Raw genomic sequence first — 143024 nt, forward strand, 5'->3', positions numbered from 1 at the left:
GCTCCTGCCCATTGCTGCCACGTGAAGAGTAATGGGGAAAAGCTGCCTCTGCAGGCTGTGACACAGACCTTCCCATTGCTGCTCCTAGGATCAGAGCACATTTGCAACACACTGCTTAAAGGCTGAATTTGACACCATCTTTCACAGAATCACAAAATCAAGCAGGTTGGAAGAGCCCTCTGGGATCATCGAGTCCAACCATTGCCCTGACACCACCCTGTCAACTAGACCATGGCACTAAGTGCCATGTCTTTTTTTCTGCCATCTTTCCTTTTAAAGATGGTGTCAAAGCTTTAAAGCCACTTCTTTCTATTTAGCAAGTGTTATTACTTGGAAGAAATTCAGTTCTCAAATTCAGCTTGTAAGATTAATCTCACCATTTCCCCCAACCCCTGTTACCAGCTGGAGTAAAATCTCCACACCGTTTTCTTGATTAAAAGATTGTTGCAATCAGCAATGAATGAACAACTGTTCACGAGGGTAAAATTGAAACGATCCCTGATGTGAGCACATGAACTGTTACAAATTTTTCCATGCTGAGCTTTCAAAATAATTATAGTAACCCTGCATAATTTGGCTTGGGCTTTATTGTATTGCACATGAAATCAAACCCAATAGTGGTTACTTCTAAAATAGCAATATTCTTCCAGTACAACTCACCCAAACAGAATCAGTTGTCTCAGTGTGGTTTCTCTTCTGCGAGGAAATGCAGTGTGATTTATGGTTACACAGAAAACTGGCCCATTGATGCACTCCTATCACTGGTACCATGAATAATAGGCTCTGCTGTCAGAGATTCACCTAAAGACAGTGGGTATTTCACACCTAATACACAAGTGACAGCCCAAACCTTCCAGCTGCTCTCAGACTACGCCCTGGAGAAAAAAAATGTTGTTTTTTTCAGCTCTGGTCTTGCACACAAAAGCAGCTCTGCCAACTGGCTCCCAGTAGCCACAAGCTGGATCCTAACTATTCATAAGAAAAAGGATCAGGTTAGAGACCCGTGTCCTGAGATTTAGAAGAAAAGGAATCAAGAATTACATAGCAAATGAGAAAGATCAAATTAAGATGGATTTAAATAGACTTAAAATGTTGTCAGATACAATTGTACACCTTAATGCTCAACTGGACAAAGGTTGGAAGCCCTAGGAAATAATTAGAAGATTTTGGACTGATGAGTATTGAGTTTGGGGAACAGGAATGGGAACTGAAGGAGGTAATCCTCTTATTATGCCACTAAATTGTTGGTGGAATTACCGGGTGAAAGTCCAACTCACGAATCAATGTATTCAAATATTCCCCGTTAACAGGAATTTTTATCCCTCTGGGGTTTACCTTAGCAGGGAATGGCAGTACTTGAACAACTTGCTGAAAACTGAAGCTGGAAAAGTTTCACCAAAGAAATAAGGCGAAGTATTCTAAACCGAAGTCAGTGTTTATCACTGGAACAAATCCCTGGTGGAAGGGCTGGATTTGCTTCCATTTATGCTTTTGTATAGAGACAAGATGCCTTTGTATAAGATCTGAAAAAAAAAAAACAACCCCAGTTTTGACCTTAAAATAGGGGAACTTGGTAAAATTAGGATCATCTGAAATACAGTGTTGTTCCTTCATGAAAGACTTCAGTTTTGAAATAGGTTTTTGTCTTTCACCAGCTACAGAAGTAAAGCTTTCAGGACTCCCCAGTCCCAAGGACAGAAAAGAAAGATTCCCCACTACAATTACTGTGCCCAAGCCTGGGGCTGATCTGAGCTCTGGTTCAATCCCTTCTCTGTCCAGGCTGGTGAAAACTTTTGAATCTTTTTTTTTTTTTTTACATAATATAAACACTACAAAGACATTTCTTTAAGGTGAGCGATAGTTATCGTACTGAAATTAACAAATTAGTAATAAATTCATTGATTACACGTGAAGAGATGCCTCTGCAATTCCATGTGGTATTAAATGGCCTGTGATGTGCAGGCGATCAGAATACATGAGTTCGTGGGCATAGACCTTCTTCTGTCCAGCTTTAGACATCTAGGGAGTAAGATTTTAGTAATGAGCTAGATGAAGTTTAAACTCATTAGCAGACATGGTGTGGAAGCATCTGCACTTGCTGATCCACAACGGGACAGCCGCGCTCTTTGGATCAGAAACGATTCTCAGGGATTTTCAGCTCTGTATCAGACCCTACACGTTAGGGTTTGTCACGCTTCAGAGGAGCTAAGCCAAGCCCCTGAATTACGCTGGCTACAAGTGCAGGTCGCATCCTGAAGCCATGCAAACCCAACGTGCATCAGGAGAGATGCTGCCAACCCCAAGGTGCACTGAGACCCCCAGCTACCTTTCCTTTTCAAGAACTCCAAATTGATTATGCTGAAACGCCAAAAGCAATGGGGTATTCATATATGTTAGTCATAGTAGACCAGTTATCAAGTTGGGTGGAGGCCTTTCCCACTCAGAAAAATTACTCCAAAGCAGCTGTAAAAGCTCTTTTAAAAGAAATTGTTCCAAGATATGGAGTCCTGAAGGTTATTGATTCAGATAAAGGGGCTCATTTCACAGCAGCTGTCCTGATTCAAGTCTGTAACTCTGGGGATTTTGAATCAATTGCATACCCCATACCATCCTGAATCGTCAGGACAGGTAGAAAGGATGGAAAATCAAGGAGAAACTAGTGAAAGTATGTAAGCAAACAGGATTGAAACGGCCAGAGGCTCTGAATTTAGTTCTATGGGATATTAGGAATGCACCTAGGCAACCTGTGTGAGTTTTGCCAGCTGAAGTGTTATTTGGAAGAATTATAGCTGTACCAGGCACCTATATGCCTGCAAAAACTAGTTTGTTGGATGAACAGGTGACGCAATATTTGTTGTATTTACAAAATTCTTTTTCTCAATTATGAAATCATGCTTATTGGTATGAAGGAATAACTCCTGAAATCCAGGTACATGATATACAACCAGGAGATAAAGTATATATAAAAAAATTTAGAAGGGGCTGCCCAGGGAGGTGGTGGAGTCACCATCTCTGGAGGGGTTTTAGCAAAGCCTGGACATGGCACTTAGTGCCCTGGTCTAGTTGACATGGTGGTGTCAGGGCAATGGTTGGACTCGATGATCCCAGAGGGCTCTTCCAACCTGGTTGATTCTGTGATTTTCTTATCCTGTGGTGACACCCTGAGGACAAAATTTGCGTTGCATTATAGGGATGCCGATGCCAATAAGACTAATTATTTTGTTACAATGTTGTGTAACTTGCTCTTCTTCTATGATACAGAAATTAGAAAATGCAATGTGGAACTACAGACAGATTGCAGGGATGCAATAAAAACAAAAGGAGGGAATTGTAGAAGAAAAGAAATGATTTGCTTCGCTTTATGTTTAGATCAAAGAATTTAGGCCTGGATAAAAATGAACAAAAATGAAATCGATTATAAGAATAGTGAATAGAATGAAGGAAACACTAGGCACAGGTGCTCAGAAATTCTGAGAACCACATCACAACCATAACGCTGCTCATTGGGCCCTTGTATAGCCCCCTCCAGGGTTGGCTTAAAACTCAGTCAAGTTAATCAGTAGTTTCTTAGAAGTTTAGATATAACAAAAGATAATTCATTATCTGGAAAATAAGCATTTCTCAAAAGAGCATGAGACTACAGAGGTAGAAAACCGCTCAGCTTAGGTCTACATTGTGGTATATAGTTAATAGAACATCCTGAAGCCTTCTTAAAATGGTAGGGCAAAAACATCTGTGTGTACAGAAGAAGATGGACGAGGAGGTAAGTGACCAAGACAACCCTGAAGACTTCAAGGCCAGAAAGAGGGATTAGAAGAGAATGACAAAAATCAGCTGGGACAGAGGATTGTGATAGACTTTTGACAAATGAGAAGATTCAGGAACTGAGGATTCATGGAAAAGTACTAAAGACTTTGTATCTTACATAATGCATGAAGGTATATAAGGTATAGAGTTTTTGCTGTTAGTTGCCCTTCAGTGAGGTGGTGGCCCAACTCTGAGTTCTCAGTAAAGCAAACCTAGAGGTACCCAACATCTGGTCATTTCCTTGATCATGCATAGAGCTCTGAGGTCGGAATAAAATGCCATTTGGCAGCATTCCTGAAGCAAAGGACGTCCACCATCAAGTATAACTGCAGCACTAAGATATTCCAGCTGCTGCTGCCCAACAGGCTAATGCACTTCTCCTCTAACATCACCTTCACTCTGCTTTTCCTAAAACATTCACATTTATTTACTGGCTTGCTTACAGGCCTTTGTATTTTGCCCCACATAAAAAGGACGGTATCTACAAACGGATGTCTTGAGATTTTTCTCCTGCAGGATGTTTAACATATGAAATAAATCCTTAAAATCTAAACCAAAAATTTTTAATCTACAGAAGTGAATTAAAGAAAGCTGTGGCTTGATATGGCTTGACCTACTAAATGTTTGCTACTCACTGAACTCCCCAGATTCTAAACCCTTCCAGGTAAGTGAAAAATAATTAACTTCAGCTTTCTTCCCTTTCCAGATGAGGCTTTCTTAGGAAATAAGAAGAATACTAAAGAGGAAATAGATTAGACATTGCCATATTGTCATTGAAATCATATTAATATTACCTATCCAACTAAAAAACAATTAGTCCCAGTACATCAATTATTTTTGGATCTCAGAAGTTGTAGCTGTCTTCATTTAGCCCGCACCCAGGGCTAAACGATAGCAGTTTTTCTCTCACCCAACATCCCTTCCCCAAATGAGGAAGGGAATTGGGAAAAGGAGAGGGAGACTTATAGGATGAAGTTAACCAGATTTAATGAAATGAAGAAATCAATATAAATGACAACACAAAACAGGCAAAAGTGTACTTATCCACAGAGCACTGGCAAGTTGCTCCAGCAATCACGATGAGGAAGAAGAGGAGAACAAGCCCAACCTCTTCCCAGCAAACCCTCTCCTTTATAGTGAACTTGATAGTTAATGCTATAGAATATACCTGTGGCCAGCCTGGGTCAGCTGCCCTGGATTTAACTGCTGAGGGCCCTGATCACCATGGCTGGCCACAAACTGAAACCAAACCCCAGTGAAACCAGGACAGACATGCAGTTCAAAATCAATCTAATACCAGTGCTATTAATCTAAACCTAAATCTTGAAGTCAATGCAGTCATTTTAGAGCACAGCGAACCAGACTTTACTGAAGTCACTGTCAGACACAGAGCGAGTCCCTTTTCTCCCTCATATTTCTAGTGTGCATAAGCAAGACTATTGTGTCTGACTAGAAAACACCAAGGGAAAAATGTGCCAGTGTAGGCACTCGGTTGGTAAGACCACCCCAAACAGCACTGGTACCTCAGGCCTGAGTGTCCTTTTTACATTTCACAGGGTTCTTTTTCATCCTCGGAATCTTGTGCTGAGACCTTTGTCCAAAACCAACCTGCCAGTAGAGAGACCACGTGAAATCTAGCAAAAAATCTTTGCTGTAGTCACTTGAGATCCCAACTAGACACTTTTGGATCAGTACCTGAGACAGTCTCTTGCACTGCTTCAGAACACCAGGCCATGAGCTCATTACTTGTTGCTTTCACACCTGCACAGCCTCTGCAGAGGTCAAGGCCGGCAAAGCCACTGACACACACACACACACGCTTTGCTTTTGTACGGGCTGTACAGAAGATACAATCCTGCCTACTGCCAAGATGCTAATTTTAAGCTTACACTTCTTATCCTTGAGAAGAAAATACATATAGTAATTCATACAGATTATTAAAAACTGAGGGGGGGGAAAGGAAGAATGGAAGACTTTATGCCTCCCTTCTATTTGTCACTGAAATCTCAATCCACCAAAAGACTCCTACCAAACTTATGCTTTCAGAAAATTAATAAATCTTTTATGCAAATATTGGGATACATATCAGTTCTGTAGGGTAGCTTGGGCATTTAAATCTCAAACTGGCAGGGCCCCTGTTGTGAGGAAAAAAAAACCCAAGCCTTCTTTCGCCTCACTTACAGAATCTGTATTATGCAGTTAATACTTCAGGTATGGGAGTGTTTTCTCCTCTCTCCTTTGCATAACACAAGATTTCTTTGTTCTCTTTCATTGAGAGATTTCTATTGTTTCTGCATGAGAGCAGGACTTAACCTTCATGTACGGAGGTTTTGCTGCTGCTCCATGACACACCAGCCCCCCTTTGCTATTGCTCCACAAAACCAGCTGCATTGCAGTGACAACACCTCTGTGCAGCTCTTGATTTTCAGCTGACAAGAGGGGCTACAGCTTTTTAAGATGACAAGGTAAAATGTAGCACGAGGGCATTATTTCTACCCCTCTCAACAAACTTGGCTTCCTGCAAATACAGAGCAAGCACAAAAGCAGGGGGAAGAGGGGAGCAGGCACTGCCATCGCTGTAGGTTTATGCAGCAAGAGAAAAGGTGCACTAACACAGCCCTAACCAGTTTTCTGGCAGAAGCTGCCCAACATCGAGGGCTCTTAAAAAAAAAACCTTGCTACTTCCCTAGTGACATTAGCAGGATGTGAAGAATCCTATAACAGTGCGAAACCACACTCTGGCCTACACGTGTTCTGCTGCTCCAGATCTACCACGTAACCTCAGAATCAGTCATTTCATCTTTCAGTTCATCAGTTTCCGTGTCTATAAAACAAAGACCCCAATTTCCATCAATCCCGCATTTCCAGGCTGGCAGTTCTGCAGGGCAGCACCTACTTCTCCCAAAGCGTCTATGCAGCACTTACAAAAGGGCACCACGACAAGAGTGGGAGTCTAAAACCACTACAAGGGCACAGGCACCACAACAAATAGGTCTGTGTCCCAGAAGGTCCCAGACATCCGTGCAGGATTTGAGATATTTAAGTTACCAGAAGATTCTGGGTACTTCTGCTGAGGACAATCCTCAGCAAACATGAGAGGAGATCCCTGGGTTCCAGACAGATTCTCCTGCAAGAGCCAGATCCTTTCCACATCCTAGTGCAACTCTGGAAACAGACACTTTTATAATAACCTAAAGCTTCTAGTACCTCATGGTTTATATGATTTGCTATCCCCATACTTTTTCTCCCCACATGGTGAAGGTAATGAGACTTTTTCCCAGCCTAGAATCGTGGCAGTTAAGATGTATAAAAAGAATTCCCTGGTTTATCACACGAATTGCCAGGTGTTGGTGTCTCCTCGTACTGAGGAAGGCTTTCCCTGCTATGCCAAGGTCAGCCTGAGATACAATGAGAACAGACGTGGTCAGGGAATCTCTGAGCACCGACGCAACACAAAAGGAAAAGGCTTCACGTGCCCACCGAAGTACCCTTAAGAAAGGGATAACAGCAGTGCAACCGTGGGCTACATTTTCCACTGTAGGACATTTATTTGTCTTCCACAGAAAGCAAAACTATTTCTTTTGAACTTGAGCATAAAATAAACTGGGAAGAAAACCACTGGATGAAAATAACAGGATAGAAAATGGTGATCAAGAGGGAATCATGATCAACCATTCACAACAGCAGCAATGCAGGTTAATGCCAGATCCTCTCCTATTTTGCAACTAGCTACAGGAAAAGATGTTCCTATTTAATCCCAATATATGTGAAACTCTAGATCCTCTCTAGGCAAGCACTAGAGACATGCCAGACCAGGCTGTGGCTTGCATTTGCTGCAGTAGGCCATGTTAGTTTCTTTTCCTTTTAAAATGGCTAGTTTTATATTCTCCTTGCATTACTGAGCACAAAGAAAATCTGCACCATTAGCTCTAGAAGTGCTGGACTGCTGTTGCAAAAACAAAAGAAAAAACCCACAACAACAACAAAAAACACCAAAAAAACATTTCATGTGAATACTAAGACAACTTAAGAGGTAGTGCCAAAAACTTGAGGCCTTCTTCCAATAGCTTGTGAGCTGCATAGAAGTTTGCCCTGCTTCTACTGAATTTTCTTTGATGTCATTAGTACATTTTTTTGTATGAGGTTATTAAAATAATAAAATATACCCACAATTCATTAAACACACGGTCAAACTCACCAGCTACTTGAGTCCTGTCATTACATGGCTGGAGGTTGCAATTTTAAGATTCCACTGACTTTAGGAGACAAAAGTTTGAGAAAATGTTCTTATGATTAAAAACACTGACTAGAAAGTATAACATTGTAAGACTTAAGAATAATTAGATTTACTGTTGAAATAAAATGGTTTTTTGGCTCTTGGTGGCTTCAGAGAACAATTACAATATATTCTCTAACTGGAATTTATGCAGTTACCAGTAAATGATCTGGTCAATGATCAGTCCTACCCCAAAATCCAAGTCTATATATATTACTTGCAATAAATACGGGGTTTTGTTGGTTTGGTTTGGTTTTTAAGAATAACAGTTTTCTACTCCTATTGACTAACTTCTACGGTAGAGTTCCTCAGGTTTTTAATAACATATCTTCAAGAACTCCTTCCTGCCATCATACCACATGTTCAGTTTTTTCTGCCTTGCTGCATTATGAAAAAAATCGTTTTAAATTACATCCGTAAATTACTGTACAAGTTTACCACAATATAGCATTTATACACATATAATTAGAGGAAAACCCCATAATCTTACGGGGAGCAGCATTCATGTTCAGCTTCAGGTCAAGTATTGTTACTAACACAGTGACTGCGAGATGTTATTTACACTGGTATCTCAGATTCCAGTAGGCTAAAACACTGGTGCAGCAACACTGCGGCAAGGAAGCTTGTAGAGCTGTGGTACAGCTTTCTCTTTAGGACAGAAATAGTGTTTTTATGTCTGAACAACAGCTAGTATTGTCTCATTTCTTTCCATTCCATAACAAAGCTGCACATCTTTCAGTGGAACCGACCTCTCCCAATTCACAACACAGAATTTTTGAGAGAGCAGACAGAAAAATCTAACAGAATCCAACACAGAGACTGTGGAATCAAATCCCCACACAGATTTGTTCTCCAGCCCAAAGAGTTCATACAAACCACATGCGTAGTTGCTCCCCGGCCATCCTACAGGGACTCAAATGTCAGCAACTCCAGATGGTCAGAGAACGATACCCACAAAACCACTTCTAGTTGTTAAAAAGAAATCCTTCATCCAGCAAATAAAGACCTGGCACAGAACACCCATCAAAAACATCCCGGGGAGAGAGAACCCTGGGCATTTCTTTCACTACAAGCTTTTACAGCATTGCTACGTTGACCATATTTCATGCGCTTCCCACTTCACACAGCGCAGAGATGGCAGATTTTTCAGAACCAGAGGTGCCACGTTTTGTCATGCTACTTGAATAGCACAAAAAAGGGCAGAGGAAGAACACTGAGAAAATGCTACTGAGCCGTATCTTACTCTCTTCATGCTGCGACAGGTCTGAAAGCAAATGACAAATTTAGTAACCTTGGTTTTCTTCATGCAAGGTGTTAAGGTTCAGAGATAAGTGCACCTGTGTTATAGTTGTATGTCAAAGCTAAATTGAAGTCAGAGTTTTAAACTCCTCAAACGCATCTGAAACGGCAGAAGAACAGAAGCTTCCAACACTTGTTGTATTTTACAGTAGTCCGATGGTAAATATTTCTGAAGTGGAAAAGCTTCCCAAGCACTTTTTCAGACTATGCTTCATGCCTTACAAATCTTGTTATTTCTTTTTAAATAATTATACCTGACATGGTCTTTGTCACATTGTGTATTCCATCAATGATATCCTGAATATCTGCACACACACATAACATCTCTCAAGGTTCGTTACAGGCCCACCTAGAGTCAGATGCCCCAAAAGTCTTCTAGAGATACACAAGCTGTGCAGCTGCTCCTGCATCCCATTTTGATATGCTACTACAGCTTTAATTCATCCACATAACCATGACACACAACACCAGCTGCCAACACTGGACTGCAACTAGTAATTACATGTACTAGTGCCGTGGTTTCGGTGCAGGAGTTGGACTCAATGATCCTTATGGGTCCCTTCCAACTCAAAGATATTCTACGAATCTATGACATCTCTCAGAACCTTTTCCAGTGGCAACTCCACACAGAGCTGGAAAAAGCATGTGAAGACTCAACTGGTAAGATGCTCAGCAAGGACTAAATGGTCAAAGCTGGAAAGATAGTCATTGCCACCACCTACTCCACTAAAATGCACTTAAAATATTAATTTTTAGAAAGATGCTTGAAGCTTTTAAGTCAAGATGTACATTCATCCTATCCCATTCCTACCATTTACCTGCAGTGGAAGCTGGTTGATACTTCTCATTCCAAAGAGCCACCGCATTCGCTAGAAACTGGAATGCTGGTAAGTCGAAATGCACAGGAAGAACAATTAATGTCTTTTTTTTTTTTTCAATGTATCACTAGCAAGAACAAAACCTATACTACTCAACCTACATGCAAGCTCCATTGTTAATGCAGTCATGTGGAAAATATAATGTAATTAATATTAGACTGTTCTCTAGCCTGTCTAGGCTGACTTCTGTGCAATTTTTACTTTATGACCTTCAATCTGCAAATGAACATTTTCATATGTTCACAAGCACAATCCAATTACAAAGAGAGAAAAACTGTGGCACCTAAAAACCAACAGCCCATTATAGTATCCTATGATGGACAATTTTAACTGTATTTCACCTATTGAAATGGGATATTACACGCTATCATATTGCATGCGTGGAAAATACGGCAGGCCTTCGCCCAATTTCACTGGAGTCAGCAGCATGATCTTATCTGCCAGTGCAGCCCTACACAGCAAACAAATCCAATTCACAAACTTTAAAAAGAGAGCTCAGCCCAGTAAAAGTATTTGCCAGCTGAGAAAGCATGTTGTGAAAGAAGAGTTGGTTACTCTGCAGCAAAGACTTTTTTTTTTTCATAAAGAGTAAGTTTCATTAGTTTTATGACTTTATGGAAGCAACACTTATGTTGCAGTCTGGATTGCTGAGCATTTTTGAGCAGGAGACTGGAAACTGACACTAATTGAATTAATAATGTTATTAATATGTTAGTAATATATTAAAAGATCTAAACAGCTTAATAAATTAATTTTACAGTGCTTTATGCCATGACAGCCAGCGTTGCAACCATGATTCTTTCAAGCCTGTTATATGTGTAGTTGCCAGGAGGAAATGGGAGTTTTGGCAAAAGAACAACCACCAGTTCACACACCAGCACTCAAAATCTGCCCCAGTCTGGGTTCCAACTAAAATATTCAGCTACAGCACTTGATCTGATAATCAGTTTTGGACTATCTTCAGGTTTCAGAACAAAGCCTACCACTAATAACTGGCTAATCCACACTACAGAACTGTCATTTCCAAGATCTCCAGACATCCACTTGTCAGGTTATCCTTGCCTCATGGATTCAAGGTTCCATTCGTAACACCAGGGGGTTGGAAAGATCCTTGAAAACGAAAACAGCATTTTTTGGAACTTAATTCTGCAACAAGGGACAGATTCTCACAGCACACACAGGGCTCCAAAGGCACGCAAACAAGATGATAATTAGGTGGCTGACATCCACAACAGAAGGGAAAAAAAAAAATCATTGAGAAGCTCTCTATTTTTCATACTGAAAACTCAGTTCATCCCTACAATGAAAGATGTGTTCATAAACTGATTTCTGCAGTTAACTATACCAAAATCTGATGAGATAAACAACGGAGCAAAATAAAACAATGACTGCTCAGAGCAATTCCTCACTGCCATGCTGTTTCTAATCAGAAGAGTCTCCAACTTCATACACAAAAAGACTCTAATGAACAAAAAAACAGCCCTTCATCTACAAAGACCAGAATTTTGGGGTCACTTGAACTGTATTTGCTTACATCAGCAATAAACTCTTTATTTAAGCTGAAAGTTCACGTACAAAACTGAAGAACTTGAAGAAGAATCAAGGTATCTGATGACATTACACAGGACAGGAATTTACAGCTTCAGACACGCTTTTGATTTCAACGTGAGCTTTGCTTGCAGAAAAGGGGAAAATATGACTTTGCTGATAAAACCACAGCTTCTATGCATTACACAAATGTACCTGAGTCAAAGGAGTCCTTACTAGAAGGCCACAAACATTTTACAAAGTTATTAATTATTCATTCATTTTCAAAGGTAACTTCACCAACCGAACTCTGATTTAGAAACACTATGAGAAGTTTGACAGTTGGCACTGTTTGCCCTTTGATCCTTATTGAGAGACACCACCACATCAGAACACCCTTTACTCTTGTCCAAACAATTAAAAAAAGGCATTAGCACAAAGCCATGAAGTTGCCCGAGGACTTGGTTTCACTAGAGATCTAGAATGTTTATTCCAGAGCCTTCTCCCCTGCAGTCTGAAATTCAGTAAACCAGCTCCTGATTCCAAGTTGTTTGTAAGCCAGTTCAGTTTGTTTTCACTCACTTAACAACTGAACAGCTTACTATTTCTAAACATATTTAAACAGTTCATGTTTGCAGACTCGTCTGTGGTCCAGACATCTACAGTCAATCAGAGAAAACTGATGCAAGTCTTGTATTTTTATACATGCACTCAGACTATCAGAAAAAAGGCAATTAAGTTCATACAAAATGGATATTGAGGTGTATTCTGCTAAAATATCATTTGGTCAATTTATCCATCTCCAAATGGAGATGAGTGAATACTGGTAAGATTTTACATAAAGTTTAAGAACTATTTCATTGAAGCAATATTTAGAAGTCTGAAGTACTCCTGACTTAAGATATTTAGTAAACCCATCTTTGTCCTTTCTTCTTTTATTACAAAAACCCTTCAACTAAAACATTTGAGCACTGCTGTTCCCTCACAGTACTGTCTATGCACTGCCTATCTAAAGGATAATTAAGATACCATATTCCACTCAGTATCAGTTAAACCTCTCATTAAAGTTCTTCAGAACTGCCACATGGTGGAGGTAGATGCCTACACCTTGAAATGAGAGGCAGACATGATGTACTCCAACATTTGATGTTAGTGCACACGGATTACCCAAATAAATACCATTCATTTTGAAAGTTACTAGCAAGCTAATTGAGGAGGGGTGGGAAGGGAAAAGGAGGACAAAAATAAACGCTATCTCCAATTTATAGAAGTCTTTACCAAAAAAAAAAAGTTGAAATTGTAGTGAAATTACAATTGAAACAATACAACAAATCCTTCTAGAATTTAAAACTGTGCAGACCTATATTCTAAGAGAAGTGAATTAGATCCCTGAGTAATATGCTTGTGACTGAGGCAGACAACAGAACACAAGCATTCATGACAGTTCTATTTTACACTAAAGCCATAACCCTGTGAAAACTGTCGTCCGCAGCCTTACAAGAAACCCCATAGAACCGAAACCAGAACCGAGTTCCATGAGTATGTTACAGGTCACCAGCTGAACTCTGTAACTTTGGGTTTAATGTAAATTACATCTAGCTACAGCTACAAGAGAATTCTTCCTTATTGCAGAGCAGCAGGGACACAGTTAACAAACAGGAAGAATTGGATTTTTCAATGCAATGCTACCTAACAACAGCAGCCAGCCTTGACAAGGTTTACTTGAAGACTTTCCAAGTGCCTCAGAGATTCTTCACACACGTACTTCTCAATGCCCTCTGCCCTTTCACACACAGCCCCGGGATACTCATACAGTTAATGATGATATTATCAGGAACACACCGCAACAAAGCTGTGCAGTGGTTTGTGTAGGGGGGGACTGTGATGTTCTCATACCTCATAAGCCCAAGTCATCAATGCCAGGGTTTAACTAGTGCTCAACACTAAGACAACATATTAAGTCTCACCAGCAGAAGCCATACGAAGAGAATTTCTTCATGATACTGTCCAGAAGTACACAGATTTGTAGGTTCTAAACTTTCTTCTACCTCCAGAGCAAAGTAAACAACATCTGCTACTCCCAAATGCTTTTACTCTACAGGAAGCTGCTATGACCTATTAGTAAAATCATTCCTAAAGCTATGAGAAACAAGAGAGTAAGGTAAACAACTGGGGAAAAAACCCAAACACCTTAGCAGTTTTAAACCTGGGACTTACTGGTAAAATAGGTCAGCCAAACTGCTGACTTTGGCTCCCACTCCTTCCTTATGGATTTAGCTTCAGACTTACCTGACCCGAGTTCAATCTTATTTCTCGTCACTTCACTAAACTAAATCCTACACACACTATTACAAGTCTGAAGTGCACCAGAAGTGTATTTTGCAAAGCAACGAGCAAACCAAGAATTTAGCTGAACTACCTGTTCTCTTGCTGAAGTCATCCGCATGACAAATGTTTTTCACCGAGAAAAAGCCAGATGTATTCTGAGCAAACACGTTCAGATCTTAATTAGGTTTGAGCAGCTCCCTTTGATCAAAAGCAAATGGATGAGTAGCAACCAATATTCCAAAAGCATCAGTCAGCAAATACAGTAAAATGCATCTCAGAAATCTCTGAATCTGCCTGCACGTGGGTGACTTCTAAAGCACACAGTGAAGTACCAGGTGCCCTGAGGTAGAAACCTGACTTCTCACTGAGTGCTTTGGGGTTTTACTCAGGACCATCTCTAGCTTAATCCTGTAACCTGGATGCCCATTTGCATCCGAGGGGCATTAGGCTGCTCCTGGACTAATCTTTCAATCTAAATTTCATCAGAGAAGCGCAGCTGAACTGTGAGACCACGCTGCAGTGTGAAGCAAAGCACAGAAATATGACTGGATATTCACCTGAGCAACACAAACTAAAATGCTGATGGTGACCCACACTAGCACAGCCTTGGAATCAAAAGAGTAATAGTTGCACGTAGTTTTCCAAGTATTGGAGAAAAAAATTGCTCTCTTCCAGATGAGAGAGACCTTTGTCTCGAAGACTATGAGCTTACGTGACACACAATTACTTGAGAGGCTCATCTCCAAAAGGAAACTTCAAGGGGGGGGGGAAGTTCAATTCTTTTTTAAATCATCATTCAGCCAACACCTTAGAGAAAATTTCTTAGCAGACTGTTGAAATGGAAGCAGCTCTAGTCACTGACACATCACATTTTTCTATTCAGCTATTTCAACTCAGCATTTTATAGCTTAGAATGCTACAGTTGGTTACCTGTTGAGTGCACACCGCTGCAAAACACCCATGGGACGACATTTAAGCATTAGCTTGTTTTGACACTGGTTGTTACTACTTCAGTAAAAATCAGCAGCACCTGCTCTGCTGAGAGATAACACACTAATAAACATTAGTGAGCATCATACTCAAGAGTACTGCAAATAGTTTTTCCCAACAGAACTCACGCTTGTTGAAAAAACAGCCTAAGGAAAACTTAACTTTATTTAGCTTTATTAAGAAAACAAAGAGTTAAATGGTTGCTGTGACATTTAGAATGTTATGCTAGAGATAATTATAAAAGAGCAATGAATCCTGATAAAAAAATAAAAATCACATACACTAAGAACAGCCCCTGTCCCTGGGAGCCAGCTGTGCATAGTGTTCTTCCTGCAAGTAGCCCATAATCTTTCCAGAAAAAAAAAAAAACACAACGAAATTAAAGGCATCAGTAAATAAAGCTGCCATTTTAAACATTTCCAACTTACTGGGAAGTAATTCACAGAAAGTAATTAGAGAGGAAAAGTCAGTGCTGATATTTTTTCAACAGTCATGCAATCAGAGCACAAATGGGAAAAAAAGCACTTCTATTTACACTTGGTTTTTAAAACCGTGTAGACATTGCCGTCATGTAAAGTGCAAGCTACATGTGTGCTGAATTAACTGAAGGCATAACAGGTGAGATGTAAGTTAAAACACTGCCACCAGTAGTTATACAACTAACCACGGGTGTCAGTAGCGTATTGCAAACCCTGACCAACTTAGTGTGTTATTTCTTCTCGTATATTACCAGCCGAACACATATTCCATTGCTTTAGATACAATACTTTCATCTTTCCTAGGAGTTTGTCTGTCAGAAACCACCTAGAAGGCAGGGGGGAAGAGGAAGAGAGAAAATAAAGAGAATCAGTCAACATATAGTTGATTCTTTTAATACTAACCAGTTTTTTTCTTTTCTTTTCCTAAGTGCTACTGTGTTTTGACAAAACATGTTGAAAGATTCTCAAAGCAAGACCTTACCCTCTGGAAAAGTAACAAGTCTCGTTAATTGATTATTTTTTTTATTACTATTTTAGAGACTGAACAGACTTGAGTTTGTACTTGAACCACATCTTTAAAGAAATGACAGGAGAAGATCAAGGCTACTGTCACATTGAAGTTCATGTGTGTACAGCCTCACACAACTAAGGGGAGACGGCACAAAGAAACACACGCTCCTGTTTCCCTTAAAATACCTGATAGTCACTCGTGGAAGCTTTATATGCTGTTGCAAGTGGTCTCATTGTAGAAATCCTCATAGTATCATTTGCAGGTTGTACTGGTGTGCTGACGGATTTTGTAGGTGGAGTGAAAACTGAAGACAGTGAGGATGTGGAGCTTCTTTCAAAGTTTTCCATCACACTCTTAAAAAGAGGGTTAATATAATCTAAACAAATACTAAAAAGCAGTATTTCAACCTTTATTATCTAGAATTATCTATTATCTAGAATTGTTTAATAAAATACGTTCACATCTTACTTTGTCTATACACGGCTTGACACCGATCATGAGGGATTCACCAAAAATTCTTCCGTCTTTGCTTAAGGCTTTCCGAGCTTGCAGCTTAGACTGATATCGAATGTGCATCCAGTTTCCTGCGTTGGACATCTGTACGAGATCAAGTGAGAACTGTGAAATTCAGCCTTTTAAAGAATCAGCCAGGATGTTTTCAGAAATAAGTCTCAAACTAAGACATACCACGTGCTTTAGTATGTTTCCATACTGAGCAAACTGCAGGAGAATATAGGAAGCTGATGCCTGAGGAAACCTGAAAGACAGAAAAAATACTCAAAAAATTATAACGAGTAGTTTAAGAGTTCTGGTGCTAAAATACAACCCTGTGAAGGGGTTTTAGAAATCCAAAAGACACCAGTGTGTTAACGTCATTTCAGAAGCAGCGACTTGAGGAATATAATCCTCTAAGCATTTTTGCTTCACCACACACCTCAGTGGTAGAATGTTGCCTTTCTAACTTGAAAAAATTAACATGTAGCTTAAGTTAAGGTGCTTCACTAAAATAGATGCATTTGCTGGCTTGAACCACAGTTGTATTTCCTGCAGAACCAAGGAATGCCAGACAACAGCAACGTCCAAGTACTTCTTTCCATATGTTGCAAAGACTTCACCCATGGTTTTTCCAATACTTTGGAAATCATCTTACCCAAATACAGTTACCCAGGTGTCATCAAGTTGATCTTCTGAAGTCAGGGAATCACCCTGAGTATAAAAAGGATCTAGCTGAGCAGGAGATAGAGTAGTCTTCCTAGGCTGGCCAATACTTGCAGGACTGAACATACTTGAAGCTATAAAATTGAAATGGCATTGTTTAACAAATTAATTTTGCAAGACAGAGAAGCTTAAGAGCCTAGAGTAAAAGAATAATTCCACTATCAAGCATTTCACTTGTGTATGGAAGAGTCTGATAGAGATTTATTTACAGACACAGTAAGTCAATCCAAACTCCACGTCTGCAAGCATGCTAGTAAGTTTTAGGACTAGCAACCCAGCTTCCTCCTTGACCTCTAAACACCAGCAGCTTCATACAGAAGCCAAAGAGGAAGAAGACAGCAGAATTAAGCTTAGCAAGAAGCCATGGGTTCATAGACAAGACAGGAAACCTGATGAAGATGGAAGGCAACCCATCAATCTCAGCTGCTTCACTCAAGTACAACCACCTCTGGGCTCAGCTAACAACAAATTTTGAATCAGGAATAAGTAAAGCTGATCAAAATTCAGTCAGTCTCAGAGTGGAAAAGTATTTCCTATCCACAGCCACACACCTTTTGAAAAGCTGGTAAATAACGATGCAACTCCTTCGCAAATTAGCAAGGAGCTGACGTAGCTTCAACAGTGATGATTAATGTGTATTAAGGAAAGCAGTAAGAAAGTGGATTATATATTTTGACAGGACATCTACCTGTTCCAGGAGCTGATGGCGTAGTTCCAACCAGCAGGCTCTGTGTTGGAGAAAAGCTGGTCTGCATTAAAATACAGAAAGTAACAAATCATTCTTACAGGTGCACTTCTCAGATCACAAGATCTCATTTGCAGGTAACTTAAGCATCAGGCAAGAATATCAACTGTTTGCCTTAAGTTACTCCTAACTTTTAAGGGTTAGAACAGACATTTACATGTATATTTAATACAAGATTATTAAATTTATTTGACAATGTTTTTACATTCTAGCACACAGCCTAGCAGACAGCCTGGACATCCAGTAGGCCTCAACTATCAGATTCTGGCATTTCCAGCTGATTACTAAGACTAAGAAGAGAATGCAGTTAACCTTCCTGATCAGAGGCTTAAATGCAAATACCAGAGATAGTATGGGAGTCTAGAGCAAACTACAGAAGGGAAGCACCACAAGCAACAGGATTCAGGGTCTGTTTACAATATTTTAGCATCTAACAAGGAACAGCTACTGGTATAGAAGAAGAAAGCTTATTTAGGCTTAGGGTGAGCTTTAGGTAACAGGAACTGAAAAATCCATTACCTAACACCAATCACCTCTGCTTTGTGAAACCAAGTAGCTTTAGGTATCAATACTCAGACTCCTTATAGTTTAACTTTTTCAAAATAGGCATCTCACTATTGCTCTAGTACAGTAATTCACACATTCATGTGCATCCTAATGGAAGGGATGCCACTATCATCAGTGACCAGCACCTGATTTTCACTGTCTAAAGGGCTTAGAAATCACGGCAGCATAACCCCCACTTGTGTTCCTCATCACTAGACTTACTTGCCCTCTCAACTACTTAGTGCAACTGCACTGAAGGAAAGTATACTTTGAGGTTTAGCTGCTAGTAGTTGTTTTCTTTTTAACATCAAAGGGTTTCAATAGCTCCATGACTGCAGCTCTCATTTAGCCTACACAGGAACAGGAGCACCAAACACCCAGACTAAGCACCATCTGAAGACTCACCAGTCATTTTGCTACAGCACTTTATACAACTGAGTTAAAGGATTCCCTGAAGCTGTAAGCTACCTCACAACTTCTGCTAAGAACAGGCCAGGACATAAGCCACTTACTGGTCTTCTTGAGGCTAGAGGCATTGATGTACGTCCAGGACTGGATAACTCATCATACATGCTTCTAACTGGTGGGGCACCGCTTTTATCTTTATGCGTAGGGACTACTGGTTGTGGGGGAGATCCTCCTGCAATTAAAAGAAACAAATAAAGAGCATGAGAAAACTTGTAATTTTACTCCATTGCTACTTGTTCTTGAAAATTCAACAGTAAATTCAGCCATGAAAGGCTGTTGATGGTTTTACTGGGGGTTTGCAAAACCATCTGACCTAACAAACTGTTCAGGTTTGAATGTTCTACATAAGAATGTCACATACGTGTCAGAAACTGCCTCCTTACACAAGGATCACCTAGAACTTTTACACCTCTTATGAGCCCAGTACATTCACTATTTACATGCACTTGTTCTCTTTATGAAGCTCTGAGCACAGCTACATCTTCCTATTCTAAGGCAGGTTAGTAGTGTACTTTAACTGCTCCAGAGACTGACTTCCCCGTAGCAGAGATGCAAAAGCAAGGTTTTTAAGACATGAGACAGTTACAGGCTGAAGAACCATACCAAAATGCACACAGACATTGCACATGCTGTCACATTCCCATTGCCCAAATTCCTTTCCTTCCCATGAAATTTCATACTAAATAACAATGTAAGCTCTTGAGAGCAGGGACTGGCTTCCACTAAGACACGCTGAAGTTAAGCCAACTGCTCTCCCAGTTGTAAACTTTGGGACTTCCACTATAACAGAGAATTAAACTGTCTGAAAGGTCTTGATTTATCTCTAAATATTTTGTGTGGGGGAAGTAGTGTGACTTAACAGTTTTCACTTGCAAAACATTTAGAAATTAAGCTTTTCCAAAGTACTTTTCAATCCTAAATCCCGAGCTTCAAAACTCCTCTCTAAACTGTTCAACACATCCAAGAGCTGTTACAGTGTGTTATATAAAGCACTCTCCCACCAAGGGTTTCAGTTTAAGCGATATACTTAACCAGTCACTTTGGAAGGCCTGTGTTAGTATCTTACTGGTTCCCCCTTTCTTAGATTTGATACTCCCAGGCTGGAATAAACCCTTTTAGAAACAATGAGGTGAAATTCACATGACTACTTTCAATTTCATAAATATTTCCCTAAGAGGCTTGTATGTGGAGGGGACAGACAAAAGCAAGAAGCAGGAGACCAACAGACCACCAATCATAGCATATCTCAAGTTGGAAGTGACGACCCATGAGGATCATTGAGTCCAACTCTCCTTGAAATTGAAAGAAAACAATATCTAAAATTATCTTGCAGTACTTTAATCCTCAATTTCTCCTTCAAAATGACTAGCATACTAGTCAAAAAACATTTATTAAACTTAAGTCTGCTTTGAAGAATGTAGCCAAACTCCATTGCATATACCTGAGTTCACCATTTACCCAATGAGTTGTGTTCATTTATAGCTAGTTACAAAACTACAAGAATTCAAGTCTGCAACAGTCACGTAGAGCAATAAGACAATCCAAATTTTCACTTTCAGGACAATTTTTCAGCATTTAATGAATTCTGACCTGCAAGTAGCGGAGACCTCATTTCCATCACACCAGCTGAAGGGCCACTTAAAGCACGTGGCTGCGGAGTCACTGGTGCAGGTAAATCGCCCATCAAGAACCCTGGAAGAAACTGAGCACTGGCTCCTGGTTTGGGAGATGTCGGAGAGCCAAGAGTCATCGGCTCAGCTCCTGCGTTAATGAAAACAGCATTTAAAAACATGCAAGAAGGCAAGTGATCTAGTCTTTTCCACTGCTTAGACAGTGGTCCTGTTAAAGAAACACGAGCCAAAACACGGGCAGTGACCACGACAGCTCTGACCATTTATTTTCCAGCGAGCAAAGCCTCGCACAACCTGGCATCGTTTGCAGCTACAAGAACTGCCACGCTCAGGCTTCGTTCTTAAACCAACTACTTTGGTTGCGGCTGGATCCCCGGTTTTGGCAGTAACTGTGGGTTTGGGGCTGTTTTAAAGGTGTTTCTTACGTGAAAGCAACGACGCCCGGGCTGGACCCTCCTTCCCACGCCGGCCGGTTCCGCGGCCCAGCACCGCGGGCTCACACCGGCCGCCCCGCGGCTGCCCCGCGGCCCTGCCGCCACAGCCGGCCTCGCCGCACCCCGGAGCTGTCCCTGGGCCTCGGGGTGCTCCGCATACGGACGCGGCACGGCGGGGCACCGGCGCGGCGGCTGCTCGCTGTAGCCCCGCGGCCCCTGTCACCCTCCCCCGGAGGAAGGCGCTCATGGCGGCGCGGTCTCCCGTCACCCGCTTCAGCCCGGCGGCGTCCGGGCTCCCCCCGCCCGCAGCAGGGGCTCAGCACCAGCCTCAGCGCCCTGACGAGGCCAGAGGGGGCAACGACGGCGGAGGCGGGGGGAGGCCGGGGGCGGCCCCGCAGCGCGGCTCACCTGCGGGCGGCGGCTCCATGGCGACGGCGGCGGGAAAGGGCCGGCGGCGGCTCCGCCGAGCGCCTTCAGGCGGGACGGAGCTTCCTCCTGTCGTCACTTCCGGCCCGCCCCCCGCCATCTTGTCAGCGGGGGGTGACGCCCCGCTCGGGGGGGCGGGCCCGGCCGCCGCCTCTGCCCCGGGCCGGCTGCTTCACCCACGGCGGCGGATCGAGGTCAAGAAGCGTAGTTACCGTTACAAACGCCTGTCCTGGGTTATGTGTATGGGCCAAGAACCCACCAACCTGCCCCTGAGATGAAGCGGGGAAGCGTTCCCACCATGGCTGCCGGTCCTTTCCGGGGCTGAGGGCGCACACGGCCACCCACACCCCAGAGGGAAAGGCAGGGACCAGCTGCACCACGGAAACGGGGAGATGATGACCACGGAATAGCCATGAGATGCCGAGGGGCCACCAAAACCTTGCGTTAGCATTTAGCACGGGCAACTAGTACTGAAAACGGAGTAGTTCATACGCAGCGACATGCTACAGTTCAAACCAGTGGTACGAGAATACCGCATCAGTTCTTGAAACCAAACCTTGCAAATCACTTCAGCACAAAATTTATCCAAACGCAGTGTTTGTTATAGAAATTTTCACATAATTAATGTAAAAGTTCTTATGAGTTAGGGAGACAGGGATCAATAAGGGTGAAATAGAATGAAGAATAGAATAATTAGTATAAGTCTGAATAAACACAGGTGGGCTTTCACAATCCATGAATATTGTTCTCAGAGCTCCTTGTGTAATCCTGACCTAGGACTGAACAAATCATCCATCAAAGCTTAATGAGTAGCTAAGCAGGAGCAGGCCTAGAAGTATTACCTTCTGATGATTTTAGTAAAGGGATGTATGGTTAACCTTTTCTTTACCTTAAAAGAAATATAGGACACTTAGAAATAAAAATTAGTATAGATAAGGTTTTAAATATAACTTTAGTTGTTTTTAAGGTTGAATGTTTAGGAGACACTGGCGGTGGGAACCGGACTCTGGTCAACCTGGATCAGGACGGGACGCTGATCACGGCAAGAACATTAAGGACGGGGTGTCGACTGGAGTCGGAGCAGAACCAGAACATAAAGATCAGCTAACCAATGGAAAAGAATGGACTTTTGTGGACTCTTGACGAAGGAAGAAAGAGGAATTGAAATAGTTAGTGGATTATTAACAGAAGCTTATGAAATGTTTATGATGTAATTGATTATTAGTTTCTATATAAACCGATAGTGAATTTGAGTCAGGTACCATTCACTGCGGTGGTGGTCCAACTCTGAGTTGTTTAATAAAACCAGCAAACCTAGAGACCTGGACTCTGCCATTTTTCTTTAACATGTTCTTTTTATTTTATGGCATATTAATATATCAAACCATTTAGAACTGGCATGAAGGCCACAAAAAACACTATTAAAATCTTTTACAGATTTTTTTTTTTTAAAAAACACACCATCTTCAGACAGTTATTCCGGCCCAAGGTCTGTCAGGAGGGTCAGAGTTACCCATCTTATGATGTCTGTTCTTTATACATGATGTGGAATGGAGTGAGAGGACAGCAAATGAGGACTGACTGCAAACAAAGGCAGTAGCAGTGAGTCAGAGACAGGTTACAAACATTTTCCTATCTCCACCAAAATGATCTACAAAAAAAATCTGATAGCCTGGTTCCAGCACTTTGCAAACATCATGTAAGGGTACTTCAAATCACTGTTTGATGAGAAACAGTAGAAAGAAATGAAGCATTAAAGCATCCTACACCTTTTTACTTCCATCAAAAGACTATGTTTTAATTTCCAAAAATATTTAATGGCTGGCTAGCCCACAAAATTCATTAAAATCCTCTTTACTTGCAATATAAATTTAAAATCCAATATTGAGGTACTTCATTATATGAACATTTTATTATCTAGAGTTTACAGCCAAATAGAATGCACAGATTTGATTTAGTATTAAAGCAAAGAGGGCAACTTATCTCGGTTATTTCATTTCTTTTCTCTGTTGCCTGCATTCTCTGATGGTTCAATTAAAAAAATTGGGTTTTTTTTTTCTAATATTACAAGGAAAATTGAACTTTATCTTTTTATTAGCGCTCGAGGAAGATCTTGTTCTTGGGCAAAATCATCTCTGAAGTCAGTGGAATAGCGTTTGGCCTTTAGACTACACGCTGGAAAAACAGGGGTTGAAGGGGGGGACGCAGAAAAAAAACGTGTCGAGAAAGACTTTAAAATGCACATGTGAAAAGGGACTGCAAAGTGACAGATTAAATTATATCCAGCAACTGTTACTGTGTAGCCAAACCAGATTGTTTCACTTCTCCCTTTTGATCAGTCGTGATCATTTACGCTTCCATTTGCCTTTATATTCTGTTCTTGGTACTTGTGAAGCTGCTCCATGAAGCCAGCGTTTGGACAAGCTGCAGGCCTTGCGTTTTTCACCACAGAAAAGGCTCTAGCAAAACTCAGTCTTTCTGAATTCATTAGAAAACCGATGACTACTGCTGCTGCACGGGAGACTCCTGCATTACAGTGGACCAGTACCACACCACCCTTCAAGAAACAAATGAAACAGTAGTTGGGATACTTATTAAGTAGATTGTAACAAGTATTAGAAACTTTATATAAAAATCCATTAAGACTTATTAAAAGCTCCCTGCTGAGCTCAAAGCACATATTTACACATATAAGTAACTCCAAACACAGATACACAAGCCCAAAATTAAATACTTTTCTAACCAAAGCCACTTTATAATTATCAAATACTTCAAACCTAATTCATACCTTAAAACTAAAAAAACATTCCTCTGTCCCTTTCCACAAGACCCTGCAGCAGCCCGCTCATGTAAAAACCAAATCACAGATGTCTGGGATACTAAGATCTAATTGGGTACCAATTTTAAAATAGATTTTATTTGCAATATGGAAAGGAACTTGACTGTATCTTGCTACCAGATTAAAAACATAGCAAGGCAGCAAACAGCTAGGCACAGGGGCACATTTTAGAACATCTTGTAGTTTCACACACTTCTTGCGTACTCTGGAGTTCTTCAGTGGAGATTCTGGGTAAGCAGGATCATGCATAGGAACAGAAAAATCAGAAAAGATACTGTGTGATTTGCAACAAATCTCCACCTCCCCATCACACCGCTGGCCCAGCCGTAGTGGCTGGTACAACTAAGGTCCCATAACTGGGGACTAAGGTGCAAAATCCAACATCTCTGAACCTCTCGTAAATTCACAAATCTCTCTCCTGGGGTTTAAATTCAGGCTTAACCTGAATTATCTCTAAAATTAATGTTTTTATCCTACTTAAACATTTTCCACGCCATCTTTGAGACACCTGAATGACTAAAAAGACACTGCAAGTTTTGTTAAGAAATAATGGGCATGAGTTAACACAAAGACAACTAGACAATCTAGCGTGGCTTAGGCGACGTTTGCAAGGCCCAGGCGTTGTGATGTTGGCGTGTTTGTACGTCAGACTATGACCTGGAAAAGGCTTGGTCCAAACCGTCTGCCAAATGCCACTTTCACAAAAAAAAAACCCAAAACAACCCCTAGCATCTCCCTATTCTGAATAAAGAAACTGAAACACGACACAGCGTGCTCAGATACTTGAGGCTTAACAAATATAACCTAGAAATAAACAGCCTGCTCTGTCTGCCTTTAACAGGCACAAATTATTCAATGGGCATTTTACCCAGAGGAAAAGAAGCCCTTAAACCACCAGGGTTCCTTTCCAGGAACTGGATGGCTTATGTTACAGACCTGGGAGTTACAATTGTCTGGTATATTAATAAAAAACACAGAGCAGTAAATGGTTCCTGCTCCAAAAAATTTCCAGTTTAAATAATAAGACAAAGAAGTACGAAATTGAGTGTTATTATCCTCGTTGAAGAAATGCCCAGCTGAAGACTAGAAGAATGACTTGCTCAGGTTAACACAAGAAGATTATGGCAGAGCTAGGAACTGAACGTAAGCTCCTGCACCCCAGCACAAGGAATCACAGTGCCACCCTTTTTTGCGATGGAAATCACAGCCCCTTTGCGTTGCCTGCTGGAAATTGTCATCCTCATTCCCTTTCTCCCTTTCAATTATATAGTGATGTCCACGGAACAAACCTGAAATTACTGAACATGAATGAACACGGGCAGTAACATGAAACCAAATTTAACACTGAGAATATTTATCTTTTCCTTGCTAAACCCCGTTGTTTCTTTACACAAAGATGAATTTGGCATATAATTCTTAACTAATTTTGTATTACATGTGAATACAGAATACGAGTGAGAAACAGACTGCAGATACGAAATTAATCTCTGTTTACCAAGAACTCCTTGCTCTGATCCTGACAGCCTAACCTTCACCTACCCAGAAATGGTCCATGGTCTTGCAAGAACCTCTTAAGATTCAATACCAAGTTGTTTTTTTTTTTAATTTTTATACAGAGGGAAGCAAAATCACCTTCCACAATGAGAAAAGGTGATGATAGAGTGATTATACACAGTGGGCAAAAAGCCTCACCAAGGAAAGAAATTAAAAAGAAGCATAAAGCTTTTGGTGAGGAGCCACAGGCTACTGTAGTTCCTTAGGGATCCACTTCACTTTGCAGTGGTGCCAGGGCTTTCTCTTTAGGAGGGACAGAGGGAGCTATAAGGAGAGATGTTCATGAATGAGCTAAGATTTCCTCCCTGGAAAGACAAGATTTTAGAGGTTTTATAATTAGATATTAAACAGAAAGATAAAAAACCATCCCTCATTCATAGCACTATGATCTGACATGGGTCACCTAACATGTCATGGAAAATCTGCCTGCCAGTTTGGAGCCGGTAAGAAAAGGTGAGCTCTGATCAGTATCAGAATTTGTACCGTGGTGTCTACAGACTTGAGCAGTTACAGTGGTAGAAAAATCAACCCTGTTACAAGCACCAGCTGGTAGTGACTTACTGAACAGCGCAGGCCTTACTTGCATTCTCAAATTCAAGTGCTCTCGTACTCCTTCATTAAGTTAACCACATTCTAGTAATAATTTCTCCTATATCATGCTCTCTCACCGGTAAACATCTCTCCCTCCCCCATGTTAGGAGATGACACAGTAGTATCTCTTTGTGATTACTTAAACAAGAGAGCACTTCACGATACAGTTTATCATAAGCTCTTTTAACACTATTTCAACAAAGCAAATAAAGTGATTCAAACCATCCAGAGATCTGTCTCTGCATACTACCATCACACGCTTCATGAACTGATCCTGGAGAACACCTATTCCATCAATTACCGGCTCTTTCACTCAACTCTCCCATTAGAAAACTCTTAATATTGCTGTACAAGTTTTCAGGGAAACTCCTTAGCTTACAAAATAGTAACTGGAACATAAACACCAGAAGCAGAAAGCAACACTATGCAGTTATGAATGGCAAGTCTCACTGAGAAACGGAAACCGTAACTAGAAACCTTGAAAAGGTCATTAAGCGACAATGCGTATCACATAGCTCATAAATGATAAATGAGAGAAGGAAAGAACGTTGTGAGACACAAAGCAAGCTGGGGCAAGATTATCTTCTTTTATCCCAATCTACATAAATAATGAATATGGTAGATATGGTGGAATAACATGCAATAAGGTCTGGTTGTCAAGTCAGTGTTGATACCACAGCGATGGTTGTCATGAATTACACAGTAAGCCTGAATTTAACAAACAGGAACGAGGGATGGTCTTGGTTACAGACAAGTCTGCCAAGCAGCCCCAGAAGGAGTCCCTTCACCCTATTTCCTATGTCATGTCTTTTTCAGGATTTTGTTATCAGTTAAATCGCTGATTGGCTCCAAGACTACTAACACACTCTCTGACAGTCTTGGTACATAATTCTATGTGGATTCATGGTTCAACGTGCTGCATTTGCAACGGACGATCAAGGAAAAGCACCAGGATGGTGGATGGCTGCTGACAAACCACACAGATCTGTAGAAGCCCTGTTAGGCTTGCTTCTAATCCAAAACATCCCTGATGGATAGATTACAGAAAGTAAAAAAGTCAGACGTAGTGACTTGGACTTACAATGGGATATCTTTATCAAAGTCAGCCACTGGTCCAGCTGTATTAAAAAAGCATTTCTCTGAAACACAGGGTAATAAATAATCTAAACAGGACAACTAGTAGCATTAATTTTTGATATACTGTACCTCAGTCTTGGCTTTCTCAATAAACTCGAAACACTCTGGGAAATAGGAGGTAATATCAGTTTCTGGGAGGTCCAGAATAGAAATGCTCTTGTATATAAAGTCATTGAGGAAGGCATTTTGGACTCCATATGCCACATTTAGAACATGAGTAACCTAAGTGCAAAAAAAAAAAAAAAGGGAAAATAAAAGGAAAAGACATTTTCTGAAGACAGCAAGCAAAATCAGCAGTAGCAAAGGTGAATTATTCCTTAGGTGTACACAGACTGTAACTTACACAACTGCATTATTCAGTTTTACACATGTATGCTCTCTATGGCGTGCTTTTCTCCACGCAAAATTTTACTGCGTGTTAAAATACACTGTGATATATTTCAGTTTTCTTCCTTTTTTGAAAGGAAATGAAAAGATCTGTGCTCAACCAAACGCAGACTAAAGCAAGGATTTTCAAGAGAAAAGGGAGATGTCAGCACACAGACAGAAAATAAGAGGAAGCAATAGGCATGAGAGCACAGATCACCCAACAATCGCCCACATTTCAAGCCTGCCCTAACCCATCAGCTTAACGTTCCTTCTCCCGAGTTATTACTGGAGCAGGAAGGATTTCAGAGTAAACTACACCTGCACTTGGCAGGCGAGACCGCCCCTGGCCTCCTGCCACCTTTGCTCTGTTCACCACGGCCAGCTCGTGGGTTATTTCAACTTACAGCAAAGTGACACTTAGCTGGCACCAGCTGCCAGGCTGGTGCGCTCCCTGTCCTGCAGCAGCACCACTGTCCGAAGGCCTTATCACCCCATTACTGTAACAGAGAAGAGTGAAAACACCAAAGTTCGGGACAGACTCGGAGCTGCCGCTTTGTTTTCCCTCATCGCTGCCCATACGGGAGCGGTGCCAGGGAGGCCTGATGCTGCTCAGGGTCTGGAACCGGATCGAATATGGCAATATAGGAGTCTGTGCTGGAAAACAGCTCCGGAGAACCGTTACTCAAAGTATTTGAGCTTCTTGTAACGCTCGCGGGCACCCATCCATCTGCGAATGGCGCAATGTAATTTTTCTTAAAGTTACTTGAGAATATTTTAGGCTTTTTTAACTTAAAAAAAGAAATCCACTAGCAAGCACTACGCGACACGCGCTTTTATTTCCGCGAAAAGTTACCTTATACTTTCTCATCGTCTCCAGGTCGTGAGCAGCATCCTGCGACCCTAAGGAGAGAGCGAGCCGGTTGCCCCCCTCAGCCCCCTCCCGCCCGGGGGCACCGCGCCCGCAGCCCCGCCGCTCCGGAACCTCCCGCACCCGCTACCCCGCAGCGGGCGCCTGCTCTGCGGGCCGAACCGCTGCCTCCCGCCGCTCCCGGCCCCACTCACCCAGCAGCAACCAGGGCTTCACGACGCCGACCTGAAGGTCGGCGCTGAGGTCCTGCACGTAGCCGCCGCCGGGCACCGCCGCCGCCTCCTCCTCCTCCACCTGCAGGCAGGCGCCGCGCCACGTCTCGATGATCCTCCGGCCCGTCAGCGTCGTCACGCGGGTGCGCTGCTTCCGCAGGTTGGCCCTGGAAAAGCTGCGGATCTCCTGGGTGAGGGAGTGCATGGCCCGCGCCCCGCCACCGGCACTGCACCGCGCCCGGCTCGGCCGGGCCTGGCCCCGCCGCCACCCCGGGCCTTCCTCCGGCCGCCGCGCAACGGCGCCCCGCGATTGGCTGCCGGCCCCGCGGGGGCGGTGCCTCGGCGCGCAGGCGCGGGGGCGCGCGGCCAAGGCTTACCGCTGCGGTGAGGGCCGCGGGAGGCGGGAAGCTGAGGCGGCCCGGCCCGGCCCGGCCCGGCCCGGCCCAGTCCAGTCCAGTCCAGCGGGTTTGCCAATGGTTTTTCTTTGGTACATACAAGCCTGGGAGAAAGTTTTGGGTTCACCTAAAACATATTAATTATTTTTGTTGTTGTTGTTGTTGTTATTCGTGGGGTTTTGGTCTGCCAGTGAAGAATGCAGCGAGTGTAACTAAATTGTGTCAATAAGTGACCTTAGTGCAGTCTACAACTACCTGAAGGGAGGTTGTAGTGAAGTGGGAGTCGGCCTCTTCTCCCAGGCAACTAGCGATAGGACAAGAGGACACAGCCTCAAGCTTGGCCAGGGGAGGGTCAGGTTGGACATTAGGAAGCATTTCTTCTCAGCAAGGGTCATTAGCCATTGGAAGGGGCTGCCCAGGGAGGTGGTGGAGTCACCATCCCTGGAGGTGTTTAAGAAAAGCCTGGACATGGCACTTAGTGCCATGGTCTAGTTGACATGGTGGTGTAAGGGCAACAGTTGGACTCGATGATCCCTGAGGTCTCTTCCAACCTGGTTGATTCTGTGATTCTGTAAAGCAGCCTTTCAACTGAAAATGCCTTATTTTGAAAAAAATGTTGCAGCTTTGAAAAGCAAGTCATGCAGCAATGCCTGCCTGGCTGTAACTGGCACTTGCTGCATGGGAAAATATTGTAAGCAGTTAAATGGAAAATATTACAATTAAATACTTTTTTTTTTTTCCCTCCAGAGTCATTGGGCTGGTGACCAAAGGCTAAACAAAATCAGCTGCTTATGTTTACCAAACAGGCAGAATAGGAAGAAAAGGGAGGCAAGGTGAGGCTGGTTTTCCCTTACTCCCGAACCATGTAATGCCCGTGTTTTTGTGTATTCTCTGTAGAATACTATTTGTAGTGTTCCACAGCTAGTACGTAAGTATGTGAAATTTTTGTTTGTGAAGTTAAATGGTAATACTGTTAAATTGTGCCAGAAATACATTTCAGTTTTTAAACAATCTGGTTTGTAGAGTAAGGATGTGTTACTACAGTACTTCTCCGATGTTATAATCCTCAGACCTGTGCTGGCAGGATACAATGACCCTGAAAAGATCCTTCTGATAGTTCCCTAGAATGCAGTGTAGAACAGAGGCAACTCAGTTCTATGGAAAGAGGTCTACAAATGCCTTGTCAATTCGAGAAGCAGAGAACACTGTTAGGAACTGCAAGGACATCAAGTTATTTCTAGGAATGCCAGAGGCACTCTTCTGACAGGAATTAGACATAAAATCAAATTCACCTGAAAAAGGTGGAATATTCCGCACACTGTGTGGAAAAGCAAGAGTCTGAAACCAACAGATAAAATCAAGGAAGACGCTTAGGACAGGGAGAGGAACAGAACAGAGATCAAAGGTGCCAAACAGAAGATTCCAGGACTAAACATAATTCTCAGCAATCACTTTCTGCAACAAAAATTAAATTTTAAATACAAGGAGGAGGTTTTGTAACATTCTGCATACTAGATGTGTATTCAGTAGCCTCTCTGAAAGTGGTCTGTGGCTCATAGCAGTTAACTTAAAAGAACTATGATGTAGAGGTTGATTCATTCATTTTTATTAAAGTCTAATCAATAATTAATAATTCTGCCTTGTACAAGTACGGGGCACGCGGTGTCAGCGTTCACAATACTGACAGATCTGTAAGATACTTACAATTAAACTTAGTAACACAACTACATGCTGTTGCTTGACCTCTGAGGAAGAGTGTGGACACAGAAGGGCAGCTGATGGCAAAGTGATGGATTCGTTTGCTGCTGAGAATGTGTTATAACACCAGGGGTCACTCCTGGACATGAAATCTGTGCTACTGTTACCTCTCTGAAATCCAAACATTCTGCAGCTGTTTATATGCAGCATTAATATATTACTATTTAATTAGTGTGTCCATATCATAAGCATTAGATCTAGCCTGACTATTCATAGACACTGCTTTTTTTGTGATGCGGGCATTTACATCCCACTGTCAAGTTGTTCATCCTTTCCATGGCAAGGTAGAAGAGAAGATAATAGTGAGGTTAGAGTTTAAAATTGGGATCTAAGTTCACAGGTGAACGCTTCCTCTTGCATGCTTTGAGGGTAGAAGACTTCTCTAAAGATATGGCAGGAGCTGGATGCTGTCTCCGTTGGCTGAATGCATTTATGGTATTGCTGGATCTTCAGGTTCTGAATAAGCTACCTACCAATGCAAGTGCAGTAGAGTTTAGAGTCATTTTTAAGTTCGTAGTTCTTCTGTTTTGTCTGTCAAGATATTCAGCAGAACCTGTTCTAGTGGGTATAAACTAAGACATGTGTAACATAGGCACTAATTATTACAGAAAGCAGCTTGCACTCATTCAGAAAGCTCATATGACAATATGTCATCTCTCTGTTGTATTTGTTTCTTTCCACTGTTCATTCTGGTCTAGGTACTGCTTGTGCTTATCAATGCAAAAGAGCTAGCTTCTGTCAGAGAAATGATAACCAGACATTCCAGACAGCTGACTTGGAGAAACCAGCCTTGTACTCTGAAGAATACATACGTTAGAGGGTTGAACTTGATTGTGAAATGCACCAAAAATTGAGTCGATTGCTTATGTCAGTAATTTAACTGAAGCAGAGAATCAAGCCCTAATTAGCACACTAATTACATCCCATTTCAAACTGAAATAACCAGATGACTTTGAGGAGTAAGAAAAATGTGGCAAAAAATCAAAATCAGCTAATATCTAACTAATAATACAAGCCTCTGCTGCAGACTGTATGTTCATTAGTTGAAAATAACTGCGAAGTTAAATAACTGTGGGCACTGCTTGGTCACAGGATGACTGTGAATCATGAATGTAGCGTGGTGATGAGAAAGGCGAGCGTGACCGTAGAATGCATCAGGAGGTATTTAAAATAAGGAGAGGAAAATAATTATGCTGTTGTATGAAGTTCTAATAAGCCTTTTCTGAAGTGCGTTGTGCTATTTGAGGATGACTGTATTCAAGAGAGATGATCTCATACTTGAAACGAGTGCAACGAATAGCTTAAAGCTTAAATTTCCCTCTATATGTTAGACTCTCATCAAAGCACTCTGTGGTACTTGGACCCCTTGGGACAAGCAGCTCCTCGTTTGCTTTGGCACATATCTGTGCTTCATGCCATTTCCCTCCTGTAGAGAGGTTTGGGCTGAGAGACAACCACTCATTTGTTCTCATCCATTTGTTTTCCATCCTTTAGACTTGTCTGCATTTGGTAGGCACGGAAAGAATATTCTGGAAGAAAACTAGAGTCCCTGCCAAGTGCGAGTGAGGTTGATGGAGAATGACTTGTCCTCTCCTCCAGCCTGGTTGTGTACCTTTGTCCCGTATCCTGATTGAGGATGCAGATACTACCTCTTCTGTCCTAGTATCAGGTAACATGCCTGGAAAATCTATCTTAAGTGGGATCCTGATTGGGAAGTGAAACATGTGACCTTAAAAAGCTGCTGAAGTGCAGGCAAAATCTTGAACTGTCATTTTACAGGGAAGAATGAATTTGTGGCAAGGCCTCTTCTGGAACTGAATATAGTGAAGAGGGAAAAGGCTGCAAGGATTGTCAGTTTTGTGTACTGAGATCACTGCGTCACTGAGGTGAGCTATGTAGGCCTAAGAAACTGTAAGTTTGCCAGTTATTGTAGGGCTTTTTTTCTTCTAGGATGGCAGGAAGAAGAGGTGAAGGCAGGAGCAGATTGGTAAGTATACGGCATTTTAAAAACGTTGCTGTAGTAGTTGGTCCAAATGGGGAAAGTTATGGGAAGCAGGACCACGCTAAAGGCTGTGTGTAGAAAGTGATCAAAACAAAAAGCTAGCAGGGCATTCCTGCACGTACTGCTGCAGTTACACATACTGTGACCTGGTTGTTAGTCAGCCAAGCTTCAGTGTAAGGTGTTAGTTTGTTTCTGGATTTCTGGCTCTGCCAGTTTGTAACGCATTAGAAGCCCTAGACCCTGTTGGCTAAACAATGGGCAGTTACTTGTGAGTGGGAACGGCGTGAGGCCAGAGGTGGTGGGAGTCGTCTTGAAACTTTTTTTTGTGCTTTGGTTCTAGTTGTGGTGCTCATTTACTGCTGCAGAGGGTTTCCCATTGTAAGGGGTAGTATATATCCTAAGCACGCAGTTACATATCCTCTCTTCCTATACTCCTCTAACGTACAAATCAAAACATCCATTAAAGCTCTGCTTCTAAGGTATGCTACGTCATTCTTGACCAGCTTTACTTATGTAGTATTTCTTCAGGGGAGAGCAGAGGATGCATCTTGGTCAAGCCTGGAAATGTAGCCAGTTCCTCAAGTCTTTGAGTCTGTAGGCTGGGAGCCTGACTTGGTGATCTGACTCTGACAACGTGCATATGAAAGCCCAGTCCACGCTGCAGAAGACCGTGAACAATCAGAGGCCCAGTGGTTGCTCCTAATAATATTGGTAAGTCTGTGGACCTCCTGCAAACACTCCTTCTGTCCCTGGCTTGAAGGGTAGGCAGCTTCTCTTTATTTTTATTTATTTATTTCAAGCAGCATTATTTGCTGGTTATTATAAAGCTAGCCTGAACCAGTGGTGTTTCCACTGGCATATCTCCTCATATTGCTGCAGGGAAATTTCCCCAGAAGCAAAGCCATGCCCATAACCAAAGGCATGGCCCTACCAACACTTATCAGGACATTCCTCTCTGCTCTCACCACACTTTGTGAGCAATCCATGCAAATGAGCAGGCTGATTCACTGCTCTAAAGATGTATATTTTCATAGTGTGTCATGGATTATGCTGAATAATGAGCACTGAGGAACAGGGTAGAATGCAAAGCTGAAATGTTTAGTAGCCATAGGGAGTATCCCCGGGGACCTGTTGGCGTGAGGAAGGTCTGGCACAACTCATGTCTGTGTTACGTAAGAGTAGGATCCGAATTCCACTCCCATTTGTGCTCAGGTTTCTCTTCTCCATGAGCACTTTGACTTGCTTCACGTAGTCGTGTGTGAGTGAAGAGAGAGAGATAATGTTCATGTGTTCATGAACCTCAGTGTAAAACCGGGTATGTCAGCACAGTAGTAGAGACACAGGCAAAGTTCATCAGGGAAAGGAACAGTCTATTAAGAGACTACAAAAAGTGCCCCATTTTAACAAAGATGTACCCTTATAAAACACCTTCCCTTCAGGCTAGCTGCTCTGCAAAGGAGCGATAGTTAACTATACACTTAGCACAGACCATCAGTCACCAGCGCAGTTGTTCTCCACCATTTATGTGTTATTTCATTTTAAGAATACCTTCACTTCAGAAAAAAAACAGACTTAAGAGGAGCTAATTTTGCAGTCAAGGCTGAAAAAGGTCAGGACCTTCAAAAAGAGAAGAGAAAATCTGAGCTTTTCAAGAGAAATTAGGTTAACACAGGTGAGTTTCTGTAGTGTTTTCAAGTCCTTTCAAACCCAAAGCATGGTTTTCTTTCTCCATTTTAGGGGACAGCGGTGAAGTAAAACATAAAATTATGATTTTTCAATGGCTGACCGTTATGACTACTCACTATTTGTTTTTTTTATCAGAACACTCAAAAGAGCAATTTCCATCCTGTACTTCAGCTTCTAGCAGCCTACTTCTGCGTAAATGCAATTAATCTGTCTCCCAACCTTCCTGTTTCTCTACAGGTTTATTTCAGTGGTCATTCAAAGCCACGAGAGCTACTTTACAACAAAAGTCCCCAAAAGATTCTCTTGCAGCAAAGACCGAGCCTACAGCCTGGAAAGTTAAAATCAGAGAAGGTAAAATCAAAGTTTATTTCAGAGTTCTTGTAGCATCTTGTGTGTAGCTTTTGCTTATGTGTAGCTTCTACAGGCATAATAAAATATTAATGTTACACTTTGTACCAGAATGCTGAGCAAGTTTTTCTAGCTTGACAGAGTTCAAGAAGGAAACCATTGCTGCTTCTAGTGAGGATCATAAACCGAATGCAGTAGGAGAATTATTTTGTAGATTAGCTTAGTCAGACATGGAAGTAGGACCTGTTCTTAGTGTTTACCAAGAAGAGCTGCCTTCTATAAGTAGGGGTTAAGGTAAAGTGGAACATGTGTGAGCACAGCATCTCACTTTCTGCTAAAAAAGAAAATTAGAGAATATGGTTCCTCTGCATGCCCTTTTCTTGCCTTAGCACATTGCTAATATTGCATTGTGCTTGCATGCCTGCGTGTGGGAAGAAGTTCTCTGCAGGCAGGGAAGGAAAATGAAGCTGTCTGTGCCCTGTCTCATTCTACGTCTACAGCTTGATCCGCCCAGCCCAGAGCTTCTGAATAACTTCCATCCCACTAACAAGGAGAGAGCTAATTTTCCAATCCCTCTCAAAATACAAATACATTCAGGCAGGAGCAGGCCTGTGTTATTTCTTCAAATTCCTATATACAAGACACAGTTAAGCTAAGTGAGCCTTTGATAGAGAATCCTTAAAGTCTGCATGGGCTCAGAACGTGATGGACACATTCATAGAAGAGAAGTAGATCAACACCTATGAAATGCAAAACAGCAAAACAGCAAAACAGCTCACAAAGTCCCTGAGCCACCGAGTGTTGGAGTCTGGGAGTATATTCTGCAGCAGCACTGGTATGTGCTTGGTCTGTTCTTGCACTCTTCCTTAGGGCTCTTTTCTTTGGCCACAGGGTAGAGACAGGATACCGAGCTGGATGGGCTTTCGGTCTGACTAAGTTCTTATGCTTTTATTTTCTTGTCAAGTGAATAATAAAAATGAGTAAGCTTAGCATGATAAAGTTTAAAAATTCCATAAAATCACTTCATATTTTAATTACATGAAATCCCTGACCCCAGAGGCTGTATCTGTGAACTGTAAGAGAATATAAATTGCAGATGACAGAGTAGAGCCTTACTGGTCAATAGTGTTGATGGGATAAAAAGTACCATCATAATTAAGTTTGTAATGTGATATTGCATGTGTCAGTGAAGGAAGTAATGCTGCTGGGGTTTATATTTGCTGTGAGGACTGAGATAGATGCACCTATCAATATTCGGGGGATAGCTGAAAGTATTTGAAAGCCAGGGCTTCAAAAATGAGAAGAAAACTGATAACTTAAAGACATTGCTAGAAAAAGAGGTGACATCCTGGAATATACACATACGCACACACTCTCTCAGAAAAAAACTAATCCTTTTTGTTAGATTGCAGAGTCAAAGAATGACCCAGATTGACCTAAACTGTCTCTTAGTGTTTAATAGTTTTCTTTTATTCTTCAATAAGCAGACAGACTGAAAGGTCAGGGTTTTTTAACTGTCTTCTCTTTGAGTATTTCAGTAAAGAGAAAATACAGAATAATTTTGCTTCACGTCAAAAGTTACTCCTAACTTTATCTAATTTAATCATTACTTTTAAAGCAGTGTTTGCTTATTATAAAAATAATAAAATAAATAATTATTTTATGGGCTTCATTTTTACATGTAGACTGTAAATGAAGTTCAAGATGATGTAGCACTGTTTTCTGATTTGCTTTAGAAAAAACATGTAATTCATTTAGGCATAGACTAATGGTAGAAAATTACAAATTTGGATGTCAATATGAATACATTTGACTTAATTAATTTACTACTTTGATAACATCTTAATTAGAAAGATTTCTTACCTCTGAGACTATCTTGCCAAAACAAGTCATGACCAGCATTTCCTTTCCTGCCTTTTCCCCCCACATCTTTTAACCACATTTTCAAAATCACCAAAAGCTTACTGAACAGCACTGTCCTTGAATGTGAAAAAGGAAAAGGTTTTCCTGGATTAGGGATGATTATTTTTTGTGAGTAGCACATTCTAGATCATTACCAGTTTCATTATCAACGTCACAAAATATTGCAGGGGAAAAAAAAAAAAACAAACAAAACCCAACCCTGGAAGATACATATAATGAGTTATACCTATAAGCCAAACTTTTTTCAAAATGTTAAAGGGTATTTAGGGGAACATCCTTTTAAAAAAAAATTTAAAAACCCAAACACTACAAGAACAAGAAACCTGAAAATTTTATCACCAAATAAATCGATGTGAAAAATCCTAAATGCAGTACAACTAATTATCTGAGGAGATCCACTAGGAATAATTGGTACAGATCTTATAATTAATGATTTTATCACCTTTTAGACATCCTTAAAATTGTGCTTGTATTATTTCACATTGTGCTTTATAACTCTTAAAATTATTACTTAAATTGAAAAAATATTTTAAAATAAGCAAAAAAATGAGTTGTTCAACTAATCTATACAAGCAGATTCTTTGATAGCTAGTCCTCTACTTCAGTGAAGGCAATCATGCAGTGTTTCACTGGAGAACAAATCATGAGGAAATAAGTACTTTCAAACTACTTATGCTCCGTGTAGTAAAATTACCATACCTGGTTTCCCCGTAAGCAAACTTTTCTGCATCTTATTTCCAAGAAGAGGTCAACAAACTAGACTATTTGAACAGCAAATGTTAAGACGCAGAATCACCCCATCTGTTTTTTTCAAGTGATGTAAATTTGAAGTGATGCCCACACATAATTTTTATTGTAGCAATCTTAATAACCACTGAACTTTAGTTCTGAGCTACAATTACCTGAAGTATGAGCGCTCCTTAGTGTTCACAGCCTTATCCTGTCCTGCTGCCCTTCTCCACACGTAGCAGTTCACGCTGCATACCAGAGATAGATTTTTGTCATATCTGTCACAGTATTGTTTCCATTTCTGTTTTAAGTTGTATATTTCTGTGCTGAAACAGCTTTTATGGTTTTTTATACCTTCAAATGATTCATATTCCTTTGTCAAATGGAGAAAACATTATAGATGGAAATGCAGAGGATAACTGTAGTAGTTTTTCAATTTTTTTTCCCCCCCCAGTTTGATCATAGGTCATGGGTGTGACAATTTGGGGGATGCTTGTGTCATCCTTCTCCCCTAGCTTGCTTTTCTTCGCACACATTTTATCTATGAAAATCCTCAGTTGGCCTCTTGTGTCATATGTAAACCTCAAACTTTTAAAGGGCACATTTTAGCTTGATTTTTACTATAATCAGTATTCAAAATCCCCACTGACTGGTAAATGTGATTCCCAGAGACAGTGGGGGAAAACCCTTCATTTTTTGGGTGTTCCTTGGCTAAAATTTTCCTCCCCTAAATATAGGGTAAGTTTAAGGCAGAGGGCTTCTTTCTTAGTCTTTGCTGGACAGACTGTGAAAGTTACTGCATTTAAAGAGGTACGTGCTATTCCCCTGGATTCTTGGGAGAGGAAGGGAGGAGACAAAGAAACCTCTAATAGGTTATTTTTGTACATTTATAATTGTAGTCGCACGTAAGTCCCTGGTGCTACCCCATTTATCTAGCACAGAAGGAGAAGTGTAACAGAGGCTAAAAAAAGCAGATCAGAGCACACGAGCTTCTATGTGCCTGCCAAAGAAGGGTCTGTAGGCAGGTGGAGACGCTGAAAAATGAAGGGTCAACAGAAGCCCCACAATTTTTTCTGTGTGCAGGACCACCTTGATGGGTCCTGTTTGACTAGCTGGCATCTGTATTCCAGCATCAACACACGACTTTCTGACCACATCCCGATTTCAAAGAGGACAGAGATCATCACTTGTGATTTATTCTGCTCAGTGGGCAGTTAGCATAGGCTAACTCATCTTTATCATAAAGATTTGCAAGCCCATTAGGCATTCTGTCACTAGTGGCCTCACAGACATCTCTGAGATCACTGTTGGTTCTTCTTGGCTCTTCAGCCTGTAAGGAAACTGCAAATAAAATGCCCTTTCTAATCTAGGTGGACTCCCAGTCCAGTGCCCTTTCTGATCTCAGTATTTACCAGGATGTTTTTAAAGCTGGTGATGTAACCCCTGCCTAGAAACCTACCTTAAGGTCTACACCCATATCAGTTCAAGACCTTAATTTAGTTGGGTGACTCATTCGGACAGCCCTCCTAAGCATTGTTTGATAGCCAGCAAGAAAACTCTTTAATCCATGTGCTCAGTGGTTTCTGCAAGAGTTAACTCCAATCCTAACTTTGAAACTATACAATTGGATCTAACCTATGTGCTCAGTGGTTTCTGCAAGAGCTGCCACACATACGAGCTTGCATGTTAATGAGAGAGTAGATTAAAATAATGCCCAAATACCTTTAAAGAGAGGGGGGGGAAAAGAGAACATGGGAAATGGCAGACATGTTGGCTTCGTGACAGACTAAATACTAAAAAGGTTTGGATTCGTGAAGAAAATTATAGATTAAAATATAATTAATCAGTCAGCTTGATTTAGTGAGGACAGTAGGTCTTTTGAACCTGTTGCTCCTTCAGATAAGATTAAAAGTCTGTCTGATGAAGGCAACTGTATTTGTTCGATGCTATTTGTTATTTTTATAGGTGATCTAAACAATAGCATAGCCTTTGTACCGTACAGTTTTCAGCTTGTGTGCCTTTACATGCAAGTTTAACAATGTAATAAGTATTTATATATTATTAACAAATAAATGCTATGGCGTGACCCAAATAATTGGGATTATGATGACCATTTAAAAATTCTGGTCTGTTCAAAGAACGGTTTGGCTTTGTGTTTTGAATTGTTTCTACCTGAAAAGGAAACATTGGACAAAACAAGTCTGTAAAAATTGCTTCTTGGCTCCTGTTGGCCAAATGGGCAGAAGTCTGCTAGATCACTCATGGAGAGTGCAGCTCCTGATGGGTGCCGTTTCACTGAAACTCCTGCTCATGGAGTTTCGAATAGTCCTCGAGTCAGAAGAAGTTAAACCAAGGAAAAAAATGGCAGACAGGAAAGGGAAAAAAAAAATAAAAATACTTCTACAGAAGTCTAAGTTAGAAGTGTAGCAAAGACTTAGGTGGCAATACAGTCTACTCTGCAGCAGGAAATATTGTCCATTACATGTTTTAAAGTAGCAATGCTAGAAAAATATACATACTGTTCACATGCATCACTGAACACCAGGTGGAGCTGATATATATGGAGCTACTCGGTGGTGATACTTTTGAAGCTTCTCAAGCAACATTTTCATTCCTGTCTGAAAGCCCCATAGGGAATAGCACAATTAAACGCTGAACTGAACAAAGTTGACTTTAAAAGGACCAGAGCTGAGCTCAAGCCAAATCTGAAGTGCTGTTTGAAACTTGCTCTAAACTCATACTTTGGAATAAATACAGAAAGCTCTTTAAGTGTTAATCATTAAGAAATCCTCAAGCAAATAGCAGTTGTGTGTTTTAAAAATAATTGTTAGCCTTGCTCTTCCCTTCATTTAATTTTGCCACACCTGTAAGAGCTATGCTGTTACTGACAAAGCTTGTATTTCCACCTTGTTGTTATGCTTGCTGCTAGACTGGTGAACCCAGATTGTACAATGCAGACGTTTTTATAATCTAATAGGCAATAAATCTTCCTGCCAGAAGCCTGGATGTATTCGTGCAGTTTCCACATAAAGTTGCAGCAAAAGTATTATGACAATGTGGGCCTTACCCTGCCGCCATTACACGTGATGAAGAACTGTTGATTGCTTGAGGACGTGCGTTCACAGTAACCAAGGTTGATCTTGGTGACATCTGCTTTCTGTTGTTGTGGATTCTCCGTTCACATACAGCAAAGGTTTCCAAGGTTTTTTTGATGTGGTTTCTATGAAACCTAACTTTTCAGCTATACTGTATCTTCCCTAGATGTGCACATTTTCTTCTTCTAATAAGCAGCAAGTGTTTAAAAGCAAGAGGAAGAAATGCATGCTTTGTAGTTCCAAACTCGACGCCCATCCTGACGCTCAGATTAGCAAGCTGCTGCCATTATGTGATCAGGGGCATCTTGTGTCGGTGTGGGCAGTAATATCTTCTGCCACTGGGTTTTGAACTCTCAAGTCTTTCTCTCAGTTGAGGTATGGTACACCTTCTTTTCCTAATCAAGTCTTGGCACCTCGCTGATACCTTTGCTGAAAAACGCTCATTTTCATAGAATCATAGAATGGTTTGGGTTGGAAGGGACCTTAAAGATCATCTAGTTCCAACCCCCCTGCCACGGGCAGGGACACCTTCCACCAGACCAGGTTGCTCCAAGCCCCACCCAACCTGGCCTTAAACACTGCCAGGGAGGGGGCAGTAAGGGACGCTCTGTGGAGGGTAGTAAGGGACACTCTGTACTTTAAAACATCTTGTCTACTTTGTCAGGCTCTACTTAAAGAGGAGATTGTTTTTCAGTTTAATGTATCTGCTTGCATGTTAGAAGAATATTGTTAAAAGTCTGTGACTAAACAGTGATAATTCAGATAATCTATTTAGCAGTAGGTCTGTATGGTTGCATGGGAGTAAAAATCCCTTATATCAGAAATCCTTGTTCACTGATATTGATCCTTTCCCTGTTCCGATAGTCAGTATATTTTCAAGAAATGCAGCTAACTCAGCACCATTTGCATTTAAAAAAAATTATGGCAACCAGAGGTGCTCCTTCTAATAGGATCTTGTAAACAGCCTCATGAATAGTGTGGGAGTTTCAAAACGGGATGCTGTGCCGTTACTACAAAGGAGAGAGTCGGTCGTGCTTCCCTTCTGTGCCTCAACCTGTTACCTGTGCGGTGTGGAGAGCGACTGTGATTGCTTTCATGTTGAAAACTGCAAGAGTAGTTACAGAGAGCTTGAAAGTTCTCCAGCGAGCTCTGTAAGCGCAAACTTCATCAAAACCAAGTGACTTTGACTCCGTTGTAATCCATCGCTTTTCTACTCGTTCCAGGGGAAGAAAGATTGGGATATTAGATCATAGATGATTCCATATGATGCACAAAAACTCCCAATGAACTGTCACAATGTTGGTATCATTCCACTTGCTTGGCTATATATAAATTACAAATTCTGTGGTTGTTACTGTATGAAACTTCCAGAAGACTCAATGTGGCTGCAAAATAATTGAATGTGGAATTAAAAATTGCCTGCTGTTGTTTTAGCTGGAGGTGAGAAACAAAAAAATTGCTCTCAGCGATAGTATTTGTTCTTATTTTGCAGTGCAACTACATGGGAAACATCTTTATTGCACCTAGAAATATTATATTCGATATTTAAAAAAAAAAATGATCGAAGGAAGATGCTTTGTGTAAAAAATATTACTATAGAAACTATTCATTAAATACGTTGAAATTACATAGCATTTTATGCTTTACAAATTTAAATGTTTCTGATGTTTTTCCATAGACTTCAGCAGTGAAAGGTCAGGTCTAACCTAATTAATCATTACAACATTGTTGCTAGGTATCCCCCACTCTTGGACACCAAGCTGAGGCAGAAAACCAGCTGATAAAGGCCAAAGAATGAGTCAATAGCAGACTTCAGATTGGAACTGTAAGTTCTTGCTTCCCCGTTTCATTCTGAATCATCAATTATCTTGTAACTGCTCAAGTGAAGAAGGAGGTCAGTAACAATTCAATTACATTTAGGCTTCGCACGTTCATTTCTACGCTTTCTAAAATGCATTAGTTTAAAACTGCTCAAAGACTGAGATCGCCTGATTCTGGTTTCTAATGCGAAAATGCGAACTGAAAATTAAATAGAAACAGTAATGTGCAGAAAAGGCACGGAGTGTGGTGCCATTATAAAAAAATGAGATTAGAAGGTTGATTCTTTAGCCTGTCTCCCATTAGCTGGGCACCCCTGCGGCTTGTGCTGGCCGCTCAGCAGCGCAGCCGTCTCGGTCACAGGTTGCAGGAAGGGACAGCTCGCATGGAAGCCTCTCGTTGACATTCATGGCAAGGAAATCTCACTACGCCTTAAAAATACTTGCATTAATTCCCCTGGCTTCAAAAGGAAAAAACCAGCAGGGATGTGACTCATCTAATTGGCAAAATGGTATTTCTCTGAATTGGCTGTACATCGCTCTAGAGCAACGGCTCAGGGGAATGGCGAGAGCCTCAGAAGTGGCAGGAGGTCGCTGGCTCCTCCCCGGCCCCCGCTCCGTGGAGGTCCCTGGGCTCTTTCTGCTCCTCGAATTCCACCACAGGTGCGGGTCTGTGGTGCTGACAGAAGCGCCCTCAGAAAATTCGGGTCACCGGCGATGATAATTGTGTCAATATACACTGTGCAATGCTTTTCTGAGCTTCAGTTCCTGACTTCAGCTGATTAAGTAAAAAAATCGGGTTTGTTACAAACCTTGGAGAAAAATAGAAGTTCTTAGAATCACAGACTGGTTTGGGTTGGAAGGGACCTTAAAGATTGTCCAGTTCCAACCCCCTGCCACGGGCAGGGACACCTTCCACCAGACCAGGTTGCTCCAAGCCCCATCCAACCTGGCCTTGAGCACTGCCAGGGAGGGGGCAGCCACAGCTTCTCTGGGCAACCTGGGCCAGTGTCTCACCACCCTCACAGCAAAGAATTTCTTCCTAATATCTCATCTAAATCTCCCCTCTTTCGGTTTAAAACCGTTCCTCCTCATCCTATCACTCCATGCCCTTGTAAAAAGTCCCTCTCCTGCTTTCCTGTAGGCCCCCCCTTCTTCATGGTGTCACAGAATCCCACCCTGGCTGGGGTTGGAAGGCACCTCTGGAGATCATCCAGTCCAACACCCTGCCAAAGCAGGATCACCCACAGCACGTCGCACAGGGTCGCGTCCAGGCGGGTTTGAATATCTCCAGAGAACGAGACTCCCCCCCTCCCTGGGCAGCCTGTGCCAGGGCTCTGGCACCCTCACAGCAAAGAAGTTTTTCTTCTTATTGACATTGAACTTCCCATGTCTCAGTTTGTGCCCGGTGCCCCTTGTCCTGTCGCTGGGCACCGCTGAGAAGAGCCTGGCCCCCTCCCCTTGACACCCCCCCCTGAGGTATTTGTGAGCATTGATAAGGTCCCCCCTCGTTCTGCTCTTCTCCAGGCCGCACTCTGCCCAAACAGAGCCCACGGGGCTGCTGTTAGAAACGGCAGCGAAAGGAACCAGGCGGAGAGACAGGCTGAGGCGGGCGCTGCCCTCAGCACTCGCCGCGGGCCCACCCCGGCCGGGGAGCGGGGAGCGCGGCCCGGCCCGCGGCACCGCCAGCCCGCCGGCCCGCAGGGGGCGCCCGAGAGCGGCGCCACGTGACGCGCGCCGCCGTGGCCCCGCCCCGCGGAGGCAGCAGCGAGCGAGGCCGGCGGCGGCGGCGGAGAGAGAGAGGAGGCAGCAGCGCCGGGCCGGCGGCAGCGCCACGGCGGGGCTGCGAGCGGCGGGGCCCGGGCCGCGGAGCGCAGCGGGGCAGGATGTCGCGGTCGGTGCTGCAGCCGAGCCAGCAGAAGCTGGCGGAGAAGCTCACCATTCTGAACGACCGGGGCGTCGGCATGCTCACCCGGCTCTACAACATCAAGAAGGTGCGGGGGCCCCGGCGGGGAGGCGGGGGGAGGAACCGCCCCGGCGAGATCCCCGCCGCCGCCCGACCGGGCCGCTCCGCCGCTGCCGTGCGGCTTGCGGCTCACCCGGCCGCGCTGCGGCCTAGCTGCGGGGCCCGAAAGGCAGGGCGGGGAGGCGGCGGGAGCCGCGCCGCCGCCGTTAGGCGCTCCGGCCGGGCCCGGCCCGCCGCTGCGCCGCCTGCGGGCCCGGGGGCGGCGGCGGGAGGGGGCCGGGGCTTCCCGGCGGCCGCCGCCTCGCTACCTGGCGGGAGGCAGGGAGGAGGGGAGGGGAGGGAGGCCGGCCCGGTGCTGCGCGGCGCCCGCAGGCCCGGCGCCCCCCGCCGCGGGGCCTAGGCCCGGCGCGGCCCCCGCGGCAGCCGGTGCCGCCCGGAGCCGCTCCCGCCCCGCCGTGCGTGAGTCAGGGGAGCCGGGAGTGGGCTGCTCGGCACGGGCTTTCCCACGCCGAGCTGCGAAGCCTTGTCGCTCCCGAAGGGGATGGGTTTGGGGTAAAATTAGTAAGTTTAATTTCGATAAGTTCGAGGCGCGCGGTTGCTTAGCAGCTCCCGGCGTGAGATGGAGCAGATGTTGGAAGCTGTCGTGGGTGCTGAGGCTGCTCCGCGCCTTCCCGAAGTGAAGTAAACCCCAGTTTGCATAGGTGAGGGGGTCCGGCGCTGCGGGAAGCTGGTCCGGTATTGAGGGAAAGGATGGGTGACGCCTCCGTGCTGATTAATTTCCCTTCTGGGGGAAATCCTTGTGTTTTCCTACATGGAAGAACGTAGTTGATGGCCATCCCCTGCTCCGGGGGCTTCATGTGTCCTTCCCAGCTTGGCTTTCCTAACGTGCGATCCGTCATCTGAATGCGTACGGCTGCTCAGTCCACTTCCAGTAACGAACATGAGTTAGGGTTGTATTGCTTTGCCTTGAACACAGTTATTTCTGAGAGGTTTTTCTTGTTTCAAAGAAAACGTTAGTTGTTGCACTCGAGCAATGAGCAGGTTTAGCACGTCAAAATTTCCGTGCCGTTCTGCATGCTGGGTTCGGCTGACCTGCGCTGCAGCGGTAGCAGAGGGAGTTTGAGAGGTTTAGGTGCTTGCTTGATCCCTTTGACTTGTGAACCCAAGTTCCTGGCAGGAGCGATCCTGCCTAAAGGATCCGAGCTAAAGGGTGTGCTTTGCCAACTTGTTTTGCTCGTATGGGAGATTCCTACTCCAGAAGTGATAAGGGCTACTGGGCTATAAATGCAGTAGTCCAAAGTCAGCGTTGATCCAGAGCAATGCCAGTAGCTGGTCTATGCTTAAGTGTTTCTGCAGATCTTCAACGACGTAAATAAAGCATTCTAACTAAATTATTGCAATTCCTATCTTTCTGAAATAGAAGTGAGGTTTCTTTTAGTTTGCAGTTTTGTGTGGTGGAGAATTGCTTCAACTTAGTAACGGTGTAATCACGCTTTTAACACAAACCAGAAATTCCCTGTTTATGGGGAAAAGCATCAAAATGGGAAAGTCATTATGCTTTGAGAGAAATACACCAGGTGAAAAACAGGCCAGGGGAATTTCGCCTGAGCATAGCCGTGCTGTGGGGCCAGGAGGCAGGAAAGGAGACAGGAAAAATTAAACCTCGTCTCGACGTACGGCTGTGCCCTCACCACTGAGAGTGCAGCCTCTGTTTTTGTTACCTGTGTTGTGATTTGGGGACCCTTACGCGTGTTACGCGGCCCGGTGCCTGCAGACACATTTCTGCCGGCACGTTTAGCTGTTGGAGTCCTGCGTTTGCCCATATGGTGGTAGGTTCTGCTGTTACTTGTGTTAGTGAAGCGATGCGAGCGGGTAAGTTCTCGGTGGGGGGGCGTCAGCACTAGAGGTGATGCCAGTTTTTCCTGCGAATGCCATGACCTGAGTCCAAAATTACGTAGGTCTGACATACAGAGAGATGACAATCCTGCGTGCAGAGCTGCGTGACCGAGCAGCTTGATTATTGCGTGACAGATAGTTTTGCAAATCTGGAGGTGTCCCAGACAGAACTCTGTGTATTCATGTAGTGATTTGTGATTCAAATAGTTGTTTTCTTAAGCTGCAGTGAGTCCTGCTTGACAGTGGTAACTCGCTAGCTCTGATGGTGAGCCCCAGAAGTCTCGGGATTGATTACTGTATTTTATTGTGGATCTCTCTCTCTAGCCCAGCTACAGCATAACTTGCTCCTTGGAGCACTTTATTTTTCTTTATTTCTTTTTTATTTTTTTTTTTTTTTTTACTTTTTCCCTTTCTGAAAACAGTCGATTCCAAAACTGCTGGTTAAGATTCTCATAGCTTCCTCCATTGAAGCTGATATCGAAACTCAAGTTCTTAGAACCAGCCAATATGTGGTATTGCGGTTAAAGGAAATGGTTAAGGCTTTTTTTAATAAGAGGAAGTGAGAGGTGAAGTATTTGTAGCTGCCTTACAGATTGCTGCAGATGCTGTCTAGGGAGTAGGGATTTTCAAGGAGAAACAGAGCAGGAAAATTTTACTTCCCAAGGAATTACAGAAGTTGTTAAAAACACTTAGAAACTTGATGTTTATACTTCATCTTCCTGTGCAAATTTCAGTTTTGATGTCGTTGTGCTTATAGCTGTTAATTGTTCATCATTTCCTGTTTACTGACCTCTGTGCTGCTGTTCTGAAATAATTTAGTTTGTTGTTTTTAAGATAGAGTATCTGAATATATGTTTTTTTGCTTCTGAGAGTGGCATGGAAAGTATGAAACGTGGAGTTAGTAAGGTAATAGTAGATGATGAGGCAAAACTCACATTTGGTCAGTACGGAGGTCGATTTTTTTTGTTGCTGTTGTTATTTGGAAGGATGACCCTTTACTTGCTGCTTTCAGCTGTCTTTTGTACTGGGACCAGTATTACTCCAAAACTTGGAAATCTTATTCTGTCCTTAAAATACCTGAAGTATAGATTTAGCCAGAGCAAACTGAGAGAGTGTGATTTTGATGAACGTTGAAGCAGTGCTACTGTCAACAGAACTTCTAGGGATAAAAGTTAAGGTTTTCAATAATTTAGAGTATATGTTATTCAAACATGATGAGTCTAGAAAAGCATTAATTGCTTTCCTAGGAACGTCCTGTTGTTCTTCCCGGTGCAGGTTTTACATTTGTGTGCAAAATTTTTTTTCTTAAAATGTCATTAACAAGTTCTCTTGACTTTCACAACTCTGATGATTACGTAGTATCTGAAAAATGAGAATCTTAAACCAATTCTTAGATACCAACTGCGTAACCAAACTGAAGTCATAGATAAGGAACAGCATAAATATTTGCAGGGGCTTTAGCTGACTTTTATCTTTACCATTCCAAACTAGAAATGCGGTCCCAATCCTATTGTGAGCACTATTATAAGTTATTTATTATAAGCTATTGTAGCTTAGTATGAAGCCAGATTTAAAATCACTTAGCAGGCGATTAATGGCCAGTTAGTTCCTTAAAGGTGCAATAGTGGGATTACTGGATTTTTACCTCTCTTGAGGATGTTACTTGTTAGCCATTTTAAAGACCGAGTACTTTTTGTTTTCTCTATTTATTTTCTCTTCTGCAGCAGTTAAAGGACATACTTTTTTCAAAAGAGCAAGAGCAGGCATGTGCTGTGAGGGGAAGAGGAGGACTGCATCAAGTCTCCTGTGGTAAAATGAGGACAAGTTGACCAGATCAGCCAAGGCTGAACAGAGGTCAAATCTTACTTCACCAGCCTTTTACGCTGCTTGTGGGGTTGGGGTGAAGAAAAAGATCCCAAAAGCTCTGAAACTGGACTGGAGAGGGCTTGGCGAAGTCTAAACATTGCAGGGCACAGCTGTAAAAGCCAATTTCTTGTTTGATTAATAGAGCCAGTCGCTAAAGTGTACTGTTTGCTCAGGCACTAAAGTGGTTCTTCAGAAAAAAGTAGGAGAGGTTTTAGGTGGCTGACAGACCATGGAGAAGTTTCCAATCTGCAGAGCTCTGAAGTTTGGAAGGGCGTAGGATTAGATCACCCTTTTGACGCTGAGTTCTGTGCTGGAGTGCAGAGCTTTGAGCTGAGAGGAAAACCTCGCAGATAATCTAGTTTTGAATTGTAAGGTTGGAATTGGAGAGAACAGATAATGTCTTCAGGCCATCAGGAAGTGTCTTAGGGTGGGGCAGCATTGCCTGATAGTTGTCAGCGGTTCTTTAAAGGTTAAAATGACAGATTTGGTGTCTGTGGTCTTGGAGAATGGCTCAGGATACTGTCCCACTGGTAAGAGGAGATGGAAGCCCCAGACAAACTCACAGTCAGTGCTGCCAATTAAAAAAAAAACACTTCCTTTGCTCAGGAGGCAAACACAAGCTGATGATAACCATGTCACGTTATTTTTTTAACTTAGAAAAGCAACTAATTTTGTAAAGAAACAGTAAGACTTTGTAACACAATATAAAAATATCCCGTGGTGTTCTCTAAAATATAGAGAGCAATCCAGGTGGATTTATCCTTTTGCGTCAAGTGTAGATGCCCAGAATTATCTTGCGTTGTTTCGTTTGCAAATACAAATTACCTGCCCCCCCCCATTACTGTTCATTTGCCCTGCAGTGTGTTGACACACAAACAAATCCAGTTTTAGTTGCAAGAGATTGTTAAGATCCATGTGCAGAGGAGATACAGCTAAAAAGTTTTTACAGTTCCCATTTTAGATTTGGAATAGAGAGGGCATTCCCATTGCCTTACTTTCTTTTATTAAGATATTTTATCAATTACATTTAGGGAAAGTTTTGTGGCCGTGAAACTTCAATTGATTTTTTTTTTTTCTTTGTGTTTCATCTGCCCCATATTTGATTCATGGAACCAAGTGCTTACTTAAACAGATGCTACAAACACAAGAGGACAACGTGAATTTATCGCTGTCCAGATAGTGTCAAACCAAGCGCGTTTCTTTCATCGGCGAGGTGACAGGTCACTCTAGTATGGACAACTTAGTAGACATTTTACACGTTGACCTTAGCAAGGCTGCTGACATTACCTCATCTGATTGTTCTCACAAACAATCTAAAGAAGTACAGCCTGGATGAAGTTGTAGTGCTGAAAGCAGATGGGAACGGTTCCGAAGATCTCATTGTCAGGTCGTGGCTCAGCAGGGTCACGCTGTGTGTGTCTTACCTCTGGTTCCAGTCACTCTTCGTGTTAACAACCTAGACGGTGACTACAGTGTGCTTAATAAATTCGTAGGTAGGAAACTGGGAGAAGCTACAGAAAGAATGAAGAAGGTGCTTGAAATTCAGTTTGAGCTTAACAAATTGTAGGTATGGCCTAACAAACTTGGAGGTGGCTGAGCAAGTCTGGTTGTAAGCTGTTTAGTGCTTAGTGAAACTTAAAATACAACATGAAAAGTAATGAGGTAGCAAGTCTGCAGAAAATAGCCAGGAGAGGTTAGGGACATGCCAGGGCAAACGTGAGCCAACTAAACTTCGCTGTGAAAAATCAGGGATGACATGAGGTTTTATAAATGTGTGAGCAAGATAGTCTGAAAACAAAGGAGCTCATCCTTTTGCTCTACATGGCGTGCGTTGAGACTCATCTGAAATGTATCACATTTGACACACTTTTCAAGAAAGTCCAGAGCAGAATAAGAAGAAAGACCAGTGGTGCAGAAAATGTCACCTATTAAGAAAATGGGAGGATTTTTTAAAAGTAAATTAACAAGCAGTACAAGTTTTCAAGTATTTAGGACTGCTGTAGAGAAAAGGGGAATAGTTTGTGCAATTCAGCATGGCCACAGAGATCAAGGAGTGATGGATTAAATTGTAGCCCCGCAGTTCAAGAAAGATGTTGAGGTGTTGGAGCGAGTCCAGAGGAGGGCGACCAAGCTGGTGAAGGGTCTGGAGGGTCTGACCTATGAGGAACAGCTGAGGGAGCTGGGGGTGTTTAGCCTGGAGAAGAGGAGGCTCAGAGGTGACCTTATTGCAGTCTACAACTACCTGAAGGGAGGTTGTAGTGAAGTGGGAGTTGGCCTCTTCTCCCAGGCAACCAGCGATAGGACAAGAGGACACAGCCTCAAGCTTTACCAGGGGAGGTTCAGGTTGGACATTAGGAAGCATTTCTTCTCAGCAAGGGTCATTAGCCATTGGAAGGGGCTGCCCAGGGAGGTGGTGGCGTCACCATCTCTGGAGGGGTTTAAGAAAAGCCTGGACATGGCACTTAGTGCCCTGGTCTAGCTGACATGGTGGTGTCAGGGCAACGGTTGGACTCGATGATCCCAGAGGGCTCTTCCAACCTGGTTGATTCTGTGGTTCTGTGATTCTGTGAGAGAAAGGTTCAGTTTCGATCTTAGGACTTTCTAATGAAAAAGATCATTAAATATTGGAAAAGACCGTGAGAATGCTTTTGAACATAGCCTGTTGGAGACCTGTAAGTAAAGATTTGGCAGACGTCTCCCAGGAGCAACATAGGTGCACAGCTGATCCTGCTTTGGAGCGGGAAAGTGGGGTAGGCAATGTCTCGAGGTCCTTTCTAGACTTTTCTTCTGATTTCACGTGAGTTTGCATTTTAATGGGTTGGATCTCTGAGTAGAGATACACTAGGATGTAAAATAAAGTATATACTTTGGGGCTCAAGACACACCAAATAATGTGTAATGGTGGGGAAGAAGTCTTGCTTATCTCTAGGAAACATTGGACTGACTTTTAACACCTTTAATTGTAATTTTGAATTAATATGAAACTTATATGTAACTGCAAGCATCAGTAGTGTAATTTACTTGGTACGAGACTACCCAAGTGATACTGGTGTAGGACAGTTAAATTTTAGCCGTCACAAATATTGAACTATAATAATTTGTCCATGTGTGACCGACTAATTCTTGGATCTGCTTGCATTGCTGCTGAAAGGGACAAGGCTTCATTCACAAAGCTTGTCTGGGACCGGCCTGTTTAATGCTAAGCTTAAGCTTATACTTATTATACTGAAATACAGCAAAGCAGTTACAGAATCAACCAGAATCAACCAGGTTGGAAGAGCCCTCTGGGATCATCGAGTCCAACTGTTGCCCTGACACCACCCTGTCAACTAGACCATGGCACTAAGTGCCATGTCCAGTCGTTTCTTAAACCCCTCCAGAGATGGTGACTCCACCACCTCCCTGGGCAGCCCCTTCCAAAGGCTAATGACCCTTTCTGAGAAGAAATTCTTCCTCATGTCCAACCTGAACCTCCCCTGGCGAAGCCTGAGGCTGTGTCAAGTTGTGGTAGGCTTCATCAGAGATGTTAAGGCAAACGTAGTGTGAACTGTTGCCTTACGTATTCACCATTCAGAGCAGCTCTATATTGATTATTCACCTCTCTCTCCTTCCCAGGAGTTTTGCTTTTTCAAAATTAGAGGTTGTCAGTTGGTAATCTCATTATTTTAAATGCATGACAGAAACAAAGAATAAATAATACGTTTTATCCTACAGAAATCTAGAGTTGGTGATGAACCTGGCTCTTTGAATGTTTCTTTGCCATGGATTATTTAGTATAATTTATAGGATGCGTAACTGCAAACCAGGCATTCAAGCTTACAGATACATTTTTGGGTGAAGTCTTTAATACCAGCAGCTATTACAAGGGAAGAAGAACGGCTGTATTGTGCATGCCTTTCTTGCGTCTCAAGAGCATGTGCTGTAGTAAACTGTTAGTAGCACATACAGGAGTTTTTCCCTTTTTTTTTTTTTAATACCAGAAATCTTAGTGTATTTCTGTTTACTAATGAAAGTTATTAGCTCAGGGCATGGCGTGTTTTTTGCTGTTGTTGAAACTCCATCGATTTGCTGGTTGAATTCACAGAGTTTTTCAGTGCGGATTCATTTGTCAATGAAACTTGAAGGTGAGGTGATTTGTTATTTGTTGACTGAGGTTTATTTCAGTGTATTTTGTCACAGTCCAGTGGGACTGTGCTTGGCAGTGTTTTATCTCAAGTCTGCAGTAACAGTAAATCAAGTAATAAAAACACGTTAAACTACTGCAAAATATGACTTGTTTTATGATCATCTTCTGATGTAGGAGGTTTAGGGGATGAAGATAGGAAATTATTGATTCAAATGGCCCTGTTTCCCTTTTATTGGGAAACAGCCCTGCTATCATTTGGAATAGGTTGGGCGTAGCGTGAAAAAAAAGGATATAAAAGGTATTTCCATAATACAGGAACATATTTAGGCTTTTTTTATCATCCTACACCATATAACTCAAGTAATACTTCCCAATGTTCTTACTGAGGGAGATGTGGCAGGTTTAGGTAAAAAGCACGAGTGAAGTTGAGGTTTTCTAAATGCAAGTTTGCACCCTCTGGCTTTTGACAGTGATTGTACCTGACCATAAACTGCCCTTTATTCCTGTCACGGCAGCTGGATATATGTAGTGATTTTCTTGATGGGTGTTTTTTTGTTCTCATCCAGCATCCTCTGCCCTCAAGTACGAAGTAAAATGTTAGGCTTTGATTTTTGCAGTGATAGCTGTGACTGTATTGGGGCAAGAGGTCTCTTTGCTGTATCTCTTCGTGTTGGTTTTCAGCAAGGGTCATTAGCCATTGGAAGGGGCTGCCCAGGGAGGTGGTGGAGTCACCATCTCTGGAGGGGTTTAAGAAAAGCCTGGACATGGCACTTAGTGCCATGGTCTAGTTGACAGGGTGGTGTCAGGGCAACGGTTGGACTAGATGATCCCAGAGGTCTCTTCCAACCTGGTTGATTCTGGGATACTGTGGTGTACTCTGGGCCAGAGGCAGTTGTACTGGATTCTTTGCTCTTCTTTAGAGGCTGCTTATCTTAAATGCAGACCTTAAGCAGGTTTTTGTTGTTGTGTATTTTCTTGTTGGCCGCTTCTGAATGAGTAGAACCTAGAAAGTGAAGCTATGTAGTATTATTTTCCAAGTGGAAATAGTATGGAGGAGCCTAATAGCATCAAGTGAAGAATAGAGTCTGGATTTTTTAAAATAATAGTAATGTAGTCATCTAGGTTAGTAGGGTAGGCAGGAAAACGCTGCTTTAATTCAAAGCATATGGCATAGAGAAGCATCTCTAAACAGCCCGTGTAGTCTGATCTGTCTTACCTGAAGTTTGATGGCCTGTGCATGTGATAGCAAAGATTTATTCTGAATAATGAATCTCGTAGCTGTAGAAATCGTGTTGTTCTTGATGGAGTTGGGTGCACAGAATCAGCTCGGCTTAGTTGAGAGCCCATCATAGCAGGGTACCATTCTGAAGTGCTGTGGAAAGAAATGCTGTGTAACGTGATAGAAATCCAGTGTCCGAGTCCTTTTTAGTTTATATTTTTTAATTACTTAGATTAGTCTCTAACGGTAGCTTTGCATCATCTTTTCAGCATAATTGCTTGACAGCTGTTTAGTAATATATAAAGGAATTTAGAAATGACTGCTGGGAGATTCTTACAGTATAATATTCCAGGGCTGAAGCAGCTGGAATCCCACAGCTTCAGAGCTGTATTCCATGAATGCTGCGCTAGTAAGAACAATTTTAATTCTTGAATTTCTTTTTAATGCTTAAAAAACATAACCATTCTGTTCTGGGTTTGTTGTTTTTTTTTTAAGAAATGAAAAAAGATTATCGCAGCCTGCTTAGGGAAAATAATGATAGCTGAGGCTGATGGAGAAAGGGCTGCTGCATTGGGCTAATTCTCCAAATTCTGTTCGAATGCTGGAGAGCTGTGCATGGCAAAGTGATTTTTGTGTGTTGTACCACGGTGTTCCTGCCTGTTACAGTACTGAGAAGGGGTTTGGTAGTGGCTAATACAGCTGTTGAAAGCAAAACTACCTTTCTTATCTATATTCTAGGAATTGCCCTCGATGTCTTTGTTCTTTCTACAGCGCGAAACTGTGGTTCTGTGACTTACCACGCTTGGGCGAAAGTGCTAGGATTGGGGTTTGTATTTTCATTCTGCTGGGCTTCCTAGAGTAAACTGTAGTGAGCTTGAGCTTCATGGGTCTGGTTGCTGGTTTAGGAGAGTTTTAGCTTATGTAGGCTGTGTTACACGTGATGCTGAATGCGGGTGACGGTATGGATGAAAAGTGTATTGATGCCACGGCAGCTGGTGAGCAAATAATATCAGTTCTCAGAAAGGAGCTGCCGTGCAATGCTTGAGAGGAAGGACAAGGCAGTGACCCACTCGTTCTGTGGTGCCTGTTGCCCTCTCTCTGTTCAGTCCGTGTAGGGAGGCTTGTATGGCTTTTTGAAGCTGGAATTTTGAAATGCCTGAAGGATACCTTTAACCTTTTGTGTCTTGCAGCAATTTTCTTCCTTATCTATGGATCAATCTTGTGTAGTTTATTTGTAGGAAGAATTACAGTGGCTTCAAGTGTGATGTTAGCAAACAAACCATGGGAAGGAGCAAAGCTTTCTTGCATATTCAGGTACATTGAGGGGATTGCCAGTTGGAGTGGAGATAATGGAGTGGGTGTGGCACTGGTGAGGCCGCAACTTGAATCCTGTGTCCAATTCTGGGCCCTGCACTTCAAGAAAGATGTTGAGGTGTTGGAGGGCGACCAAGCTGGTGAAGGGTCTGGAGGGTCTGACCTACGAGGAACGGCTGAGGGAGCTGGGGGTGTTTAGCCTGGAGAAGAGGAGGCTCCGAGGTGACCTTATTGCAGTCTACAACTACCTGAAGGGAGGTTGTAGTGAAGTGGGAGTTGGCCTCTTCTTCCGGGTAACTAGTGATAGGACAAGAGGACACAGCCTCAAGCTTCACCAGGGGAGGTTCAGGTTGGACATGAGGAAGCATTTCTTCTCAGCAAGGGTCATTAGGCATTGGAAGGGGCTGCCCAGGGAGGTGGTGGAGTCACCATCTCTGGAGGTGTTTAAGAAAAGCCTGGACATGGCACTTAGTGCCCTGGTCTAGTTGCCATGGTGGTGTCAGGGCAATGGATGGACTCGATGATCCCAGAGGGCTCTTCCAACCTGGTTGATTCTGTGATAACATTCGTCATCTGTGGGAACTGAGTTCCTGAAGCCACATGAGGATGTGCATGTTAGTGTTCTCAGACATCTCCTTCCGTGTGAATGATCTGGGTGTAAGGGCTTGGTGGAACGTAATTTTTAATCAACATTTTGGAGAGCTGATTTATAGGAGGAAAAACATCTGTTGCTAGGAAAAATAAGGAGAGCATGTGGAAGTAATGTTTCAATTCACCATTAGGAAGTCAACGGTGGCAGATACCTCCTATGTAAGAGCAACTGTATGGGATTTTAACAGGCCATAAATACATGTTGTCCATTAAGCTGTTTTCTTAGCTTGTAATCCTCCTTTTAGTAGAAAAAGTTATGGAATGTGTGGCAAGGGCAGAAAATAGAAATAATCTGACACAGATTCCGGCAAACCTGTGGCATAATTAAGACTTTGTAAATTTGAAGCGCGCATCGTTTGGTTTTTTTGACACCTATTTCCAGTATAATTTTTACTTTTGAAATTGTGTAAAGACTTTAAAGTGTGTACGGAATAGATCTTGTGTGGCATGTGGTGTTTGCTGATGTAAGAATATCGAAGCAACTATTTAATATCTGATTGATAATGTGGATGTTCTGAATTTCTTTTCATTATCAATTCCTCTTGGAGTATTGTAGATGTGACATGTTAATAAAATTTAGTATTTTTGTGGAAAAATTAGCGAATGGGAGCGTTTTGGTATTAGAGTAGGACGTTAGCATACATCATGATGGTCATGTACTGCTGGTAGGAGTGATAGAAACTTACAATAATGACTCTTTTGTTTTTTTTCTTGGCTACCGTTTCTTTTTCAGGTATGTAAAACTTCACTGAGTTTCTCTCCTTTTTTTCCCCCTGTAGTTGCATGTGATGTTTGTTAACTCCTTTTTTTTTCTCTCCCTACCTGAACTTAGTTTGGAAATACTATTAGAAGTTACACGTTTCAGCATATAAGCAGCACTTTGCACAAGAGTAAAATTCTAATAAGTACTTGTAAAGTTGTTTGTGAGTATTAGAATGATAACTACCCAGCAGGCAGTATGCTGCCTAGAGTAAGAGATGATCGTATGTTCTCCTGGATGTAGGTAATAGTGTATTAGTTCACTTAAATGTAACGTATTTTAGAATTTAAGAGTAATTTGTTTATATGTAATTTTTCTCTCTTTTTTTATTACACTGCTTTCCCAGCAAGGACAAGTTTGGAAGGTTTGCAAAGCTTTTCACCTTCCCTTTGCCCGCTTGCCCGCTTTCAGAATCGGTCTCATACTCCATGACTTCTGTCTCTACAATCATAGAAATCAGTGTGGGGAGGTTTTGAAACGAGCTGTCATTCGAGTTCACTGTGTTGCGTAGAAGCGCCTGGCATGTAATTTAGTTTTGCATGAGACACAAAACTCCTTTGCAAATCCCTATGAGGACTATAAAACGGAGTATTTGCAAGAAAATACAATTTGAGCACAAATTTTGTCCTGTAAATAACGCCGCTTTTAGTCTGTTTCTCCAAACTAAAGGGTGTAGCATGGCTTGCTGGTCAGAGTAGTTGAGGAGTGTGTCTGACAGCATGCACCGTAGCTGGCAAAAGTAGGTGCTTCCTCAGTCGTTTGCCCACAGAAGCTGTTCTGATACGTCTACGTAAGCTATTTAGGAGACTTAACACTTAGTTGCGACTTCTGTTCAAATCAAAATTTAATGAAATTTCTCGATTGCTGCTTTTAAAGCGCAGCCCGTGCTACCGTAGGAGTAAAGAACATGAGCAAAACTTGAGTTCTTAATCTAAGGAAATAGGATACTTCAGGCAAGTACTGGTGGGTTTTATTGTGGGATGGAAAATTGTCTTGCAATTAACAACCTGAAGAAAAATTAAATGCAGATTGGTGGTGGGGCTTGTAGTTTTTTTTCACAAAGGGTAGTTTAATCATTTCATGTGCCCAGCACTGTCCTCCACAGATGATGACATGATTGAATTTTCTAACAGTTTATTAACTCCAGATGAACACAACACTACCTCAAACCAGGAATAGCATTAAAAGGAAACCATTTTTTCCTCCTTCTTTTAGGACTGAGTTTTTTTTTCCCTCACTGCTGTACTGCACTAACTGCTTTGATACTTCCATGCATCTTTTTCAGTAGAAGAGCATCTCTGTACTGTTTCCCATTGCATATTTCGGCTGTGACAGTCCCTGCACTTTGCCTTTCATTTTATCACCTGCTCACTAAAAGCAAAGAAACAAAAAAGAATCAATCTATCTAGTTTGTCTTCAGATTTGCAACTATCCCTTCGCTTTAGATGGATGACTGTGTTTTTACTTCATTTTTTATTATATTTTTTTATAGGCATGCGGTGACCCCAAAGCCAAACCATCCTATCTTATTGACAAAAACCTGGAATCTGCTGTCAAATTCATAGTCAGGAAGTTTCCAGCAGTAGAAACACGCAACAACAATGTAAGTACTTAAATGGCTATATAAGTATTTTTCTAAATACCCTGCAGCAATTGTTGCTCAAATCTGCGAGGTTTTATGTGGTCTTAGAAAGCATCTGATGCTACAGTTGCAGTTGGAATGTAGTTGTTTCTGAAGTATCCTGTCAGACATTTGAATCAACAACTGTAATTCTGGATTGATTTTGTTAGGGTAGGACACTTTCTGGTTTTCTTCTTGCCTACTCTCTTCTGTTCCCTTTCAAAGAATAGTCAATGGGAACTAATCCTTGAAAAAATCATGCCTTACTTTGATAGTTGAAATTCTTGGTGACCAGACTGATTGCAGAAGATGGAAGTCGCATAACTTCACTTGTGATGAGACCTGACGAGCACATCAATAAAAGGCAACTGACTGCAAAGTGGGAAAATGTGTTTGTACTTTACAGGTGCTCATACCTTACAGGTGCCCTTGCCTATGGGATCAGTCTCTGTGGGAATAAAGAACGCCTTGGTACGTAAGGAGAAACCTCGTGAAGTACAAACCCACAGAAACATAATTGTTTCCTCTTCATATGCAGTGAGTTCAGTTGCAGTAGGAAATTATCTTTCACCCTGCTGAGTGATCCAGTATGGCTGAATTTGACTTTGTGGCCTTTCAGAGATAATTAAGGTTATTAGATTACAGGTAGGCGTTTTGGCAGGTGATGTACACTCGTTTCTCTGTTTCAATTTGAAAGTCGAGGGAAAGATTTTTGTTTTCCTTTCCAAAGGTGGAGGTAGGTGTTGGGTTTGCGTGTTCCCTGCATGCAACTACTTGCATGTGTGCTTGAGAGGTTTAGGCTTGCTTTAGCATTCAGGTTTCTGCAGAATGATAGTGGTAATAGCAGTGGGAATAATTAGTTTCATTTACAATGCCATCTAGAATTTCTATGTAACGTCTCCAGTAATACCAAGGAAAAAAAAATCAGAAAAACATTCCCTTATGGAGGAAACTATTTCAGTAACAATGCTTTCTCGCTTTAAAATTTGTGCATGTTTTGTGCTGTTTAATATTGCTCATCTTTGTATTGAAGTTGTGTTAGTAACAAATACGGCAAATTCTTTATGTAAAAATAGTAAACCCTTTAAATCAATAGTAAACCCTTCAGTATTCTCTAAACTTCAGTGGCAGATCTACTATTAAAATTAAAAGATTGTGTACATAGAATTTGTTTAATGCAGTTGCATGTATGCTCTGTATGTCTTCTGGATGTTGAGTATGAATTTGAAGCTTAACTAATGAGAGATATTTAAGGATTTACAAGGACAAGTAGTGACAGGACGAGGGGGAATGGTTTTAAACTGAAAGAGGGGAGATTTAGATTAGATATTAGGAAGAAATTCTTTGCTGTGAGGGTGGTGAGACCCTGGCCCAGGTTGCCCAGAGAAGCTGTGGCTGCCCCCTCCCTGGCAGTGTTCAAGGCCAGGTTGGATGGGACTTGGAGCACCCTGGTCTGGTGGAAGGTGTCCCTGCCCGTGGCAGGGGGGTTGGAACTAGATGATCTTTAAGTTCCCTTCCAACCCAAACTATTCTGTGATTCTATGATTTTGTATCGTGAAGTTTATGGAGAGAGATCAAAGCTAACTTGACATATTTTGACAATGACAGTTCCTAAAATAGGACTTGCTCATAATGTTTTGTCATTGCCTTGTGTTTATTTACTGTGAGCCCGCCAGGCCCGTGTTTAGCAAGCACAGCTATCAAGAGCCTATCCTCTTTATGTATGAGCACAGTTTAAAGCAGGGATTTTGAGTTCTGGCAATAGGCAGCTTGGGTTTCCCTCCCTGCAGGTCAGCCCTGACAGCAGTTTCCTTATCTTAGTTATTTACAGATGTTTTCATGTAGGGTGTTGTGTCTCCCAAAAGAAACCTTTACCCGTAACAGATACCTAATAAGACAAAAGCCATGTCATGTGCAGAGAAAGTTCTAGTTTGATGTAAGATAAATTTTTGTCTGTAAACTTTAGCTTCAACAAGGCATAAACATCCAGCTTCTGGTCAGGAAGATGTTCCCCTCCTTGCTCTTCCTTTGTCTCCTTTCTCCCACTGGCCACCAACCAGCTCACCATATATTAGGAGGGCACACCAGTGAGTTCCTTCAGTAGGGAGAAGGGTGATCAGAGATTTAAAAGGGCAAGAAGCCTGTTGGAACAAGGACACATCAATTAATGAAATATTACGAAGGATTATTGCAGGGGTAATAGTTGCAAAATCATAACCTGGGCTTCCTCCTTGCAGTGAAAATTCCAGGACAGCCTTTCAGGGAGGCATTTTGGATGTTCAACTGCAGCGGTTGCCGTAGCTTAGCAGGGTGCATACAGTTAGTAATACCAGTCAGTATAGTAATACGTAGTATTATACCAGTAGTAATACATGTCGGTAGGTGATGTTGCTGAACAAGCTTGCATTCAGTGAGGGAAGCAGTTTGGATTGAGTGCACCCTCAGCAAATTTGCAGATGACACCAAGCTGGGTGGGAGTGTCGATCTGCTGGAGGGTAGGAAGGCCCTACAGAGGGATCTGGACAGGTTGGATAGATGGGCCGAGACCAACGGCGTGAGGTTCAACAAGAACAAGTGCCGGGTCTTACACTTGGGCCACAACAACCCCCTGCAGCGCTACAGGCTGGGGAAAGAGTGGTTAGAGAGTGGCCCGGTGGAAAGAGCCCTGGGGGTGCTGATCGACAGCCGGCTAAACATGAGCCAGCAGTGTGCCCAGGTGGCCAAGAAGGCCAATGGCATCCTGGCCTCTATTAGGACTAGTGTAGCCAGCCGGTCTGGGGAAGGGATCGTCCCTCTGTACTCGGCACTGGTGAGGCCGCACCTTGAATCCTGTGTCCAGTTCTGGGCCCCGCACTTCAAGAGAGATGTTGAGGTGTTGGAGCAAGTCCAGAGTAGGGCGACCAAGCTGGTGAAGGGTCTGGAGGGTCTGACCTCTGAGGAACGGCTGAGGGAGCTGGGGGTGTTTAGCCTGGAGAAGAGGAGGCTCAGAGGTGACCTTATTGCAGTCTACAACTACCTGAAGGGAGGTTGTAGTGGAGTGGGAGTCGGCCTCTTCTCCCAGGCAACCAGCGATAGGACAAGAGGACACAGCCTCAAGCTTCACCAGGGAAGGTTCAGGTTGGACATGAGGAAGCATTTCTTCTCAGCAAGGGTCATTAGGCATTGGAAGGAGCTGCCCAGGGAGGTGGTGGAGTCACCATCTCTGGAGGGGTTTAAGAAAAGCCTGGACATGGCACTTAGTGCCCTGGTCTAGTTGCCATGGTAGTGTCAGGGCAATGGTTGGACTCAGTGATCCCTGAGGTCTCTTCCAACCTGGTTGATTCTGTGATTCTGTGACTTTTTGACCTATTCTTAGGTGCTGTTTTTTCTCAGGTGCCACCATTTACAGTGTTTTGTGACTCGGGTGAACACCACGTTTTATTGAAGAGTGTGAGCAGTCTCTGCTGTAATCAGATAGGTGCCAGCTCTTGAAAAGCCTGCATTTTTAGTCTTTTGAAACAAGTGATTCTGTTATGTTTCCTATTGATAGCTTTTACATCTTTAGTCACAAAAAATACAGCTCCTGGTTTTGTTCCTCTTGCAGTGCTTGACATGCCGAGTCAGACTTGAGCGATGTCTAACAATTGCTGGTTTTCATTATTGTGGCAAGAGTGAAAGTTTATGAGCAGTTCAAATGAAAATGAAATTCCTTGCTGACCAGGCTGAAAAATAAAGTGGAGTAGTTCATCTTCCAAAGGATCGATTATAGATAACCCTGGACCTCATCAGTTCATACCTCACTCTCTCCCATTCCTGTGATCTCTTACACTTGCCCTTTCTTCTCCAATCACCATCATGAGCCATATAAGCTTGAAAATGTGCAGTTTGAAGACTGAGCTCTTCAATCAACTGTTGATGTTGGCCAGCAGTGTAGTATTGCTTAATAGTGGGTGAAATACCTGCAAAGGAGGGAGTTGATGTAAACCAAAAATTTGAAGGCTTGACAAAGTGAGAAACAAACATTTTACAGTCCTGTTTCAAAAGGAAACTATATAATAACAAAAGGTATCTATCTACTGTGTTTGGGAAACCTCAGTATTTATATTTCTTTTAAATTGACCAAAGCTTTGCTTTGAAAGACTTCTAAAGTGGAGAAGCCTTCCAAAAAGCTTTATAGCACTATCATTCTTGGTCAGATCGGTGATCTGATTGTGCTAGTACTGACTCAGGGTAACATTTATTTTTACTGAATTTCCTTGACTAGCTTCAGAAGAGAAGTTCCAAAGGAAGGGATGCAGAAGCAGCCTGATTTTTCTGAAGGTTTTTTAGACCTCCTCCTCTTATAAGGCATACAGGCAAGGTTCTTGCCCCAGAGAAGTTGAAAGAGGATATACTGAACTCCAAAAAAAAACCATAGTAGGGCCTAAAAATTGCTCTTTTCTCAGGCAATGCTAACATTTAATGCCATTGTAAAACCAGAAAAAAATCCTTCACGATGGGGAACTGGAGGTGGAGGGAGAAAAGACGTAGATTTTCTGTAGATTGTGGGTAGGGTCTGAAAAATCCGCTGCCTGCACAGGTGAAGCTCTGTGTCTGTGTGATGGAGCTAGCCTCCTTTCTGCTTTCCAAAACACCACGTATGGGGAGTAGTAAGAATATCTGCCTTCTTTCTCGAACATATGTTTTTCTTTTGCTCAGATTGCTCCTCAGCAATTTCCCTGTAGAAGAACTTCCTACATTTTTAAAAGTCTACAGGAGAAGTTGAGGCTTAGTCATTGCTCAGCGATAAGCAGAGCAGTGAAACGTTAGTCACAAGTTCGTAAGTGTACGGTTAGTGGGAGAAACATCTGTGTTTTCCACATACTGCTAATCTTCTCTTTTAGTAGCTGTCTGCCCAGTATTGTTCGTATTGATTCCATTGTGTTTTGTGTTGACTACACATTCAGTTTCTTAGGAGAGAATATGTTAGGGGGTTATTTCTCTGATTTAACTGGAATAATTTTCTACTGTATTATGTCAGCAGGGACTGGAAATAAGATCATATGAGAGCAGAGTAGAAGCCCCGCACTTCAAGAAAGATGTTGAGGTGTTGGAGCGAGTCCAGAGGAGGGCGACCAAGCTGGTGAAGGGTCTGGAGGGTCTGACCTACGAGGAACGGCTGAGGGAGCTGGGGGTGTTTAGCCTGGAGAAGAGGAGGCTCAGAGGTGACCTTATTGCAGTCTACAACTACCTGAAGGGAGGTTGTAGTGAAGTGGGAGTTGGCCTCTTCTCCCAGGCAACTAGCGATAGGACAAGAGGACACAGCCTGAAGCTTCACCAGGGGAGGTTCAGGTTGGACATTAGGAAGCATTTCTTCTCAGCAAGGGTCATTAGGCATTGGAAGGGGCTGCCCAGGGAGGTGGTGGAGTCACCATCCCTGGAGGGGTGTAAGCAAAGACTGGACATGGCACTTAGTGCCATGGTCTAGTTGCCATGGTGGTGTCAGGGCAATGGTTGGACTCGATGATCCCAGAAGTCTCTTCCAACCTTGTTGATTCTGGGATTCTGTGATTCAGTGTGGGCATTTCCAGCCTGCCTGGGTTAGCATCTGCAGATATGAATTAGTTCACTTTACATTTTCTTTACTTTTTCTTCATAGATCTGTTGGCTTTTTCCTTTTAGATCCCAGTACGTAGGTCTCATCTGCTTATTGTGTCTTCCACAGTTTCACTTCGTAGTGAGCTGGATGTGGGAAAGGTGGCGTGGGCACAGCATGGCTGGACCTCCTTGGCCAAAGCTTATTAGAAGACATTAATGCATGCTTTTATTACATGCTTTCTTCTACAATAAGATTGTTGAAATCTGCACTTTATAACCAGTCTTGATTTTTAATTTGTGATAGGCGCTTCCAGTAATTAGTCTTTGTCAAAACACTTAAACTAAATACAAATGATCATATGAGGCACTTGCCAAGGTAAACCTAACTAGTCATGTGCTCGCTCTTGTTGCTTCGTAGTGTGTGCAATACCTGCAAAGGAGTGAGTGTAATACCTGACCTGTTTTCTTCATCCATTAAAGCTGAAATCCTCTTTTGATTTGATGATTGACCACTTAAGGGCTTGGCTGTTAAAAAACAAAGAAACAGAAAAACCTCATTAATACCTAAACAGTATTTAAACTAAGCAGTGTTACTGAGATGGCATTCCAAAAGTAGTTTTCGTGCATTTTAAATGAAAAATTCTTTCATGATATAAATGTAAGCATGCAGGCAGCTGGAGACGTACGTCCAGAACATTTTTATCTATAGAATAGCACAGCTGAGGCTTTTATTCTGTAAATAGTTGCCTCAAAGATGTCAAGACCAAAGCCAAAGCTTGTACAATATGATAATATGAAGAATATGAAGATGTCAAGACCAAAGCCAAAGCTTGTAGGATATGATAATATGTAATGAGCCTAATGTAGGAATTACTGTATGAATTTATGTAAAAGAAAGTGACAGAGTGGGGAAACTGTTCCTTAAGTAGCTACATCAGTTTTTAAAGAGGAGCCTCACTGCTCTGTCTCCAGTTACTAATAACATGGTCAACGCTGGGGACAGTAACAGTCTGGAGCGCCATGGGTGGCTTTCCTTTTCCAAAGAGTTAACTCAGTGCTAGAAACTTGAAAACAACCCAAAAATAGATCTTGCAGTAGAAACATTAGTTAGTAAACATATTAAATATTCTATTACATCTTTTTTGTGCAGCGTGTCGCTTCAGAGGCTGCTTTTAGTTGGAGATAACAAAACCAAGGACACATCCATGATTCTACAGTTAGTTTACGGAATTTAAAACTCATTTTCGTCATTTGATCAGATCCTTCTGTCTCTCCCCACCATTCTGCTATGGATTTTGTAGACACAGAACTTTGTTCACGGGAGTTGAATTTTTAAAATCTTCATCTAAAGACTCTCCAGGTGGCAAGCGTAGTGGGTATAATAAATGACAGCGAGAATACTGACAGTGATGATTTACCCTTACCCCCAGAATTTGAACAGTCAGAATTTGCAATACTGCTTTTTGGGGCTTATATTCCAGCTAGTTAGATTAAGTTGATGGTGTTTTCTCCAAAGACATTGTAAGATCCATGGCGTAGAAAACAAATACAAGTGGTTAATGGTCATACTTGCAGGAAAAAGTCATGTCTCCTGACATGAGGAGAAAATTCCCCTACTTACTGCCTATTCATGGGTTGTGAAATAACACATTTATTCACATACCACTGCTACCAGTCAAATAAATAATGGTAAAATAGTTACAGAACTACAGTTGTCCTCTGGTTTTCTACACATAAAACTCTCTGAACAAGCTTTTCTACTTATCTCGTATTTTTCCTGTGCCTTCATATTAAATTCATATTTATTCACGTTGTTAATATACCAGTGTCTGTGTCATCACCTTGTCTCTGAGCCATCGTGTTCATGTAAGCTTTAAGTGAGGCTGTCTTGCACTTTCTGATTTGTTTCTCGCTTCTTTTAATGTACTTTCTTTGTGTACATAATCAGTTATGTAAAGGTTCTGGGGCTTTTAAATGAAGAAGGAAAGGCACAAGACAACTTGGTGAAGATCAGTTCCTTGCCTTGTAGATAACGTACTTGACAAAGTGTCAGCTTCACTCTGGTATTTAAAATCCTGATTTATAAATAATATTCAAATATGATTGGAGATACGGTATTTTGTTAATAGACAAAATAAATTATTTCAGATTTTTTATTCTTGCTATATTATGCTAAAATTCCTACAGCTTTTCGTATGCCTTAAATCTAATTCACCTCGTTCAACAAAAATACTGTTGTCCTTGTTCGTGTCATTTGTACTTCAAATTCTTTAAGAATAAATAAAACACTTAGGTCTAACCAATCAACAGGGCATGGTTAGCTATAGTGAAAATAATCTTCTGATGCTAGTAATGTTTTAAGGATTATTTCTTCAGCTTATCCTATTTTAAAACTTTTATTGAATATTGGAAACAGAGACGTTTGCTGATAAATGGCATTGCAGGCTGAGGAAAAAAGCCTCAAACCAAATAAATGATATAGCACCAGCTATTTCTTAACAGCTGTTAGGAAATTAGTAATGGAAAGTTTTGTTGCAGTGGGTGTGGAAAGAGCTACACCCACATTCCTGAGGGATTAAAAATGCAAATAACCATCCGAGACCCTGTGAGCTGTGTTTTCGACCATCATTGATCAGGCTGTGCTGTATGAATGGAACTGTTGCACCGTCCCGATTTAACAATGATTACAGCTGATAGATTGGTTTACTTTGATAGTAATATTTGAAATCAAAGTGTGCTTACACCCTCAACGCTCAGAGTTCGAAGAATGATCGCCTTAACTCCGTACAAAAGTTGTAGCATCATTTAAGTATAAATATTTCTGGGAATACAGGTAACTAGTGAACAGTGCCCAGCGGTGATTCCTTAGTTCTTGGCTGGGTGTAATGAGTACCTCCCTATATTCTCTTATTTAATGCCTGGTGCCACAGGATTTCTGAAAAAAGATTATTTATCTTGCAGCCATAGTTCCCAGCACTGTCTCCCTTTTTGCCATACCTCCCACTTCGTGTGTTGTGGCTTTGAAAGTGTTATTTGTTAAAGCAAACATAGGTGTCATGTACAACAACTTGTACCTACAACAAGTCTTGATCGTCTCCCTTGGCGTTGCACCTTGTTTAGTGTGAGTTACTTTAGTGTTCAAGTCCCAGCTGATGAGGATGTGAAAGAAACTTAAATATTCTATAGGGTGGGCGTTCAAAGCTGGACCTTCAAAGTTTAAATCCTTTGCTCTGGTTTAAGAGTAGGTAGGAGTATTTTATAACGTAGCCACTCCAGTTTGCTCATAACTCTGTATATGCCCGTCTTCCTTGGCTATAATGGAAGTCTTATGGCTCGAGGCTTCTAAAAATCATAAGAGCTTCTAAAAATCATCATCACCTCTGAAAATTCAGAGGAAAGAAACAAAAATTATCTCCTAAATGATACAGTGGTCCAGGCAGCCTGCCTTTTAATTCAGAGGACTTTTAGTGCTTTACATAAAACTGAGAACACAGATTTATGAAGAGAGGGACGTGAAGAAGCGTATTCAGTTCTAACCTCTCATGAAAATAAGCGAACCAATTTGAAACAATTTATTTAATCTTTCTTATAATTGATTGCTCTTGCTGAGAAGAAAATCCTATTTAACTTGATCAGTCTTTAATTTAAAATCTTGCAGCTTTTTGGAGGGCACTTTTTCATCTTGAGTGTTATGACTCCTTTAACTCATTTCAATTCATATATCAGGAAAGAGACTTAATTAGTAGCTGGATATTGCAAGTTAAATAATTGGATTCTTGCCGTGCTGTGAGACTGTAATACATAGATAAACAGAATGGCTGTTCAGTAACAACTGCTTTGAATTGTAATTGAGTGATCTGTTTCCTCCAGAAAATTTGGAAAAAATATGGAAATTAAATGATATTTCGTTGTCTGTTTAAAAAATAAAAAAAATAGGTGTGAACTGTTTTATGCCCGTGTATTCCCATTTGCCTCTTCCATTTTATCCACCAGTGTCTAATGCTAGTGTTTTGCTTCTTTTTTGTTCCTTTATTTCGTTGCTTTTGTTTGAATGTATTATTGTGTTTATATGGAACTGGTCAAAGAACCGTTACTGTATTTTATGTTTGTATCTACATTTTATTTTGCATGCTTAACGTGGCTTTGCCTGGATATTCTTTTTGGTAAGTTCAGAATTTAAAAGCATAATGTTTTTCTGTAGTAAAGTTTGTAACCTGCCCCTTTCTTTTCTCCCACCTCGAGTAACGTCATTGGTTTTTTGTCACACTGATTTGTGCTCACGTACTGTTCTGCTTTTGCTAATTATACATACGATAACACTGTCTTCCTAACTACCCATTTTCATCTCTAGCTGAGCTAAACAATACGAATTTGGTACTAATGTGTACTAATTTGACTTTTATCTTCCAAGTATAGTCGGCAGCTGTTAAAATGATCTGTTCTGAGAACTCTGTGTGTATTTGAGACACAGATTCTCTTAGAAAACCATGTTACGGCTTCTTTGCATAGCCTGGTGGTTACTCTGTGCTTCACAGGGATTATTTTTCAGCACTCCAGACCTTCCAAGAACAGTGTGCATGTTTATGTTTCTCTTCTAGCAACAGCTTGCTCAGCTCCAGAAAGAAAAATCGGAGATTCTGAAGAACCTGGCCTTATACTACTTCACTTTTGTTGATGTTATGGAATTTAAGGTAAGGTATTGCACATATGTCCGTTGTTCTGTCACATCAGGTTTCTGTCTTTTTATTTATGAAATAACACTATATAATGAAACAGCTGAACTTGTAGCTCTGTTCTTTAAAAAAAAAAACCCCAAAAATGAAGTCAGTCTCCATCACTAAGCATAGTAAAGTGATTTAGTTAGACCTTTTTAAACTAAAGTTATTCCTTTGTTTTTCAAGGACCATGTTTGTGAGCTGCTGAACACTATTGATGTTTGCCAAGTCTTCTTTGATATTGTAAGTTTCTGGGTTTAAACTTTCAAATGCTGCTTTAAAACGTTTCTAATCAGTGTCCTGTGTGGAGAATTAGGAGGACTTGTTTATGTTAGCCCCAGAAATGTGACATCTCTAGTTATAAATGCAAGAGAAATAAAAATACTGTAATCTTCAGATCTCTAACTTTTGTAGCAATCTTGAAATCAGAAGATAAGCAGCCCGTTTAAAATGGTCTGTGGAAAGCAGTAACAGCATTGCCCGTTACAAGACATACAAATCTTTCTGTAATTTTTGCTTTATTGTATCGGCAAGTTTATTCTTAGAGGTTTTCTGTCATCTACATACTGTAGGCTCACAGAACAGGAATATTACTGCTGTCCGCTTAAGAGATATGTGAGGAGGTCACTTCTGGTGTTGGCTAAAGCAAGTAGAAAAACAACTAAAAGTGTTACATTTAAAAAAAAAACAACAACCAAACACCAAAAAAAAACCCCAAACAAAACCTCAGACACCTTTGCTTTTTGGTTTCAGCTTGCTTTTCTAACGTTCCTAATGTCACCCTGCTGGTTTTAGTCATTATTCTAAATTTTGGCTGACTTTGTTTGATACCATGAAAGAGGAGCAGGTATATATCCTGTGGAAATGGTCTTACCAGGCCAGTGGGTTACATGCTAGTTTTTTTATGTTAGGGAGTCTTACTAAAATATAATTCACAGGCCAAGGCACTTGTTGACTGCTTAGTAACATCCAAGAAAAGTTTTCCTGTCTCTCAGCCAAGCTGTAACACTTGAGCCTGGAAGGATTTATTTGCGTGCTTGCTTTCACGAATACAAACGGTTCTGGGGATCTGAGTGAATAAATTAAGATTATACCAAGTCTATATGCAACCGTGACAGAAACTTTGATCAAGACATTCTATCTAAAAAATGCTGAAAATTGGTGGAAAGGTAAAGAAAAAGTATTATACTTGTTTCTGAAAGTTTTAGAATGATAATCTACTGCTTTTTATCTCTAGACTGTAAACTTTGATTTAACAAAGAACTACCTGGATTTGATTATAACCTACACAACTCTAATGATATTGCTGTCTCGAATTGAAGAAAGGAAGGCTATCATTGGATTGTATAACTATGCCCACGAAATGACACATGGAGCAAGGTAAAAACCTGTTGTGTAGGAAGTGTGTTTAATAATAATAATAATAACTACACCTGAGTGAATTGTTTGTTGTTGCTTTTAGTGACAGAGAATATCCACGCCTTGGCCAGATGATTGTGGATTATGAAAATCCTTTAAAGAAAATGATGGAGGAATTTGTACCTCACAGTAAAGTATGTAACTACTTTTCACAGGAACACAGTAACCATAACTGAGAGAAGCAGAGATAAAAAACTGAATATGCAAGAGTTTGTTTTGTCAGAAGCCATTAGGTATAAATTTTACAGGAGATTTTACTTATGGATGTCTGGGGCTGGGGATTGATATCCTATTAAATAACAGAACCTATAGAAATACAGGAATGCGAAGACCCATTGGTAATCACACAATCACAGAATCACAGATTTTTATTCACTAAGGATTAGAAATGGATTAAAAATAAGTTGTGTATCATCTGAGAATAGCTACGTCTGTGTTTTGTAGCTTGAAATTAAGGAGATTCCTAATGTTTCTATGAAACCATTTTTTTGCTGGTTTACCATTCTAGATGAATTTTTTTTTTTTTTTCCCCAAAAACCTGAGGGTTTTTACTTTGGATTGTCCTTAAGCTGGGGATGCTGGAGATCACCACTGCCTCTTTAATAATATCTCCTGTACCCAAAAGCTGACATTGTGTACCCTGCTCGGTTGACTTTGCTGAGTTAAATGAACCCAGTTCCTTTAGCCTTTTCTCTACAAATGTTTTTAAGCTTTTATTCTTACACAGCTGATTGTGCTGCAGTTCTGTGATGATTTATCTAGACTGTGTTTTCATATGAGAATACCTTGGAGAAGTGACAGAGGCCTCACCAAAGTGAATATATATCCTGTTTATCACTTCCCGTTCGTGCTTGCTCCTTTGTCGAAGGAAACTGGGTTTCTAGGTGCTTGCAAATTGATTGACTAACAGCTTATTTTGGAATCTTGGGCAGGAGTTAAATACTAAGTTATTGCCTGAAGTTTTTAAGGTTTGTTTTTTTTTTTTTCCCCCCCTGTTTTGAAGTCTTAGGTACTGGTTGTGTTTTCTCTAGTCCTCTTGAGACTTTTCTTAATTTCCTTGAACTTCTGCAGATAGTCACTAGAAGTTCAGAGTTTTTCAGCTACTTCTTGAAGTGCTCTGAAGTAGTTTTGAATACTTCTCATTTGTCTAAATAAACTGTAATCTTATTTTTGTTATACTTTTTTCGCACAATTCCTGTGTTAAGACTTATTTAGCTAAGGATTTCATTTTCAATTGATCTTTTCTTGTACACATTTTAGCAAAGTTTATTCACTTTTCAGTATTTTTGTTCATTTTTATTTAATAGTGGACCAATCCTTTCCCTTGAAATGTTTTGTAAAGCTATTTTTAAGTCTAATATTAATTCTTCTGCTTATTCTGTGCTAGAGGTATATATTGGAGTTGGGTATCCCTTCAGGCAGATACTTAGGTTGCTCTCATGGAACTGTGAACTTAAGTTGTCCTTCCATCATCTCCCTGCTTTGCAGTAAACCTGACAGTTATTTAGTACTCTAAATTAGCTTCATCAGATTTTTTTTTTGCCTGAGTGACCTTCTTTGCTGGTATAACGCTTAGACTTGGCTCCCTGAAGACTCATGCAAGGACCAGTATTGATGCAAAGGACAGGGAGAAGGTGTGGGACAGCACTTACTTGGATAAACTTAATCTGCTATGAAGATGCTCCTGTAGACAGTATGTGCTCAAAATAATTATAATTTGGTAGCCAAGAGGGAAGGACATACTAAATGAAGTGGCACAGGAGGGAATAACACAATAATTAGGATGCTTGAATAAATAATGAACAACTTCTAGCTGTAAGACAGATTTGTTCTCCCCTATTGATTTTTATCATGTCCTCTAATTCTGAAGTCAGAGTTTTATAACCAGTTCAGTCAAATGTTTTGTTATTACTGTTAGTAATAGTGCTGAGAATACAGCCCTACTAATAATATAGTACTTAGTGTCTGTTGTGCTTGGAGTATGGCAGCGTCAATACGCAGTTCACAACATGGAGTAAAGAACTTGGGTATTTATTCAAGACTGAGCCTTGAGGGCATCTTCAAACTAATCCTTGGTCTCCTTTTTAGTCCCTTTCAGATGCTCTGATTTCACTCCAGATGGTCTATCCTCGAAGAAATCTCTCTGCTGACCAGTGGAGAAACGCACAACTACTGAGCCTCATCAGTGCCCCCAGTACAATGCTTAATCCTGCCCAGTCTGACACAGTATGGCCTTTTAATTTGCATTATATGATGAAGTTAAGCAAGGTTTTCCATAAAATAACGTAGGGACCTTTTGTTTTCTGTTTGATTACCTTTATGTGGCTTTTAATTAGAGAAGTGAAGAGGTTAGTTGGGAGAGCTGAATACTTCAGTACAGAGGAAAAGTTTTCTCACATTAATTAAAGCTTCTGTTGGTTAGCTCATGCCTTCATTTTCAGTATTTGGTAATGAAAAGATGAAGGGAAGCAATGTTAACTTGTGCAGTGTGGAAGGAAGGAATCCTGTGTGCTGTCTCAGGTGTTTCTGGGCCAACAGACTGAAAATCAGAACTGATTTTTACTATTTCCATTTGCTCCCTCAGTTGTAATATGAATGGTCATATTTCTGAACCAATTCAAGCGTTAACAGCTGTCGGGTGGTGATTAGTAAACATCAAAAGCCTTTAGCTCTCTGATATTCTTAAATACAGTGTTTGTTGAAGCTAAACGTTTGTCAAAATGTGTTCACTGTTTTGTTCAAGGTATTGGAGGGTGTGGAAGCTCATGCAATGTTCAAGCCCTCAGTTTCTAGAGGGATGAAAGAATGCCCTGTTAGTAATCAGCAGCAGTCCTCCATGGTTCATCAGTGTTTAAGGCTTTATTTGTCCCTTTTTCTAAAAAGTATTGCTTAGGAAACGTATTGTCTTTTATATAATTAATTTGCTACAAATTACTCTCTTTTTTTCAACAGATGCCATGTGAATACCTCTCTCTGGATGCAATGGAAAAATGGATCATTTGTGAGTAAAATATTCTAAAACAGCTTGTGGTTGTATTAAAAAAAATAGTTAACATTTAAAAGACCACTTGTTTTTCTGTACTGTACAAAAGCTGTTGTATTCAAATTAGATTCTAGATAACTCGATTAAATCTCATTTGCATGTATAATACTTCTACATGCAGTGAAGTTAGACTTCAGCATATGATGGAATGAGGTTTGTCATCAATTTATTCCAGACTTTGACTGAAAGTGAGGGTTTTAGTAATTCTGATGAAAATAGCTGAGTAGTATCAGCATTAAGTGATTCATGTTACAAAAATATTTCCACTAGAACAGTGTGGGGTATTTTTTTAATATATAAAATGATGTTATCCATTAAACAGTTTATCAATGAACTATCTTAACTATTTAAGAGAAAATGTGTAATAATCTCACTGTTCTCTTACTGTCTTTGTGCATCTGGTTTGTGACACACATCAATGTGAACTTTTGAAGTCGGATTTATTTTGTGCCATGGAATCCTAAATAGTGATGCTACAGCTTTGAACCTTTGGAAACTTGCACTTCAAAGCAGCTCTTGCTTGGCTCTGTTCCGAGATGAAGTATTCCATATTCACAAAGCTGCAGAAGACTTGTTTGTAAACATACGAGGGTGAGTTTACATTCTCTCTTTCTCCTTTCAGAACCTCTGTTAAAAAAGTATCATTTCTTGAAGAACTGTTTTGAAAATGGTACTTCTACTTCATATAAATTCTGCTTGAGGATAGTCAGTACACAAACATTTTTGCTTAGTATCTCGACTGTTTCTTTAATGCATAACTTCCAGGAGCCTGATTTCATAACCATCATGCCTTTTTTTAATCTCAGTTCTGAAAAAGTCTGGTGAATCACTCTCTGAAATGGCAAAAGTTAAAATTAATGATCTCGCCCACAAATCTTAATCTAGGGAAGAGAAATGATGTCGTGAATGCAGAGTCGTCTTGAGAAGTTGCAACTGTCTCCCACTGCAATATATCATACGAGAACTCAGGCAGTGACAAAGTTGAGGTCTCTACCAGCTAATACCAGGGACCACTTTGGTGGAGAGTATTTTTGGTTTGGATATCCAGTTTTAACGTTTAGCTCTGAGTAGGGAAATAAGTCTTGTGTGAGCTTTTCGCTGTATCCTGCTTACTATGGCGTGGAAGCTTCTCACAGCTTGCAGCTCTTTCTAAATTGTGCTACTGATACTTATTACCATATTGGATTGTTTTTTACTTGCAGCTACAACAAGCGTATTAATGACATCAGAGAGTGCAAAGAAGCCGCTGTTTCACATGCGTAAGTGTCCTACAAAGTTTTCCTGACAGATTTTAGTGTTGTTTTTCTTAGTGAGGTTACAAAGAATGTATAAACAGGATTTGTTGAATGCTGAATGAATTGTGCATTTTCAAATGAGATCGTGTACTGATTGTCCTTTTAAATCTGGGTTTGCTTAATGCTATCGATTCAACATCCCAAGTTTTAGATTGTTTTTCAAATTTTCAAGACAGAAGCATTTAGTTTATATATTCTCCAGTTCTTGTCTAATTACTTTATGTGCGTGCAAACTAAATAGAAATGTTTTAGCGGAGTCAAATGCAAATCACACACCGAGGCAGACGACTTAGGTTTTAAATTTACTCGTACTTCAGGAACATACAGCATTGGTGGTGGGGATGCCCATTTTCATTGAACCACATCCTTTGAAATACTGAGCTTTTGAAGTTGGTATGATATGAGCTGCCTGTGCTTGGGATAAAATGTTTGGAAAAATCAAGTGTTCTGTGGTTATTCTGTGGAATCATCATCTGTGGATGATGTTTCGGTTTGTTCTTTTGATGCAGCGGTTCAATGCATAGAGAGAGACGCAAGTTTTTACGTTCTGCACTCAAAGAACTGGCTACTGTCCTGTCTGATCAGCCAGGCCTCTTGGGTCCCAAGGTAATTATAGTTCTCATGTTTTGCATTTATGCAGTCTTACAGTGTGTTTCTCAGTGATAATATGACATTTAGTTTGGTATCTCAGTGATAATATGACATTTAAAACCTACTGTGGTTTTAAGAGTCTTTGGTTTAGACACTAGTTGCCTCTTAGTGTACACAAGGTGTCCAGCTGTTGTATATATCCATAAGCTTGTGAACAACTTTTCTTTTTCAGGCACTTTTTGTATTTATGGCATTATCCTTTGCCCGTGATGAAATTATTTGGCTGCTTCGTCATGCAGATAATATGCCAAAGAAGAGCGCAGATGATTTCATAGATAAGTATGTTAACAATTTTTAGTGTGATACCTTAAGTATTTATGAAAATTTCACAGATGAAACGCATTTGAAGGAAAGGGAATCTGGGGAAAGGATGGCTCTATGGAGGAGTTGGGACTGTTCAGAAAATCTTTACATGGGAATACCAGAAACGGAAGCACATCAGTGAAAGTTTGTTTTCTCTAGAACATGTATTTATAAAATAAAAATATTTTATAAAAGTTTGATGCATTTTTCTCCTGTGAGAAAGCAAAACAAAAAAAAAAAGCTTTCTCATGTGTCTTCATTGTTACTGATTTGCATTGAACAAATTAGTGGTGGCGGGAAGGAAACTAAGAGCTTGATGCGTTGATTTGTAGAAGGTCCCCTGCATTGTAGCAATACTGTGTTTTAAATAAGATTTATTTATATAATACGGCATTAGTGTCGTCATAAACAGAAGGTAAAAATGAGAAACGGGTTTAAGAGATTTATGAGGATAGGCAGAAGGGCACTAGTTTTCTGTGAGGTCTTTTCAAGATTGTTGAACACAAGATTGAACTGAAAGTCTGTGTATTGACCGCAGGTGTTTAAACAACAAGTGACAATCACAAGGTTATTTCTAAAGCTGGAGGAGGAGAACCTTGGGTTTTCTTCACTGGACTAGGTGCTAGGGATGGAGGTCCCACAGCCTCTCTGAAACAACCTGTGCAAGTATTTAACCATCCTCCTGGTTTTAAAAAGCAAACAAACCAAAACCAACCCAACAGAAAAGCAGTTATTACAGTCGTATTTTTCAGATTTAACCACTTTTTGAGAATTTTTTTTTTTTTCAAATTGAGCATTATAGAAGGGCTTCTTCAAAAAATAAGTGGAAAGTTATACAAACCTTTGAGGATTACTGTGAGGGCATCCTGCTACTTTATCTCCTGTTGAGTGGATTTTACCTTGTAGAGAAAATCACCTTTGTAAACTCACTTTACAATGTGAAAAAGTATTTTCATACAGAAATTTTAGCGGGGCCTGTTGCGATAGGACTGGGGTAATGGTTTTAAACTAAAAGAGCGTAGATTTAGGCTAGATATAAGGAAGAAATTTTTTACCATGAGGGTGGTGGAACACTGGCACAGGTTGCCCAGGGAGGCGGTAGGTTCCCCATCCCTGGAAACATTCAAGGTCAGGTTGGACGGGGCTCTGGGCAACCTGATCGAGTTGAAGATGTCCCTGCTCCTTGCAGGGGGTTGGACTGGATGACCTTTCAAGGTCCCTTCCAACCCAAACTATTCTATGATTCTATGAAATTGCCTATTAATAATAGTTTTAAAAGCAAGATATGGAAATCCCCTCGAGAAGCATTCCACTGGTAGAAATTGTTTTTAATATTTTGGGATGTTTTCCTCTTTGTAAGCCTTTCCTTGTCGTCTTGCCTAGACACATAGCCGAGCTAATATTCTACATGGAGGAGCTCAGAGCACACGTGCGAAAATACGGACCCGTGATGCAGAGATACTATGTACAGTATCTCTCTGGCTTTGATGCAGTGGTGTTAAATGAGCTTGTTCAGGTATGTCAGGACTTTGATTTTTGGGTTCTCAAATCTTTAAAAAGGGCTTTTTGTCCAAAATGTCTTTATGAAATGCATCCTGGTTTGTGATTTGGATGAATGTTACGGAATAAGGCACATAATAACTCAATTTGCTGTTTAATTCTGGGATTTAGAGTTGTACTTTTGGCTGTTATATGAATACTTAAATTTTATTAAGCAATGTTATGTTTAGAGGCAACGAAACGAGTACTGCCACGGAAGGAACCTTGTAGAAACTTTCTTCCTTAGCCTTACAAAGAAATGGTAGGCTTTCAGATCTGCTCTGGTTTTATTGCCCAGTGACCACGAGATGGAGCCCAAATTTTGTGGCTAGTTCAGCTACTCAAACTTGCCAAGTTTGGACTGGAAGCTTTTTTGTTGTGTTCAAAAAATAATTTCACTCTTCAAGCATTACATCAATTACCAGAACTTACATACTCAACCGTTTATTTAAACGAACTATTTAAACAGTTTAAATACCAGTTTGTTTAAATTATTAAGTGTAACTGAATCCTTGGGTTTACTTTCAGTACACAAATAACTCTATTTGGGGCTTTTTTGCTTATAATTCTATATACTTACATGTTAACAGATTTTTTTTTTAGAGTGACAGAATTAAATATTTTTGACATTTGTCATCGATTCCCGAGAAATTATTTTCTAGATTTAGTAAATGACTTCTAAGTGTTGTAGAAGTGGCACAAGTGTTCTGTGTTTGGATAGAATAATCCTTAGGATCAAACTGAAATGAGGAAAAAAAAAAATGGCTTGAATTTTAGTTGTAGTTAATTCATAACAGGTATCAAGCACAAGAGTAGACAAGTGATTGAGTGATAACTTGGATTTTTTCAGCCTTTAGGTTAAAATGTCAGCCATAGCTGGAATTTTGAGAAACTCCTGTATTGCATTATTTATTAGAGATTTGATGTTATCAGTTGCTGAAACTGCTTTTTCATCAACTGTTGCATTTTGTGAGATTTGAAAACTTGATAGCCCATCTTTCAGTCATTGAAGTCAACGTTAGTAAGAAACTGTTTTGTGGGAAGCAAAGTGATGCTGACTTGGGCTCCGTTATATCCTGCCATGGCCAAATTTTCTTTGCAGACAGATCAGGTGCCTGTAGAGGTTAGAAAAATGTTTGTTGTCTGATGGATAACAGGAAAATGTTTGGTGTCCGTATTGTAAATGACTTTTGAAATAATAACAACAACAACATTTATTTTAGAACCTTTCAGTGTGCCCAGAGGATGAATCAATCATCATGTCATCTTTTGTGAACACAATGACTTCACTAAGCGTGAAACAAGGTAAGTTGAAATGAACTTGGGGAAATGGTAACAGAAGGGCGGATTCCTCTGGAAAGCTTCATCGTTTTTTGTTTCGTGCAATCAGTAGCAGCAGATCACTTGCATAAATTGAACTTGTTCCCTCGTTTCTCTTTCATTACAGTATCTGCTTCTTGTTGTGTGTCCCTTTTCCAGGGCAGCTCTATGCAGATAGAGCTTTTGAAGAATGCTGTTGGGAAGTAATCCTACCTTTTAATTTAAAAAGCATATTACAAGTGGTTTGATCTAGGTTTTTTAATCCCTATTAGCGTGGCTGTGCTGGATTGAAATTCTTAGGTAAAAGCATGAGGTTCAGTACCCAAGTAACTCTTGAGTACTTTGGGGTTGTTTAGAAGGTCTGATGAGTTATATATGAATTTGTAGTTGTTTTCCTAAAGGTTTTACGTTCTGTATTTTTCCCTGATGCAGTTGAAGATGGCGAGGTATTTGACTTCAGAGGAATGAGATTAGATTGGTTTAGATTACAGGTAAGAATTTGTAAATATGTATGACACTTTACTAGCTTAAACCCAAAACGTTTAATAGATCACTGCTCTTCTAGATTATTCTCACACTCTAAGTGGATGACAGGCTATCAAAGGATAACCTCCTCCTTTAAAATCAAAGAAATACGTAAGCAGATAACTTGCTGCATTTTGATGTAACTCTGTCTGCATTGCATACTTTTTTTTCAAATTGCTCTTTGGGGTGTTTGTAACAGTTCCGAAATAGAACGTGTTGAGTCTATCCACGGGTGTCCTACACATACTGTAATCAGTATTTAACCTTTATATTGGGCAATAGCAATGGAATTTGCAAAAAAAGCAGCTGTAGATGCAGCATAAATCTTTTTCTGTGTCTTTCCAGGCCTACACCAGTGTTTCTAAAGCTTCGCTTAGTCTTGCAGACCATAAAGAACTAGGAAAAATGATGAACACAATCATTTTCCACACAAAAATGGTAGATTCTTTGGTGGAGATGTTGGTTGAAACCTCGGACCTTTCTATATTTTGGTATGTTACTAACCTGACTATAGAAGCTTTTTATTACTTACTGCTTAATTTGTCCTTGCAAGTGTAATTTTTAAATAGCAAACTTTGTAGGAAGAGAGGCCAGTGGGAGAATCAATTAGAATGTCTAGTTTCCATCTGAATTAATTTGATAAAGGTATTTCTGAAGATCTGTCAGAGAGATTCTTCAAGCAGTCACGTAATTGATCTGGGGTCATTTGCAGATTCTTCCTTAATACATTTTTTGGAAAAGGTACAAGTTTTTGCAGTGCCTATGTGGCAAAGATCAGAATAAAATACGGTAGTAATAATAATAATAATAATAATAGAGAGATGCTAATAAAATGCATAACTACAAATCTGACACAGCATATTTGATTTGTGTGAAGTAGACTTTATTTGCAGCAAAAATATGTACGTATTCCATTTAAATGTCTCTTTCTGATCAGTTTTTATAGTCGTGCTTTTGAGAAGATGTTTCAGCAGTGTTTGGAGCTTCCCTCTCAGTCAAGATACTCAATTGCATTCCCACTGCTTTGTACTCATTTTATGAGCTGCACCCATGAACTATGCCCAGAAGAGGTAATTTTTAAATATATTGTCTTAGTTATTTTCATCTCCTGTTTAAAGTAGAGAGCACTAGAGCTGAACACTGCAAGCGGGTGTTTGCTACAGCAATATAAGGTTCAAGGGAGGAGAGTTGTAAAAAGAGAAGTAAAACACGTACGTACCTTATGTGATTCTTCACCCATAGATCTCAAAATCCTTTTCTGACATGAGTAAGTATTATCTTTGCTTTAGAGAGAGATTAAACTGAGGTACAAAGGTTAGGTGACTTTTCTGGGGTCATTCAGGCTTAGATGCTAATAAATCCCATATGCCTATTAAAATTTAGAAGCAACAGGTTTTTCTTTCGAATGGTTCATAAACGTATAGTTAGAAAAAGCAAATAGGAAGTTGGGAGTTCTGTAAGTCTTGGCATGAATAGTGTTTCTTTTGTAAGATTTAAAAAAAAAAAATCCCAAGTGATTTATAGTATAATGCAAGCATTCATTTTGGTCAGAACTGGGTAATGCAAGCCCTCTTTGCTTAGAATTAGAAATGAAACAATGTTGCTTAAAGTAATGGACCCTTTGTTAAGGGAAGTAGTTTGATTCTGAGGAAATTCCTTCTATTTTTGTTGCAATGAAATAGATCCTTTAGTACATTTCCTGTATGTCCATTGACTTTGCAATTACTCTGAGGCTTAACTTGGCCAGTTTCATGTAGTGCTCATGAAAGTGTGTTTTCATTCTTAACAGTGCTTATCTGAAACAATTAGATGACTAAGACCTATTGTAATATGCATGATGTGGGTTTTTCTTACTTAAACATTAAATCCTCTTCTGCTAAACTTCATCTCAATATATGTATATATCATTATTTTCTCTGCATACTTTGCTTTAAACAGCTGCAAACTCCATTTATACTAGACAACCACTAAGAGTTTCCAGGAGAGCTTCCCTTCAGGACAAGAGTTGTCTTTCAGAACAATTACAGTAACAGTAAAGAATCAGTAGCCAAAGCTCACTGTACGCTACTTACTGTGAATTCAACTGTTTTGCCACAGCCAGCAGAACTTTGAATTCAATATCTGAATTGTATGACTTGGTAACTGTTATCATTTTGGAAAAATATCTTCGCTGTACTGCGTACAATGTGGTAGTGTGGCTGTTAGAGAGTAAACATTAGTTGTGAGAGAAGGATTTCAGCGAGACAGAGGCTCTACTTGTGCAGATCCAGTGACAAAGGAACTGAATCCAGAAATTAGTGCAGCAGGGCTTCGTTATTGACTTGTTCAGTGGTATGAAGGACAGTGCTTTCTCTATAGCCTGAGTTGCATGCTCCTTTTCTCCTGGATTTAGTACTGGTACAAATTAATGAAGAAGAGATTCACAGAAACCCTGAGTATTGGACATGTTAAAGTGGATTCGGTCCAAAATTAAACACGAAAACCTAGTTTTTAAAATCTATTTTGCCTCCTTTTAAAGAAAATGTTTTATGAAATATAGTAAGCAAAATATTTGTAATTATAATATGCCATATCAGTGACTTTGAAAATTTCATATTTCAAGTTGCTTCCAAAAAAAAAAAAAAAATCCTAGAGCTGAGACTGAGGACTAATTAATTTATTATTTCTCATACCCTAGTTATACAATTTAGTGAACTGTTATCTGCAGTTCAGTGTGTCCTGTGTGAATATAGTAGGAGTAATAGGAAACTGAAAATCAAACTTCCTTTTTTTTCTTCTTTAACAGCGACATCATATTGGAGATCGTAGTCTTTCCTTGTGTAACATGTTCTTGGATGAAATGGCTAAGCAAGCTCGAAATCTTATCACAGACATTTGCACAGAACAATGTACACTGAGTGATCAGGTGAGTGTAGGCGTGTCTATTTTAATTCTCCTTTGAGATTTCTCAGTTTGACTTTCTGAATTTTCATGGTTCTATTTCCTGTTCACTTTTTTTTTTCCTCTGTTTTGGGGAAGTTTTCTGTTTATAAAATGGAAGGTGATTTGAGGAAGATTTTTTAGTAATAGAATTGTGTAGTTTACAGTAGTCAAAGGAAGAATGTATTACTTGTGTGATGAAGTCTCCACCTGGACCATAAACTTATTTTGTATCTTGTGGCTGCTAAAAAGTTGGATTTTAATTTGGAGGGGATATTTTTTTTTTTTTCATTTACTAGTTGCTGCCAAAGCATTGTGCCAAAACCATCAGTCAAGCAGTGAACAAAAAGTCAAAAAAACAGACTGGAAAGAAAGGAGAACCTGAAAGGGAGAAACCAGGAGTAGAAAGCATGAGGAAAAACAGATTGGTTGTGACAAAGTAAGCCACCTCTTCTGTTCCTTTCACCTTGAATCTCACGTCAAAACATGTGTGGTTTACATATTGAATGCTTCTTGCTTAATTTGAGTTAGTTTAATTGACTGTAAATACGACAGCTTTGTAGTTAGTGAGCAAATGATGCTTCTGTGGCTTGTATAGAGACTGAATTCTGTTAAATAGAGCAACAGGAATGTGTGTCTCTTGAATTTATCCCCTTGGCTGTTTCCTTTGCTGAGCAGAAAGGATCCCCATGCTGCAGCTAGATATAGTCCTATTAATGGTTGTGGAAGTGGGAGTCCAAGGAGTGGATGGCATCTTCAATCCTGCCTTGTTTTAACAGGAAGGTTTCCTTGTTAGTGGCTATAGAAAAATGGAAAACACCAGCAAATCAATAACAAAACCAAAAAACCCACCTGAAAGAGAGAAGGGGATAGATTAATAAATACAGTTTGGGGTGTAAGAGATGACAGGGCAGGAAAAGGCAGAAGATAATTGTTAGGAGAGATCAGAGGAAAAGATGGTAAAAAGTATGAAGAGGAAGGAAACTAAGAAAAGGAAACAATAAATGTTTAGTGTTGCAGCTGGGGGTGCCTAAACACAGTCACTGCTGAAAGGGAAGTGGTTTTGCTACAGTAGCAACAACCAGACATCAGAGAACTGTAAAGCTTAGAGAAGCTGAGGGAAAAGAACTTACTTGTGGGTTTAGATTTCTTCCGCCAATATTTTTAGGTTTTTAGTACTGGCTAGTAGCAAGCATTACTTGTATTGTTTAGTTCAGTTAGGAAAAAAAAACACCTGAACAGACTGTTCTTTTCGACAAAAATATACATATTTTTTTATATATATATATATATATATATATATATATATATATATAAAATGTATGTATCTCTCTCGCATCACTGTGTGTGCTGCAGATCAGTATGCAGTTGTAGGATGTGTTCTTACCCTAAATAGTTTTTTAAATAAGCTAGAAAAGTGTCTCAAAACAGAAAAAGATAACGAAAGGAAGAGTTAGAGCTGTACCTGCTCTTGAGGCATCTTCCATCCAGTGTGTGCTTTCCATGATAATATGTACTTAATGTTACATAAAATATTTTTCTTAATTTCTTGTTGCCTGTTCTTAAAGCCTGGACAAACTGCACACCGCACTTTCTGAGCTCTGCTTCTCAATCAATTACGTACCGAACATGGTGGTTTGGGAACACACGTTTACCCCAAGAGAATATTTAACGTCTCACCTGGAAATCCGCTTTACCAAGTAAGAAACGAAGTTAGAAATATTCACCTACAAGATAAGTCTTTGTTGATTTGATGTTGGAAGTATTGTGTACTTACTACATAAAACTAGTTTTTTAAAAGTGGATTACGAAACTCGAAAGTCAAATTCCAACTAAAATTACAATTGGGTTATATGTGCAGCCTTATACAATTGTTAGTTCCTATTTTAAAGCAAACTATATTGAAATGCATGTTATCTATTTAACAGCCTGATCCTGCGTTCCTAGTCCTGTGTATTTTGGAGGAGTTGGTGATGCTTATTTTTAGGCAGTTGTAAAGATTGTCTTCCCACCGTTCTTTTGCACAGTGCTGGATTGTTTCAAGTGTTTGAGTTTACTGGCTTGCTGAAAGGAAATCTAAAAATCAGAACTCAAGACCTGACAAAGCCAACTGAGAAGATATTTTAATTAGCTCTTTTTTTCTTAAAATAAAAAGTGTTGCCACTTGATGTTCCTCTCCTTACTTTGATCTTCCCGTTGTTACTTACAGAAGTAGGCAAATGGCAACTTCTGGAAAGGACTTGATATGAAAACAGCCATATCCTAGTTGTATTTTATGCCTAGGATTACTAGTTACGTATTGCAAGCAGGGTGTAAAGACTTAGTAAGTTTTAATCACGAAGACATAATATTAGGTCACTAGAACACTCCATCTTTCAAGTAAGACAAGGTGGCATAAAAGCGAAGGTAACTTCATGACTTTGTAAGAAGTCAGCTGTGATCTTCAGGTTTATGAACTTAGACCAGTGTTGGTCATTTGTGCTTATTTTTTTTAATTTTGGAGGGGTTTGGCTTGTGGATTGGGGCTGAAGCCACAGGCAGATGATTTTCAGAGGCTGCTTTCCTTTTTCTTGCCTAACGAAAGTAATGAGACTTGTTAGCCAAAGAATAAATGTTCAATTTCTAATTATTTTTCAGATAATTAAGTGGGATTTCTTCCAGAGGCTTGTAATTTACCTTTAAATAAAGTGTTAAGTGTTTCAATGTTAGGAGGTTTTTTGTTTACTGTTCTAACCTGCTCTATTTCATGGACTAGAGCTTATTATTATGCCCCTTAATCTTGTAATAATACCAATTTTGAATTGATTTAAAAAAAAGAGGGACTACCTCAGAAGTAAACTGTGAAAATTGACTTCGTTACACATTTCCAAGCAACAACGAAAATGTTACTTAAATAAGCTGATGTTCTCCTCCAGAATAACTTAAGCTTTGCTCTGAAAGTCTGAGACCATACCAGCCTAAAAGGAATACAAGTACTTGCTCACTAAGAAGACTTTGCTTTAGGGACCCCCTGGTACGGTTTGCTTGAGGGCCTGGTTTCAGTGAGCTGCTGAGTCAAGTCCACGTCCATTTATGTTAAAAGGGAATATACAGCCCTTTGTGCAGCAGCCTGAAAGCTAGCCTGATGGATAGGACATCTATTATTAAAAGCCTGGTTTTATTTATAATGAGAATTTGAACAAATCAAAGTATGTCCTGCAATTTCTTGACTTTGTGATTAAAGATAGGAATAACTGTGCCAGCTAAAGGGTTGGTTTTCATTAATAAGATTCCTATTTATTTACCTGACGTATACCCGAATTTTTAAAATTGTGTATACAAATATAACTGAAGCTTACCTACCAAATGATATAAAAATATTTCCTTTTATCTCCTAACGAGATAATTGCTGAGAGGCATTAGCTGTTGAAAGCAGAGCTTCTGATAACTTTCTTGAGAAATTATTTAAAACAGTTAAAGTGTAATTTTTTAAAAAAGTATGCTCTAAGAAAGCTGTGTTGCAAAAGAGATGAGATCTTACAAGATAACTGAGATTTTTTTTTTTAATACTGCGTGATGAGCTGAGGCAGAAAGAAGAGAGACTAAATGGTGTGGTCTGTGTCTTGCCAAATGTGGGCACTCAAATACAGTGGGTGTAGTTAATATCACAAGATATTGAGACACGCCTTAAAATATGCAAAGCAACACAAGATAGAAGTTTGAATATTTTCAATTCATACTTAATTATAGCTATATGATTTTTTTTACATATACTTCAAACTAAAACTATGACAGCAACTTTGGTCACAGAATTTTCGCCTTAGTATGCTTTGAACATTTTAATACATCATTGCTTTTCCATTTCCAAGAAGTTTTGCATTTTAAAAGACTTTAATTTATTTACCAAAGTAGTTGTAATATAAGTCTTCCACATTGTGGATTGCCCTTATATGTGAGGCGGGGGGAAGCTTTATTTTAAAAATACTCAGTGATTATTCTTACAGTCTCATGAAAATTTTTGCTGGAACCATGAATACAGTTGACTTTGGCATCTAGAACCATTTTTAAAAGGGCTGATACAGTATATTCATTGATTAGAGTTTTATACTTGCAGACTGGAGAAATATTCAGATAAAAACTTGTGAGTATAAAATCATTTTATATCTGTATCTTTGTTTAATGTTATTAATAAATGCAATGTATTTGTTTCCAATTTTTTTGTCTCTAAAAGGTCAATTGTTGGAATGACTATGTATAATCAAGCAACACAAGAGATTGCCAAGCCTTCAGAGCTGTTAACCAGTGTAAGAGCCTATATGACAGTCCTCCAGTCAATTGAAAATTATGTACAGATCGACATTACACGAGTATTTAACAATGTCCTGCTGCAGCAAACCCAGCATTTAGACAGTCATGGTGAGCCAACCATTACCAGCCTGTACACAAATTGGTAAGTAATCATATGAACACTTGTTGCAAGCTTTTTATATTATTTTTATTTCATTAAATATCTGGAATTGGAGAAAGTAGAGTTGTTTGAAATTTCCTTAAGTTTCTGATTTCACAAACTTCTCCCAGTACCTGCTAAGAGCACTGTAAGGTTTGCCTATTGTGAAATTCACTTTCAGTAGTGAGGAGGTGTAGAGTAAGACACAGATATCAGCTGAACTATGAAAGTAAAACTTTAGTCTATAGGCTTTGCTGTCCCTTGTCACACAAGCCTGCTTCATCTGTACAGGGTATCTATGGGCATGTCTCTTTTCATCTAAAACCCTTTCCCTTTCTGATAAGGTATTTGGAAACTTTGCTACGGCAAGTTAGCAACGGTCACATAGCCTATTTTCCAGCCATGAAGGCATTTGTGAATTTGCCTACAGAAAACGAGTTGACATTTAATGCTGAGGAATACTCTGACATATCAGGTAAACTTTGATGTTTCTACTGAATGTTTGTGAGGGATAGTTAGTGTATGCTTGAGTAATTGGAACAACAGCAACTCTTAGAGCGTTCTGTTATAGACAGCATTTGTCAACCTTCAGGAGTATTTTAAGTACTTTTTATTTGTGCTACTTTTATGTCTTGAGAGAGCTCGCTTTTCCTATTTTTGGTCAAAGTGGAGTTGTTGCTTTTAAGCTGCAGAGATAGGCGTATGATGTGTTGGTGACTGCTGCTTCAGTTCCATTATGGAACAAGTTCTCGTATCGAAAATTCTGCTTGATGGTAAAATATTTTAGCACTTAAAGCATCATTGCTAGATCCATGATGGGCATGCAATAACTGAGAAGGAATGTTTGAAGTACAACAGTTTGTTTTATTTCTCAGAAATGAGAGCCCTTTCTGAACTTCTGGGACCATATGGCATGAAGTTCCTAAGTGAAAGTCTGATGTGGCACATTTCTTCACAGGTTGCTGAGCTTAAGGTAACCTTGGGAAACTGGTGGGTGGGAAGGTGTGTAGTTTTCTGCTTAAGCTTCCTTTCAGATATTTAATAGCTATGCTCCTAATATGCATGCCATCTTTTTGACACAACTGCATCAAACAAACCGATAAAGCTGTGAATTCTGCTCTTACTTTGTAGTACATTTGCACACGTAGTACGTGTGTATCCCACATTCTTCAACAGCTGAATGGGCAGGACTTTATGCAGGCTCTGATTTCCATGTTAGATACCCTCAGTTAGGAGTCAAGTCTCTATTTATCATCAATGGGAGGAGAAATCTTTTTCAAGATCTCTAGGTGCTTGCAAAGCGCTCACCCAACTCTGTTGACTCTCAAAACTTGAAAAGCTCAAATGTATCTTAGTCATCTACAAGGACTTACTTTCTTTACCATGTGTGTTAGCATCTGTTGTTCAGTCTACACGGATGGGAGACTTCAAGTCTTTTTTCTTGGTTAGTTTTCCTCCGTTTTAGACATATCTTTCCCTCTGGCTGAACAGTATCCATGTATTATAAATGTCTGTATTCTCATAAATAAACCTGATACCTGCAGCAACACAAACAAATCATAGAGTTGGTGCCATGAAAAAACATTGGAAATACGGGCATGTCAAGGGAGCTAGTTACGTGTATATTCAAAATAATGAACAATGACAGGGGAAGCACTTGGTGCCTATGTAATTAACTCTTTCTGGAAAGAGGATTTAATACATTTAATAACATGTACTACTTTCCCAGAATAGTCATACTGTTAAAATGACACTAACTGGCATATATTTGCTTTTCATATGACTTACTCTTTTAGTGTCATTTCCAAATTGAATTCCAAGTTGTTATTACATCTCATCTTAAATTTATTTAACCACTAATTACAATGAGGAGTTTTTCTGTAACTATTCGTGCGTGCTGTTTTTTAACATGCACATGAATACTTGAGATCTAAGGAACTTCCTTTTTTTTTTTCTTCAACAACAATTTATTATTATTAGCATACCAGGCCTTTAAAAGTGTATGTTTTTAATATATCCCATGTTACAGTTTCAAGGATCTTATTCATTATGCTCATTCCAATTCTTGAGTTTTAGGATGAGACTTCCCAGGTGAGAAAACCAGGATTTGAAGGTTAAATTCTGTAACTCCTGGCTATGCACCAAGTGACATCCGTCACGTTTCAAGTAAAACACAAAGCCATTGGGCAGGTGTTTGGTTGCTGCTGTATTTGTCCACTTAATGTAGAGTTGTCACACTTCCTCAAAACCAGCATGTCTGATATTGTAGCTCTGTGTATTTTTTTTTAAAAAGCAACTCTAAAATTGTCACTGAGATTTGTTGTTTTCTGATACTGCTAAGGATAAGCAGAACATAATGTAGATCCACGTGCACGTGACCACATATTTGGAGGAAAAAAATAAAGTAATAAAATGTTCATCTCTTTGGCTGAGATGCAGTTGGCTTAGCGAGAGAGCACTGAGAAACATCTGTGTTTGGGGGAAGGAAGCAACAAGAGGATAGAATGGGGAATTTATTAAGAGTAGGGTTCAACACGCTTGCTTTGCTTCCCGCAGTGGGACCAGGTGTTGGGTTTATATCTATCAAGTTTAAGACTGGGGCAAGGAGGGGAAGTTTGCCTCATTTAAGTAACTATTTGAACTGTAGTCCAGCCTGTTCCTTTTAAACCTTAAACTAATACGCAGGTTATTTTTTGTAAAGCTGAAAGCTTGACTCAGTAACAATGTGCGTGGGCTATTGCCTTCAATCTTGCATTCTGGAGAGTGTTGAGGGATTAAAATTAAAATGCCACATATCTGCCAAGTTCTGATACATCGGTTGGTTTAAAATTGCCCATCTTGATTTCAGTGCAAACCAGTCTTGCTTTGGCTTTCAGCATAGAAGTGTATCTTGTGTGTCTATGTGCACGCACACGTGCACTCGTTCTTGGAGGTGGTGAGTTTGCTACGTCTTGTATAGCTTATTTCCTTCCTTGCTTCTCACTGGAGATAAGAAGAATGAAAGTGGGAAGACTGGGTGGATTATGGATAGACTTGAGTTTATGGGAATAGCACGACCATGACACAGTGCAATTGAATCTGAGAGGTCTAAGCTGTTGGACAGGTCTGCTTTGCACAGGCTAGCTGACTAGGAGGTGGGAGAAACACAGACCACCATTTCACAGAATCACAGAATCAACCAGGTTGGAAGAGACCTCAGGGATCATCGAGTCCAACCGTTGCCCTGACACCACCCTGTCAACTAGACCATGGCACTAAGGGCCATGTCCAGTCTTTTCTTAAACACCTCCAGAGATGGTGACTCCACCACCTCCCCGGGCAGCCCCTTCCAATGGCTAATAACACCTTCTGAAAAGAAATTCTTCCTAATGTCCAACCTGACCCTCCCCTGGCAAAGCTTGAGGCTGTGTCCTCTTGTCCTATCGCTAGTTGCCCGGGAGAAGAGGCCAACTCCCACTTCACTACAACCTCCCTTCAGGTAGTTGTAGACTGCAATAAGGTCACCTCTGAGCCTTCTCTTCTCCAGGCTAAACACCCCCAGCTCCCTCAGCCGTTCCTCGTAGGTCAGACCCTCCAGACCCTTCACCAGCTTGGTCGCCCTCCTCTGGACTTGCTCCAACACCTCAACATCTTTCTTGAAGTGCGGGGCCCAGAACTGGACACAGGATTCAAGGTGCGGCCTCACCAGTGCCCAGTACAGAGGGACGATCACTTCCCCAGACCGGCTGGCTACACTATTCCTAATAGAGGCCAGGATGCCATTGGCCTTCTTGGCCACCTGGGCACACTGCTGGCTCATGTTTAGCTGGCTGTCGATCAGCACCCCCAGGTCTCTTTCCACCGGGCCGCTTTCTAACCACTCTTCCCCCAGCCTGTAGCGCTGCAGGGGGTTGTTGTGGCCCAAGTGTAAGACCCGGCACTTGTTCTTGTTGAACCTCATGCCGTTGGTCTCGGCCCATCTATCCAACCTGTCCAGACCCCTCTGTAGGGCCTTCCTACCCTCCAGCAGATCGACACTCCCACCCAGCTTGGTGTCATCTGCAAATTCACTGAGGGTGCACTCAATCCCTACATCTAGATCATCTCTAAAGATATTGAACAGCACCGGCCCCAGAACTGAGCCCTGGGGAACACCGCTAGTGACCGGCCGCCATTTATTTCATAGCAGTATTATAGTTTAAGTTTTGTTGTTTTTTTCTCCTCCTGTGGTCAGTCACAGGAATATTTACTCTGAAATTTAATTTTCATGCTTGCCAGTTGCTATGTTTTGCCCTGTTTTCAGTGTGGGTTGAAGCAAAGTAAAATAAAACTATTGAAGCGGTTAGCAGAACTATTAAAGGTCAAATGTTCTCGGATCCTTAGCAGTAGGTTCCTTCATTTAATGTTCAGAAGCACACAAGATATCTAAATTTTCTTAGCTGCTGGTTATCCTCTGCCTGAAGAGAGAGAATCATATTTTCCAGTTCTGAAATAGGGTACTTTGCATCCAAACTGCAAAAATACTTTTGTGGGGATGAAGTACCTATTTCTTTCTTGAAGAGTGTTTAAAAATACTACTTGGCACAACGTAAGTTCCTCAGCTAGCAAGAAACCCTTTTTGGATCTGACATTTTATAGATGTGATTATGCAATCTATGTAATTTAAATTTAAATCTGATACATATTTGGAGAATGATTTCAGAGAAGTTATTACCTTTACCCTAATGCTAGAAGTTGCACGTATGAGAGCTGTTACAAATTAGAAACAGACACACATTTTCTTTTCTTTTGGTCAAACTGACATGAAAAATATTGCACTTGAGTTTAACTGTTTCAGGCTAAGATGTTGGGACTTGAATGAATGTTTTTATTTTATATTATAATTGAAGAAAATTTCCAGTAAACTGCACCAAGACTTAACAATCTGACCCTTACACTCTTCATTACATCTTTCAATTTTACCAACATGAAATTTCTAATCTTTACAGCATAACCAGTGAAAGGAGCAACCCAAAAGAATGGATTACTTTGAGAATCTGCTTTTTTATTGATATATGTGACTTCTTATAAAAAGCTAAATACCATGAGGAGTTATTGTCTGGGTTTACTGAGTTTCATTCCCTTGTTTTAAGAAGTTGTACACGTTGTCGAATGTGAAAATCAAGTTCCAAGGGGTATCTAATCCTCTGCTTTTTGATTCAGAGTTTGCTTTTGTGTTGAATAGTGTCTGACGATGATACGGATATTGTAGTCCCGTTAAGAACACAGTGGGTCCATCTGTATTGTATGAGTCTAGCTGTCTTGCTGCAAGACTGAAATATCCTAAACCACGCATTTATGCTGTTAACATACTGAAATCTATAGCTGACCTGAATCCTTGCTTCTTTTTAGAAACTTGTGGTGGAGAACGTCGAAGTTCTGACACAAATGAGGACCAGCTTTGACAAGCCAGACCAGATGGCAGCACTCTTCAAAAGATTATCATGTGGGTAACCAGCGAGGTCCTACTAAAGACAGAGGATTGTTTTTTTATCTTTGTCTTTGTAAAGAAAAGGAGAAAAATTAATTTCTCTGTGTTACAGATACAGAAGAAGTAAAATGTATGAGAGCTTGTATAAACTGATGCATCTTTTAAAAAATATTCCAGTCTTCTCGTGTACAGACAGAATGAGATTTCCATGTTAATTAGTGCATGGGCACTATAGTAGTGATGAGCTTGGAGCATCTCTTCAGAGATGATAACACATAGCTATAACAGCATGTGTTTGTAGCTGTAGAGTATGAAACACAAGCTTTTTTGACACACGTTTCTGATTTTATTCCATCACAGTGTAAATTATTGCATTCTTTGGAAGGGTTTTTACATGTAATTGACATTAGTAATTATTTTTAGCAAAAACATTTATTATGAAGAGACATTTTTGACCTCAAGAAAAGACAGAACTAGTGTTAGCATCCAGTATTGGCAGCTGTGTGTAACGGGGATCATTCCATGAAGCAGTTAACAGAATAGTCTTCTGCTGAAAATCTCATTGTCAACTCAGCTATAAAAACCTGCTGAAGCACTGTTTGTTTTGGCTGTTTCATACCTTGCCTTTTTCAGTATTTTGTTAAATGTTTTCTTTCTCTTTTTCGAAGGATTGAGCTTGTAAACATCAACAGGTTCTTGTTCACTGTTCTCATTTTTTTTTCAGCTGTTGACAGTGTTTTGAAGAGAATGACGATTATTGGCGTTATCTTGTCTTTTCGGTCATTGGCACAGGAAGCACTTAGAGATGTAAGAAATAACTGAATAATTTTCATTGTATTTAATTTAATGGAATGATTGGGTATTTGAAGCTTCGCTATTTAGGAATGCTACCTCTTAAAAGACTGCCATGTGGGTAAAATGGCAATACTCAGGTGTAGCTGAACTTTGAATTGTGAGTTGGGGGTGGGGGAATCTACTTTTTGAGTACTGTTTAGAGAAATGTTATGTTGAAGCATCCAGGTTTTAGTCTGAGCACGCCTCTCAGTGTTTTCTGTGTTTAGTACATTTTAAAAGCTTTCATTTCAATGTGTTTGCAAACAGCTTGATTTTGCATTTATTAGACATTAATGTCTTAAATCTACAAACAAATTCATATGCATAAAATAAAAACTCATTTAAAAAAATTAATAAGTCCAGTAAAATAATGGTAGTGTCTAGTTGACCATTAACACAGGAAGTATTTTTTCTCATTTTGTACATGTTTGTGTCTCTTAGGTCTTATCCTACCACATTCCTTTCCTTGTAAGTTCCATCGAGGACTTTAAAGATCACATTCCAAGAGAGACTGACATGAAGGTAGTGTTTGGCTCAAAGGGTGATGGGGTCAGTTTTGGAGCTTACTGAAAGTATGTAAGAGGCAAGACTTTGATGCTTAGTGTGAAAAATCCAGAGACAACACCTTTTTCTTCTAAAGAGCTAAGCAGTTGTGCATCTGCAGCCTCCTAATGTTCTGGGAAAAAAAAAAAAGCCAACTGATAGGATAAGCACAAGTTTCTGTCTGCCTGTGCTCACATTTGAGAGCTTTCATGGAAAGAATTAAGAACCAAATCTATCACGTTAAAACATGACTAAGTGACAAAGGGAAGAACACGGAGCTGCTTTACAGTAACTGATAGAACTAAATGTTTCAAGGACTCTGTGTATATGGTTGGAGCTCTATGCATGTAAGAGCTACAAGTCTGATTTTGACCTTAAATTGAAAATTCTTGTGAACTCACTGTCTGAAATGCTTGGAAAAAAGTTAGCAGCTTACATAAGGTGCCTTGCTTCTGAACGGTAGGAGTAGCAGGAGCCTAGCTGGTTTTTTAGTCTCTTATTGCACCTTGGAGCCTGTGAAGGTTCCCAAGCTTCTTAATGGTATTGTGGCAATTTGTTTTGCAGAAAATGTGTAGTGGGATATACATTTTGCAACTCTTGATTCACTTTTACAGAAACAATTTCTAGAGATCTGCTCTTGAGCAAAGTATGGTTTTTGAGGGCTGGAACATGTTGCTACTCCTGAACTTGAAGTTTACATTTTGCCATTTACTCTCGAGGAAGAAAACTTAAGTTCTGTTGTGTGTGAAGATTCACAAAATAAAAAACATCCTTCTCCTTTTTAAAAGTACATTATATGAACAGTTCAGTAATCACATGCAATTTGAAACTTGCAATGCTGATAAACCAGCCATGAATGTTTGATGTCCCAGAAGACATTGAAATTCAAACCACTATAGAGGAATTCTGTGGAAATGCTGTGGAGAATTGACTTCAAGGATACTGACTCATGATCAAAATTATATCAAAATGATGCCAGTTGCCTTTGCACTTCTCAAGAAAAGCCTTTCTAAAATTCTCACCTATAGTTACAGAGAAAAACATTGATCACCAAAGCATGTTCCATTATTGAACTTGAGGAATCGGCATGCAGAAGAGATGAGAAGGGAAGTTCTCTGCTTACTTTGCTTGATCTTTTCAGAAGGCATCTAACACCCTCTAGTATCAAAGGGGTGCTAAAAAATAGGGTGGGATAAAGGCTGCAACAATAATCATTGAAGACAGTATTTTACCACTGATATTTTTAAGCTGATGATAACAGATCATTTTAAACATCTCAGTGGATCTCTAAAGACATCACTGAACTCATTTGTGTCAGCTTCTGTTCTGGAAGTCACTGGAGTAATTTGCAGTCACTGGAATAAGTGGATGGCAAAAAAAAAGCTGTCTACTGCTAAATAAAACCATGCTGAGGACTGTTCTCTGGCTCATGCATGTAGCACCATCGAGGTGCCTCTGCTTCACATAATGTTTGGCTGTTTGCCTTCTCTGGGTCTGCTGTAGTTCTGCTGTGATTCTTAAATATACTTATTTTGTGTGTAATTTTTCCTAGTTCAAAGTGTCTGAAATAAATTCTAAGTGCTGTGGCCCAGTCCACTATGCTGGTGCTCACATGATACCAACCATAGATGTCACATCTTGTGGTGTGGTGTGATGCCATGTAGGCTTGTTGGAGAGTGCATAGCTTGCCTGGATTATGTTGGAGGACTGTGCATGGAGAAGGAGCCAAACTATGGAGTCTTGTCTGTAGTGCCTGCTGGGAGTACTGGGAACTCTGACATGTGCAACCCCGCAACTTTGCCAGCTCTTTGTCTTGAAAACAGCTTGTTGGAAGGGCCAGAACTGTGCTATGAGCCTGCTACAATTAAGCCCTGTGGACAATTAGCAGCTTATTGTCTGAGCTTTCTCCTGGCCTTGTCGCATACAGCAGTGCAATTGTAGGCAACAAAGGCTTCTTTTGGGACAATAAGGCAGACTTTCTTTTTCTTAATTGAAGGCACATCAACAGACACATCTTTACAAGGCTTTGTACAATGGATTGGGACAGTTGCCCAATTGGGCATCTTTTAGGACATAATAACATAGTCATTTCCTAGGTGCCGAATTTACCAGGCTGGAAAACGGAATACATTTCAAGATGCTCTTAGTTCCTCCAATTGTTAGGGCTACTTAGAGACTAATTCTTGGCACTTGGAATCACTGGATCTGTATCAGATTTTAATGTTGTGAGATTTCTGCCTTACTCTAATATTTCACTGGATTGTGACTTTTGACTTTGGTCTCAAAATGCTATATTTGCAGATGTTAGGTGATACTTTGGATCTGGTAGAGAAAATCAGTTAGTTTCTTTTGAACAGGGAAGAAAGATGTAGAAACAGCTAATTGGAAGTCACGATGTTTGCTTTGGAGGTAATGTGGAAAAGCATACAAGCTTTGTTTGGCTTGACAAAAAGAAATTATAATCTAGCACGCAAAGTACTGACCCAGCTGTTCAACGTGGGTTAGAAACAAACAAAAATCTAGTCTCTTTATCTTGATTTAGCCAAGTCTCTGACATCCCTTAGTGCCTCAAACTCTAAGAGGAAATTTTTAAATGTGACAGCAAAACTGTACTTCATCATATGTACACAGAAAGCATTCAGTGGTGTCTTTTTTGTCATTATCTTCTGGTCCTCAGGTGGCAATGAATGTATATGAACTGTCGTCAGCTGCTGGATTGCCTTGTGAGATTGATCCTGCCTTGGTCGTAGCACTGTCTTCCCAAAAATCAGGTAAGAAGTTAAACTTAAAAGAGGAGGGCAGCAAAAAATAAATGCACCCAGGCATGAAAGTGTTTAAAGTGCTAGGAGGAGACTTTTATATCTTGGGTCCTTTGTGTTCCTTCGATGAACTCCATGAATGACGTAAGAACATGAATTATTTGTGCCTACTGATGTGTTAGCTTGAGAATCTTTTCAACTACATATGAATTAATTTGCTGAGCTAGAAAAAAATAAGGAGTAGATGTTGAAGTTGAATAGCTGATGGTGGAAACTGCTGTATTTTAAGGACAATGAAAATAAGACTCTTGTGAACACCTACGGACATGATCAGTTCTGTTGGACAGATCTGTGACAAATCTGTGTCACATAAGTAGGCGTTAGGAGCTGAAATGCCAGCTGAGTGCACTTCATGAATTTCACTGTTACCAGTGTGTTGTACAAGTGTTAACATGGAGCTTACATGGTAAAATAAACCTGTTAATGTTCTAACACGTATAGTGCTTCCTCCTGCTTGCTTTAAAGCACCACTGTCGAAGCTTTTCACTTGTGTTTACTCTGGCAGGTCGGAAGGCATGAATTAAGACTCTTAAGTGCTTTTTGACAAGTCTTCAGCTTTTTTCCTTATCTTCCTTACTGAGCACTTTATTGCTTTTTCCCCTGTGTGTAATGGATGGTTAATGTTATAATCAGATCTTGACTATTTTAAATGCTGCCTAAGTTGGTTTTTCTTGCTTTAATAGTAGTTATTTTGGGAGGGGAAAATACAGCCAATTCCAAGGGGCATTTTAATATTCAAACTTAAGTGTCAAGCACAACTTCTTTGTGTACCTTAAAAAAAAAAAAGTGTATTTGTTTTACATACATTATATGTATAATATGTGTAGGTATATCTTTGGAAGATAGCTAGTATCTGAAATGGCATTTTAAATAGATTATTTTCGTTGTGGTGCAGCTGTGAAATGTTTAAGCTGGGTGAACAAGATGGGGAATTTCTGTATATTTTCATGATTTGTTCTTGTATTTTGATTATTAACTTTGTAGTTTGAAGTATTTTGCTTTTAGAAATTCAGTTTGTACAGATACAAGTACTGTATTTTGCCAACTGTTGCCTTTTTTTTTTAAACTAATCTTATGCTAATGTGTGGTGATGCTGTTATTTTTGAAAACACAAGGTTTTTGTGTGAATTGAGGTGAGTGCACATCACCTTCTGCTCATTTACCAAAGGGAGAGTGCAAGAGAAGCTCTCCTCAGCTCAGAGCAATAACTGGATTTACACCAGATTGTAAAAACACTGTTCTGCTTAGCATATTAAAGTCTTAGTAACTAAATGGTTAGAAGTGATAGGATGGCAATGGCTTGCCTTCATTCTTGTAGATAACAAACTGGACATTTTGAAGCTCCACCCTGTGTCTTTTGGCAAGACTGACATAATATTCCTCCTTTCACAGACATCGAGTTTGTTGTTGATAGGTTTAAATTTCAGTTTGGTCAAACATTTTATATTCTAAACTACCTGCAGTTGAAAGGCAATATTTTAAGATTACTTCTTTAATTAAAGAACTTTGTTTTTTTGTTTTTAGAAAACATTAGTCCAGAAGAGGAGTATAAAATCGCTTGCCTTCTCATGGTCTTCGTGGCAGTCTCCTTGCCAACTTTGGCTAGTAACGTGATGTCTCAGTATAGCCCCGCCATTGAAGGTAATGTAGAGTCAGCTAAATATTTGCTGTGAATGCTTTCTGCATAATAGTCCTGGTAGTTTCTTGAATACATTCGCTTTAAATATTTACTTGCATTTTGTAGTGAACAAAATTTAAAAATCAGTTAGGAAAGTTCTTCTGAAAGTTACTTTAAAAAGCGTTTACTTCACTCTTGTTTGAGGTAACAGAAATGAAAAATGAGTCTTCCACTTGAGAGTTTAAGAACAGTTCAGATACTGCAGGGGGCAATGTCGTCCTAATATGTGGGATTGCTAGCGCGTACACTCTACATTAATTAGCGTGAGACTTATTACCTAATAGTATAGATGTTTTAGTAATCTTTACGTTGGCTTTGGGCCACTCGTGCAAGATGTCTTTTCTGTATTTAACATGCTGTTCATATTACTAAGCATAAAATTTTGAAAACGCAGTCTGGAAGGTGTAAGCTGTGAACAGAATTATATCCTACACGGTAGTTCAACTTTCTTATTTAAAAAAAAAAACCCAACAAAATCTTTGTCTCAAGGAGATGCTTTGCATGTAATCCACAAAAAAAAAATTCCCTTTCAGACAAAATTGGGGAAAAAAACCTGACAAAACCATTCCAACACACACAAAAGTCACCTTTGAGCTGTTAAAGCTATTCCCTTTGTGATGTGGAGCATGGCTCATGTAAAAGACGGTGTTTATTCTGCATCCATTTACTGGGTACAGCATGTATTTACTATTTTTTTTTTTAAAGTTGCATTATTTTTAATCCGGTCAAAATTTAACTCACAAAGAATGTCTAAACTGACTTCTGAAAATGTAACGTACTAGGAAAAGACCACAAATTCTGAAAGCCTTCTGCATCACGTAGTGTAATATTCAGATCACATTTTTTGAGACACCCGAGATTGTTGTTTTAAATTGGGTTAATTAACATTTCCTTCAGTTTTTAGAGATTAGGGATTTGTTAACTCTAGTTTCATTTTAAACAGCGTAATCTTTTGCCAGTTGTGAAAAAGTTGGATAAATCTCTGATGCAATGAGTAGAACTTGAACATTGATTTGAAAAGTTACAAATTCTAAAGTGAACAGCTTTTTCTGACAAATAGGGAGAACAATCTGTAACCTGCAGAGCTGTTTCATGTTACCTACACTCTCACAGTGTTTCTACAGCTTTTTGCTATCTTTTCCAAGGTCCTGATGGCTGAATGAAAATGTGTGTTTAAGACCTCATCACTTAAATAGTACTTGTTTGTAGTTTTGTAAAAGAAACCCCTTTTTTTGGTTTGCTTTCCTCAAAACTCCCTCTCTTCCAAGGACCCTCTTAGTCCTCGGTGTCTTAGCAGGCTGAAACAGCAGATAATTCTATTTTCTGCCTGGTTTATATCATGTATCTTAAATATTCCAGTTTCTGTAACTTCATTTACATTCAGTAACTCTTTCACATGAAGTCAGACAAAGCCTGTTTCAAAGTGGGTTCTTAAGTAAGTACAGAATAAGGTCTTATAAAGCTGTGACTGGAGAGAAGTCACATCTAGAACTCAAATAAGCCCATATTAAGAGTTGCTACTGATTTTATGAGATGTGGCCTCTGTATTGTGTAATTCTTTACTGAGTGGGATCTTTTTTATTGAGAGGAAGAGAGTCTGGCAAAAGGAATATATAAAATATGTTCACTTTACAAAAATAACTGAACAAACAGAGCAGACCTTGTCAGTCCTGCCTTCCTTGCATAATATTACTTTTTCCTGTGTTCTGCCCTTATTGTAGAACATCTGGCTTTAGACACTTAATATAGATGCTATTTCCAGAATGCGAACTTAATAAATGCTGCTTTTTGTGAAGTCAATTCCCTGGACAAATCCTGAATTTATCCATCAACAAGTCACAGATTTGAAGGAGTTTCAGCTTTCTAATCTGGCAAGACATACCTCCCAAATACAGACAGTTCTTGGACAGCTTTAGCAGTGTCTGCGTTCTCTCTGCCTGCTTCAAGATCAAGCCGGTTTCTTCCACTAGCTCCAGATAAAAGCTCAGACTCTAACAGACCTTTACTTTTGTTCCCAGTAAGAAATCTGAACTGCTCGGCAAATATCAGGCTAGAGGTCTAATTTGTCATCTAGAGGCTAGAATAGAACACTAGTCTGCAAGAGGCACAGCCTTTTCTCAGTGAAACCTGGCACAGGTTGGAAGACAGCAATTCATCAGCTGATGAATTCCCTTGCTGATGCTTTTTCTACAGTCCCTGAGACACAAAACTGAAGTCACTTCAACAAATCAAGCCACTTCAGAAACAAATATAAGCTTAAATCAGCAGAATCAAGCAGAACAGATGTTCTTGACTGATGTCCAAGGAAAGTGGTGAACTATTCTTTTTTTGGACTAGCATATTCATGCAGCAATATTTAATTAAAAAATAGGAGATGGAGTAGGAGTGTCAACTCTTGGGGGGCCTGATGGTGGAGATCCACAGGGATCTTTGCTGGGACCTACTAGTCAGCATATTCATAGACCACCCAGAAGGAGGGTGAAGAGTGAGGTGAGAAAGTTTTCATATCATATGAAGTTATTGAGGATATTAGAGGAGTGGAGAGCTGCAGATATTACGACATTGAGTAAATTGTGCAATAAAATGACAGATAAAATTAATTCTAAGTAAGAATAATGATATGCATGGGGGAAAAAAAATAATTTTTCTTCTGTGGAGTGATGGAGTCTAGCTGACCTCGCTATTCAGGCAGGATCTTGGAGTTATGATAAATGACTGAAGGAAAAAAATGAGCTTCAGTGCTCAGCAATGGTCACAAAGAATCGGTAAGACTCAGCAGTGTTTGCATGCTCGTATGCTGCTTAACTCCTTCAAACACCTCCTCCTTTTCATGTGTAGCACTTTCCCAAGATATTTGCCCAGATGTCTATTAATTTTGTTTTAAAGTGGTAGATTTGACTTAATTTGCCTGGAAGAGGTATCAGGCTTACTGAGGAGCAGTTCTTTTGCTTTCTTCGGTGTCATTTAATCACCTTCCAGACCTCTGAAGCCTGGGTGAATTTTAGGTAAGATGTTGTTTATGTACAGCAATTGGCAATTTGACAGTTTTGTTCTTGAGTTCTTGTAGATCTCTTGGGTGAATGCTGTCTGGGCATGGCGACTTGTTCATTTACACGGAGGGGGAGAAAAATAGCCAATTAGCTTAAAAAAATCCCGCTTGTAAGTGTCTTTTTAGCCTAGTCAGGTGGCAATACTCTCGAGTTTTGTAGAAGCCCAAATAAACTTCCAATATATTATTTTCCCTTGTTTCTAAAAGCCACGGGGTTCTTTGTCAGGTTGTTGTGACCGTTACAGCGTTCAGAAGGGAGATCTGTGCTTCTGGTGGCTTTCCTGATACCAAGTTCAAAGTACATGTTGTGTAAGATGCTGAAAGTTGATATTTCATTGTGACAAGGCTGTTTAATCTTTGGTGATATTTTCCAAAGGATACTGTCATTTTCAAACCCGATGCTGAGATAATTTGTCTATGTTTTTGTTTAGGGCATTGCAACAACATTCATTGCTTGGCAAAAGCTATCAACCAGATTGCTGCAGCTTTATTTACCATCCACAAGGGAAGCATTGAAGATCGTCTTAAAGAATTTTTGGCCGTATGTATAACTCCATTTCTAGAGCTAGCTCCTCTAAAAAGAGGGGAACTCTCACCCCCTAATGCCTCTCAATCTGTTTTTATACATAGTCTAGCTTGCACAGTGCTGTCATCAAATTATCAATGTGTTTGTCATTGCAAGTGTTACTTTACAGCGGCAATGAGCCAGGAGTAATCCTAGTCACAAGGTCATTCTATAAACATTTAGATTAGTATGAATAAGTATTGATTAACCAACATTTATTCCAATAGCAATATTGCTGCTTAATGCTTGTAATGTTACTTATATTCCTGTAGTTATAGATTGCAGAGAAACTAAAGCTATTGTATAATACAGCGTTGATTTTGATTAGGAGAAAGTCAGGTGTGTGTAAGTTACTCTTTGAAGTCTAGCAATAGGTTAAAATTTGTATCTTTACGAGAAAAATATCTATTGACTTCAAGAAGGATATTCAAATTCAGGTGGAAAATGTAATATTAATTTGGGATCCAGTGCAACCGATTTCATATAAATCGGTTTTGGTGCACAAGAGAGAAAAGCATATTGTTAATACGAGTCTATATGCAGATTAAATTTAGTAGTAGTCACAGTAGTAGTAGTCAGCTTCGTGTGATGTTGGAAAGTAACAGTAGGAAATCAGTTTTTTCGGTATAATCGTTAGTATTTTAGCACATACCCTCTCTTACATTGTGTGGCCCATGGCTGGAAAAAGAAATGTGTGATGCCTATAAAATCAAGGTTGTGTCTAGCAGACGTTTCCCCATGATGTGGTGTTACTCTTCAGTTTATGTTTTCAAAGAAAGTAACTCCAAAGTGGCTTTTGAGTTGTACCTTTTGACGTGTGTGCCCTTCTTAAACTGTAGCTGTCTGATAGCGGTGTGTTACAGGGATATTTGAGGAGAGGAAGTTTTATGCTTCAGAGCAGGTTGAAGATCAAAGCTTCTGAAATCCTTAGCGATGCTTAGAAAAAAATCAGAAGCCCTTAGGTGGCGGTGATGCATTTTAAATACATTTTGGTGGGCTGCCTGAGTAGAAATAGAAATTTTAAAGTGGCTCTTAATTAACTACTACTTGAAGGGAAAGTAAAGGCTAAAACCACAGCTTCACTTTAATTATTAAAAATTACTGCCGATTCTGAGTGATTCTTCATTTTTGCTGTTTGGCCTTGAAATATGAAAAAATATCTCTTCCCCCCCCTTATTTTAGGTGCCTTACACTTAGGGGGGTGGGATAATGGTAGCTTTCTGTAACTAGAAATCCACAGAAACAATTTTTCTTTTTTTTTTTTTTTTTTTTACCTTAAAAGAATCTTTCATTTCTGGAAGTTCATTGCATTTTGTAAAACAGAAAAAGCCTTTGGCCATTGACCTTGTCTAATGCAACTGCTGGCTGTAAAAGATGAAAGAGAAATGGTTGTGTCAAGCTGCATACATTTGACAAGTGAAGGAAACCAGTATAGTTTCATGTGATAAAAACACTTTTGGTATGAGGCTTGCATTTTTTCCGTGTTTACGAACTGGTTTCAGACCACTGCTTTTACTGCACAGACCGTGACTTGATGGCTTAGATATTTTGATAATCTTTCTTTTCTTAACGCCTTTTATACATCACTTACTGTTAGTCTGAAAGAAAAACGTTTCTCTTAAGAAGAAAATGTACTGCTGGAGATGATCTGCTTTCCTGTCAAAGTTGATTAAATACAGAAAAAACTTCCTAGGTTATTTAATACTGCTGAGTATGTGCTAAGACTATTCTGAAGCATGATAATTTGTTCTAGAGGAATCTTGATTTAGATTTTAAAGTGAACGTTTTAAGTTAAAATCCATTTCTGGTAAACGTGGTTTAGGCACGCTGACATCGCTTGGTGCGAGGGTGTAAATGATGATTGTACATCTGAAAGTGGAGAAGAGTTTTTTCCAAATTTCTGTAAGGCATGAAAACATGGGTCATCAATGCATCTGCAAATTAAGTATTTTAGTGTATTCTGTCATCCTGAGCTTTTAAATACCTAAGTACGTGTTACAAGTTTCTAGGATATCGATATCTCTTAAAACTAGTATTGTAGGGTTACTCATGGTCTGATAAAATATTATTCATTTACATTGAAGATGACATTTCTTCAATTAAAAATACAGTTTAGGAAGTAAAACTTAATTTGTCCTTGTATTGCAAAATAGGTATAACTTCAAACAATAAAAACACCAATCATTTTCACTCTTGCCAAAACGCAGTAAGTTTATATGTGTTTTGGGGAGGACAGAGAAAGTGAGGTCTTGACCCATGGAAGTTCTGTCGTTAATTTCAGTAGACTTTGGTCAACCAATGATTACAACCAAAAGTTCTTTGCAATAAATTAATTCACTTTTTGTATTAAAATAGCACATATTGCTTATTAATATGGAAATAAACAAAAATGGCTTACTGAGACTAAAGCCCAGTGATGGTTCATGTGTGCAGGATGACTTACTCTCCTTTGTAGTTACTCATACGCTGCAGTGTCTGTTGACTAGGATATTTTTTCAGAAGGGTTTTGTGTGTGTGGATAGCAAAATAGCAGAAGTCAATCAATGCATTGTTTTATTTATTGCTTTGAAATACTCATTTTTACGTAGCTTGCATCGTCTAGTCTACTGAAGATTGGCCAGGAGACGGACAAAACTACTACGAGGAATAGAGAATCTGTTTACCTACTACTAGACATGGTAAGCTTTTGTCTATTTTACACATTACTAACAAAGTATCTCCACGAAATAGACGAGCAGTAGGAGGTGTTGTGCAAAACCTTGTCTTTCTGGTATTTTTCAGATTGTGCAGGAGTCTCCCTTCCTGACAATGGATCTCTTGGAGTCTTGTTTCCCCTACGTCCTGCTGAGAAACGCATACCACGCTGTCTACAAACAAAGTGTCACATCCTCTGCCTAAGTATCTACTTACTGGAGATAAGACATAGCACGCATCTATGTGGCCTCAGTTTTATCTGTAAACTGTGGAGCTATTTTACTTTATGGCCTGATGAACAGTTTTGTGGATTATAAACTTTTTCCATAAAGTTGTATTTCTGATCAGTGGTTTTCAATATGGTTGTACTACAATATAAGCTTGGTTGATTTTAGGTTGCACATTCATGGAAAATCTTTTTTTCTCATTCCTTCTTCTTTTTTTTTTCTTTTTTTACTTTAGAGCATCAGTTCTGTTTAAAAAATACTACTTCTGCTATATGTTTTTTGATATTGATCATGCAAAAGAAAAATTGCTTGTTTATTTCCCAGAAGAAAAATGTATTTAGTGATTATTTTAGATAGTGTAGCTTTCATCTGTGTGTAAATTATTTCATATAGGGAGAGTTATAATCTTGTACCTATTGTTCTTATGGAAAACAAATATTGGATGTGCATTTCTGTGAAGTAATTACAGCATTTCTAGTTTTATTTTGAAACGTTCACCGATCTACGTACTATGACACTATCTAACATTAAAAATGTTATAGGACTGCTTATCCTCCAGACAGCGATCCTCTCCCGATACACTTAAACAACAGCAAGTGGTGTTGTTTGTATAAAGCATAGTGGAAATTTTTTTTAAACTAACTTCTGTGGTGCCCTGTTGGCATTAACACTACATTGTACCCTGCTGTATAATAAACATTCTTACACATTTATCACATGTTGATAAAATGTTAGCCCTTAACCACTTTTTATATGTTTTAAATTTTTGAAATTCAAGTGTACCTTCCATAACATACAATAAACACTAGACTGTATTATCTGTAGGTGAATTATTTTTAATATAAATGTTACCTTAGTATTTTAAGCTTAAACTGTGCTGTTGTGCATTGATTTACATCTCACAGTTCATTAAATATCAATCCTTAGAGCTTTTATGTGAAGACTTCTTTTAATCCTTCACCTTTTGGCTTCTGTGGTAGTGAATCTTGTAAAAATTTGGAAGAAGGCATTAAAAACAATGTAAAAAGTGTCAGTTTAGTGCCCTTATCCTTTAAATCTTAATTTTCCATAATAAAGCGAGAAAAGCATTTATGTAGTACGTCACGAAGCCAGTTGTACCCATAGACATAAGTGTATTGTTCAAGTATAAACCTTGAAATAACCATAAAACAGGAGAGTGTTGCTAAAACAGTAACTGAGACAGATGTATAATAGGCCTTTTTTTTATCAGTTGTGCAGGATAGCAGTGGCTCGTTGAGCCTGAAAGCTGCCCAGATGGTTGTGCTCTTTAATTCACAGCATATAAAAGCGATGTGTTTCTCAACAGGGCTCTGGACATTGTATAGAGCCCCTGTTCTTGGTGCAACTTCTGTGCGTGCTGGTAACTTTTTCTATTATGAAAGAGCTGTTGTGTGCTCAGTTACAATAGCTTCCTCTGTCCAGAGGAGAAAAAAAAAAAAGTACTGGAATAAAATTGTCCTAAGGAAGTAAGACAGCACGTCTATATTTTTCCTAATTAATGCATTTTATGTTATAGCTGTGGAACTGATAATTTAATACCATAACGAATAAGTTTGTTCATCAAGAAGTCGAACGCAAGACTTAAGAGCTCTATTCTGTAATATTTATAATCTAATATGTTCAAATGTCTTGATTTTAAATAAGGTTTTGATTGTAATGTAGCCCTTTGTGGAAAAATAATGCCTATTTTCAAGACCGACTCTCGAAAAACTCAAGTTTAAGAAATAACCTGTTTTGTGTCTTAAATCTTTTTAAGTACAAAGCAATTGCATGTGGTTGTTTACCTCGGATCCCTGTCAGCCTTCCACTGAGGTGTTACTGAACCAGGCCTAGAAAACAGGTAATAAGAATGGAGGCACTGGGGAGGAATTATGTGGACTCATCCATGTGCTGGTTGGGTTTTTGGAGTGTTTTTTGGGTGGGGGTGTGAGAGTGTCCTTGCTTTGGTTTTGCTTGTTGCATTTCTATCATTTCTGGTTTCAGCTCAGCTACCACAAAGCTATTTAGGGCTCGGCCTGGTTGTGGAAGGCAGAGCACGTCAAGCATCCTGTCCTCAAAGCAACCTGTGTCCATGCACTACACAAACCGTAATAAGCCTGTCAAACCAAGTTTGGTGGGGAAGAAGGTAGAGAAGGAATTCTTGCTCAGGAGAACACCATGTCCACAACGTAGTAAGTTCCAACTGTTGACATTGTATGTTGAGTCATCTCAGGTGGCCTTTTGTGCCTTTCCAGAAGTGTTTGTAATTCCTGGAGCGTGAAGCACAGGCGGCTGAGCTGGGCCCATATGGAGCCAGTTTGGCTCAAATGTCTAATGTGCGGGGGAGGGCTCTGCCTCATGTGAGAAAGAGCATGGCAGAAGAACGTCCTGTTGCTGCCCAGAAAACTATTTTTGTAGTTTAGAAAGACGTGATCCATCAGGACAAAAGATTACCATTGAAAACAAGGGCTACTGTTAAACCTTTTTTCCTGTAGCAATTTGTTTTCTGGATAAGAAAAGGAATTGGTAACCAAACTGACACGTGGAGTATGCTCCAGCACGGTTGGACTCAATGATCCCAGAGGTCTCTTCCAACCTGGTTGATTCTGTGATTCTGTGCTAGTTTTGGTACACTGGAGAATGGCATTCTCCACAGAAAATGTTGAAATGAGGCCGGTGGTTTGAGGAAAGATAGGAGCCTTCTTCGGCAGGTCATCATGAGCTTGTATGACTTCAGAGCTTATTCATTCCGGATTCAAGAGTTCTCAATCTTAAGTAAATACGCTCTGCCTCTAAACTGGTATTTTTGCCAAAAGTTTCCCTGGTCCTGGGAATTCTGCGTTGTGATTCGTACTAAAGAGTGAACTCTCAGTTACTCACCAGTAACTGTTACAAATCCCCTAAGTTCAGGTATGTCTGGACTAACGCTGTGACGGTTATTTGATGAATCACTCTGCCAAGCTGAACCAAGCTCAAAGCTAGGTTTATAGGTGTAGCCAATTATCCTGCTGGATCAATAAAAGAGTTTTTTAGGCATAGGCTTCAAACTGTTCTCATATTCAAATCCAAGCATCTTTTAACTCCATCATACATTTTGGCTACTGGAGAAGTGATTTATGATCGTCGTACCCACTACTAAACTTGGCTGATAAATTAAGGACTGAATGAATACAGCTTCATTCAGCTGGAAGGATTGAACACACATTTGATTTGGTTCTGGGAATGAGGACCACCATTTTCAGTGTTGTCAAATAACCAGTTTTCAAAAATACTAAAGTTCTGCCTGTTTTTAAGTACAATTTTTGAATCATTTTTATGATAAAGGTAAATCTTCCCATGAAATGACAAGTTTTTTACTTGAATTGACCGCTCCTTGTAAGCTTTTGCTACTCGTCCTGTTACAAAGGCTGTAAATACTTGTACTAACACATAACAAAATGAAAACGGCCCCTTGACCTGTGTCCAAAACCATATCTAATATGCTATTAGTCATGCTGTTTCTAGGAGTACTGGGTCAAAACGACCTGCTCCCTGGATATGGTGTCAGTGTGTCTTACACAAGCCAGTAACAGAAAAGGTTGGTATTGAAATCAGAATGAGAAGCGTGTGTTGAGCTCGGTGTAAAGCGAGGGGATATGAATTGTTTCTTGGGTAGAATGCCAGGGTGTTGCCTTGTTCATGATAACAGTCATCTTAAAATGTGCCTTCTTGCAAATAATGAAGGTAAATAATAATAAAATTATACAGACAGCTGTGTGAGTAGAGATGCTAGCCACAAAGCCGTTCCAGCTGAATGTTTAAAAACCTGATGCTAGTAAATCCAGTTCATTGTCCATTAACAACATAATTTCGTATCTTGTCGGTACTCACTTCAGACTGCAGCCAGAAGGTGGGGAAGGCATTATCTCAGGCTACCTGCAAACATTCCTGCTCTTGCCCTCCCTGCCCTTCTCATTAGCCTTTGAGTTTGGCTAAATTTGAGGTAAACTCGATGGGCAGCCAGTGCAGAGAAGAGAAGACTTGCGTTTGGCAAGAGCAGTATTATTTCTAAATACAAATTTAAATTATAATCTTTTTAATAATAGCGAGGACACAGTAGCAACAAGAACGAAACCATTCCTTGCATAGGCACACAAAGGAGAGAGAAGTAAAACCAAGCGCTGTAAATTAATTATATGCTAATTATGGTGATAGGAAAGAGGGAGTGAAAAGAAAAGGGAGGTAAGAGGTGAGTTGAAAGTGGTGATCACAGAGTGCTCAGAGAAGTTGGGAAGGACGTTGCTCAATGACTCTTGAGTCCATTTGGTAACTCTGGAGTCTGATTTGACACTTCATGGATTAAACCTAGATTGTATCTCACAGACTTCAGAATTGCATTTAAAAATTTCAACAGAGGTGTCATCTGTTTTCCACTCTGTACATGAAACAAACTTGTCCAGCTTTAGGATCGTTTGTGAATAAAGGATGCCTAAAAGTGTAAAACTTTGAGGCATCTTAGTATGAGCATGTGTTTGCTAAGACCGAGTCAGCAGAAGGGGATAGGAACACCTCTCACATGCCTCGTACACAATCATTTGCTAAGGAGTGTGTGGAATCAGAGTTCATTTGGTTTTAAATATATCTCTTCAGCTGGTGGAAATGGACAACATCCCAGGGCTGCCCAGGGAGGTGGTGGAGTCACCATCTCTGGAGGGGTTTAAGAAAAGACTGGACATGGCACTTATTGCCATGGTCTAGTTGACATGGTGGTGTCAGGGCAATGGTTGGACTCGATGATCCCAGAGGGCTCTTCCAACCTGGTCGATTCTGTGAAAAACACCACGTACGTTGCTTGAATCAAGTGGGACGGGGCTGTGAGGGTGGGGGGAGTTTGCAAAAGCATCGGAGCTGAGGTACAAAGCAGGCGAAACCCCTGCTGCCTTCTCCTAAGGACAGCTACCAAGAAAAAATGCTGTGGGATTGGAAAATGTCCTTAATGATTCCAGCATGGTGACTGACAGCCCTGCCAACAGAGGCCGGGCTCATCGGGTACTTAATTAGTCCTTAGTGAGCAGCTAAAATATGCAAGTTCTTCTAAGTCACAAAACCTTGATCAAGTTTATTCCCGTCCACTGAAACTGGCACATATTTGTGTGTATGCTTGTGAGCTACACTGCTAAAAAAGGATTTGTGTTTCCAATTTTAGGAAGCAAGCCTGTGGCTTTAGGGAGAGCGAAAAAGCAGCATTGTTGTATGAACAGTCTATAAATGGGGGGAAAAAAAAACCCCAAACTGTAGCCTGAGAAAAGCTTGTTGGGAGGTTAGTTTTATGGATCTTGCGAAAAAAAATAACTAGGAGAGAGACAGCGAAATGGCCACACTTAAAACCTATAAATATTTTCTGGAAAAATGCCACTCGCTTTTTCCTTTGGCATTAGTTGAGCTATGGAAGTTTGAGTAGAGAAGTTGAGTTTCGGTCAAAAAAGCATTCTTGATATCATCAGGGAACTGGAGGGATGATAAACATGTTAATAATTTCCTGGGCATGATTTTTATTTTGCCCCAACTATAGTGTGTGTGGGATTAAGAACGATGATTCGAAAGTCCTGACGTTCCCAAAATATCCCCCAAATCACTTTTTTTGGGGGGGGGGGGGAGAGCTTTGGCATGGCCTGGTGCATACTTTGAAGTGACTAAATCACCGGACATGCTGTGACCTGCTGCAAAGAGCTAAAAGCTGGTGAGCAAGGAGAAGGGTTCTGCAGAAAAATAAGATTTTGGAAGAGACTGGGCACTTACTTCAGGCTGGGCTGTGTGTTACGTTACTGTGTAACGGCTTCACACTTAAATAACGTTGTGGTCTTTGTGCTTACGGACCGCCAGCTCTGCCTTGATTTTGTGAATCTTTCTATACCCATTTTATACTCTTATTTTAGTGTCTCTCATAGAAGTAAGAATAAAGTGGCAAATAAAGCACTCTCACAAAGTCACGGCAGCGGCTGCGGCCTCGGCAGCTCTGCCCATTTTGAAGGCTGCTCAGTAAGTGGGAAATGGGACAAGAAATGGAGCTGTGGAGTTAAAAATAAGCATTGAGGAGCTACTCGTCTGGGAATGCTTAACCACTGTCCGGTGGAGCAAGGGTGCAGTCGAGGTGTACACGTAAGGCAGCTGGGAATCGTAACCTGGAAGAGTTAAAAACTTCTCTGTGCGTGGGTTGGCTTCTTAAAATGAAATTGTTTTTACAGGATTAGGTTTCATGGTTTTCTAGAGCATCTGCTGCTTGTGTGGCTCACAGGTGTGTTAGTAAAAGGCGATGTTTCTTTTCCTAAGCTCGCTGAGGTTCCCATACAGAGCCCTTTGTGATCCCACCAGGAGTTGCTAAAAACATGAGTAAAATACACATGAACTGCGTTGGTATTTATAGTTAATACTTGATCCCGGGGCATGTCAAACCCAGTCAGCTCCCGCTGAAGTCGGCGCTGAGTCCGAGTTTGAGCACCTGGTGATATCAGGCTGTTACCGTAGGACTCCACTCTTTGTGCAGGGTGTATTTTTAGGCTCGGGTGTGATTTGGTACTTAATGCTGCTAATAAATCCGGGTGAGCGGGAGCGGAGGCAGACTCGGGCCGTGCAACGGAGAAGCTGTAAACCTCAAACAGTAAATTTATGGTTCCACAAAATTAAATCCTGAGTGCTGATGGCCTTCAAGCTAGGCATCAAATTATTTCTGCAGGGGCCAGGCTAGAAATGCTGCGTAACGTATACGGTATTACAGAGCTTTGCAGGGTTTTTTTGCCTTAAATGCTCCATCTGGAGATGATTATAACTCGGAGAGGGTTCAGTGGATTCTGTTGTGTCTCTAGTGTGTCCCGCAGTGGGAGGGAAGGATGTAGTTTTCATTATCTGCACGGTCGTCATAATAGCATATAGCAATTTGCTGCATTAGAATAATGAACAATGCATATTTAAATTGCACATCTGTACATAATACTACCACGGAGGCTATCTCACATTCATAAATACTTGAGCAATAGTTTAAAAAAAGTTAAAACTCTATGCTGGGAAGTGAAGCAGACGAGCACCCTCCCCAGTGTCCCCTCCAGTGCAGCAGCAGGTCCCCCGCACCGGAGCAAGAACTGCTTTGAGGACACTAGTTACGTTTCTGTCGGTACAGTGAAGTGACTGTAGGTGGTTGTACTTCATCTTTGCACTGGAGACTTGCTGTGTTAACACAGACCGATGAGGAACAGTGGAATTAAATGAAAACAGAGCTCGTTTGCTTTGAAACGCAGGGGAATGCTTTCCCAGTCTTAAGGCCACGAGCCCGCGTACCGCCCAACCAGCTGTGCTTTGGGGGTGTGATCAGCTTAGCTCCCTTTCGCTCTTTTCTTACTGTTTTCCACAATGCAAATTGATTCTGCAAATACTTAGGCAAACACGGCAGTCTTACAGCACTCACAGTACTGTTTTCTGAAGGGAGACCTTTGTGGAACTGGGGACAAAGTTTCTGTTCTCAATGCCTCTGAGAAAGGTTCTTCTTACGTTTCTTAGTTATAAGTACCTGCCTGATGCTTTTGGCTTATTTTCCTGTACTTTTGGTGATAAACTTGCATGATTTTGAAAATATCCTAGTATCTTCGTACAGCCAGCCGGTCTAGGGAAGTGATTGTCCCTCTGTACTGGGCACTGGTGAGGCCGCACCTTGAATCCTGTGTCCAGTTCTGGGCCCCGCACTTCAAGAGAGATGTTGAGGTGTTGGAGCGAGTCCAGAGGAGGGCGACCAAGCTGGTGAAGGGTCTTGAGGGTCTGACCTACGAGGAACGGCTGAGGGAGCTGGGGGTGTTTAGCCTGGAGAAGAGGAGGCTCAGAGGTGACCTTAGTGCAGTCTACAACTACCTGAAGGGAGGTTGTAGTGGAGTGGGAGTTGGCCTCTTCTCCCAGGCAACAAGTGATAGGACAAGAGGACACAGCCTCAAGCTTTGCCAGGGGAGGTTCAGGTTGCACATTAGGAAGCATTTCTTATCAGCAAGGGTCATTAGCCATTGGAAGGGGCTGCCCAGGGAGGTGGTGGAGTCACCATCTCTGGAGGGGTTGAAGAAAAGACTGGACATGGCACTTAGTGCCCTGGTCTAGTTGACAGGGTGGTGTCAGGGCAATGGTTGGACTCGATGACCCCAGAGGGCTCTTCCAACCTCATTGATTCTGTGATTCTGTGAAGTCCCTTCAGCATGGCTGAGTGCTCTGAGGAGCACATCCCACTCACTATAAATCTTTTCTGCAGGAACACTAATACAAGTTCCAAGGTCCAGGTGGAAAACCAGCATTGCAGGTAGCAAACTTCAGCATCGAGAAGCTCTAAGCCCTGACGTGTCCAGAAAAAAAAAAAAATCTGGGCAAGTCCCAAGCAGCAAACAAATTCACCTTGCAAAATGAGACTTCTGTGGGAGATGTATATGAGTGTGCGTCTGTGTCGATAGACTGAAAGCCTACAGCAGGCAATGTTAAACAGAATCACTGTTGGAATCATTTTGTCTTTGAAATGCACGTTAGTTGGGCTTCTTGGTGTTTAAGGATAAAGCAGCATGTTTTCTTAGCTGTACTATTAATTTTACCAGTAACACAGCACGCAAAACACTGGGCGAATAGGTTTTTTTCTTGCTGAGACTTCAAGAAGACGGGTACTGTGAGCAAATATTAATATGAAAAACTCTATTCTAGGAGGCATGCAGCCCCTGAGGGCACATGGTGGTTAATAATGAGCCGTCTAATAAAAACAGCCTCCAAAATTACAAGTCTGAAAGAGACTGCATTAAAAGAACCTTTTTTTTTTTTTTTTCTTCCTTGCTACTTCCAAGTCATCCATGTAGAGGCTTGAAAGATGATTAAAATAAGTTAATGGTCCCCTGTGTTTTGTCTACCTGAGGGAGCTGAAACAAGACCCTGGCTGGGACAGGAAATGTACAATAAATCCCATTTTTATGACTCTCGAAGTCAATGATTTTATGGTTTTAGTAACAGCTGTGTAAGAAGTATTTTGGGGTTTTGGGTTTGGTGAGTTCCTTGGTTGTTTGTGGGTTTGTGTTTGTTTTTTTAAGGCAGTGTATGTAAGCAAATTAAATCACATGTGATCCTGAAACTGCTATAGAAAGGTTCGTTTTAGACACACACTCATTTCTCAACAGGTCCTAACAGACTACGGAGTTATATGCATCCGTGGTATCTACTTAATATCATTCCTCGTAGAAATATAAATACAGATTTGTTGATCTGCTCAACTCTGCTCCAAGCCAGAGTAGATGCTACCTGATTTGAGGTGGGCTCTCGTCCTCCCTGTGCCTCCTCTGGCCTATAAACACCCCCTGCCTCGTAGAGGTAAGCTGTTGGGATGTATATATGGGGATGTTTCATATACCTAAAGGGAGACTGTAGCACTTAAGGAGAGAACTGATGCACAAACGTCACATTTGTTATTTGATATAACAAAGGCACTCGGGAGTGCCTTGGCTGCAACCTGTTTGCCTTGGCCAAACCCACGTGCGTTTCTTACTGTTGCAAAGGCGGCTTCAAATTTCAATTTTATTTTGAATAAGGCAATATTTCTACTCACTAATGTAGTTCTTCCAGCTTAAACTTTACATACATTTCTGTATTTTAAGAATTTTTGCTAGTGTACAGTTCTAACAGCTGAGCTGGACAGCAGAGCATCTCAGCAAGCCAGCTCTTGCTTCTTGAGCCTGTTGCTGTTTATCTGACTCCCACAAGAGAAAAACAAGCGGGAGGGGGGGAAAAATGGACACTATGTAAGGGAAAAAAAAACCAACAAAGGAATAATGTGATGCATGGGTGCATTCCTGACTCGGCTTCCTTTTGGGGAAGGGTGCAAGAACAAAGCCCTCCATCCCTTTTCATGTTCTCTGCAGCCCTCCTCGTGCTGCTACGTTTCTGTACCCCCGTAAAGTCACTCGGCCATCCCCAGCGCGGTGAGGGTCACCCAGCCAGCTCCCGCTGACAGCCATCCTCGGGGCACCCCAAGGCCGCTGAGTTGTTATTTTTTCACGGGGTTATAGATGAGGAACTGAGGGCGGTTCGACCCCAGGCTGCGTTTTGCATGGTTGTGGGTTACCGGGATTCTTGCAGGGTCTAATATCAATAATAAACTTTTTCTGTAATTTTCGTATGAGCTACTCCAGGGGCAAATCCTTGCCTTAGGCCTCAGCCCCACCGAGGACTGACTTACTCTAGGAAATGACTTTGTGTGATACTATGGGCTTGTAGTGTTGTTCTTTACGTTTCTAGGCCTGTACCAACCCCTCAGAGCGCACCAGGAAACGTGTAGGCAGGCCGTGCAGATCTCAGACCGCTCCCTGGGCGGAATTTCTTTTTATTAAGAAATTCCTGCTAGTCACACACAACGTTGAGCTGATAGAATGATGATACAGTCATTTGACGAACCCCTTTTGGAGTTGTCCAAGGTTAGGAGTCCTCCGATTGTCACCACCCACCCCCAAAGGTTTCACGTTGCCCTTGTTGATGCAAACTGCAGCAAGGTTTTGTTTTCTTCCTAAATGTTAAGGTGGCAGGAGAGACGGGATGACGTTCCCAATGGCAACGTGGTGGCACCCAGAGTCAAAGCTACTTTCCCACCGAACCTTTTTGACTGTGTATGAGCTGTGGGTGAAAATCCACGCATCGTGGGAACGAACTTATGTTAGTGCTTGTGAGTTTGTGGGGATGGCAGCATTTGCTGTACGGAGGAAGTATTTGCAGGATTTTTACTGTTTAAAAAAAGAAGTGCACCTCATGTAGATCATGACTTGGGGTTAAAAAATTAAACTTATTTAATTGATAACCTTATAGCGCATAGGGATATTCAACACGTTGATGCTTTTTCCTGCGAAGCATAGGAAATGTTTTTAAAGCTGTTCTGTGTAATTATCAATTCTAAAACAGATTGGAGGTGATCTGAAGGATTATTCCCAGAAATAAAACACAGAGATTAGAAAATTTCGTGTTGGAGGGGAAAAATATGAACTAGAGTTCATTCACGTGCCTGGTTCCTTTGCATCGCTCTGGCCCATCTCGCTCCACTCGGATGCTCCGGGATGCGCCAGTCCCTCATCCATCATCACTCCCAGGTAAGGTCCTGCCAAGAAAGCCAGCGTATTCGGTTCCCAACCAGCTGGGTAAGGTTTTTATTACACCACATACTTTTTATCCTTGGTTGCTTTCACAAACCATCCATGGTTTTGGTCCGGTTTCTGCGCACTGGCTTCTGGTAGGTGTGTTTCTGCTCACAGGTTTTAATGGCAGAAACTTGAAATAATAAACTGAGTAAAACTAAACCACAAACAGGATCAAGCAGGTGCTCAGCAACTTTATAACGAGGAAGAATGTTTTCAGTGAATAAACGTTAGTTTGTTTATATAGAAGCTCTTTTTTGCAGATCAGTTGGCACACCCGGGGTTGTGCCACTGCTCTGTGAGCTATTTCAACATCAAGGTATGGCCTTTTTGGGTTTTAACCTTCTGAAACGAGCATGGCCGGCACCCCAGCTGCGTCTGCATCTTTTTTTAAGCTTCTCAACATTACAGGCTCCCCTCTAAAACCAGTCACTGATCACTATTTCCAGGTGCCTCCGACCATACTCCTTCTCGAGCGTTGTGGCATGCCTAAAAACAGGCATTTCCCCAATAAAATGCGACTCGAGCTGGGGGAGATCGACCTGAAATCAGCGCATTTGGGTTTAATTCCTTCCCCCAAGCAAACACTCGCCTTTCGGAGCGCACGAACAGAACGTCTACCTCCGTTGGAGGAAACTCCCCCTTCCTTCCTTCCCCCACCCCACCGGGGCTCTCCTTTGTTCGGGGCCAAACTTCGGGGCGGAGCGGGGCTGCCCCGGCGCGGAGGGGCCGGGCGGAGGGCGGGGCCCGCGGGGCAGCGCGGCCGCCGCCGCCGCCGCCGGAGGAGCCGCCCCCCCGCGCCCAGGTCTGGCCGCTCGGCCGCGGCGGGGCTGGGGCTCGGCGGCATGTGGCGGGGGCTGCCGGTGCTGCTGGCCCTGGCCGGGCTGCTGGTGCTGGGCCGGGCGCCGGCGGGGCGGGCGGCGGCCTGCGAGCCCGTGCGCATCCCGCTGTGCAAACCCCTGCCCTGGAACATGACCAAGATGCCCAACCACCTGCACCACAGCACGCAGGCCAACGCCGTGCTGGCCATGGAGCAGTTCGAGGGGCTGCTGGGCACCAACTGCAGCCCCGACCTCCTCTTCTTCCTCTGCGCCATGTACGCGCCCATCTGCACCATCGACTTCCAGCACGAGCCCATCAAGCCCTGCAAGTCCGTCTGCGAGCGCGCCCGCGCCGGCTGCGAGCCCGTCCTCATCCGCTACCGCCACGCCTGGCCCGAGAGCCTGGCCTGCGACGAGCTCCCGCTCTACGACCGCGGCGTCTGCATCTCCCCCGAGGCCATCGTCACCGCCGAGGGCTCCGGTGAGTTGAGTGCGCGGGGCCGCGGCCGGGGCCGCCCCGCTCCGCCCGCGCGGACAATGGGAGCCCGCCCCGGGGAGCCCTTCGCTCCGCTCCGGCACGCTTCCCTCTAAGCCTTTCTCTCCGCTTCTTTTCCCTCCTAAGTTCTTCCTCTCCACTTTTTTTTCTTCCTCTCCACTTTTTTTTTTCCCTCCGCCTTTATCAGCCGCGGCGCTGCTGGAAAAGTTTCGCTGTTGGGCAAGTGGGTGCGCGACAAATGACAGCCCTGGGGAGCGCGTAAGGCTGTGGGAGCCCCAGCCCTCGGCTCGCATGAGCGGGCAGCGTTCCTACACCCTTGGTGCAACAGTTTCCCACTAAGAAGGCAGAGCCACCCCGGAGAGAGGTGCTGGTGCCTGTGCCCTGCTCCCACAGCCCCTCTCTTTGCTCATCCCCAGCCGCTCGCCCTCCCCAAAGCCGGCTGCTCCCCCCCTTCCACGCGAGGCCATCGCCCCGCTGGGCACAGCCGGTGGATTTGGGGGCAAGAGCTGTGCCCAGAGGAGCCCTGGGCCGATGCTGGGGGGCTGTGGTTTCCCTGGCCTCCTCCCGTGTGCCAGTTGCGTTTCGTTCCCCGGTGTCCCCGGGCGAGCCGAGGGCTGCTGCCAGTGCTGAGGCAGCTCCAGCGCGGCTCTGATGGTACCCGACCCTCCGAGGGGCTGTTGGAGCCCATCGACTTTCTCACCGCGTCCCGTTTCACCAGCTGCGCTTGCTGTGGTCCCCCGGGACGGCTGGTGCTGGGTGTCCGGCTGCCGTCCGGGGGTACCGGGCAGGCAGGAGCATCCCCGCGTGGTCAGGTGAAAAACTTGTGATTGCTTTGGCCAGCGCGATTAAATAGGAGCTATTAAACGGGAGATGGAAGCAAGCTGGGGGGTGGTTATCACGAGTGAGGTCTGACCTTTACAAAATGACCACGGTTCCAAGTCTCACTTGAGGAAACCGTTTGCTGGTGGTGGAACCCAGCTCTGGTTCCGTGCTGCAGAGCTGCGGTGTGGATGGGTCTGCCAGAGCTCTCCCTCCGGGCAGCGGGGCAGCAGCTGAGAGGGGTTCAGGGGGCTGAGGCAGGGCTGCACCCCGCGGGCTCGTTGTGCTGCCGCCCGGCTCCTTCGTTGCCCGCAGCTGCAGCACTGGGTTGTGGCATCCCGCTGATGGGCAGCGGATCCCACCTCTCCATCCTCCCCAGCAGCAGCCTGTGAGTGAAAGGGGTGGTTTTTTTTCATGCTGTGCTCAGCACGATATTTGACTGTGGTGCTGTCCCCTTACTTTGTGTCCCACCAAACACTGTAATTCCTATTTTCCTCTCCTAATGAAATCTCATGCTTTGCTTTGGTGACCGTGCCCCCCAGCTCAGCCTTCCCAGGTAAGCTGCTCTCTCCACTCATCCCCATTTATTTGTAGGCCAGACTAACCCTGCTTCTTCTCCCGCTCCTTCAAGTTGCCCTCTCCACCTCTTGAAATCCCAGCTCAGTGACCATACCCTGATATCTCCAGTCGTTACCACTATTTCTCTCTGACCCCCCTCATCGCTCCCCTCTCACCTTTCCTTTCCGCTGCCCGCGGTTGTCCCCAGCCCGTGACCCCAACCAGCTATTTTTGCCTGCATCCCCCTCGCTGCTGCAGACCCACGGGGTGGTTTGGGGAGGGGTGGTTTGGAACAGCAGGCACCTTTCTCCGAAGCGTTGAGGTGCTTTCGCAACCACCTTAAAAATGGCTCCAGGCTGAGCGAGGCTTGGCAGGTCTGCAGCCGTTTGAAAGCGATCGCATTCAGATCTGGAGGGAGGAAGTTTGGCTGCAGCTGCCCCCGAGTTACCTATTTCTGAGGACCTCAGCAGCACAATAACCTCTTTGAGAGATTCCAGGGCCAGATCCATGAAAACTCTCTTTCAGTGAATGAGAACCTGATGACATTCTCATTTCTGGGCTGAAAATTTTGAACTGATGCATTATGCACCAGACTGAAAGAATCCTTCTTGAGGGAATAAAACTGCTCCTTTAGAAAGCGGAGCGAAGGATTCCTGTTCTGGGAAGAGGTAAGGTGAACACTTCCAAATTCAATTCTCCAAATAAAGGATTGCAGCCAAGCAGAAGACACGAATAACTAACTGCCTAGTGGGGGCCATGCAGAATACCTGCTCTTACTTTATCTCCTAAGCACTCCCGCCCCTTGTGCTGTCTGCAGACTACACCTAATAGGGCAGGCAGAAATATAAATCCATTTTTTCGCGGGCTTCTGTTGTGGAAGAGGATTTTTTTTTATTCTTCAGAAGTGAAATTTTGATTTTTCTTTCATTTTTTTCTGCCTGCAAACTAACAGGATCCTACTGTCTCCTCTCGCGGTCTCTGCGTTGTGTCTGGTGAGGGTTAATGCATTTGTTTGGTCCCTTCTGTAAGGCAGCAGCCCGAAGGATGATGTGGGCAGATGTTTGTACTTGTTGGAGCAGGGTCAGGGTTCAGAAAGCCCAATTCCTGTTCCTTTTCCACTATTAGACCGTGCATCTTTCTGAGTGCTCGGTTCAGCTGGGTGCAAGGGCTCTCCTGACCCTCGGGACACTTTCTCTGGCTTGAGTCGCCTGTAAGAGGCTGCAGCAGGGTAACATCATGTTGGATCAGTTGTCGTCTCCTCTTCTGCATCCGGGAAGAGCTTTTACAGACGGTCGTGAAAGTTCCCTGTCACCATTAAAGTAATTGGTCTTGACTGTCATTTCAGTGATGCCAAGTTGAAGATAATTTGAAGTTCACTTGACTTTTTTTCTTTGGCTGACGTTGCAGTAAAAGATGAGAAGTTCCTCTCCGATCAGTTATGTCCCCCATGCCCAGTAGACTCCGGCTGTTGCAAAATGTGGTCGGTGAAATCTTTGGCAAATCCCCGTAAGAAGTTCCCATTCAGTTATTGAGGCACAGGTTATGAGTCCTCCACAAATACCTTCTAGGACCCCCTTCCATGTGCAGCCCAGGTGGTAAGGAAGATCTAGAGACTTCCTCTTTGCAGGAATGAGGGAGGTATTTGGGTCTTTCTCCTCATGTTCTTCAGGGTTGCTGATGTGTTGAAGGGATGAAATAGCCTCTTGCTACGTCTGTGATGGAGAAGGCTGGTAGGAACAGTGGAAGCGCCTTGTTTAGGGCTCAGCTAGAGGAAAAGCTCTGCAGACCCTCTGGGCTTGTGCTGGTCTCCAGAACCTGAGTGTGAGCTGCTGTACCACACTGCTGATTGGGAGCTCTGAGGTCCCTTGAGTTACAGAAACTACCTTCAAACAAGAGTCCTGTGGGAAACATGTCTCTCTTTATTTTTCATTATCTTTGGGAAGCACGTGGGTTCCTTCACACCCAGGCAGCAGAGGGATGCTCTGGGCATGGCGTGGGTGTTCTGCAGGCAGGTGTGACACTGGATATTTTGGCTTTTTGTGGAGGATCTGACAAATCACAGTCCAGGATGGAGGATGGAAAAGCCTCTTGGCGGTACATTAACATCCCAGATGTGATACTAGTACATGCTGATGTCTTCTGGATCCTATGGCTTTTACCCTGCATCCCAGTCCTGTGCTTTTTGGGGATGAAAGCAGTGCTGCTCACAGACCTCGATGCAAGCTGGCCTGCGTATGCAGGAGGTCCCATTCACGTGCTCCGTATATTTCGGTCTCCGTGTGCGTACGCTGACTCCTCCTCACGTCTGTTGGGTTATCTGCTTCCTTCGCTCAGGCTCATGTCAAATCTTCTTTATTCTGTGGAGCAGCAAGAAGTGCAGGTGGACAAAAACTGTCTTGAATCTAAAATTTCAATAGCGGGACCTGTTCTTAATGTTACACCTCATAAACGACCACCCCGACCACAGCCATCGCTGGTGGTGGGATGCTGGCTCAGAAAAGCTCTGCAGCGCCTCTGCTTGGCTGCTACTGGCTCGCAGACTGTGTCTCAAGTGACGGGTTTATTCCCGTTTTGGAGAGGGAACTGGTAATAAAACCGGAGCAGTATGATGGGCACTGTGCGTATCGGAGGACAGATCTGTCGGTTGGGTTTCCGTCTCGCCATATCATAGTTATGAAGGTGTGTTGGGTTGTTAATGAGATGTTGGGGAAAAGGGAAGCATCATCCCAAGGCATCAACCAAGTGTGATTCATGTCCGAAGCGTTTGGGGTGGCTGCTGTAAGATGGCTGAGGAGAACTCTGAATCTCTTACCACCTTTTAAACATTAAATAAAAGTAAAAATTTTTCAAGTGACTGAGACACATTTTCTTAAATCTTACATGAAGCCATGATTTCTCCATGTGGTCCAAAAGCCATGATTTCTCCATGTGGTCCAAGTCCTCTGTACCTGCCTGAATTCATAGTAACCCAGTATGTGAATTCAGCATTGTATGCTTAAAAGAAAAGTGAAAGGGCTGTTTCCCCGTGCCTGTTTTTCGTATGTTAACAACTTCATTTCCAAACCAGTGGTTTCCAAACTCCAGATGAAATTTGCCCTGACTCAGACCTTGAGTAGCTCTACCTACAGTAGCCGAAATGCACAGGGGAGTGTTTCAGACCGTACCAGGGACGAGCGGACCTGCCCAGGTTGTCATTTATAAAGTTGAGAGTTGTTTTAGGCATTTGCCCAAAACTTGGAAGCAGCCTCATTTCTCACTTAAAGAACAGAATCATGACAAGCTTCAAGCCTGAAAGAAGACAGGAGAAGTAAATAAGGGAATTTAAACCTTATTATTGATGATACCATCGATGGTGTTGAATAGTTGAATACTTGTGTACCTTGAATCCTGTGTCCAGTTCTGGGCCCCGCACTTCAAGAAGGATGTTGAGGTGTTGGAGCGAGTCCAGAGGAGGGCGACCAAGCTGGTGAAGGGTCTGGAGGGTCTGACCTCTGAGGAACGGCTGAGGGAGCTGGGGGTGTTTAGCCTGGAGAAGAGGAGGCTCAGAGGTGACCTTAGTGCAGTCTACAACTACCTGAAGGGAGGTTGTAGTGAAGTGGGAGTCGGCCTCTTCTCCCGGGCAACTAGCGATAGGACAAGAGGACACAGCCTCAAGCTTCGCCAGGGGAGGGTCAGGTTGGACATTAGGAAGCATTTCTTCTCAGCAAGGGTCATTAGACATTGGAATGGGCTGCCCAGGGAGGTGGTGGAGTCACCATCTCTGGAGGTGTTTAAGAAAAGCCTGGACATGGCACTTAGTGCCGTGGTCTAGTTGCCATGGTGGTGTCAGGGCAATGGTTGGACTCGATGATCCCAGAGGGCTCTTCCAACCTCATTGATTGATTCTGTGATTCTGTGTTTTACTATCACTACAGTTCGGTTGCCTTTGTAGGCTGAGTCCCCTAGAATGGCTTCTACAGTCCAAGCATGAAGTCAAGACCTGGGCCATATTCTTTAGTTGCAGTGACAATCAGGATCATGTTGCTTTTGGCTCTTCCTCTGCTTTTCTTTTTTTAATCTAAACTGTGATACGAGTAAGACGTATGCTCAAAACGAAGTTTTACCAAGTTGCTGCCTTTTCCCAAACCTCTCCTCCAAGTCTGTGATCCAGGCATTGTTACTTCGTACACTTACTACGCAAGTGGCTTTTATTCTCCTCTCCTTGTTAGTGGTTTGGATTTTTTTATATAGCATCCGTCTGAAAAACGGTTAATTAAAATGGCTTATTTGAAAAATCAGTTTTAATTTTTTCCCCTGCTCTTAAACAAAATTTAATAGGAAGCCTTTGGATTGGAGCTCTGGATAATATTTCCTCTTTGGCAAAAGATTGTTTTGCATAGACAAAACTTGGCAGAGAGGTCGCCTCAAAAGAAAAGTGGAACAATAGGAAGTTGTTTGTTTATTTTAAAAAATAGGGGTTTTTTTTAACAAGCCTGATGGAGAGAGGTCTCTGCCCCTTAGACTGCTGGGCCAAGGGGTGGGATTTCATGGCTGCTCATGCCCACCTCAGATCTTGCAGGTGGCAGGGCTGGCCCAGACCTTTTTCCCCATCGCTTCCTTGGTAGATGCGAAGGGACCAGGTGGTGTGAGCGTGACTGGGGGAAGGATCAGGGAGATGTGAAGCCTTTCGCGAGATGTGTCGCACAGTGGTGGAGGTCTCCGGTCCCCTCCACAAGCCCGTGCTCCATCGGTAGAAGCTGCTCATCCTTAAGAAGGCACCGGGAAAGATACGCATCAAGGCAAGGTCAGTACTTGCCTGGCCCAAGCCCTCGTGAGTAGGGAAATGAATCACAAAGTGATGTATCGGTACCTGTTTACTCCTCCTTTGCTCGTTGACAGACACCATGCTCTGACCACTTCTGAGTGCACTTCAGGGCTTCTTTTTCCTTCCCTGTTGCCTCCATGGATGTGAACATGGTAGACATTTAACCTGATACTTCACTTGCCTCCTCTGCTGTTGAAATTTTTTTCTGCCACCAGTAACAATTTTGTTGGCATAGGGAACGCGCTTTGGAGGTGTGAATGAACCATCCCTTCGTTCACAACAGTCATATCTATTTTGGCAGGAATTGTAGCTTGCTGGGCCACGTGAAGCACCAAAGAATTGCCTTGGCCAAGTGCAAAGCCAGCCAGCCTTGAATGCAACCTGAGAAGTTGGCCAAGGCAACTGAACAAGAGGGGCAGCGAATCTGGAGAGCTTTCTTTGCTGGCGTCTTGAATGCCCAGAGTGGGGTGAAACATCTTGAGGATGTTTCAGAAGAAACTGCAGGTTTAAAGCGAAGCGCTGGCTAAGTGAGCAAGACAAGAGAGGGTTGGCCCAGGAGAGGAAGAATGAGAAGAAATGTGGTCATCCTTTTCCTTAACCATTTACAAGAGCAAGCCCATTGTAATTCCTCTTTCATCTCTGTCCTGCAATACAAGAAAGCACTTGATGCAACGTAAATGCATTTAAACTCGATGAAGATCTCTCTTTTACCATAGATTCTTGGTAGGGCTCACGATCTTTAATTACCACCTGATGACAACAGCTTTTTTGAGTTTTGAGGATAGCTCAGGTGAATAATTAAAACAAAAACGCATAAGTAAGAATTAGCCTGGGTAATTTGACTTGTTCCAAGGCAGCATGGAGAAGCCTTACAGCTGCTGTGGGAGTACCCGATAACCAAAGACCAAATTGGCTCCATGAAAATATTGGGTTTGTTCTATAAGCGAAGATCTTGCGGTGGTTTGGAACTTTCTTTGGAAGAAAATGGGTGTGTGTTTTACTAGCAACAGGATATTGGATGTAAAAGGGCATCTGTTCAATCTATACGTCTAGACTATTCTATGCTGTTTTCTATACCCTTTGCTCTTTATATTGGTAGGAATAATTACTCCTGAAGTCTCAATTTTTTGAAGTTAATTCTTATGTTAGTAAGGGAATTAGTTGTTTTTCAGATTTACTCTTGCCCTGACTGTCATACAGCCATATGCCCATTTATGTAAAGGAAGTTTCATGTTGCTGTGAGAAGTATAAATAGAAGATTAACTAAGTAATATTAGATCTCTTGTAAACAGGTATTTTAAATACATATTTACAGAACTTGTGGTTAAATAAAGGCCCCAGCTCTTAAAATTCAGTCCACACATCCAAACCCTTCACCTATACCAAATATCATCAGTGTCCTGGGCTGTATTACAGCCAAATCCTTACAGCTTCAGCTGCAGGAGAGGGGCTTTTGTGGCACGGTCTTGTATTCGTTGGTTCTGTATTGTGAAAGCAGCGTCGTATCCATGATGATGTAAGGATCTAAGAAAGGTGATGTTTGTATGATACCAGTATCCAGGGTTGAAAAAGCTGCGTAGACTTTTGGGCATGCAAACTTAAGGAAGGGCCTTTTATTTGAAAGCTCATTTGTTTTTCCATTTTATGTGTCATTCTAATAAAGTGTACTGTCTCTCTCTGTCCCAAGTCTTGTCTCTCTTGCATTTATTTTTTCCTTAACTTGTACAACATTATATGCGTTAACATACTTGTTTTTCATGATTAAGTTTATGTATAAATCTATTAAATTGTGTAGTTTAATAAACAATAGGTTTGAAATGTGTTTTACTGATGTGGGACACATCCCACTTAGGAATGTGTCTAAGAGCAGGTCTTTGGCATAGTGCCTTTTTTTCCTTCTCTTCCTTATCTGTCCTTCAAACTAATCAGTATATTTTTAAACTGAGGCGAAGGGGAAGGTCTGAAACGTTTGTTTTGGCATTTGCTTCCATGATATGTTTGTGGTTGCTTGGTTTGATTTCCTCAGTAACCAAAAAAACAAACCAAAAGTAATTTCTCCTTCATCATCTAATTAAATGCAAACAGTACTTGTACTTTTTGAGGGTGCTCTAAGTTCACGCCATAAATTTCCATCCTCGTGCTAAACCTGCCAGTCTGTGCACCAGGGGGAATGGGATACTTAATCCTCTTCAGCATTTAACATCATGTGCCCGATTCGGGTGACGTTCAGATAAGAAATCGTGTCAACTTTAACAGGCTGGCCTGTAGAACATTACAATCTGTTTATTAATTAAGTTACTAAGTTTTAATACACTAAATATTAGAGATATAGAAGACATTTTAATGTGGGTGTGTTGAAATAATCCAGTGTTAAAAATGGTAACGTTTCTTTACGTATTTTACTAATCCATGGCAGATTTCCCTATGGATTCTAATAACGGCAACTGTAGAGGCGCCGGCATCGGTAAGTACGCTTTTATAAACTGTATAATAAGCTATAGTCTTTCAAATCCTTTTAAGATTTAATTAGGTAAGAGGGGGACTAAGTGATGTTTAAATACTCTGTCTTGTCCGGGAATCCGGTAGATTGTGCTTTTGTATCCAGGTGGGATTTGGGGCTGGGCAGCCTGTGGACTGTCCAGTATACAACTCCAGGAACTCTTCAGCCCGCCTTTTAGCGCTTGTGTCTTCTGCTTTTGTCAGGGCAAAATTTCCATCAAATCAAGTGGGCTGTGCTGATTTCGTTAACAGTGAGAATGTTCACGAGATGGATTTTTACTGGGCAGAAACAGTGAAGATAATGCTTTGTTCTGACTTTAAAATTTACAATTTAAATTCATCACTCTTTGTAGATAATGGCAAAACTCCCATGAACCTGAGGAGGTTGAGGCTGAGATCTTCTGAGACTCCTTTTATTCCAGCAGGTCCCCTGTTGCTTTTTATTTTTGCTTTGTTTTTGCTGGAACTGAGTAAAACCCCTTGACTGTTACCACCAGTCATAGCCAGTGCAAAGCAGCAAAGCCCAGGTTGGTAGCTAATAGATTACAGAAATGTGAATTTGTTGTTCAAGCAAGCCAATGACTATAGGTTTCCTTGAATTTTATTACGATTCCTTCAGAAGTTTTCCTCTTAGGCCTTTGGCAAGAAGATGACACTTGGAAACCTGGCGTGGGCCATCGTGTCTTTCCTTCTCCAGAGGTGTTGAGGAGCTATAGTGTGCACTGATGCTGAGTTTCTTAATATAAACACCGAAGTATGGTTGTGGAACATAACATTAGATACATAAAACTGGATAACTCCAGCATTAATCTCTCTGACCCAATTGTGAAAAGGTATTAATAATGCCCAGCTTATAATACAGCTTTAAAATGTGATCACTAGGTCCCAATGTGAAAGTAGCTACGTAGGTGCAAAAAGTTGTTTAAATCACAGTGTACCTCCTTTAGAAATCCAGCTACAATTAGAAAAACCTGATAGAAGTAAGCCCCTCAACAAGCTTCACTTTGAATTGCCTTGAGCACGGGACCGTGTCTGAAAGACTTTCTAAAGATTTTTATTACTAATGTTAGTATCTTCTTAGTTTTAAGCCATTTTCAGTTGTGTGGCATTGAGTAGGTGTGGATTTCGTGCTCTGCAGTGACTGTACAAAGAGCATACAAGCTTCACTTTGAGTATTAAAGTAAAGCTGGCTACCTTCAATGTCACCTTATATCAAAAATGCTAACCACCTCCTTAGCACTGCCTGTCCTCAGGGATGTAGACGGTGTGTAATTCCAGTGAGTGACCCTGTGGTGGAAGAGAAGAGTAAGATTTAGTTATGCTGTTGGGAGAGAGGAGTTGGTTCTAGCTCTGCGACTGACTTCATAGCAGACCTTGGCAAGTGGCTCTGTGGTAGTTTCTGTATAAATAGTAATCAGGAATAATGCAACGTTTTGTAAAGCTCTTTGAAGTGTAAATTTGAAGAGCACTAGGGCAACTAGCAGATATCCTTCATTAAGAACATGGGCAGGTCTATAATTTGTTTCTAGAGCAAGACTAATAAAATGTATTCCTCCAATTAATAAAATAAAATAATCCTATACCATCTTAAAACTGAGGGAAATGCGAGGCTGTGTGTTCTTGTCTTGTAATTTAAGCTGTTTTATTCTACTTGTGGCACAGAGCAAAGTGCTGTAGAGCAGGAGAACGTTACAGTGTACGACTGGTTGGAGTTGAACGCTGAGATGCCTGCATGAGCGTGGGTCATCGGAGCACGTCTTTTATGGCCTGTTTGAGGCAGCTTATGAAATGGGCCACAGTTTGGCCTAAAGTATGCACGAGCTCCCACAGGCAGAAGGGAAGCCAAAAATCACTTCCCTTCGCTGCCTTTATTATTTTAACAGCGTCTCGTACAAAAGCTGAAGTCTGTAGGACTCTATATATAGATTCCCGAGGATGTGTTTGAAATTCAAGGAAACAATATACTTTTCTTCTGAAATGTTTCCTCTTTCCTGTTTTGTGGGTTTTTTTTTTTTTGTATTTTCAACTACAGAAATTCTTTCAGTAGAAAATAAATAATGATTTGAGAAGTCCATAACTATATGATTCCATATGATTCTTTTTTATTATGCAGAAATCTTACATAGCAAATAAAAGTTATTTTTCAGACTCATGTTGGATTTAACTAAATCACTAGCTTATAGGCAGTGATATTTTAGAGTGATGGTGTGAAGAAATGGTCTGCGTTAAGTCTACTCCCAGTTAAACGCTGAGTCAAATGTCAAAATAGATGACCATGTGCACGTAATACTGGGACCTGCTGTTTGAAACAACTCCACCAAACTCCACTTAGACACTAGCTTGAAGTAAGTAAATATTTGCCTTAGAACCACCAGCCATGAAATATTGGTGGTGTTAATGAACACATGGATCTGGAGCTTCAGCCTTAGCACTCCCTGGGCACTAATGACAGTGTTTTTACCTCCGTTATTGTTCCCAGCACCACTGGAAATGCTGCCCTGACAGTGGTCATCTGTACTGTCTTCTGAAGGCCATCCTTACCGCTGTAAGGGCTAATAATTTCCCTATTTTAATTCAACCTGAGGGTCTGGGTCATAATAAAATTGTGTAAAGCTTACACAAAAATTGAGGATTTTTGTCCAGAGCAGGATCAAAGGTAACACCAAACACCTTCACCTTCAAGTGAAGCCCGTCAGCCTCTTAAACTCCGTCTCTCTCTTAATCCTCCTGCCAGACGCCGCTGAAGAGACGTGGTTGGGGTTTCATGTTGTCAGGACCGTCCCAGAAGCGTTGGGAGCAGGGAGCCACGCACCACTTGGTCCCCCCACCCTCCGACACGCTTCATCTGTTGACTGTAGCTTCTTCACATGTTAAGGAGCTGGGCCACCATAAGAACTCTTACGGTGCAGCTCCAAAGGCGAACTGTACGTTGAGAATTAGCCACAAAAATCATATTCCTTATGGTGAATGCCTACTAGCCAGAGTATCCCAGTTTGCTAAACTGAGCTGAGATACGTAGTCTTCAGTCGAATGTTAAATCGTGCCCTGTCATAGTATTTTCTTTCTGTGTCTATATTATGGTCTGTATGATTAAAGGTGTGGAAAGGAGGGCATTCAGCAGGTGTAGTACAGAAGAGAGAAAGGCATTGTAAGGATATGGAATTGCAGCACCTGCAAGCACAGAAGAGACCAAGATTGAACCTTGAACTGGCTTAAAATGGAAGATTTTGACACTTCAGACTCCAAGACCTTGTGTCTTTGTTGTGGTGGGGTCAGTTGGTTGGTGTGGTTTGGTTGGGTTTTGTTTCTTAAATTTTGGCATGTCAGGTTTTCTCCTAGAAACTTTTGAGGTCTCCTGGACAGCTCCACAGCATCTCCCAACAGAACAGACCAGGAACGCCCTGTGGTTTTTAGTATTTTACTTGCTTGTAATAAGTGAGTTCAGTGAAGTTGTCGTTAGGTGTGAGCTTGGGGTTTCGGGGAGGGTGTCACGGAACATACGCTCTTTTCTTTCTAAACAAAACTTTGTGTTTCATAGAGCGCTGCAAATGCAAGCCTATAAAAGCTACCCAGAAGACCTACCTACGCAACAATTATAACTACGGTAAGAACAGCTGCATGGCCGGCTCCCAATGATGTTGTGGGCTGCTATGCCTGAGCTGCCTCTTTGATTTTTCAGCTCTGATACGCTCTGCTTTTGCAGGAGAGGATGTTTTTCCTCATGTTCATGCCTACAAACTCACTGTGGGATCTAACAGGCACACTAGGTTCCTCCCTTCTCGCGTATGGCAGCCAGCATCTTGCCAGCTGTGTTACGCTGTCGGTAACACCTGTAGAAGTGCACGGTGTCAATATTATGTCTTCTCTTGTCCAGATTGTCCTGGTCTTCAGGCATATCGCCAGTCCAGGCTGCTACTTTTCTTCACACTGTTTTGAGGAAATTGGGCTGATGAAGCCAGTGAATATATGTCACAGGAACTGAACGATTGGGCCCATCCTTTTTCCCATTAATGGTGTGAATAGCCTTAGGCTCAGTGAACTTAAACTCTTCATTTACATGGTAGTGATTGCATAGTATTTATTAAGATTATGAGTTTATACAACTGTTGTCAAGCTTCTTTTAAAAATAGATCCTATTAAAAGCTAAAAAATTATAATTGTATTCAGTCAAACCTCATCATTATTGTTTAGGTGACCAGTCGGTTTTATGTTGTTTTGGTAGGTTTGTTTGGACAATAATTACAGAGTGACTGTTCTCTAGTGGGTACCTGCACATGGTAGAGTCGCTGAGCACGCTACTGCCCATCTTGTCAAGCTTTTGAAATTAAAGAGGCTTCAAAATGCATTTGAAATAACTCCAAACTAAAGCAAGATTTTGTTTTGAAATCTTAAAAGGTTTTAAGAAAGTGGATCACTTGGGGTAAATTCTGTATATTAAATGCACAAATTATTAATTGTTGGCAGCTGTATTTACTGTGGCTGCAGTATGTGTTGGTTGATGGTCTTTATGGGCAATGCATGTGAAGAGAGGAGACGTGTAAGTCCATGATTTTCTTTCTTCCATATTACCTTTTTCACATAGGTTAGAAGAAACTGGGAATCCAGGGAATCTGCTGTTTGTGGTGGAAGGGGACTTCTGTTTGCAAGCTGTGAAAGATGTGGCATTCTCTAGAGCATGGCCTCTGGAGTGGCTTTGCATTTGCATGTGGTATCAGTTCACTGGTCACCATGAGAGGAACAAAACGCGTTGCCTTTGAAAGGCAACTTTTCCTCCTATGCAACTTAAGGCAAAAAGAAAGGGCGAAGGAGTAAACAATTAGGCAGGTCATCAGGTCAAGATCAGGAGCATTTGGAGTTCATAAAGAGCAGAGCAGATTGGTGCTGGGTCACTGGAGAAGAGAATAAGAAAGGTAGGGGCCTGTCATCCAGTGGGAGTAGCGATACGAGAAGTTTTAATGCACATTCATGTTTCGTGAAAGGTTGAGGGTGACAAATGAAGTTTGGTCATCTGTACTGCAAGTAGTCAAAGAGGGAGCAGTTACAGCTCGAGGGAGGAGAGTGTACAAGGAATGAATTAAATGTGTTTAAAGTGGAAAGGGCGAAGAAGAAGGGATGCTAAAGTTAAAGCCCAACTTAAACAAGACATAAAATCCAACTGGTACATCGCTCCTGCTCGTGACCGTACTTATTATGAGATATACTGAGCTACCTGAACCCTCTTGGTGGAGGATGAAGTAATGAAGAAATGGGTGCAGGGACATTGCTGGAGTTCAGCTAGGCTTTTGATAATGGACCATGCAAAAGACTAATCCCAGAGGTCACCAAGAACGGCTTGGGGGTGACCTGCATTATCTGCTGCCTCTAACCACGCTCTTTGTGACTTTTTCCCAGTCATTCGGGCTAAAGTGAAGGAGGTGAAGACCAAATGTCACGACGTCACTGCAGTAGTGGAAGTAAAGGAGATCCTGAAATCTTCCCTGGTGAACATCCCAAAGGACACCGTAAACCTTCACACGAACTCTGGCTGCCTGTGCCCACCGCTCAGCACCAACGAAGAGTACATCATTATGGGCTACGAAGACGAGGAGCGCTCCAGGTAACTCTTGCTGCATTGTCCTTGGAGCATATTTGTTGTTGTTTGTTCCCCCGCCCGTAAAGCTGAACTTCAGAGCCACCAGGAGAGGAAAACGTGGTGTGACTCTCTGTACATCTCCGTAACGGTATTCAGGGGGGGACAAGGCTCTCTGCAGGAACAGAGGTGTTAGCCTTGCATGTGTTGGGTTGTAGAACTTGTGCGTGCCTGTTGGAGGAGTAACTGGTTGTCTCCGTTGTGTAGGTTACTCTTGGTGGAAGGCTCCATAGCTGAGAAATGGAAGGATCGTCTCGGTAAAAAAGTAAAGGTAAGGAAATATCTCACCAAAAGTCAAATGTTGCAGATACCATGAAACATCTACCTAATCTTTTCAAAATAAGGGAAGAAAATACACGTGCTGACCCCAGTTAATTAAGATTAAGTATCGAAAATTAACTTGGTATGTTATTTGCTCTATTACTTAGAAATGCATGCTGAATAAACTAAAGGAATACATTGAATTACCCCAAAGTACACCAGCGTAGTAGCAATCAAAACCTCTGTCTCAAAAAAGCAAACAGTAGGAGTGTTTTAACGACACAGGCACCGTGCGTTCTGCCACACACGCCTGCTTAATTGGGATTGTGACACTAAATCAAAAAAAACGAGGGCTTTACAGATGTTTTCCAGACTAAGTCAGACTTCTGCTTTTCAGATTTAATATTCTTTAAATACAGTTCTCTTACCAAATTGTGTGGATTAGCGACTATTTTAAATTTACCTTCCTGGCTTAGATGAGGGAGGTACGTGATAAGGAAGTCACGTCATAGCAAATTGGAAGCAATGAGCTCAAATGCAAGCAATACATGAAAGTATATTCTAGTGTTTTCTAATTTAAATGTATTCTAATGCTTTCCAAGGTCTGGAAGGATTGCCTTTTTATGTTTTGATGCACTGCAAAGTATCCGTGACTTCGTCGTTGTTAGGAGTATCATTTTACAAACAATATCACAGAATCACTCAGGTTGGAAGAGCCCTCTGGGATCATCGAGTCCAACCGTTGCCCTGACACCACCCTGTCAACTAGACCATGGCACTAAGTGCCATGCCCAGTCTTTTCTTAAACACATTCAGGGATGGTGACTCCACCACCTCCCTGGGCAGCCCCTTCCAATGGCTAATGACCCTTGCTGAGAAATATTCTTATTTTGACACAATTTCTCAGCCGTTGATTTGACACAGCCTGTGCAAACCAGCCTCCTCTTCCACTCAACGCTTTCTTTGACAGCCTTAATGGTGACTGGCAGGAAAATACCGTTCTGATTACAAACGCAGGTTTTTCTGTGCGCATTTGTGATATCCACAGAGATTACACGAGTGAAAAGATACGGGGATCTTATTCCAAGTTGTTGTTTGATTTGGCTGAACCTTACGAAATCCAGCGCCGCAGAGCAAATACCACATTACTGCTGCGGGCTGGCTCCTGCTCAGTGCCAGTTCTTGGGCAGCAGTATCATTTGCTGGGGTTTTTTTTGGGAGGGGAACTGACTTTTCTCACTTTTTTCCTTGTGGCCTGGCTACCTGCTGCCTCTGCCCTCGTGCCCAGCCCGGGGCCGCTGAGGACCGCGCCACGTGGCCAACCGCTTCTCATCGCAATCTCCTTTTCCAAAAGCATCAGCAGTTGTACCAGCTCAATTTATTACTTCTTTTTGTACTGTGGTTGCTTTTAACTGGAAAAGTAAAAATAAATAAATAATAATTTTCTAAAAAATTTAATAAAAATCCCTTGAGTGTTTTTTTCCTCCTGCTTCCCCCAGCGATTGCACAGACAGCTTCATTTACATTTCGCTATTTAGAAGGCGAGATGCTTTTCTGCTGAAGCCATTAAGCCTTATATCAGCCCCTTCGTTCACAGAGGCTACCAGAAAGCCAGGAAGTGGTTTTTCTCTTTAAAGTGACTTTTACTGATAACCTCACATTCCACCCCTCGAGCCCAACGCAGGGTAACGTGGTGGAAACAGCGACAGCTTTTGGGGTTTTTTTTTGCTGCTGTTTGTAAACACATGCAGTTGTTTTACATACAATTTGTATCTTCTTCTGCAAGCTCTGTTGTAATTTCTTTGCCTTTCCATATGCAGCGCTGGGATCAGAAACTCCGGCACCTCGGGAAGGCGAAGGGAGAGCCTGGACACGGCGACTCGGCTCCGAAGCCCGGCAGACCCAGCAGTGCCCGGCCAGCGCGTAGTTAGGTGTGGGACATGCAGTGGACTATCTACCCAGACTTCGTTGTCGGAGCAGCAAAGGAGAATTTGCACTATTGCACGTTATATTCTATTGTTTACTACAGAATAATGTTTTAGCTTATATTAGTTTTTATTCTCCCTCTTGTTTTCTGCCTTTATTTTTTTTTTTTTCGGATGTGTGCAAGCTCTGGAAATATATATTTTTTTTTTTTCCTGTTGCTGAGAACTGTAGAAAACTGCCCTTATGAGATGGGGAAAGATAAGGACATGCTGAATTTACCATTTTATCTCCTGAATCTTCTTAGAGAGGAAATCCTGGTGCAGGCAGGAATGAGATCTGGCAAAGACCGTCGCTTAAAGTCCTGACTCACTCTGGCTTCCCCCTTTCACTGCTCGCTGAAACTCGGTGCGTTGGGGGGAGGTTGTTGATCTGTTGTCAAGGGCGTAAGTTTTTATTCTGAAATATGTAAAGAAATGATGTTAAGGGAACTGTTTTAAGCAGTACGCCTTTGTGAAGTTTTCTTACTCGTAAATAAACCACTTGTGTAAGCCAAAGTCTAACTTAAAATATTTCCTGCAACAAACAGTGTGTGCTTGTACGCAGGGGACCTGGGTTTTCCAGAGCTCTGGACCTTGCAGGAAAGGTTGTATAGCTCTGTCACTGCAGGACATCATTTATAATATACTACTTCTCTTATAACGGCAGGTTTTTTTCCCCTTTTCTTCCTTTTCTCTGCTGAGTTGTAGGAGTAGACTGAGTTACCAGGCCTGCTTCTCAGTACAGGTCTGCACTTTATCCTTTTGATTTTGTGGTGTTACTCTTAAATCTGTGCCTACATAAACAAGTGTTCAATGCTCAGTAAAATATGTCCAATAAAAGAATTGTAGTTGTCAACACAGGCCTTACCTGACTTTTGAACCAACGTCATATTTTTTATATTACTGTTCAAAATATAAAAAGAAAAAAAAAAAGTTCATTTTTGTGCTTTCATAGAATTCTTTGCAGATAATGCCAACATATTTGAAATTATCTTCTGTTTTCCTATTCTCATGCTCAAAAGAAAATTAAAATGGGGTAAATAAAAGAACAGTCCTGTTCACTGGAGTCTACAGAGGGGAACCCACTCTGCTTGTGTTCTCAGCTGTCAGTACTGTAAGTGCATGAGGGCTGCCTCGTGTTAAGAAAACAGTGGTGCCGTTGTGAGCTGTCTTGAAAATATGGTGATAACAAGTAAACACAGAAATATTTAGGAATATTTATAAAAATGCTATTTTAAGATTTCAAGTTAATAACCAGAGGTCTCAGGGCAGGTTTTCCATTGGGCTGGATACCGAGAAAGTGGAAGCATGGAACTGTTTCCTGCAACAGTCAGAATCTTTTTTTTTTATTTTTTTTTATTTTTTAAATGAAAAATAAAAGGGTAATTTAGAGGAAAGGTTGGCTCTGAAGGTTAGCAGTGGAATATTAAGGTTCCAGGTAGTTCAGTGTTTGCTGCACGGGCAGGCTTAGAAGCTGTGGAATGACCTTCAAAGAGGAAGCTGAATTAGAAGAACAAGGATCATTTAAACAACAACAGCAAAGCTATTCCCATTTGAAAACGTTGCTCTGGTGTATTTTGGACGTTGTAGTTTGATGATTGCCTTCTCGTCTGCTCTGTTGCCTGGTTCCTGTGTTTTCCAGGTCTCTGCCTGTGGTGGTCACAGTGGGTATGGCAAGGTGAACATCACCACCGAAGCAACCAGACCTGTGAAGCCCATTGTCAATCGTATTTAATTGTCAGGCTTTAGACTTTTAATTTTTTGTTAAGAAATTGGTGAACAGCAGGCAGTTAATGTGGGAAGGAAAACCTGCTGCGCAAGAAGCCGAGAAAACCAAACTTCTGAGTCATCTTGTTTGCTGCTGTCCTCCTGTCCCCATTCTGAGAGCTTTCTGAAGAAAGCAAAGCAGTTTGTTGTTTTACATCTTTCTTACTTAGGTCTCAGTTCGAGACCCTCCTAACCCCTCAAGTAATTTAGAATTAAGAGTCTGTGGTGTGAAAATACGACTTTTTGTCTTCCTCAAGTTGTGTTGTGCTTTGCCTTCTGCTTCCCCCTCGCTGTCCCACCAGTCCTGCACTCAAAGCAGGTCAGTGTCTGCTAACAGGTAGTGTTTTACTCAGTTAAATTGTTTGTAGTGGTCCTCCTTCCAATCCAGATACTCTTCCTTCATCTTTTAATCCCTCTAGCCTAGGGTCAAAGGAAAAATAATGCTCTCTGGGAACAAAGAAAAGGAAGGGAAGATCTACCTCATTAGTTGATGACAACCAGTTCCTGATAATCTTCAAGTCCTTAGTGTTTTATTTGCGAGGCTGAAACTCCTGCTCATTCTTCATGTGGTCAACAAGCTGATGACCAGAAAGCGAGGCAGCTGTTATTGGTGTTGTTAACTGCTGCTGTTTCGCATTTTTTTTTTCCAGGGAGGAGAGGAAGGTGTGGTGGGTTCCTCTGGAGGAGAGCAGAGGTGTGGTGGGTTCCTCTGGAGGAGAGCAGAGGTGCTAGCGGTGGGTTTGCTCTCCTCTGCACCATGCCAGCCAGGAGGGTTGGTTACCTGCCTCTCTTCCCTCAGCTGAGGGAGCAGTGGAGGAGGTAAGGGGAAGCTGTTTGGGCTGTGTTTGCCTCTGTGAGAGCAAGGTCTGGGCAGCAATCACCTCAGAGCACCCTCAGATGGCTGAGCAGTGATGCTCATGGGTGAGGAGCATCTTGGCCTGGCGGGGGCTGTTAAATGGAGGGGTTTCTGATACAGAATCCACGTGGACTGATGGTGCACTGAGCTGTTCCCTTTAGCTCTCTGGATCCGAGTTTGATATTGAGAATGTCTGTACTGGAGGAGTATGGCCTGGAGGCAAACCCTCTTCTGCTCACGGCAGCGGCAGCTGAACTCTCGTGTCACCAGGGACGAAAGGCAGCTGTTGGGTTTGTGTCCTGTCTCTGCAGCCTGCCTCTGTCCTTGCTTCAGGAAAAAAAGACCTTGGATGGCTGGAGAGCAGCACGGCTGCACCGAAGCTTCTAGCATGGGCTTTGATGGTGTGTGCCTTTTAAATGACCATGTGCTGGAGGGAAAGCTGGTTTCCCTCTGTTTTCCGAGCTCTTATAGAACAGTATAGAGACAGTATATAGCTTTTAACCTTCCCTCTTTACCTGCAGTGAAACTACCTGAGGGTCGTGCTCAATCTGTTAGGAAAACCTTTGTGGCTATGGGAAGAGTGCTCTGTAATGATGAAGCGTGTTTACTTGTTTCACTTGCAAAGACTTTCTTCTTTCAGCACTAGTTTGTTTGGAGGCAGCACTCAAATCCTGTAACAGGAGCACGGACAAAGCCACGTGTGACAGCCAGTTATTAACTGGGTGCAACGTGGTTATTTTACTGGGTGATGCACATACCTACGCCCGCACGTGTGACCGAGTGCCATGGGATGTATAGAAGGATTGATTAAAACCATGCCTTTCCCCCAGCTGGCTTCTATTAGTCCGGAGAGCAAATATGCAGCTTAAAATCTCTGTGGATAATTAGCCTGACATGTTGCTTATGGGAAGGCACCTTTTGCTAGCGCAGCTCAGCCGAGGAGAAGGCAGAAGGGATAAACACCAAAGCTGCTTATTCACGAGCAGCGTCTCTGGTTTCTGGCAGGGGTTGACCCATGGCTTTAATAAATCTGCTCTGGATGTGTTAGCATGAAAATAAGAGAGTTTCATTTCAGTATTCTTATTTCAGTGTATAATTCCTTCCGTTAAAGCCAATAATAAGCAGAGTCTACGGTGAGAACAACTTTTACGTTAATGCTAATGAGAGCAGCGTGGCTCGGCTGCGCAGGGTTGCAGGGAGAGCCGGCAGCAGTAGGCAGCCGGAGGGCCTCCTGCTTTCAGAAAGCCTTTGTTCAGAGAAAAAGGCAAAATCACGGTCCTGGGGCGGGGGGCGGGTGCGTCAGTGGTGGTGGAAGGGGAAGATGTCACTGTTTTTAAAGGAAGGATAAGATATCGGACTCTAGAATAGGACCCCACTGGAATCAGGTGGTTTTTTTTCTTTTTATAAGATTCTGGGGTATTGAGCGTGAGAAAAGCACCAGTCAAGTGGGGTGAAATGTGCCTGCTCTGAGTTACACCCTGGGCAAATCCAGCGCCTGCTGGGAGGAGGCAGGCTGCGAGGGTCCCCGGCTTTGGGGGGCTGCCAGCGCTGGTGTCCAGCTCCCCTGCACATCGCTGCTGCTCTGTAAGATGCCAAAATCCACACCTGAAAGGGTTTGTAGGTTATAAATCAGGTAGGTCAATGAGGTAACATGAACAAATGAAGGTTTTGTGCTGGGGAAGTGATGCAGCTGGGGACACTTAAATCCAGCGGTGCGGGAGAGATTTGCTGCCTGCTCTTGTTTCCCTTCCCTCACATGAAATAACCCAAACCCCACACCAGCTGGTAGTGTCTGCTCACGGCGCAGCCCCATGGCCTGCAGACCCCTGCCCTGCCTCCCCGTGCTCTGCCAGTGCTGCTGTGTAACCTAAAAAGGTTAAAAAAAAAAAAAGCCCTTTGCTTCATGGAGGGTCTGACCTATGAGGAACAGCTGAGGGAGCTGGGGTTGTTTAGCCTGGAGAAGAGGAGGCTCAGAGGTGACCTTAGTGCAGTCTGCAACTACCTGAAGGGAGGTTGTAGTGAAGTGGGAGTTGGCCTCTTCTCCCAGGCAACTAGCGATAGGACAAGAGGACACAGCCTCAAGCTTCGCCAGGGGAGGTTCAGGTTGGACATTAGGAAGCATTTCTTCCCAGAAAGGGTCATTAGCCATTGGAAGGGGCTGCCCAGGGAGGTGGTGGAGTCACCATCTCTGGAGGTGTTTAAGAAAAGCCTGGACATGGCACTTAGTGCCATGGTCTAGTTGCCATGGTGGTGTCAGGGCAACGGTTGGACTCGATGATCCCTGAGGTCTCTTCCAACCTGGTTGATTCTGTTTCCATCTATAGGGCAGTACAACAGCGGCCTGTCCTGCAGGGGATAGCTTAAGAAGTCCTTCTGTGATCCATGGAGGGGGATTTTTCATTCCCTCCATAACATGGTACAGGCTGTTTGATGATTATTCACTGACCAGGCACCACTAGCACCATGATCAGCAGCAAAACTGCTTGGGCGTGACCATCTTTGTCAAAATTTTCTTGTTCTCTCTATTTTGGGGTGGGGGGGGGGAAAGCAGCTTTGTTCCCCGTAGGGTTCTTGGGAGAGATGTACTTTTGGCCGCCCGTCTGAGTTGTCACACTAGGGGTTGCAGCCCCCCTCCCCTGAGCACAGGGTTAATTAGTGCCTGGTTTTTCCCACACTTCCCAATCTCTAGAGAGCATCAGCCCGTGCTCCAAACCTGGAGCTGCCTCGCACAAGGCTTCCCGGATGCGTAGTATGCCTCGATTCTTCAGCTTGTGTTGAAGGCCAGGTTGGATGAGGCTTGGAGCAACCTGGTCTGGTGGAAGGTGTCCCTGCCTGTGGCAGAGGGTTGGAACTAGATGGTCTTTAAGGTCCCTTCCAACCCAAACCAGTCTGTGATTCTGTGATTCTCTGAAATGCGGATGGATGCAGAATTACCCACGCCACGGTAGGAGCAGGAGCTGTTTCGATGTGCTCCTTCTCTACGGTTATGAAATAGGACAGATGAGGGTGTAGGAAATCCTGAGGTGGAACTACTCCCTTGGTAGTTCCCTATGAACGAGCCCACGGGATGCAGTGAAACCCAGGGGAAAGACCCCACATCAGCACCAGCTGAGCCTGCTGTGGTGACCCCAGGTTGGGCATGGAAAAACCGAGTAACTGCTGCAATCACAGAGCAGCTCCAAATGCCTCTATGAGGCCCAAATAAGCCTTGTCATGCGAGAGAGATTATTAGCTTAGAAGCAATCCCACTCTGGCAGATACGGTGCTCTGGGCCAGCCAACTGCCATCTCACCCGCTGCAGGACTTCCTAAATGTTGAACACCTGATGTAGCAAACCTGACCGTCCTGTAACAACGATTGCTTGCAGTTATCTGGGGTATCTACCTGAAGGGAGGTTATAGCGCAGTGGGAGTCGGCCTCTTCTCCCAGGCAACTAGCGATAGGACAAGAGGACACAGCCTCAAGCTTCGCCAGGGGAGGTTCAGGAGATTAGGCCTTCTTCACAGAAAGGGTCATTAGACATTGGAATGGGCTGCCCAGGGAGGCGGTGGAGTCACCATCTCTGGAGGGGTTTAAGAAAAGACTGGACATGGCACTTAGTGCCCTGGTCTAGTTGACAGGGTGGTGTCAGGGCAATGGTTGGACTCGATGATCCCAGAGGTCTCTTCCAACCTGATTGATTCTGTTTGAAATGGGTGACCTGAAGAGAGTTTGTTTGCATAATCCTATATGCTCCATTGAGAAGATTGAACCTCTTTGTGCCCAGTATGGACCTGTTTCTGTCCCAGGTGGTGTGGCTGCTTACAGCCTTTTTGCACTGCTGAGAGAAGGAAATCTGCACCGGTTTGGTGTTTTTTTTTTTTTTTTGTCCTGGACTAAGTATCCGTAACTGGACATTGGTCACCAGGTCTTACATCCATAACCCCAGCTCGTTCCAGCTTTTTCTTCTGGGAGGTTGGTTGCCCAAGTGACCGTTCCTCCCCACGGCACAGGATAGCCAGGCTTCCCCGTCCCACACTCCAGTCTCCATCACCCAGGCACTTCACAGAGGGGCTCTGAGTCCCTCCGCTCCCCCTTGCCGGGGCTCTTTTCCTGCTCCTCTGGGCCTTGCAGAGCCTTTACCCTGGTGCCCTTGCTCCGACATCCCATCTGACATTTCCTAAGGGCTTCCTTTCTGACGGGGCCTTCCCTCCTGTTGGCCGCCACGTGCGGGTCTCGCTCTTCCCCTTGCAGCTCACCCTTGCCGCTCTCTCGCAGCTCGCTGCCCCGCTCTCCCCTGCCTGTTTCCTGGCTGCTTATCTCCCATTTTTCCGCTCATTGTCCCCTGTCCCTGCAGCTGGAGCCAACCCTCTCACCGCCGGCTGATGGGTATCGGGACGGTCGCTCCCTCCCATCGGCTTCTCTCCTGTTTCAAGGTGTTTAACAGCCAGACCCGCCTGGGGAACGAAGCTGAAATGCCCAAGAGCTCTTGGTATGTTGCTGACCCTGTGGCAGCCCTCGTGATTTAATGTCAAACTTCCCCCCACGAGGGCTGCCAAGAAATGGAAGTGCTGGAGCTGCTGAGAGAGGGGTCTGGCTGCTCCTCGCTGGTGTGGGCGGACAATGCGCTCTTCCCTGCAACACAAAACAACCCCGGCCCCCAAACAGCTGATATTTAATAATTTAGGCTGTCCAGCTATTCAGTTGCTAAATATTTCAGCTCAGGGCTCACAGCTTGGCAATGGAGAGCTGGGTGTTATTAGGAGAAGTATTGGGCAGCCTTAAGCACTGCAGTGGGAGAAGCCCCTTGGATGATATCTCAACGCTGAGTAGCCCGTTGCCCAGCATGGCTGGTTTCTCCTCGAGCACAAAACACAGCACAGGATGTGCTTAACACACCACTTAAGAGAAAAAAAAAAAAAAAAAAAAAGATGTTAGCATTTGCCAGTTAAATTCCAGTCTGTGGTTTTAGCACGTTCATTCTTGTTTAATGTCACTGTGCGTCTGCAGCTGGTGGGGGGCTGGCTCTGGATGGGGCTGGGGAGGCTCTTCAGGCTACGAGTTCTGCTGTGAAGGGGCTCCCATCCATCCAGTGTGCAGCTGCTGTGACACCCGCTCGGTATCAGCTGGAGCCCAAAATATTGTCATGTCTTCCAGATATTTCTGGGAGTGATTCGGAAAGCCAAGAAGTGCAGTTTTACTTTAAATGGCCCTGAAGCTCAGTCAGGCTTTTGGTCCTTCCCCTACTTCAAATCACATAGTAAATGGGAAGCAAATGCTGATGCCCACATTCCTGCCATCATTATCCTGAAAACAGGTTAACTCCAAGGTCTTTAACCCTTGAATTTTCATGCTGAATCCCTGGTAACCCTCTCTTACCCATTGAGAATCAAGAGAGACTTTACAGAAGACTGTTTGCCTCCCTTCAGCTAAAATTCTTTTTCGCTTTTGATGTCTTTCCCCATGATTTGCATCTCCATCTTTTTGAGAATTTAGATGTCTCTGGAGCTTGATTTACATTTGTAACGAAGGCTTTGTGGGGGCTCCCAGGGAATATGTGTGATGAACCCAATGGTGAATAGGTTTCACAGGGCTTTACTGTGCCAACCCACGTGCTTCGAGGTAGGAGCTTTCTCACCATTCCCTGTCCCTCTGCGACCAGCCAGAGCTTTGGCTGCAGGAGAGTTCATTTGTCTTCCTCGGGCACTGCTTGTCACAGAGAGGGAAGCTTCTCCAGTGCTCTGTGAATGGGATGGACAGAAATAATGGGAATTCTCTGAGCACCAGCTGATACACAAGACTGACAGGGATCTTATGTGCTTTCAGGCGTTTAAGTTACAAGAAATGAAGGCTGGACTTGGTTGCTTGTCCCAGATGCCACTTGTGTGTGTCTGTAAATCACCCTCTACTATAGAGGAAAGCTGCCTTCTCCTACTGCTGTATAATAGTTTACAAGTGATACGAAGTCCTGTGGTGTTCTGTGTAATCAGAAATTAACTTTGAAGAACTCCTCCATTCCAAAAATCAAGTTCCATGCGCATCCTAAAGTCTATCCTGCTCCTGCTGCCTGACCTGAATATATCTGAAATTCAATGTGTTTTTTTTTTAAAGGTCACAGTCTCAGCAAGGAAGGAGTTAACCTTTTCTGCCTGGGAGCAAGGAAATGCTTAGTTTTAGTGCAGACATTTTTGCAGGGTTAGAGGGTTGGATCAACCATGGGGAATTAATTCATACCCTCCACGCACTGGAAGAAGGACACACATTGTTGCTAACAAATTTGCCAAAGACGGTTTCCAAAAGAGCCAGGAGACATGTCTTTTGCGTTCAGCTGGATTTCAGAGTATTTTGTTCCTGGAAGGTTGAGAGGAAAGGTAAATGTCAGGGTATTTCTTTCTTTGCCAGCATGTTCATGGAAAACCTCTTTAACAAACAGCTTTCAGTCCATGCTCCCTCCCTGCCCAGAGATCTCATTCTGCCCCTCGGGGCTCTCTGAAGGCACTGCTCACCAGCGTCTAGTGACCTTGCAGGCTCTGAAGCACAGTTTTCCCCCTCCTTTTTTGCCATCCCTACTTTCCACCAACACTTCATCTCTCTCCCCTTAGTTCCAAGTGTTCCACTATTTTTTTGGCAATGCATCTTCCATGTTGAACCTCTTGTCCTCTCCTGGGCATTTCCCTCGGTGGTTCCTTTTGCTTTTCTGAGTAGGTAAAATACCATCCCACGATGCACATTTTGCACAGGTACCAAAGGAATTGTCTCATTGCTCATCAGATCCTAGAGATGAGGTCGTCATTGCTGCTACGTTCCTAAACGTCTTAAACTCGTTTATTAAAAATATTTTTACCTCCCAAGCATTTCTAAATCTCTTTCTCTTACGCTATCTAAGGCATGCAGGTTATGACTATAAAAGAGTCAGTTGTTCTAGTATCACTATCCACGGATATCTTCAGGTATCACATTGTCACTTAGGGGATTAAGAATCTGCTTAACTTTCTGTAGGAAGTGAAATGTGCGTCGTTGTCAAGGACGTGCTCGTACCAGGTATCGTGGCATCTGCTTCAGCGATATGCTGGAGGTGTTCTTGGTTCTGCTGGCATGCTTGCAGGAGGCTTTCCACGATGACATAGGCTGTTGAATCTTACCTATGTTTTACATCTGGTTCCTGTCTGACCGTGGTTTGTTCCTACTTGCATTCCGCTTTTAAAAGTAGCCACCCTAATACCTGTTCAAATGATCGCTCTCCTTTGGTGGCACTTTATAAATCCCTTTTGAATGTCTATTACACTTTTTAAAAGCATTTTGCTGAACTCTTTGAGAGCAGGAAACAGTCCAAGAAAGTTGCTGATCCTATGCTAAGACCTACCCCGTGTTGAGCTCCTTCGGAAGAGAAGCCTGATTTCCATCTGATGTCAGCATTTGATGACTTCCACATGCCCCGTACTTTAAACAACTTAATCTGATCATATTCTACGAGTGTTTGTTTGGACTGTGGCTAATTCTGAAACTGGTTCGTATCAGGAGCTATTTGATTCCTATCA

At 41.8% G+C, this 143024-nt stretch overlaps 4 protein-coding genes and 1 long non-coding RNA gene across 6 annotated transcripts; 3 read left to right on the plus strand and 2 right to left on the minus strand.

Moving 5' to 3' along the window:
• Window positions 1-15262: 15262 nt before the first annotated feature.
• Window positions 15263-21624, minus strand: LOC137667124 (nucleoporin NUP35-like). Its single transcript, XM_068407636.1, has 9 exons — window positions 21546-21624; window positions 20663-20833; window positions 19117-19244; window positions 18002-18062; window positions 17246-17387; window positions 16783-16852; window positions 16564-16692; window positions 16281-16448; window positions 15263-15909 (listed from the first exon to the last, which is right to left on the minus strand). Exons 1-9 carry the CDS (start codon window positions 21562-21564, stop codon window positions 15832-15834), a joined length of 966 nt encoding a protein of 321 aa, XP_068263737.1. The 5' UTR covers window positions 21565-21624; the 3' UTR covers window positions 15263-15831.
• Window positions 21625-22898: 1274 nt separating this feature from the next.
• On the minus strand, window positions 22899-29423 carry DUSP19 (dual specificity phosphatase 19). Its single transcript, XM_068407755.1, has 4 exons — window positions 29116-29423; window positions 28907-28953; window positions 27754-27906; window positions 22899-24120 (listed from the first exon to the last, which is right to left on the minus strand). The coding sequence occupies exons 1-4, from the start codon at window positions 29336-29338 to the stop codon at window positions 23899-23901; spliced, it is 645 nt and encodes a 214-aa protein (XP_068263856.1). The 5' UTR covers window positions 29339-29423; the 3' UTR covers window positions 22899-23898.
• A 3655-nt stretch (window positions 29424-33078) lies between these two features.
• On the plus strand, window positions 33079-35301 carry LOC137667460 (uncharacterized). Its single transcript, XR_011048795.1, has 3 exons — window positions 33079-33172; window positions 33817-33999; window positions 35212-35301. It is a non-coding gene; the product is annotated as an uncharacterized lncRNA (long non-coding RNA).
• A 9416-nt stretch (window positions 35302-44717) lies between these two features.
• On the plus strand, window positions 44718-104907 carry NCKAP1 (NCK associated protein 1). 2 transcript variants are annotated; one of them, XM_068407497.1, is made up of 31 exons: window positions 44718-44880; window positions 58177-58287; window positions 68460-68552; window positions 68763-68819; window positions 69814-69956; window positions 70039-70129; window positions 72084-72221; window positions 72948-72996; window positions 73473-73629; window positions 74241-74297; window positions 74843-74939; window positions 75157-75263; window positions 76671-76803; window positions 78050-78131; window positions 78579-78637; window positions 79017-79162; window positions 79609-79741; window positions 81457-81576; window positions 81890-82029; window positions 83159-83290; window positions 85801-86019; window positions 86361-86491; window positions 86892-86989; window positions 91387-91480; window positions 92190-92272; window positions 92741-92821; window positions 95520-95613; window positions 97186-97302; window positions 100820-100929; window positions 103542-103631; window positions 103735-104907. In XM_068407497.1, exons 1-31 carry the CDS (start codon window positions 44773-44775, stop codon window positions 103849-103851), a joined length of 3387 nt encoding a protein of 1128 aa, XP_068263598.1. In that variant the 5' UTR covers window positions 44718-44772; the 3' UTR covers window positions 103852-104907. The 2 variants fall into 2 exon arrangements, with proteins under 2 accessions (XP_068263598.1, XP_068263599.1); XM_068407498.1 differs by having other exon boundaries at window positions 68466-68552.
• A 10957-nt stretch (window positions 104908-115864) lies between these two features.
• On the plus strand, window positions 115865-133740 carry FRZB (frizzled related protein). The gene is made up of 6 exons (XM_068407570.1): window positions 115865-116335; window positions 124948-124995; window positions 128569-128634; window positions 130422-130626; window positions 130867-130930; window positions 132741-133740. The coding sequence occupies exons 1-6, from the start codon at window positions 115879-115881 to the stop codon at window positions 132849-132851; spliced, it is 951 nt and encodes a 316-aa protein (XP_068263671.1). The 5' UTR covers window positions 115865-115878; the 3' UTR covers window positions 132852-133740.
• Window positions 133741-143024: the final 9284 nt, after the last annotated feature.

This window comes from Nyctibius grandis, chromosome 9 (genome assembly GCF_013368605.1).
Source record: "Nyctibius grandis isolate bNycGra1 chromosome 9, bNycGra1.pri, whole genome shotgun sequence".
In the NCBI taxonomy this organism is placed as follows: Eukaryota; Metazoa; Chordata; class Aves; order Nyctibiiformes; family Nyctibiidae; genus Nyctibius; species Nyctibius grandis.

Bases quoted from the DNA above. Each gene is read 5' to 3' on its own strand.
- LOC137667124 (XM_068407636.1), bottom strand. The intron at 17,388-18,001 runs GTAGATGTCCTG...TCAATTTTATAG, and splicing joins GCCATCAGCTCCTGGAACAG to CTTCAAGTATGTTCAGTCCT. The intron at 16,449-16,563 runs GTAAGATGTGAA...CCTCTTTTTAAG, and splicing joins TCAAGCCGTGTATAGACAAA to AGTGTGATGGAAAACTTTGA.
- FRZB (XM_068407570.1), top strand. From the start codon at position 115,879: ATGTGGCGGGGGCTGCCGGTGCTGCTGGCCCTGGCCGGGCTGCTGGTG. The intron at 128,635-130,421 runs GTAAGAACAGCT...ACTTTTTCCCAG, and splicing joins ACGCAACAATTATAACTACG to TCATTCGGGCTAAAGTGAAG. The intron at 130,931-132,740 runs GTAAGGAAATAT...TTCCATATGCAG, and splicing joins GTCTCGGTAAAAAAGTAAAG to CGCTGGGATCAGAAACTCCG.
- DUSP19 (XM_068407755.1), bottom strand. From the start codon at position 29,338: ATGCACTCCCTCACCCAGGAGATCCGCAGCTTTTCCAGGGCCAACCTG. The intron at 28,954-29,115 runs GTGAGTGGGGCC...CTCTCTCCTTAG, and splicing joins GAAGCCCTGGTTGCTGCTGG to GGTCGCAGGATGCTGCTCAC. The intron at 24,121-27,753 runs GTACAGTATATC...TGTTTCTTGAAG, and splicing joins TTGAGAAAGCCAAGACTGAG to GGTGGTGTGGTACTGGTCCA.
- NCKAP1 (XM_068407497.1), top strand. From the start codon at position 44,773: ATGTCGCGGTCGGTGCTGCAGCCGAGCCAGCAGAAGCTGGCGGAGAAG. The intron at 72,222-72,947 runs GTATGGCCTTTT...TTTTTTCAACAG, and splicing joins ATCCTGCCCAGTCTGACACA to ATGCCATGTGAATACCTCTC. The intron at 79,742-81,456 runs GTAATTTTTAAA...CTTCTTTAACAG, and splicing joins ATGAACTATGCCCAGAAGAG to CGACATCATATTGGAGATCG.